General features: G+C 48.0%; 14 protein-coding genes, 2 long non-coding RNA genes and 2 pseudogenes across 26 annotated transcripts in view; 12 read left to right on the top strand and 6 right to left on the bottom strand.

The window, feature by feature from the left end:
• Positions 1–2831, bottom strand: part of LOC112876503 — a 3474-nt gene extending 643 nt beyond the window's left edge. The window contains exons 1-2 of one of the 4 annotated variants that reach the window (XM_025940626.1): positions 2468–2831; positions 1–1242 (exon numbers count right to left, since the gene is read on the bottom strand). The exon at positions 1–1242 is cut by the window's left edge and continues 643 nt beyond it. In XM_025940626.1, coding sequence (XP_025796411.1) covers positions 1–1179 — 1179 coding nt within the window. In that variant the 5' untranslated portion in view covers positions 1180–1242; positions 2468–2831. Of the gene's footprint in view, positions 1243–1297; positions 1857–2467 lie in introns of those variants that run through there. The other 3 variants (XM_025940628.1, XM_025940629.1, XM_025940630.1) reach the window with 3 other exon arrangements.
• A 1927-nt stretch (positions 2832–4758) lies between these two features.
• Positions 4759–6665, bottom strand: LOC112876895. Its single transcript, XR_003225390.1, has 2 exons — positions 6439–6665; positions 4759–5752 (listed from the first exon to the last, which is right to left on the bottom strand). It is a non-coding gene; the product is annotated as an uncharacterized LOC112876895 (long non-coding RNA).
• A 3374-nt stretch (positions 6666–10039) lies between these two features.
• On the top strand, positions 10040–13481 carry LOC112872612 (probable LL-diaminopimelate aminotransferase, chloroplastic). The gene is made up of 10 exons (XM_025935672.1): positions 10040–10227; positions 10312–10397; positions 10680–10747; positions 10838–10954; positions 11222–11284; positions 11763–11867; positions 11956–12006; positions 12178–12498; positions 12667–12873; positions 12945–13481. The coding sequence occupies exons 1-10, from the start codon at positions 10148–10150 to the stop codon at positions 13236–13238; spliced, it is 1392 nt and encodes a 463-aa protein (XP_025791457.1). The 5' UTR covers positions 10040–10147; the 3' UTR covers positions 13239–13481.
• A 1065-nt stretch (positions 13482–14546) lies between these two features.
• Positions 14547–16546, bottom strand: LOC112878122 (probable xyloglucan 6-xylosyltransferase 1). The gene has a single exon (XM_025942533.1). It carries the CDS (start codon positions 16267–16269, stop codon positions 14914–14916), a length of 1356 nt encoding a protein of 451 aa, XP_025798318.1. The 5' UTR covers positions 16270–16546; the 3' UTR covers positions 14547–14913.
• A 2725-nt stretch (positions 16547–19271) lies between these two features.
• On the bottom strand, positions 19272–23686 carry LOC112875713 (programmed cell death protein 2). Its single transcript, XM_025939658.1, has 11 exons — positions 23355–23686; positions 23180–23263; positions 22942–23075; positions 22767–22864; positions 22236–22324; positions 22053–22146; positions 21810–21967; positions 21639–21709; positions 21340–21454; positions 20921–21133; positions 19272–19672 (listed from the first exon to the last, which is right to left on the bottom strand). Exons 1-10 carry the CDS (start codon positions 23592–23594, stop codon positions 20966–20968), a joined length of 1251 nt encoding a protein of 416 aa, XP_025795443.1. The 5' UTR covers positions 23595–23686; the 3' UTR covers positions 19272–19672; positions 20921–20965.
• A 112-nt stretch (positions 23687–23798) lies between these two features.
• On the top strand, positions 23799–28009 carry LOC112878249. 2 transcript variants are annotated; one of them, XM_025942691.1, is made up of 12 exons: positions 23799–24032; positions 24125–24265; positions 24345–24460; positions 24686–24840; positions 25245–25333; positions 25435–25954; positions 26203–26370; positions 26633–26811; positions 26909–26988; positions 27085–27193; positions 27485–27559; positions 27647–28009. In XM_025942691.1, exons 1-12 carry the CDS (start codon positions 23937–23939, stop codon positions 27806–27808), a joined length of 1890 nt encoding a protein of 629 aa, XP_025798476.1. In that variant the 5' UTR covers positions 23799–23936; the 3' UTR covers positions 27809–28009. The 2 variants fall into 2 exon arrangements, with proteins under 2 accessions (XP_025798476.1, XP_025798475.1); XM_025942690.1 differs by having other exon boundaries at positions 24342–24460.
• Positions 28010–29963: 1954 nt separating this feature from the next.
• LOC112875671 lies at positions 29964–30891 on the top strand (annotated as a pseudogene).
• Positions 30892–32483: 1592 nt separating this feature from the next.
• On the top strand, positions 32484–33368 carry LOC112875672 (pathogenesis-related protein 1-like). Its single transcript, XM_025939609.1, has 2 exons — positions 32484–32762; positions 32848–33368. Exons 1-2 carry the CDS (start codon positions 32576–32578, stop codon positions 33141–33143), a joined length of 483 nt encoding a protein of 160 aa, XP_025795394.1. The 5' UTR covers positions 32484–32575; the 3' UTR covers positions 33144–33368.
• Positions 33369–34782: 1414 nt separating this feature from the next.
• Positions 34783–35770, top strand: LOC112876651 (pathogenesis-related protein 1-like). Its single transcript, XM_025940806.1, has 2 exons — positions 34783–35081; positions 35190–35770. The coding sequence occupies exons 1-2, from the start codon at positions 34895–34897 to the stop codon at positions 35483–35485; spliced, it is 483 nt and encodes a 160-aa protein (XP_025796591.1). The 5' UTR covers positions 34783–34894; the 3' UTR covers positions 35486–35770.
• A 19296-nt stretch (positions 35771–55066) lies between these two features.
• Positions 55067–55680, top strand: LOC112877590 (annotated as a pseudogene).
• A 280-nt stretch (positions 55681–55960) lies between these two features.
• On the top strand, positions 55961–56882 carry LOC112876961 (pathogenesis-related protein 1-like). 2 transcript variants are annotated; one of them, XM_025941151.1, is made up of 2 exons: positions 55961–56224; positions 56352–56882. In XM_025941151.1, the coding sequence occupies exons 1-2, from the start codon at positions 56038–56040 to the stop codon at positions 56645–56647; spliced, it is 483 nt and encodes a 160-aa protein (XP_025796936.1). In that variant the 5' UTR covers positions 55961–56037; the 3' UTR covers positions 56648–56882. The 2 variants fall into 2 exon arrangements, with proteins under 2 accessions (XP_025796936.1, XP_025796934.1); XM_025941149.1 differs by having other exon boundaries at positions 56292–56882.
• Positions 56883–71795: 14913 nt separating this feature from the next.
• LOC112877146 (calpain-type cysteine protease DEK1) lies at positions 71796–88260 on the top strand. The gene is made up of 32 exons (XM_025941355.1): positions 71796–71967; positions 73775–73948; positions 74048–74298; positions 74944–75126; positions 75227–75362; positions 75782–75912; positions 75987–76101; positions 76191–77220; positions 77303–77413; positions 77845–77903; positions 79273–79435; positions 79754–80027; positions 80130–80280; positions 80358–80469; positions 80555–80720; positions 80832–80902; positions 81014–81105; positions 81247–81409; positions 81501–81572; positions 81900–82277; positions 82367–82482; positions 82604–82901; positions 83054–83373; positions 83708–84059; positions 84170–84484; positions 84568–84672; positions 84782–84910; positions 85842–86222; positions 86320–86457; positions 86790–87026; positions 87110–87517; positions 87701–88260. The coding sequence occupies exons 2-31, from the start codon at positions 73821–73823 to the stop codon at positions 87413–87415; spliced, it is 6483 nt and encodes a 2160-aa protein (XP_025797140.1). The 5' UTR covers positions 71796–71967; positions 73775–73820; the 3' UTR covers positions 87416–87517; positions 87701–88260.
• Positions 88261–88740: 480 nt separating this feature from the next.
• On the bottom strand, positions 88741–90634 carry LOC112877299 (probable pectinesterase/pectinesterase inhibitor 21). Its single transcript, XM_025941548.1, has one exon. It carries the CDS (start codon positions 90596–90598, stop codon positions 88904–88906), a length of 1695 nt encoding a protein of 564 aa, XP_025797333.1. The 5' UTR covers positions 90599–90634; the 3' UTR covers positions 88741–88903.
• Positions 90635–91198: 564 nt separating this feature from the next.
• On the top strand, positions 91199–94215 carry LOC112877300 (cytochrome b-c1 complex subunit 9). The gene is made up of 3 exons (XM_025941549.1): positions 91199–91383; positions 91569–91616; positions 93899–94215. Exons 1-3 carry the CDS (start codon positions 91291–91293, stop codon positions 93947–93949), a joined length of 192 nt encoding a protein of 63 aa, XP_025797334.1. The 5' UTR covers positions 91199–91290; the 3' UTR covers positions 93950–94215.
• A 3075-nt stretch (positions 94216–97290) lies between these two features.
• On the top strand, positions 97291–100286 carry LOC112877498. 5 transcript variants are annotated; one of them, XR_003225497.1, is made up of 4 exons: positions 97291–98152; positions 98255–98349; positions 98487–98796; positions 99819–100286. It is a non-coding gene; the product is annotated as an uncharacterized LOC112877498 (long non-coding RNA). The 5 variants fall into 5 exon arrangements; XR_003225498.1 differs by lacking the exon at positions 99819–100286 and adding an exon at positions 99201–99550; XR_003225499.1 differs by lacking the exon at positions 99819–100286 and having other exon boundaries at positions 98490–99050.
• A 1030-nt stretch (positions 100287–101316) lies between these two features.
• LOC112877497 (chaperone protein DnaJ) lies at positions 101317–102849 on the bottom strand. The gene is made up of 5 exons (XM_025941813.1): positions 102545–102849; positions 102344–102431; positions 102192–102262; positions 101936–101992; positions 101317–101789 (listed from the first exon to the last, which is right to left on the bottom strand). Exons 1-5 carry the CDS (start codon positions 102680–102682, stop codon positions 101640–101642), a joined length of 504 nt encoding a protein of 167 aa, XP_025797598.1. The 5' UTR covers positions 102683–102849; the 3' UTR covers positions 101317–101639.
• Positions 102850–115103: 12254 nt separating this feature from the next.
• Positions 115104–117145, top strand: LOC112878013 (probable galacturonosyltransferase-like 7). Its single transcript, XM_025942398.1, has one exon. It carries the CDS (start codon positions 115704–115706, stop codon positions 116820–116822), a length of 1119 nt encoding a protein of 372 aa, XP_025798183.1. The 5' UTR covers positions 115104–115703; the 3' UTR covers positions 116823–117145.
• Positions 117146–124369: 7224 nt separating this feature from the next.
• On the top strand, positions 124370–129264 carry LOC112878036 (probable UDP-arabinose 4-epimerase 3). Of its 2 annotated transcripts, XM_025942427.1 has the most exons (11): positions 124370–124508; positions 124815–124942; positions 125657–125781; positions 126455–126568; positions 126657–126764; positions 126876–126967; positions 127390–127531; positions 127745–127845; positions 127974–128103; positions 128268–128412; positions 128727–129264. In XM_025942427.1, the coding sequence occupies exons 2-11, from the start codon at positions 124903–124905 to the stop codon at positions 128951–128953; spliced, it is 1224 nt and encodes a 407-aa protein (XP_025798212.1). In that variant the 5' UTR covers positions 124370–124508; positions 124815–124902; the 3' UTR covers positions 128954–129264. The 2 variants fall into 2 exon arrangements, with proteins under 2 accessions (XP_025798212.1, XP_025798214.1); XM_025942429.1 differs by lacking the exon at positions 124815–124942 and having other exon boundaries at positions 124410–124508.
• Positions 129265–137259: the final 7995 nt, after the last annotated feature.

Raw genomic sequence — 137259 nt, 5'->3', positions numbered from 1 at the left:
GCTGAAGATGAGGAACGGCGCGACGCAGAGCAGGATGAAGGTGAAGGCGTGCACGTACATGTTGCCGAACCCGAGGCGCTCCATGTTCCACCCGAATACGCAGAACGTGCACGTCGCCGACAGCGCGCACACCGTGCCGTCGTCGCAGCAGTCGAACAGCCCGCCGCTCCACTCCGGGCTGCTCACCACCACGCGGCGGTTGTACACCTTGATCTCCAAGTCCTGCTGGCTGTCGTTCCCGGCCCGGTCGCCCTGCTCCTGCCCCGCTTCGGCCGACGACGACGACTCCGTGTCGGCCTCGTCGGGCTGCTTCCGTCCCAGCGGGCTGTACGCCGTGTAGAGTCCGGCGATGACCGGACACCCCGTGCCGAGGCCGTAGCCGATGTTGAGCGCCCAGTCCGGGCGGTCCTTGCGCGTGTAGCTCCAGAACAGGGCGCAGCAGTAGTACTGGGCGAAGCAGGTGACGTGGAGCAAGGTCACCACGACGAGCATGTGCGCGCGGTCGCGCGGGCGCGCGGCGCCGTCCCGGCAGTACACCTTCCGGATCTCCTCGCGGTCGCCGTCGGGGCGCCACCGGAGGAGCAGCACCAGGTGGTGGAAGATCTTGGGGTGCTGGTACAGGCACATGATGGTGAAGAGCGCGTTCAGGATCTGGTTGATCACCTCCGTCCACTTCTTGCGCCGCTCGTCGTCGGGGATGGCGGCGTCGAGCATGCCGGTCATGAGCATGAACCACAGAAGCAGACCGGCGGCGACGAACGCCAGCCAGATGATCATCGCGAAGTTCTCGGGCTTCCTGCACCAGCTCGCCGCGTAGCTCCACAGCTTGCCCCACTTGATCTTCCGCACGAACGGCACGCGGAACCGCCTCCGCGGGCCGCGGCGCCCGCCGCTGTCGCTATCCTCGGCTGTTCCCCCCAGCGACGCCTGGTGGTCCCCGCGGCGGAGGCGGCCGACGAAGGTGGAGCGGAGGAACCAGTCCTTGGACGGGTGGGCGCGGAGGAAGTCCAGGAACCGCCGCCTGCGCCGGCTCTTGTTGAGCGCGCCCCGCTCCACGGATGGGATGTAGATGTCGATGGGGATGAAGTCCATCAGCCGCATTGTCCCCGACGGCTCGCCGGGCTCGCCAGCGACCTCGACGATCTCGTGCCCGTCGTCGAAGCTGCAATTCGGAGGCATCTCCGACAAACTCCCCTGCCAAACAGCACCGCGAGCCTTCAGAACATGATGTCGTATCTGCAACTGCAACAGGTCATTCAGAATACAGCAGACAACTGAGAGGAATCTGGCTAAATACCAAAATTTGTCAACCCGCAGCGGCAGAACCAAAATGACCAAGTCACTGACTTCCGCCGTCACTGACCGACCGTTTCTCTTGATTTTTTTTTCCTTGCAAAAAAAAGGAGCTCGCGAGTTTTTGACTACAGAACCGAGGTTTCAGAAGCTGGGCCACAGGGTCAAACATGGTTGGCCTACTGTTACTGTACCACTGGTCGCCGACGTGTAACAATCTTTATGGCAGCAAGGACCGTAACTAGGCACCACCGTGGCATGATCTTGGAAGGAATGTACTGCGATTTCTTTTACTTGGATGGTACAAAGCTGGATGCAGTTCGGTAAAAACAAAATTGCAATCTTCAATGCTGGATTGGACCACGGTGAACCGTGGCACACAGAACATGGTGACACCTGACAACAGCAATTGCCTGAAGCTCTGAACTCTATCCGGAGGTACGAGGGAGAACCTAGCTGATGGATCAAGAAGCATCCATGGCACTCCTATCCCTGGCCCTTCCCTACGTGCCATGGCCAAGTGGCATCACTTGCCAAAGCTACCTTTTTATTATAAAGTTTATTTCTCACACTTTTTCAGTTAAAATGTTGTAAAGCAACTTTGGTCTGCTCCAAAGAAGCCATAAAATAAGTAAGGAGTGATCAAAAGTTAAACGATTTGGTGTCATCCATGTTACGTAGCTAACGTCACCATACGCACGGATTTCTGCCGGCGCTGGGCGGCGGAATGAATCTACTGACCACTATTGCCTTCGTTTGGCAAGCAATGGGCATCGCTGTCGGTACGGTGGACTGGTGAGCTAAAAATTCCGTGGAATGCTTTTAAAAAATCGCGGGGGGAAAGGAACGTGGAAAGAAGAGGCCGGAGAAAGCTGAATCCAACCGCGAAGGCACGTCGCTCTGCCGATGGCCGAAAATCTCACGCTACTGCGGGGATCGATGGGCCCTGCGCGACTCCAAAAATGAGGAGCATGAATTTGCTCTGAATAATTGGATCGACTTGACTAGGTTAACTTGTAACTAGCTGGATTTGCTTGGTACCCAGCTCAATTGCTCAAAACATGATACAAACAAACGGTTGCAGCAAGATCAGGGGCGCTGTCAGTTCAGCCCAGCAGAGATTCAGAGATGGAACTGAGTGAAAACGAAGCGGGCAGAGGATCGGCGCACACACCTGAAGCTCAACACCTTCCTATCCCCATCGCCGTGCCCCGAAGTCGGACGCAAAATCTTTCCCTTGCACCGCAGCTCTTCTCAGCTGAATCAGAACAGAGTCCTCTTGGCTCTCGAGTCTCGGGCTCTTGGCAAAACCACCGCCGGCGCCTCTGACACCGCGGCGGGATCGGGTTCGGGACTCGGGAGCGAGATCGACGCGACCGGCGCAGCTATCAAGCTATGCCCCCGTGCCTAACGGTGTGAGCTCCGGTTCTTGGTCGAAGAGGAAGTTGGGCGTCTCTCCTCCTGTTCAGAGGGGGAGCGGTCGAGGAGAGGAAGGACCGAAGGAGAGAGCGAGCTCTGCGTGTCCGGGGGAGGGGAGTCAGCATTGGCGGGTGGGGCAGAGTGGAAAAGAAAAGGAAAACGGGGAAGGCCGCTGATTCCGTGGTTTACATGTGTAGCAAGGGGCCTCGATCTTCCCTGAATCACTGGTCCTTTGATCCTACATTCCTACAGCGCGGAGCAGCTATTGATAGGAAACGGTAGAGGAATTAGCGGTGGGAGTTGATAAAGAAAATTTACTTGAGAGCTTGTTTTTTAATCTCAATCCCTTATTTGATTTGTGCATGAAATTAAGAAGGAAGTTGGAGAGGAAATTCATATTCTCTGTTTGATTGATACGTGAGTTTTGACGGGAAATTATATTATAAGTCATGATGAACAGTTAAGATCTTTTATTTTTATCTTAAAGCAGAATTTTCTTCCAATTACCACCCCTCCCCATGGGAAGAGATCGCTGGGAATTGAGTCTCTAAACTCACTTTCTCCGTTTCGAGTGAACTCCCACTCTCATAAAACAAACAAGAGAATTTTAAACTTATATCTCGAAACTCCCATTCCCTTGCACTAATTACCCCTAGCCAAACGAGCCACCAGGTGCGGCTGGATCTGATTACGCAGAGATTGATTCTTTTAATAAATAAAGTGAATTTATTTGATGAAAAACGACTATTTGGTGATGTTTGGATCCAAGTGCTAATATCCAAAAAATACTAAAATTTAGCACTAGTCCATCCAAAGATAAGTGCTAATGGGATGAGTTAAACTTTACCAAAGATATAAGTGCTAATACATGTTAAAATTTAGTATTTAACTTTAGCGCATCCAAACATGCCATCCAAGCATGCCCTTAGGTGAATTTGCACGCGGGGAGAGAAGACGTGTGGGTGCCAGCTTAATATTGTGCGAAGAGAGTGCGGTTAATTAATATTGTGCCTGCATCCGCTTCACAAAAATATATTGTGCCTGCAAGAGACAAAAAAGACCCCATGAAAAATAAATGCTGTTTTGGTTACATGAATGCTTAAGCTTTGACTATTAATATTTTTTCAGATATTTTTAACTGAACTTTTGAAAATGTTGTCGCTAGATTTTTCATCACCACAAAATTAGTTTGAAACATCTTAGATATATTTTTCATATGGTTTATTATAATAATTGTAGCGAGAACAGTACCTAGGTGACCGTGTTGTTGTCCAAAGCAACATTCATTTGTAACTGGCTGAGAGTACATTAATGTGCATGAGAGTAAATGTGAGAAAGAAACGAAGTATGGACGCACAAAGGTACCATCATCCAATTTCCAAATGAAAATGATGATGGGAATGTTACGACTTGTCTTAATCGGAGCAAACTATCTCTGAAAAGTTTTGTGGCAAGTGCCACATTATTGCCACATAAGTATATCCTTGTCACTTGAATTGTCAACTAAGCACATGTACAAACCCGTGTGTTCTGATCAATACAATAACATAGGTGTGTTTTTACCATTGTGTGTGTGTGTTGTGGGGGGGTGGATTGCGCTTCGGGTCACGGCTCGGCTAGTGGCGAAATGGCAATGGCGGCGGTGGGCAAACAAAAAAGCGTCGGGGGCCACGCAGTGCTGCACGCTTCAGCAATTTTATATATGCGCAGCGCAATGCGGCAAAGCCGGCAATGGCTTTGCTGCAACCAGCAAGCGATAGGCAAAGGCACCGCGGCGGTGAGTGCGGACGTGGGCCGCGTCGCGGGCGAGACGCGCGCGCCTCGCTCGCTACGTTGCGATCGCGTGTCGCAATCGAGCTCGCTCGGACAGTCGGACGCCATGGCTTCTGCTCAGTCGAGTTCACACGCACTACCTTTGGCTTGTAGGTTCGCTTTTGCTTTCCTTTCCCTTTCCCTTCGTCAGTTTCATCCTTTGCAGCCCACAGGCAGCCGGATGCGCATCGCAGCGATGCCGTTCAAGAGAGCTGCCCCGTTTCCGAGGGGAGGTGCCCGAGAGTTACCATTTCATATTCCAGACTTGCAGCTCAGGAGTGGCTCAGCTTGACCAAGGGCGGCCACCACCTCCCTTCGCGGTGTGCTGCCGCACCCGCCCGTCTAGAATCCGCTGCCTTTTGTCAAAGCGTTGGACCTTCTCATCCGAAAGAGAAAAAAAAACAAGAAGAAAAAGCGATGGACCTGAATCCTGATTGGATCGGCGCGCGAATGAACCCTCCGTCGCGCTCGCCAGCTCTGAATTTCTGACGCCGCTGAATCGCTGATGCTGCTTTATATTCTGCCCACACCGATTGACCGCTTCACTGCTTCAGGCTTCAGTTGATCGACCATGCCGCTGCTGCCAGCCCAGTAATGACCCCGATGACTTTGCGGTTTCCTCCTGCCGCCTTGCTTACGTGATGGATGAATGAGACCTTGCTTCCGTCTCATCTTCCTCGCGCGACGGCTATGCCTGGCCACGTCACGACGTATGACTTGGTCGGCTGCATCACGCGTGAATGTCCTAAAATTATATTTTGAAGGCTGGCATAGGTCACCAGAGTAATCGAAAACCATAGATTCCGGTTCGTTCGAAGTTAGAACACACTGCGAGTATACTTAAATTATCTCGAAGGATCCATCACGCTCTGTTGGTTGCAATCATAGGTTACCGCAGTGAAGACAATGCTCTCTGAAACCACAGGTGAAACTGCCAGTAGATCCCTGCTCTTCTTGATTGGTAGATACTTGGGGTCAGCACTGTCAGAGGATGATGTCGTAAACCATGTATAGACAAGAATGGATGCTGCTGTAGCTTCCAGGTTCATCTCACCACAGAGCAGGCAAAGCAGAGGTGCATCTGAAAGACTGAGGCCTTCAAACAATGCTTCAGCAACGAATATCTCGGAAAAATTGATGTATGGAGACTACTGATGCTCAAAACCTCAAACAGCAAGTTCCCGAAGAAAAGGCCAACAATCCGGGCGCGAGGGTCATACAGAATTACCTTTCAAAGAAAAAAAGGGTCATACAGAGTCAAACTGTTACAAAAGCGCATAAAACTGAAAGTTAACATGATAGTATATGCACAGCTACAATTATATGAAAATCACTCGGCTCAACTAATTGAAGGCGTCATCTCAGCTCTTTCTGGATCAATAAATGATAGGGTGTCCAGTATCCTAACACCTTGAGGCTCTGCTTGCAACAAGAAGCTGATAATTAACTTGCTCTATCAACATTTGACGGCCAAACATGACCATGGGGTTGAACTGAAAAAAAGGAGAGGGAAAATGCAAATCTGCACACCCTGATTCTAAGTCTGTTGTGTTTGTACTACGAAGAGAATTGCGCATCCTTAGGACTAGCAGATACTGTATGATTTACTGAATTTATAATGGATTCCTCATCCTAAGCAAAATATATTCGTTCAGAATAACAAAAAAGGGCAGTCACCAAAGCAGTTTTGGCATTTGAAATGCAATGGGATTCTTCTCAACTACCATAATCATATGATCCATATCTCATTATCTCAAAACGCCGAAATTAGATTGGCTGAAAATAACTGAAGATGGAATGAACTCTAACAAAGCAAAGTACACGCTTCAGATTCAGACCAAGGGGCAAACCAGATGGAAGAAGATGAGAGATCATTGCGTGCATACTAGATTCGGAGTATGGATTACTGAATACCTAGAGGAGTTCTGTGCGGCTGGTTCTCGCGGGGCGACGGCGGCCGAAGCCGACGGCGAGCACTTGGCCGACCTCGTCTTCCGCTTCCTATTGGACAGCGGCATCCTATGGCGGCGATCGCTGCGCCCGCGTGGAGATAGAGGCTCAGCGGGTGAATTTGGCGGGATGCTTAGCAGCGGGGCCAGATGGGTTCGCCACCGCCGGCGCGGCCTGGAGAGATATCGCCAGTACGGAACATTTGCAAAAGACCCCCTTATTAATAATCGCGATCCGAATATTTTCATTTATCCCCCTAATTTGGATCGCGATTCATAACCGCGATCCGAATATATGCATATAGGACCCTGTTTGGATCAAAATTTTGCAAAGCCCCCTGGCTGGCTCTCGGTCTCCCTCATCGGCTCACCCTCCGGTGCTCATGCCGCCGGCCGCCGCCTTCCGTCCCCGCTGTAAGCGCTGATCCAGACCCCCCACTCCCAGCTCCAGATCTTCACTCCTCTGCGTCCCGGAGCTCTCGAATCGTTGGACTCCCAAGCTTGAGCGCCGACCAAACTGCCGGGTGGAGAGGAATTGAAGGCTTGAAGCGGCATCGCATCTGTACCTCGTCTTGACGCAGGCGATCTTAATTGGTCTTCTAGTCTCTGCGGATGCCATCACCTCATCGGTATGAGACAGAGTATTGGTCTCCAACTCCAAGAGGTGACTTCGATCATCTTCTTCCCTGCAATTGCACTGCTCAAACAAATGCAACGCCTACATTCGTCAGACCCCAGCAGAGTGAGCAAACCATGGTGCCCGTTCGTGTTAGTTGCTGATTACAAGTTCCCCGATAATTTTGCTATGACCATTCTCCTTTTCATGGTTGAATATATGTGATTCTATAAAGTTGCACATTGACCACTTGTTAATTCACAGTTGCAAGAGTAAAGCCAGCAGGTGCTGAAATGCTGAATCCTAATGCTTTCAACCAACTGCTTGAAAACAGAGCATATCATCATATTGTAAACATTCTGGACTGCAAAATGTAGTAAAGGTGACGACAAGCAATTCATTGGATCTCATGAAAATCAATGCCGCCTCAGCGGCGTGCATTATTCTGTTAATACTAAAACACCCTGTACATGACTGACTAGGTAGTACTACACAATCTACTGCTAGACTGTTCTGTTAGTGCTAATTTCGTCGTTAGTTCGCTTTCTATCACCAAGATTGTCCTCAGTCCGATCTATCTAGCTTCCACTAGATGCTACTTGCAGTTCAAAATTGTTCAGATTAAATATGGTAAACTCTGTTTTGGTAGTTTATAACTTGTGAAGGTAGCTGATACTTGACTTTTCTGTCACCTAGATTGTTTGGCACTTTGGCAGTATAAACAAAATCTGGGTGTCAATGGCTCCTCCAGGCTAGGATGTTTTCTTATATATATATCTGTTTAATTAGCAGCAACAAAAACTACTGATAGTCCTAAAACTTGATTGCATTCCCAATTTTTCTAAACTTTTTAAAAGGAGCAAGTCTGTATATTACATTTTTTCTTTTACTTAAGAGATAAATCATGGTTAACAGGTTCTCAAAGATATCCGCCTTGCTTGAAAATTCTTCCAACTGTATGTCAACCTGGCGTTAGGACATAAACATTAACAATTGGCAGGCCTGCATGGATAACATTTATAGTACTACATTTCATACAGTAAAACAGAAGTAATTTTAACACCTGTCAAAGTAGAAACTACCCAGTCTTGATACTGTATAGGAGCAGATCATATTTTTACTGAATTGACAAACTTTCGGATGAACACATATGTTCCGCGATCATCTGGAGACCGTAAGTTTTGATGTTGGTCATTCGCCCAACAGCTCTAGGCTTACATAGTGCTCATTTATTGAGTGCCCATTTTTTTGTCAATCCTAATAGTTAATCCATATCAAGCATAAACAAGTCTAAAAGCTGAAGAGGAGACCCCCCCCCCCCCCCCGCGTGCCAAAATCAAACTAATTGGATGCCGAGGATATAATAACGGCCTTACACAGAGGTATGCTACTGCATGCATCGAACTCGCATGACAGGATTGCCTAATGAAAACTGATGTATTTGAAGTGGCATTCACATGCAGGATATTCCAATGTATGAAGAGCACACCAGAGATGAAGGTAATGTTTATAAACTGTTATAGCTTATGCTGTGCTGTAGATGTTTTTGTACTTTACCAGGCTCTTATATGCACACTGCTCTTTTGGATGTTTGCTGAATTCAACTACAACTAGGTAGCTAATGATCTTGTTCTGTTGCTTATAAATTATTATTGTTTCCTTCCTACCTCTAGCCTCTTAGTCTGTTGCTTATCTAAATCTACTAATTTAGGAAAATAGCCAGTTAGTCCTGCAGCTATTCCTGGATCAGAAGAGTAAGGAGGAAAGTCTTAATCGAGTCCTTGAAGGGACAAGAGGACAATTGAGCAACTTTCTTCTATGGAACTCAGTTGTGGCTTCTGTAACTTCCTGGGCAGATGATAATCTGCGTGACTTCTTGTTTGTTTCTTCAAGGATTGATATGGTTTTGTACCGCTATTGGGAAATGGTAATTCAAGTTCCCTTCACATTTCTATCCCAATCATTAGCCATCCATTCCTTCCTTGGGACTAAATTAATGTAGTGTATTTCTTTACTACTATCTTGGGCCTATCGTTCACTGCCCATTGGAATGAGAGCCCGTATTTCAGGGCCGGACAAGGCCCAGGCGAGAAATACACCACACTAGCCACACACCACCAACCACCACCGGGAACGTAGTGGTGTGTGTGTAGCAGACCCAAGTGGCATCATCCTCCTTTGCCGGACCCGTCTTGCCGCCTGCCATCACCGGAATTTCGCCGCAATCGAGGCGGAAAACACCAGCCTTCGTCAGACACCCCACGACCTCATCCAGGTTTCCCGAGCAACACGTCCTTCGATTGCTGCTAGGCTGCTCCCCGGATCGATGAAGCTACCAGCTCCTGTTCCGCGTCCTTAGCGCCCGTTTTCTCTCCTGCTTCTGGGCGCAAAAACCATGTCCATGTCCTCCTTGGCGTCTCCTTGCGGATCGATGCTAGCGAACACTCCATGCTGCTGTAACTATATCTATATATATATATGTATACGTATATAAATGGGAGGGCAACGAATGCATCAGGCGATCAGTAGTGCGTCGAGCGTTCGGCTGCAGAGTTGCAGGCCAGGCGCGAAGACATCTCCAGCCATGTGTCGAGGCCACAGGTGTGCCCTGAGCAGGGTGGAGAAGCAGGACACGTGAGCGACCGTCCGATTTCGATCGCTGCGCAGCGACGCCTTGGCCGTGCGTTCGGCTTCGGTTGGGTGGTCCGCTCACGTGTCCGTCCTCTCCACCCAGCACCGGCGCACCGCGCATCGGACCCGTCTGTTTCTCCAGCGACGCGCTGTCTGTGAGCCCAACAAAATCGTTGCTTTCTCGGAAAAGGCCGAGCCGTATAATCCATTCTGCGACATGCAAAATTCGTCGTCGCATCCAAAACGCGCACGTGGGTCAACCACTGCAGGCAGGCCCACTGTAGCCCACGGCCCGCGTCCAAAACCCAAGCCGTTCCGTGCTCCCTCCGTCCCCACGTGATAGCGAAGCAGAGCTTTCCATCACTCGCTCATCACCCTCCTACCCATCTCTTCCTCCTCCTCCGCCGCCGCCTCTCCTGCCGCCGCCATGGCAGCAGCCCCCACCAGCGCCCCCGCCATCACCGCATCCTCCTCCTCCTTCTTCTCTCCGTCTCCGTTCTCTCTCAAGTACCGAACCCCTCCCCGTTCCCTCTAGCACGGTGCGCGTCGTTGTTTATCAGATGGACGCCTCTAACCATGACACGCTTCCAGGGCATCGAGGACCAGCCACCGTCGACCAGCCGGGAGAATGCCAGTCACTGTCCGCTGCGTCAGTAGCCCGCCGGCCGCCGATACATGTACTACCAAGCCCTGATATACTTCATCGCTAATGGTTTCCAATTTCCATCCCGCTGGCTGAAATTCACGTCTCAGTTCTAGTCTCTATTAGGTTCCGTTTGAGGCGTCCAATCGAATGCTACAGGTGCTAGTTCGGACTAGGGTATTATTCTAGTTTTCTGTTCGCTGTAGGAGCTCCTTGTTTGGCTAGTGTTGCGTTCATGTAAAGAGTTGCCTGGAGATGCTGTAGGAACAGAAATACGGATGTTGTTTCCTGATATTTTCTTCCTCCTGTCCTGAAGCTTACAAGACTAGTGTCCCGCGCAATGCGAACATGGCCAAGCTCCAAGCAGGATATTTGTTTCCTGAGGTTAAGCGTTATTCTCATCTTTTTGCTTTTTTGTTGATACTGTTCTTTGATTTGGTTTCTGATAGTCTTGATTTGTTGACTGTCAATCAGATTGCCAGGAGAAGAGCAGCTCATTTGCAGAAGTACCCTGATGCTAAGATTATAAGCCTTGGGATAGGTGACACTACTGAGCCCATTCCAGACGTCATAACGAATGCCATGGCAGAGGTGCCTTCTTGTTGTGAAAAATAACAATCTAATGGTGCTTTCAATTTTATATATTCAATTCACCTAAAAAGTTTCTCTCAAAAAAGCCAAAAATGCCAGTGTTCACCGGTGCAGTCATCTTTATGTTCTATTTATTTTGGCTCTCGTTTGGTTCCTCTTGTACATATTTGTAGGAGCAAACTAAGAAAATTCATCTACATGTTTTTTTTGCTCAATACCTCATTTGCTATTACATTATTTTATTGATTACTCTATTTGTAAAGACAGAGAGCACATGCCTTGTCAACAATTGATGGCTACAGTGGTTATGGAGCTGAGCAAGGTGAAAAGGTACTATAGACTGTTGCTTTATTAGCAACTCAGTGCATTAGTGCACTTGTGCAGATAGCTGTTCCTTTTTTCTGAGACAAATTCAGATCGCTCTTTAACAGCTATGGAATTCTACATATCTATTTTGTGGAGGGCTATGGCTGTAAGATCAATTGTCTTCTAATAATTATTTGAGGTGGATTGCTGTTCTGTTAATAAAGGATAACTATCTTTAACATGTTATGCTCTGGTTTTTAAGAGTTGCTAATTCCTAATCATTTACGCCATCTTAGTCGAGAGAACTATTCTGTGCAAAAGTGCTTGATGAGTTGGTGCTTTTCCTTCAGTATCTGTCCAAGTGCTTGCATATTTGATCTACTCTGCTTACATGAGTTAACTTCTAATTTTTCAATAAGATACATAGCTTGTTCTTTGTGCTGAACTTGTATTAGCTCCTTATCTTCAGCTTCATGAAATCTTGTGATGGTTGTCAATGCAGAAACTAAGGGCAGCAATTGCTGCAACCTACTACGCGGACCTTGGTATTGAAGATTCAGACATATTTGTCTCTGATGGTGCCAAATGTGACATTTCTCGCCTCCAGGTACCAAAAGAACTCGCCTCTTCTCTTTTAGGCTTACAGCTCGTGTTAAAAATGCTTGTTAACAAGTTTCCTGATTCAAATGTTCCAGGTCCTTTTTGGATCTAATGCGACGATTGCGGTCCAAGACCCATCATACCCTGTAAGAGAATTGTTTAATTGGCTTTAACTCTCGGTTACTTTAACCTTTCATATTCATGATTCTGAACTTTTTGTGATGATAATGGTGGAAATTATCTGTTACTTTTGGCTTAGCTATTACTACTTCAGCAAATTATCTGGTGAAATTAAAACATGGCCTTCATTTTGACAGGCATATGTTGATTCAAGTGTTATCATGGGCCAAACTGACTTATATCAGCAAGATGTTCAGAAGTATGGGAACATTGAGTACATGAGATGCAATCCCGAAAATGGATTTTTCCCTGATCTGTCAGCTGTCCAACGAACAGATATAATTTTCTTTTGTTCACCCAACAACCCTACAGGTGCTGCTGCATCTCGGGACCAACTAACAAAACTAGTCAAATTTGCTAAGGACAATGGGTCCATCATTGTCTATGATTCTGCCTATGCTATGTACATATCAGATGATAGTCCAAAGTCCATCTTTGAAATTCCTGGAGCAAGAGAGGTAGGTTCTGTGTTCTAATACTTAACTTATTTATACTGCATATTAGAAACTTTTTACCATTTAATTGCTTTTTCTCCAAAGTATTTAGTGCCATGGTTATGACAATAAACTCATTTTCTCCAAGTAAATTGAACTACACTTTTGTCATCATGGTTTGTTTATGTGCAGGTTGCCATTGAGACAGCATCATTCTCGAAATATGCTGGGTTCACTGGTGTCCGTCTAGGTTGGACTGTTGTCCCCAAGGAGCTTCTTTTCTCAGATGGACATCCAGTTGCTAAAGATTTCAACCGCATAGTCTGCACTTGCTTCAATGGCGCATCAAACATTGCTCAAGCTGGTGGCTTAGCTTGCCTCTCTCCAGAGGGTCTGAAGGTAGAATTTCAGTTTCTTGAAATCTTCAGATACCCTTAGTTTTTGCTTATACCTGTTTGTTTCCCATGCAGGCTATGCGTGATGTTGTCGGCTTCTACAAGGAGAACACTGAAATAATTGTTGACACATTTACATCGCTTGGGTTTAACGTGTATGGTGCCAAGAACGCTCCTTATGTGTGGGTGCACTTCCCTGGTCGCAATTCGTGGGATGTGTTTGCTGAGATCCTCGAGAAGGCAAACGTTGTCACTACTCCTGGCAGTGGATTTGGACCAGGTGGTGAAGGCTTTGTGAGGGTCAGTGCATTCGGCCACAGAGAGAACATCATTGAAGCTGCTAGGAGATTAAAGCAGCTGTACAAATGAGCACAGACGCAGCTTCTGTATTGTGCTGGAAGGATGGTACCAATAAGATCACAGCTGGATTTGGAATGCCAAATCCGCTCTGTGAAGCTACCAGGAGATATTAGAAGTGAAACTTGATAATTTCTTAGGCTTTTTTTTATGGTGTTACTCCATTCAAAAACATTTCAAATTTGAAATAATGCTTCTTGTATCCCTGAGACATTTAAATCACCAATGGTTATATGGCCTATGTTCTTTCCCCTACTGTTCATGCTGTTGCTGGTATACTGTTATGTGCCGTTGCTGTTTCGGAATATCTTGGTTGCTTCACATGTTACGCACGCGGACTAAACAAAATCGACTATAAAGTATCTCGACTCAAATCTTCTTTTTGGTATGTAAATAATTACTGGCAGACAGCGGTGCTACACCAGTATCTATGGAAGTTGACCGCCTAGAGAGGAGGATTCATTGGACAATGAGCCCTAATTACCTCGGCATGGAGAGAAGCGAATCGTTGACTTCGTACGATCACTTTGGTAATTTTACTGACACAGGATGCTGAAACCATGTTTTCCAGATCTATGACAGCGCTGATGTTCACACAACAGATGCCAAATTCCGTCGGGATACCACAGAACGCAACGTGCTAGGAAAACTGAATTTGCCCGACAAAGGAAAGATACCATAGACATCTATTGTTATATTTCACAGATCACATAAGCAGTGGCCGTGATTCCATCGACAGGACCAATCAAATTTGAAACCATGAAGCTGGTATAAAGTATAAACTTATTAGTATCAATAAACTTTAGGAAAAAAGGGGGTTCTGGAACCAATTGCTTCCCCAGAAGGCTACCGATATCAAGTTACTAGAACCAGTTGCATCGCACTGTAAGAAACGCTGTTAAAATGAAATCAAGACTGCAACGGGAAAAGGCAACATTACAGACGCTTCCAGGAAACATAACTTCGTCTCCTATGACAATGAAGTTCGACAATTTTGGGGTTTACATCAACAGGTCACAGCACATTTACAAAAAGAATGGCATGCAATACAAAACCTGTTGTAACACTGTAGTCAACATTTACAAGAATCCAGAACGTTTCTCATCAATGCCCTTTTTCAATGATTTAAATAGAAGATACAGATGAAGCAAGGGCAAAATAATAACAGTGTAAACTGAAAGTAACTCCTAGCAACGCATATATTGTTGAGGATTTTGAGCTCACATATATAACATAATTAGAGTTTCTTCCTACCACACCACCACTGATAGTAGGCAAACAAGAAAGCAAAATAATTGACTTAAGAGGACAACCATATCCTATCCTGCTTAAGGACCCTGATATCTCATGAATAATTGGACACCTACTGGTACACCGGAGGCAAATGGAAAATAACAACCATTCAGCCAGTAAGACAGAATACAGGAAATTCTATTGAAAGCTATCATGGCGACCAGTAACTTGAGTTCATTCATTAACTCGATTTCTAGGAGTGTAAGACATAACTTATGCCAACAAATAAACATAACATCATTCTCCTTAAACCTCACATTACAACATATCCATCCCATGATCCCAACCCAAACTCCCGCTGTAAACCGATTCTACAAAAAGAACACTTTAGATTCAGACCCAACAGGGTCTAGAACGAACAAACAAAATAACAAGTGGAATTGTACTCTAATTATCATGTGGATGTCTTCACAGCCTTGAATGCAGGGTGGAGCAACCCAAGCTCATCCTTCATCTCGAGTGGGTTACTACTCTCATTTCTGATCCTCTTCACTCTCCTGCTTGCAAGCGACTTGTGCGTGAACCCATACATCTGCAAGATCTGGTTATCCCCAAAATTGAATGCACGATCCATCTGTTTGAGACAACGCTCAACAGGGTAGTCCCCAAATTTGCCGCAAGGCTTGCAACCGACAAAGTGAGTGACGAGCGGCCACCGGTGATCCCCAAGCCCTGGCTTGTAATTCTCAAGCATCTCCTCATACCTATCAACCAAGATGCCCCAGTAGCCGTGGAGGTAGTACCCATTCTCAAGGTACACCTTGTCACCCCATTTCTCGCGCTGAGTGGCGAGAATGTACACCATGGCCGACTGATCATCAGCCTCAAATACTGGCCGATCCTTCAAGGACTTGGTCAGCACCTTGCCAGCCTCAATGCGGACAGGGCCCTTTGGCCCCATTGGCGCCCAGGTATCCAGCATATCAAGCGACCACTGGCAGTTGCGCAGCAAGAAGCTGCCAGTGTTGAGCCCAATCCAATTCTTGTCGTCGTAGACCATCTCGTCCCAGCCGTGCATGATGAGGTTGTACGGCCCGTAGCGCTCCCATGGGAGCTCGAATGCCATGTCGGTGAACATGGCGTCAGAGTCCATCCACCAGAGGAACTCGACCTCTGGGTGCGCCAGGAGCAGCGCCCGGATGAGCGGGAGCTTGGCCCAGAACCCGGCCATCTCAGCGTCGAGCAGCGCCATGTTGTAGAAGATCTCGATGCCGTGGACGCGGCAGTAGTCGATCTTGTTCTTGATGGACTTGAGGAGGTAGTGGTCACCGACGGGGTTCTCGCAGGGCTTGGGGGAGGAGCCGGTGACGAGCAGCACCCGCGGCTTGACGTCGTTGAGGAAGGGCGGCGTCTCCGGGTGGCGGCGGTGCCAGGCGGCGCGCTGCTCGTCCCAGTCGGAGATCTTGGGGCCCAGCGTGTACGGCGGGTCCCTGAGCGTCCTCGGCGGCGGGTCGGGCTCGTCGTCGCGGCGTCCGGAGGAGGAGGACGACGTGGTGGTCGTCGTCGTCGTCGTGGCGGAGCCCCTGGACCTGGCGTCGTGGTGCTCGGCGAGCGCCCGGTGCGGGTGGGAGACGAAGTGCTGGCGGAGCTCGATGAGGTCCTGCTGCGGCGTGCCGAAGCGGCCGGCGCCGACGGTGCCGCGGAGCACGACGACGGTGAGGAGGAGGCAGACGACGGTGAGCTTGGCGTTCCGCGCGAAGCGCTGGATCTGCCGCATCCGGCGCTCCCCGACCACCCGCTCCGCCCACATTTCCCCTCCTCCGATCAAACTCCCCCCGCTCCTCCCCGCCACCAAACCCAGACCAGACCACCAAATACAGAAGGGGGCGCAAGAGGAACCGAGGCGGCGGCGGCGGGCAATGCGGCGGCCGCGGGGCTGGGGAGTGGCAGAGGAGGAAGCCGAGGCGGAGGAGGAGGTTTTGAAGCGCGGAGGAGGACGGGGGAAATTAATAAGGGTGGTGGCGGTGAGTGTGCCGGCCCCGCCCGCGAGTGAGCGCGCACGTTGGGGGGGGGGGGGGGGAGGCGCCTCGGGGAGCGGATTGCGTTGGCTGTCTGGGGGAGGTGGTGTGCGATCGGTGGGGGGGGGGGAAGGGAATCGAAATCGAATGAACCCCGCCGCAGATTGGGGGAAGAAGAGGAGGAGGAAGAAGGCGAGGCTGGGCTGGGGGAGAGAGAGAGAGAGAGGGAGGAAGGGGGCCGGGGGGAATGGGGAGCAGCGCAGGACGACGCGGACACGAGATGCGATGCTTCCACACCTTTTTACCCCTGCCTCAACACGGCCGCTTAATTAAGGGATCGATCGCTGTTTACCTTCCGGTTTGGCTCGGTGCGGTGGGTCTATGGCGGGTGGGCCCGGGGAGAGCGTGTATGGACAGCGTGGGAGCTGGGAGGTGTAGAGGTTGGTTAAATTTGCCGTTGGGTTAATCGGTTGATCGGCCGTGATGACGGTGGGAGGCGTGGGGTGGAGGCCGGAGGGAAGTGACCGCGGGTCTTGGGTTTTGACTTTTCCAGCTTTTCAATCTCACTGGTTAAATATAAATTATTTGTTTTGTGAAAAAATAAATATAAATTATTTGTTCCGTAATTTTTTGAGGCATGTCAGTGTGTGACGTGTCATGACCAGGCGGGGCCATCGACCTTTTTACTCCTTTTCCGTGTGTTTTTTCACACGCAAGACATGATGAAAAGCGACTGCTGATGCAAACGTGGATGGAGATGTAGGTTTTCTTTGCAGTCAAACGGTGAAGCCCATGAATGACAAACCGACACATGGACTCGTCACGAGCGAAGCACCATTAAAAGATGCCGGTACTAGCCTTTGGGGTTTTTTGCATGGAAATGGATTTGCTGCGATGGAGACCCGCTTGGGCTAGGACCCTGCAGTCAAGACGGTGAGAGAAAGGGAGTGGCCGTCGTTGCTCATCCCATCACTCGCTACGCGGTGGTGGTGGCCAGTTGGAGCCAGGCCAGGGAGGGAGAGGCTGCAGCCGGCACATGACGCGGTGACTTTTTCCAACCTCTAAAATCTATCCGCGTCCCCATCGCGGGGCCCACCCCCTCCGTCGCCACGCTCCACCGAAGGCCTCCTCTACGTCACTCTTCACCGACGTGTGGGCCTCCGCTCCACCCTGGTCCCACGTGTCATCGTAAACTAGGGTGCCACCCCTGGGTGGAAAACGGATCTGGGCGTGTCGGTCGTGGAGCCCTCACTGTTCGTCGACGGCGACGGCGACGGCGAGCAATTAAGGGACCACCGTGATTAGTTAAACGAGCGCGTTAGGGTTCGCCTGTGTCAGCAAAATGGAGTTCCTAGAACCCCCCATGGTCCGTTTGTTTATTGGTTTTCGATTTGGGTAGGGGTGAGCGGCGAAAAATTGCATGGCCTCCCGGCACGTGACATCACCTCGGACCGACCCCCCTGATGCATTTTTCGTCTTAAGTGCAAGCACCTACGCGTCTCTACCAACGTCGTTAAGAAGCTTCCGAATTTCCGTTAGCAGAAAAGAAAATGGTTCCGGGCTCAGTAGCACGGCTCTTTTTTTTTTTTTGAAAGGTAGTAGCACGGCTCTGCTCTGGTCCCTTTTGCCGCATGGTAACTAGTAAAAGTCGAGTCCCGCCTGGAAAATGTGATCCTCGCTCGTAGCGATCTGGGTAGAAAATCCCACACCCAATTTGGGTAGAAAAAAAAATGACAGTTTTTCTTTTGTTGGTACTACAGAATACCTATAGATCTTTCTGCCGGGTCTTCTGTTGTGTCACGGTGATGCGCGGCAATGCAGATCCGATCTCTCTCTGAGCATCGCTCAGCGGCGATCTCCACGGGAACTCGGGAGAATTTGACTCCTGATTAGCCGCGATTATTATACCCAAGTGCCTTCCGGTGCCGCCGGTCGCCGTCAACACAAGGTGCCACCACCATTGCCGCCCAGAAGCTCGCACGTACCCAGGCCGATCCCCCATTTGTTTATCGCGGCTCCTTTACCCCGGCCGGCCACGTGCCGGACCAAGCCAAGGCGCCGGTACGTGGGAAGAGGCCAGCGGGACAAAAAGATAAACGGCCAGCGGATCCGAGATTTCCCAGCACCGGCAGGGGCTCCCCCAGAGAGATCTTCCCGGGTGATTGATGCCTTCCGTGCCCCGCCTGCCCGCCAGGTGTGCCGACTCGCGTGCGCCGCATCAATCGCCGCCACTCGCCGGCCGTGGAATCGGCGCGCAGGCGTGAGCACGTTGCGCTCTCTTTGCCCCTTTCTCCTGGCTTTTCTTCCGCTGCCGGCAAGAGACGACGCGGGTTCTCTTCCGGCTGCCGCGTTTTCTACCCTCAAAAGGCCCGGCACCGGGCAGGCTGTTTTGGGTTTCCGGTGCGCGAGCGAGACTCTGACCCGGCGGCCGTCCACGTCCGGCTGGGGTCGTGCGATGGACACGGGCACGGCGCCGTACCCATCAGTGCAGGACGTGCGAGCGTCTACAGAAGAGAACAACTTAACAGGTATGCTCGCAAATAGCTTTCTCAACGGACCAAGGAGCACATGGGTATTAGGCGATGAGCGCGCCACGCGCAAATATTTTTCAGCAGTGCGGCAGCGGGGTGGGAGACACCGGTGGATGATTTGACATACCATGATGTTATTACCATATAAAATAACAAAAACTAAACCATCAAAATTTTAACCTCTTCGTGGGAAAAGTGTACATGTATGCGAGGACCTTCCGAGGCAAACTAAGCAAAAGAAATTGGTCTTACCCATCTGGAGGAAAAAAAAGGGAGCATACCGAGATCTTTTTTATAGAAGGAAAACGCCCAAAAGATATTTAACAAAATGAACACCAATTACACCATTAAACCGCCCATGGTGGTGACCACAAAAATGGAAGTATGCAACTATTTGCCATCACGTCTATATGGGCCCTAGAGTACCGTATAAATGGACCAAAGCCAATGTAACGAGCACCAAGCATGGGAGTCTGGGACCATGCTCGGAAGATGCTTAAACCTGCACGACCAATTGATCTGGAAACATTTTGTGTGTGTGTGTGTGTGGTAATGACCTGCGACCATCGATGGCACTCCCCATTTTGAAATCTCCAGTACCAAAAAAAGAGTTGCTCCTAACACCAGTCTGGAGTGCATATAGCTGATCCCTGGACCTCCCTAGCTATACAACAGAACACAACGAAGTTAGTATAAAGGCTTTTTATCTTTGGTAATGCAGGTCAACATGCCCATAGTTCTGTAATGAAAGCTCTATGTTTGGTAATGCATTCTGCATGACCATATTTTTATTCGGGTAGCCTAACCAATATTTCTCCCAGTCCCAGGGACTAGGGACAACCAAACTGTCACCTAGGTATAAAAAGGGTCACACGAGTAGTTCCATGAAGGATAAAACAATGTCATGACCCAAACAAACTTAACATCAGACTATCAGAGTGGACCTCCCTGGAAAAGTACACATCAAGAGTATGCTGGGAAGTGCACAAACATTAACTGTTTGCATTGGTCAAATATCAGGTGAAAATAGACGTATATATAACAGGTGAAAAATGTTAATCTGTTGAAAATTCACATGAAAATCTAACTCAAGAGTTTTAAGAAGTTCTCAGAAGAGTAGGGGATGGAATGTTCTATGTATTCCTACGAAATCTGAAGATGAAACCTAATCACATCCAGAGATACAGAAGGAAAAAATATTTCCAATAACAGTGAAGAAATCATCCCTGGCCTTTTTGTGAGTCAAAAATGCTATTGTGTCTGATCATAAAATTTTGCTAAGATGTGCAACATCCGTTAATTAATTTTGAGAATTTTCAGAAAATTCTCAGCCACATTTCACTTTTTTTTTTACCAGACTCACACTTCCGATGGATGTGCCACCACACACTAACACCACAAAAGATAAAGCCCACCAACTCAACACTAGTTACAAGTGATCACTTTAGCAACATGTTGAATGAACAGAGAAATAATCAGGAATTTAGCTCTATCTATGAGAACTTGGTGCAAAGCTACAAGCCACTTCACATGCACAAGACTACAGGGAGGGGATTTCTAATCTGGACAAGCACATAGTCAAGCATAAGTTCCACATCTAACCAGAAATAATGAACTTATAATATCTCCAAATATTACATCAACTATAGCCTGCTGGTACCATTCCCAAGGCATAGGTACAACAGTGGGCCTCGAAAAGCTCTCAGTTCTACTGGTGGGTGTATTTACTTAAGTGTTTGTGTTTCTGCTAAATTTTTGACACCTAAAAAGCAAAGGAAAATATGTTGTTGTTTCATCCTTTTCCTTCTAGTTGACAACACATATTAAAGCCTGTATGCAGACCTGAGTACTTATAGCAACAAACTGAAACCAATAATTAGTTTGCAACAGAAAAACAGTTGAAGTTTCAAACCTGCAGCATTGGACAGCAGTTACTCTGAGGAAGTGGTAATTATTATCAATGCATCGTGGTTGTTGTAGGGTACAACTGAACCCAAGCAAATTCCTCTTTGTAGCTAACACTTTGGTCACATGACCCTTGACATGTGTAAACAGCAATTGTTGCCCAGTCAAGTGAGTCTGGTTGGTTTCCCACACCAAGATAATAAAGCAATTGCGGCATTATCTGGAAGCAGAACACATATTTGTAAGTAAATGAGAAAAATAGAACCCTTACATTTGGATCTTAACTTGTAATTTGATGGTACTGAATTAGTATATACACAAAAAAGAATTGGAACTTTGATTGTTCTAGTTGTAAGGCTATGAGATATTGGATATATTACTGTAATGAAAAATGGACTGTGGTTGTAGACTATAAATTTGACCAACCTGAAATTCATAGCATAATGGACCTTTACAGGAGCTACATGATGGGACATCAGCATTTGACGGACAACCAGAAGATAACGCCCAGAGAGGTTTAGCATTTGGTTCTCGACAATACCTGCAGAATACACGTCATGCATAATATTGGCAATGGTTTTTTTCTTGAAAATAAGTATGCAATGGAAGTAATAAATTCAGCAACAATAGTGCTATTTATCAAAACAGTAAGAGAAAATGCAGGTGAATACATGGTAAACATGGTAGGCATAGAAGAGAAATTATGCAATCAATAAAAATATCACCTCAAGACTTGGTTTGGCGCTCTTGAGACACGCTCTTGAAAAGATGCCCAGCACTTGTTGTCAGCATCAGCCTAAACAGATACAGCAGTGAATAAACAAAGTTATCAATATAAGCAGAAGTCCAACAGGGATTATTCCAAAGAAAGCAAGAGAGAAAATGGGGCTCAAAACCTCAAATTGATCCATCCATGACTGTGTCATAGCATCTGGTTTCCCATGTCTGTGCATTACCAAGGACTTCGAGTTATTTTCATCACAGCTATCAGAATCAAAGGTACCTTCAAAGTCAGTTTCTATCTCAAATTCTGGCCAGGAAGTGCTAGCAGGAACTGCAAGTAGATAAAAAATGTCAGAAAAAAATCACAATTCAAATGTTAAGAGCATAAATAGCTTTAGTAATTCACGCATAATCACCTTTTCCTATAGCCGTCAGAACAGATTTTGAAGCATCAGAAGAACTGATTAACTGGAGGCAATCATTTTTATGACCAGTGCGCCAATGCAGTGCCTGCCAAACAACAATCAAGGGCTGTTTATCCAAAATACGTGCTCATGTCAGAGATCAATCAAACAGTGTTAAAATTCGACATATCATACCTGATGTTTCTCAGAACAGTATCTTGCTTTCTTGCAGCTACTACATATTTTATCACCTTTCCAGGTACCACACCAGTGACATACAGGAGCTGGCAACACATAGTTAATCAACTGTAAGAAATCAGTAAAATCCAACTATTTGACAGCCAAAAGCAGAGCACATTTACCAAGAACTAGTAAACTGCAAGATTATAGCATATCAACAGTAAACGACACAAGCAGAAAGTTTTAAACAGCAATTGACGTACATTTATGTGTAGCTTACACGCTTTAAATAAACTTGTAAGTGCCATGGTTCACATAAAAAATTGCTTCCTAAAGAGTATTTTAGAAAGCAAGGTAGTTGACATGAAGAAAAGGCTGCACACTGGTAGAAACAAATAATTATCATAGATGGAACTTCAATAATTCAGCAATTGAAGATATGATCTGGAACTGCATTCACTACCAAACATATATTCACATGTTTGGCGTTATTACATAATGCAGGAAATATAGCATCAACTGCCATGCAGCAGCCGAGAACATTACCTCCTGGACATAGTGGCTTGTCAGATCCGTCATGCTTTGGAGGTTCAGTTGAGTAGAAGGCATTAGTCCGTGGCAACTGGCACCGGAAAACCTTGACGCTGCAACACAATCCACTTCAAGCAATCAAAATCAGAAGATCTCTGAACAAAATTATTAGTCATAGAACTTGCTGCACCTTCTACATGGATTCCCATGCTTGTGCTGCCACTGTTCATGCTGATCTCGGAGCAAGCACGCCATCCATGGGCACATGAACACGAATAGTGTTCGGTGGAACGCTGCGGCATTGTCCTCAATTGGAGCATAAATCTAAAAAAAGAAACCAATTATAATCAACATATTTGGGTTCGACATCCAAATAACAAGTATCAAGTGCCAGTGTGTCGCAACTTCACTACACACAAGGAAATCACCTGGAGGACGAACTGCAGAGGCTCGCCACAGAAACCACAGCAGCTGGATTTCCCGGAAGGCAAGTTCACGGGATCCAGCCACGCCTGAACAAACCCACACAGCCCTCGTATCAAATATCAATACACTGTACTGTACAAAAGATGGAGTTCAACACGATCGTGTTGGCGCACGAACCGGGATGCCGCCTGCCTTGCTGGGGAACAAATGGCGAAGGAGGAAGCCGGGGCGCTTCGGCTTCTTAAGGACACCAAGGGTCACTTCCGCCTCTTCCTCCTCATCCTCGTCGTCGTCCTCGTAATCCGCTGCAGCGGCGGCGGGGCCCGGAAGGGGCTGGTGCGGAACCACGGTCTCGTCATCATCCTCATCCAGGGAGGTGATGCGGAGGCCGCGAAGTTTCTCGGCGCTGGACTCCATTCTCGGCGGCGGCGAGGGGGTCGGCGGTGGAGGCGGGAGTGGTGCGGCGGCAAAATGTCTGTTGCCTTTGTTGGTTTGGGCGCAGAAAAACCCTAGCCCTTCCCGGTCCGGTTCAGCCGCGTGAAGCGAGCTACAAAACGAAACCGACCGGGTCCGACGGCCCGTGTCGAGCTACCGAACCCAAACGGGAAAAGCGGCGCGCGAGGGTGCCTCGGGCCCGGCTCCCATTTTTGCTCGAACGGGTACCCCGTTCCTCCCCAAAACCCTTCCCCCGCCGCCGCCGCCGCCTCCGGCTAAACCCTTTCTCCCGCCGCCACGAGGACCAGCCGCCGCGCGCCGGCCATGGCGCCCGTTGCGGCTCCAATCCGCGACCTCCTCACCTCCTTCAGCCCCAGCGCGGACTTCCTCGCGCTCTCCTCCGGGGACGGCCGCATCAAGGCATGGAACCTTCGGAACTTTCGGTCCTCGCGTTAGCTCTTGGCAGTAAAGCCATGGGCTAAGCTAACACGCTCGTTTTGCCGTTAGCGCAGGTATGGGACGCCGTGCGGGGCCGCCTGCAGACGGAGTTCGCCGACATCCCGGCGGTGGAGGCCGGCGCCGGCGCCGAGACAAAGCGCGGCCACCTCGCCCTCGATTACACATGCATGAAGTGGGTACAGCTCTCCGGCAAGGTGAGCGAACCCCATGTTGAGCTGTTACAGGTTGTTATGTTGGATGCAACCTTATCACCTGCTTATTTTTTCTTAGCAGAAGAAGAGGAAAGCCGGGAGCTCACTACTTGTGCTTGGAACAGGCAGTGGGGATGTACTAGCCCTCGATGTTGCTGCTGGACAGTGGAAGTGGAAGGTCAGCAATTGCCACCCAGGGTAAGTTCACTTGCTGAAACGGGCAAAGCAATAAATTGAGTACAAAATAATTTATAATCATACTAACAACAACAAAATAAAGCTAAACACATTGAGAAGCATACTCATAATCATATTGTATCTTTGGCCCTGTCACTGTTTGGAATTTTGATGGTAATGTTAATCTCTACGAGTTTGAGCTTAGACATGTTCAGTTACATTGGAATCCATGTTTGATGTGTTTAGGGGTGTGACGGCTGTAGCATACTCGAAGCATGGGCCGATTGTGTACACTGCAGGTGCTGATGGCATGGTCTGTAGGATTGACGCCTCTGATGGGTCAGTCCTGGGGAAATTCAGATCTTCCTCGAAAGCAATATCTGCATTAGCTGTGTCATCAGGTATATCAATTGTGAAATTGCTTCTTGACTTATGATTATGTTTGCTCTACTGTACCTCCTCTTATAATAAATTATGTTTATGTTGATGCAACACCACTATGAGGCCCTGTGCACCAATACTTGGTTAATTTTTGTTCCACTTGTCCATTTTAATTTGGCTACAAATGTAACAGGATTATATCTGGAGGCACATGAACTCAGTGAATAATATCTGTCTATCTGCATTGACACTTAGATGGTGTTTTTATTGGTATATGCTGCTTGCTGAAATGTGTATTTAATAATATGTGTACTTTTTGTTAAAAGTCCTTGTAGGACCCACCTTCTATATATGCACTCCATACCCAACATTTTTCCACCATCCTTCACATTAACGAATCACAGCTCGTATTTTATTACATCAGATGGAAATATTTTAGCAACAGCAGCTGGCCAGTTGAGGACCTTTGATACTTCTGACAACAAAAAGATTCAAAAATTCTCTGGGCATCCGGTGAGTATGTCTTTTCTTCTCTTACCTACTGTTATTCGTCTAGTCTTATTTGTTGTACCTAATTACCATCTTTTGCTGTTGCACCCATTAAAACTTCTTAGGTTGCTGTGAGGAGCATGGTTTTTAGCAACGATAGCCAGTATGTTCTGTCATCTGGTATTGGGGAACGGTATATTGCCATTTGGAAGTTGGGTGGTAGTAAAACTCAGAGCTCAAACTGTATATTGTCGATGGAGCACCCAGCAATATTTGTAGACTGTAAATGTTCAGACGAAGGAGAAATACATGTGCTGGCTATTTCCGAGATTGGTGTCTGCTATTTCTGGTCTGCATGTAACACTGATGACCTGCGTAATAAGAAGCCTACCAAGATCACATTGTCGGAGTCCTCTCTATCAAGGACTCAGGCATTCTCGATATTTGCTGCAAAACTTCAAGGAATGGATGGACCTAATTCTGCCCATGTCCTGCTGGCCTATGGATCTGTAGTAAAACCATCTTTTGATAAGCTTTTGCTTTGTTATGGTACGGACATTAATCTGGGCATGTCTCAAGATGGAGTTCTCTTGCCAAATACTCAAGCCACCATGGCAAAGAAAGGCCAATCTGTGAAGAAGCAAGGTATTGTGATACTGTTTGTTAGTATGGTTAAAATTTTATTTTGCTTATTTGCTTCACCTGTTTATTGGGAATTGCACAAATCAAAACAATTATAAAGGTTTTAGTAGATAAATATAGTATAGCTTGTGCCTTTGCTTGTACGATTTTCGAAAGGGTGAAGCATGGAAGCACTTTTGGACTTCTATTCAGAAGGATAACACGCTATTTGGTAGCTACTCTTGGGCTGAATCCTGATGATCTTCTTACAGAAACTGTCACTGCTCTAGACCGAGCCAATGCTGAAGATGCCATCCTTCCTCTTCCAAAGCTCCATACACAGGAAAAGAAAAGGAAACATGATGTGACAAAACCCAGTGGTGACATTGAGCCTTCTATTCATAGTGACCTCACCACAACAAGCCCTATCCAGAAAAGAGGTAAAATAATCTATAAGTAGTTTTCTCTTCTTTTTCAGTGCTGCATAAGTAATGAAACGATGCATGATGTGTAGTGTGGATATTTTGAACTTGCATAAGTAGCTGTTTTCCCATTCACAGCTACACATTGTAGATTATTATTCAGGAGCTGGTATGTAGGTTCCACTAATTTTTGCATGTGTTGTTGTTTTATGTATCTATCACCATGTTGATGTCTCAATTAAACAGTTCCATAACTACACTTGCTCTTCTACTTGTTCAGTTCTCGTGCAAAGGATTGAACGTGGCATATGCATTGAAGACATGATGAGGGAGTGTGGTGTCCTTGATAATGGAGTAGATCAGAGCACTGAGGGCCATCCTGGCATTTCAACTAATATTTTTTCTGGTTTTTTTGGTGATGGCAGCATAAAAGTCGATGCTAATTTACCCAGCAAGAAGGTTTGTTGAATTGAATTGTATTTCCATGTTCCATCATATATTTGTTTACATGTCTACTTTATATGTTCTATGTTCATGATGTTCTATTGTTCAACAGATTCGAGCGCATCTAAGATCATTGAAACCTGGAGATGCTTGCAAACTTCTTGAAAATTTAATATCTGCATGGAAAACAAGGTGCCCAAGACTCCCATGTACATATTTGTTCACCAGTGTGTTTTCATGCTGTGTATAACTGTATATTCTATCTTGTTTGTGGATTTGTCTTCCCAGATCTGGTAGCACAGAGCTTGTTTTGCGGTGGATATACTGCCTATTAGTCATTCATGGTCGTTTTATTCACTCTGAGAAATCCACAAAACTGATTAGCAACCTTGAGAAGGTATGGTTTCTGTCACCCATACTAGCTGGAACATGCTGGATATCTAATTTTCTTTCTGTAGCTTTTGAATACTTTGCACATTATTTGGAACATCTTATAGCATTGTTGTTAATCTCATGGAATCATTTCGTAATTAAGAGAGGTTTTGCTATTACTTACTGTCTTCTAGTAGAGAGAGAGAGAGAGGAAGGGGGGGGGTGTTAAACAGTGCTTGGCAGGTTGTGTTTACAAGTACAGGCTATTCCCAGTTATGTGCAGAAAGGAGTAACCAAGCCATTCCTTCATTTGCAGATGTGTGCAGAAAGATACACGGCAACTGAAGATCTACTGAAGCTTTCTGGCCGGCTTCAGCTAATAAGGGCACAGGTTTCATCTATCTTGAGCACTGAAAAATAAGTGAAATTGTAATGCTTCCGTTAATGTCTAACCAAATGCTGATTTGAACTGCATCAGGTCGACAAGGCTGCTAATAATGCATCTGAACTGCCATCAGAGGATAAGCAAGTCGCTGACGTTGCTGCTCAGTCTGATGAGGAGGAAGAGGAAGAAGTGGATGAAATGGTGTTTGGTCAAGATTCAGATTCATCGAAAAATGGCTATGATGATGCTGAGTAGACTGTCTCTGGTATTCAGCATTCCTTTGTGCGGTTATTGTAACTTTCAAGCTTGATGCCCCATAGTCAAGTTTGTAAAAGTAGGCAACACCGGAAGGTTGTGCAGAATTTTGACAAGATGAGGTTACATTTGAAAGGTACTTGACTACTTGAGTGGGTTTGTTTCCTTCGCCTTTTTACCTTTTCTGACGCTACAACACTACATGGTAGTCTGACTGGTCTAAAGTTTATGTTACCTACATATTAGTCATAACTATTATTTAAAAAAGGTAGGTCACTCCAGTTGCATTCAGCAATCTGAAGTAAACCCAGCCGACTGCTGAGATGTCTTCATTTACAAATGTTTACAGCAGGCAATATTATGGCCAAAGGTATAGACAAGCAGACAGCTGAGAAAAATTCTTGGCTTTTTTGGTGTGATGGGGAAGATATGAGTTTGTGAAACTCTATGTAACTACACCCTACGGGAGATGCCATTAGTTAAGCGCTAAGCTGTACTACAGCCACCGCTCCATCCTTCCATATACTAAGGGTGTGTTTGGTTCAGCTGTGGATTCCTGAAAATTTGATTTCTGGAATTAGCTGTGGGAAAGCTGCTGTGAGCTGACAGCTGTGAAACAACTGTCAGCTGTGGATTTCTGTAAGAAATATCTGTTATGCGCCTGGGATCCCATAAGGCTCTTATATGCTAATTAATCGCATGGATACGTAGATGACCGATTTGGAAAGAAAATATTCATATTTAATATATATAATAATTTATACAAAATATATATCCACGTTATAAAAATAATTGAATAATTTCTTTTTTTTCTTTTATTTTTTTCTCTGTATTTCTTTCCTCTTTTTTTCTTTCTATTTTTCCTTTCTTCTTTCTTTTTTTTTCCTTTTCCCTTCTCCCTTTTCCCGTTCCTTCTCTCTTTCTCCTCTGTTTTTCGGGGACAGCACAGGAGGCGGGCGGCGGGGGCGGCGGGAGGCGCGTCGGGGGCGGGCGGCGGCTGGGGGCGCGGCGGGGGGCGGCGTGGGGCGCGGCGGGGGGGGGGGGGGGGTGGGGCGGCCTGGGAGGCGGCAGGCGGCGGGGGCGCGTCGGGGCGCGGCCTGGGAGGCGGCGGGCGGTGGGGGCGCGGCAGGGAGGCGCGGCGGGGGGCAGCCCGGGGGACGGCGGGCGGCGGGGGCGCGTCGGGGGGCGGCGGGGGTGCGGCAGGGAGGCGCGGCGGGGGGCGGCCCGGGGGGCGGGAGGCGGCGAGCGGCGGCGGGGGCCGCGTCGGGGGGTGGCCCGGGGGGCGGCGGGGGCGCATCGGGGGGCAGGGGGAGAGGGCAGGGGAGGAGGCGCACGGGAGATGAATGGGAAAGGATCGCTCGGAAAGAAAAGAGTCGAACCGGTACGACTAACCAGTGGCAACGCGGGTAATTTCACTGCGGGAATTGGTAGAATCTGCCCTCCTACCCGCTGCGTCGTTACACTGCGGGAATCGGTCGATTCCAAAAAATCGCTACAGCCGTCCGAGCCCTTTGGTTGTGAAGCTGATTTTTTGGAAGCGAATCTGCTGCCGGAATCGGAACCAAACGGAGCCTAAAGTGCACCAACCTAGCTACAAAGCCTAAAACGCCTCCTTGCTTTTGATCTGGACGGCCATCATACTAATCCTTTCGAAACATTGACGAGATTGCATAACACTTTTCTTTTGTTTTCGGAAAAACAAATGGCACTTGGCACTTGGCAGCACACTTTGTGATGTGTTTTCAGGCCCGCCCACGTTAATGATCGCTCATGCTCGGCCGGCGGTGCCACCCGATGTGGAAAAAGCCGACGACCCCGTGCCACCTCTCAGGCCTCACCTCACCGGTCGCCACTCACCGGAACACCATCTGCGCGAGCCTCACCAACCCCCGCCACGCGAGACGCCTATTAAAGCCCTCGCATCGCCACCTCTCAGCCCTCGCATCGCCACCTCTCAGGCCTCACCTCACCGGTCGCCACTCACCGCACCGGAACACCATCTGCGCGAGCCTCACCAACCCCCGCCACGCGAGACGCCTATTAAAGCCCTCGCATCGCCACCTCTCAGCCCTCGCATCGCCACCTCTCAGGTCTCACCTCACCGGTCGCCACTCACCGCACCGGAACACCATCTGCGCGAGCCTCACCAACACCCGCCACGCGAGACACCTATTAAAGCCCTCGCATCGCCAGTTCGCCACTGCCCCAGCAACAACACGAGCAGCAGCTTCAAACCTGCAGCGGCACTGCCACGCTCTCACTCTGAGCTGAACAGCTGACCGTTCCTGCTCGGCCGATCGTTACTGCAACAATGGCCTCCGCCAACAGCTGGACCCTCGAGATCGCATCCCCGGTGGGCGCGCCGAGCCTGTTCCGCGCCGCGGTGATGGACTGGCACACCCTGGCGCCCAAGCTCGGCTCCCACGTCGTCGCCAGCGCCCACCCCGTTGACGGCGAGGGCGGCGTCGGCAGCGTCAGGCAGTTCAACTTCACCCCAGGTACGTTCCTGCCATCGATCATCCGAGCCGAACGTGTCGCCGCCGATCAACCAGCCGCCTCATAGCGTGTGACCATTGCTCTCGCGTGCAGCCATTTCGTTCAGCTTCATGAAGGAGAGGCACGAGTTCCTGGACGCGGACAAGTGCGAGCGCAAGTCGACGCTCGTCGAGGGCGGCGGCATCGGCGTGGCCATCGAGACCGCAGCGTCGCACATCAAGGTGGAGCCCGCGGCCGACGGTGGCAGCGTGGTGAAGGTGGACTCCACCTACAAGCTGCTGCCGGGGTGGAGGTGAAGGACGGGATCGCCAAGGCCAAGGAGTCCGTCACCGCCATCTTCAAGGCTGCCGAGGCCTTCCTCGTCGCCAACCCGGACGCCAACAACTAAAATCATGGAGTGGGATGCCATTGCCTTCCCAATACAACGCAGCTTGCGTTTTTTCTGTTCTTTTTTGTATGCAAAATAAAGCTGCTCTAAGCAGCGCGTGAGCACAGTGATGTGGAGTGTGGATTTGAGATGTTAAAAGTGGTTTGTACAAAGCTGTCGCTGTTTGATTATGTATACCCTTGTTTTCTACGGCAACTAAAAAGTTACAAACTACTCGTAGAATGCACGAGCTATTCTGGTTTGTCCTAATTAAAAATGTTTGCTCGTTTCGAACTGGTACTCGCAGGGTCGGTTGTTTGTTGATTTCTAAGACCCCGTGGTATTCATGTTAGTAAATGCATATCCACATCGGTCCAGAATATGCCATCTTAAAATGAATCTTACTATTACTTTCATATTAATCTGCATGCGGCGTGCTAGAAAAAATAGAAAAATTTCTAAAAGGATTTAAAAAAAACATATATGACCATCAATCCTGCAGACAATTGAGTCATCATTGATAACAGTAGTCATTGAATAAATACAATAATGTTTTCCAATAAAATGCTCATATCTAATGTTATGAAAATAGTCTAAACAAACAAATTACATCTATATTTAAATTACCCACCTATAAATAACCTAAAGTATTCTCTAATCTTTATATAAATTACCCACCTATATCATCATACAAAAATAATCTAATGTAACCCACAAGATCTGTGTCAGCCATCATCGAGACTAACCTAAAGTGATCCCCTAATTCCGCATCTAAATTACCTACATCTGTCGTTCTAAAATATCCAAAGTACACCAATAAGCGATTTTAAATTACCTAATTCTGCCATTACTATTTTAGAAAATATTAACTCAATGTATGCATGTATGACGTGTGTCACCATGTAGACTATGTGTAAATGTATGCGGAAATGATGAGAATATCGATTTCCATGTTAAACACATCGTTCAAACTAAAGGTTCAACAAATACATATGAAGATGCGATGCAAAGTACAAGGAAAACAACTATAGATGTGGATGAGATAGTGTATAGAGTAATTGCTAAGTAAATTATATCTTCGCCCAAAAAAATAGAGTCTATTACAATATGACAAAAATAAGTACACATATATATAGATATTGTGTTAGAATGAGCGAGACAATCAATTTTGATCCTTACTTATGGGCCCTAATTTTTGTGAATTTCTACTACCTAGACTATGTTGTCTATTAAAAGTTACTAGCCAGTGAGGAAGCACGGTTGATAAACGTACTTTATGACACATAAGAAAATGCTATTACATTAAAAGTACTACTATGTCGCTGTGATTTGTTAGTCTCTTCGTATTCTGCTCAGTTTGTGCAGCTGCACTCCGATCACTGCCCCAAGTAGGAAGGGGTAGTAGAAACCGTGGCCTGATCCAATGCAACCTCGTCGTTTTGTCTGTAATTTTGTTTCTTTGTATAATCCCACTAACGAAGTGCCAAACAATGCCCTTGCTTTCAACTAAACCTTGTAATCACACCAACCAAGTGCCAAACAATTCCGTCAACGCATCCATCGTCTTTCAACAAAACGTTGACAGGAGCGCGACCCAGCTTTCTGACGTGTGCTTCGCGACACCGGCCTTATTAAACATCGACGACAAAGCTCACCCGACCGACAGCGCCGCCCAATTTTGAAAAGCCCGACGATTCGCGCCGCAGCTTCATTCCAGGTCTCCACCGGACACCACTCGCCCAACTCCCTCCAACAAGGCAAGCCTCACCAACCGCCTTCCAAGCCTCCTATTTAAATCCCTGGCCGCCGCTCGATTCGATAACACAAGCAGCAGCAGCTCCAAGCACTTGCATCAGCTCAGCAAGCTAGCACGGCCTAAGCACCGAGCCAAGTCGACCACAGCAATGGCCTCCGCCAACAGCTGGACCCTCGAGATCGCGTCGCCGGTGGCCGCACCGCGCCTGTTCCGCGCCGCGGTGATGGACTGGCACACCCTGGCCCCCAAGCTCGTCGCCGACGTCGTCGCCAGCGCCCATCCCGTGGAGGGCGAGGGCGGCGTCGGCAGCGTCAGGCAGTTCAACTTCACCCCAGGTACGTTCCTGCCATCGATCAAGCGGTTCCTGCCATCTCTCCGATCAAGCATCTCATCATGACCTGCCACTGCTCGTGCGTGCAGCCATGCCGTTCGGCTTCATGAAGGAGAGGCTCGAGTTCCTGGACGCGGACAAGTGCGAGTGCAAGTCGACGCTCGTCGAGGGCGGCGGCATCGGCGTGGCCATCGAGACCGCCGCGTCGCACATCAAGGTGGAGCCCGCGGCCGACGGTGGCAGCGTGGTGAAGGTGGACTCCACCTACAAGCTTCTGCCGGGCGTGGAGGTGAAGGACGAGATCGCCAAGGCCAAGGAGTCGGTCACCGCCATCTTCAAGGCCGCCGAGGCATTCCTCGTCGCCAACCCGGACGCCTACAACTAAATTGAAATCAATGGAGTGGGATCAGATCTCCCTATGTATCATCTTGTGTGTCTTATACGGCTAAAATAAAACTGCTCTAAGTTGCCAGACAGAGCATGGAGCAGAGTATGGAATTGAGAAGTTTGTGTTTTTGCTACTTGCAGTGAACAAAGTGATTTGGTTTGTGTATACCTTCGAGATAAAATCTTTAATATTGGATTTTTATGGCACCCAGTGCTATGAGCACATGACTTGTGGGTTTCAGTGTTTCACCATGGCATGTGATTTGACTATGAGGTACGTAGTTGATCATGGCAATGTTACACCTTGGACTGAAAAATTAATAATATGAATCATCCCTAACATATAAGTTACTCTTTTCAAATAGAATCGAGCGTAATACCATTCTCTTAAATATGACACCCTCAATCCTCTAGGCTAACATTGTCGTCTGCCCAACACCACCATATGTGAACCAAAGTGGACCATCTGGGGTAGCAAGAGGCGGTACGATCTTATTCTAACAACAATTCAATAAAATACTCCGTTTGATCTCAAGTGTAAGTCATTTAGAACACTGATATACAGTCTCCAATGCAACACTTGCAATTTCTATAAAAGTAATATTTTAATTAGAGAAAGTTATATATTATAAAAATATTTTTATGGTGAATACAGTAACAACGGCACTATGTTGTAAATCTACGTAACTTTTCATACAGGTGGATCAAGTTAAAAAAGCTCGATCCATCCACTAGAATCCTCGGACGTTATAACTTCGCTCGCTAGTTTACATAAGAAAGAAAAAGGTAAACCAAGGGTTTGCGCTAGAGACCACTCATTTCACACCGAAGGTATAGTAGGAGCTCAATCATATGTACGAATCCTTAATGATCTCGTCACATGAAAAGATCTCTAGCCTAATGGTTAGAGCACCTGAGTACCACCCAATAGGTCTGGATTTGAATTCTCACAAGAGCGAATTTACCGGGCTAGTTTTTTAAAAAATCTCGTCACCAGGGTTCAAGGGTTTTCTAGGCTAGGAGAAGGTTGCTTCTCTTAATAAAATGTTGTGGTGTGGTTTTAAGTTTTAACCCCACGTGTCCAAGTTTTTTTTGAAAAAAAAAGTCTCTTCACTCGTGATTTTTAGCTGTAGAGTAGGAATCTATCTATACTAGCCTTTTTTTCAAGTGATGATATATTCTGTCAGTGGCCAGATCGACATAGAAAAATAAAGCATTCCCAAATAGTAGACGATATACCACAATCTGTGTGCTACTGTTACCATTCCACCCTTTCAGCCTCTAAAACACCAACCCAAGTAGGCGTGTACCCAGCAATGCCTTCGCTTTCAGTCTAGACGGGTGGCATCCCAATCCTTAGATATCATTCCCAATCAATTTGCCCACGAGGTCTTCAACAATTCGCTGGTTCGACAACAAATTCCACGCCATCAACTAAACAATGACAAAATGGCATGTATTTTCAGACCCGGCCACATCAGTTCTCACCAGACCGACAGTGCCATCCAATTCCGAGAGGCTCGACGAGTCTTGCCGGTCAGCCCTCACCCACCGCCAGCGGTCACCACTCACACCGGCCCGGACTCCTTCACCAACCCCAGCTTCACTCCGAGCAACCTATTTCAAGGTCTGGCCTCACCTCTGCCACTTCACTCCCACGGCACAGTAGAGGCATACAGCGGAGCCCAACCAGTAGCTGCGTCTACCATTTGCAAGAGCTAGCGCTGCCAAGCTAGAGTTTTCACGGCAATGGCGTCCACCAACAGCTGGACCCTAGAGATCTCGTCGCCGGTCGCCGCGCCGCGCCTGTTCCGCGCCGCCGTGATGGACTGGCACACCTTAGCCCCAAAGCTCGCCTCCCACGTTGTCGCCAGCGCCCACATCGTCCAGGGCGATGCCCACGTCGGCAGCGTCAGGCAGTTCAACTTCACCTCAGGTACCGTTCCTACCATCAAGCTCCTGCACACACTCAGGCGGTCAGGCCAACCTTTTATTAAGTTTTCTCGCCGATCAAGCAACCCGTAACGTGCCATTGCTCTTTCAGCCATGCCGTTCGGATTCATGGAGGAGAGGCTCGAGTTCCTGGACGCGGACAAGTTCGAGTGCAAGTCGACGCTCGTCGAGGGCGGCGGCATCGGCGTGGCCATCGAGACGGCGACGTCGCACATCAAGGTGGAGCCCACGGCCGACGGCGGGAGCCTGGTGAAGGTGGACTCGACCTACAAGCTGCTGCCGGGCGTGGAGGTGAAGGACGAGATCGCCAAGGCCAAGGAGTCGGTCACCGCCATCTTCAAGGCCGCCGAGGCGTACCTCGTCGCCAACCCGGACGCCTACAGCTAAACCGCTCCAATGGGATCAGATTTCTGATGTCCAAAATATGCATAAAAAATAAAAAAATACATGCGTATTTGTGTGTTTTTTATTTTTCAAATAAAAGCTGGAGCTGCTCTAAAGCCGCAGTTTATCATGCGGGGATGAGAGAGCACGGAGGACTGCGCTAGACTTGAGGGGTTGAGACTTGAGAGTGTGTTTTTGCTGTTATAGAATGATTTGGTTTAATTCTGTCCCTGTTTGATTGTGTATTACCGTACTGTCCCATAGTTTTGCATGGGGATAAAGTCATAATTTGTGAAGTAATTCGGTTTGCATGTTTGACTAAACAGTTTGTTTTCCTCTACGAAACATAGTACACGAGCAGACGGTTGTAGCCGTGTATTTGCGTGTCAGCTACTACGGGTACCCCAAGAAAATGCCTTCCCGGGCCGGGCCAGAATCCGATGACCAGAACCAGGAAACGGCCCACGGACCAGGCATCTCTGGCAGATGGGCCCCGCGCAGCATGCAGCGACCCGAGTGCCAAGGCGGGAGCGTCCCTGGGGCATATGGCGGCCCCCCGACCCGCGATGAACTGAGTGAGTTCGGGGAGCCATCGCCTCCAAACAGCCATGTCCGACCCCCAACCTCCGAAGGCGTGGCGAGGACGGGCCGCCGAGAGCATTAAATGCATCGGGCCGAGGTGACGTGCACGCGCACCCACGTACCCCGTCTGACGAATAGGGCAAGAGCGCCTCCTGCACGCGCGACCCTAGTCAGCGGGGCCATCATGACATCGCGGACCCGCGGTCACACCGTCAACACACCGTCAGCACACGCCCCGTCAGAACGACGGGATGGGTCCTAACCCCGTCACCCTCCACCGTCAGGGCTAGGGTGAAGGAGCGCGCCGGGCTAGCGAGGTCTGTTGTGCATTGCCGGGGGTGGAGAATGGAGATCCGACCTCTCGACACCTACTGAGGAACACTGACCTCGCCAACGGGACAAAGGAACCCGCCCTAAGCGACTAGGGAGGCCGTACTACAGCCAAGCCCACGCCATGTCCTGCTAAGGAGATAGCGGACACAACCGAGGCCATGCTAGGCGGTGCCGTTGACCAGCGAACAAGACTTGGCTTAGCGACGGGACGGAACACAACCAACCGGAGGCTCTAGCTTGGACACGTGTAGAGCTTCCGGCCTCCTCACCGGGATGTCAACTCGGGGCGCTAAGGTACCCCTTCTTCTCAACTGTAGCCCAACCAACGGATCAATATAAAGTGAAGCTTTGCCTTCTTTCTCTCTACCAGCCCTCGATCGTAAGAACACGAACAGACAACCTGAATGGAATGGACGTAGGGTGATTGGCCAAACCAATATAATCCCTTATTTTTGAGCGTTAGCCATCGAGTTACAGAGAAGCGCAGCACATTTTACTAGCCTACCTACGTTCTAAATTTCAATTCATTTTAATTTTTCTAGATACATATATTTTGTTGTGCACTATATCCAGATACGTAACAAAAACTATGTATTAAAAAACCAAAACTAATTATTATTTGCGATTGAGGGAGTAACATTTTGCAACAAGAAAGGTACTAAAAAAATTTGCAGGATATTCCTTGTGCAGAAAGTCTTGCATAATTTTGCATTCAGAACTTTTTAAAACTTTCATCACTAGTACATATTCAACCAGACATACGAAGAACACGACAATGTATGAAATAGATATTATTGTAGGTCATAAACTCTTATTATATTTGTCTAGCTATTTGTCCTAGCTCCTACCAGTAGAAGAAAGGGTAGGAATAGGAGTGTTCAACTTCGAAACAAAGGAGATTTTTTTTTTCGACCTGGCTAGTTAGCTACTTAGGCTGACTCCAACGGGTGGCAGCCATTTGGGCCATCCATCCCGGTGTTTGGCTGCCCCGTCAATTTTACATTGCCATCGATGGATCCGCTGTTTCCAACGGAGCAGCTAAAATAGCTGGAGACGTTGGCCCAGGCTGGTTCGCGCCACGGAAAGGAAACGGGCCGTGCTAGCAGGTGGAAGGCGGGGCGGGCGCGGCGGCGGCGGCAGGGGCGCGGGGGCGGGCGCGGCGGCGGAGGAGGAGCTCCGCCTCGGGGAGGGGACGCGGCGGAGGTGGAGGGGACGCGGCGGCGGCGGGCTTCGGGCGGGGGTGGGGGGGGCAGGGGCGCGACGTCGGGCGGGGGCGGGCGCGGCGGCGGCGGCAGGGGCGCGGGGGGCGGGCGCGGCGGCGGGCTGGCGGCGGCGGCGGAGGAGGAGCTCCACCTCGGGGAGGGGACGCGGCGGAGGTGGAGGGGACGCGGCGGCGGCGGGCTTCGGGCGGGGGTGGGGGGGCAGGGGCGCGCGGGGGCGGGCGCGGCGGCGGGCTTCGGGCGGGGGTGGGGGGGCAGGGGCGCGACGTCGGGCGGGGGCGGGCGCGGCGGCGGGCTGGCGGCGGCGGCGGAGGAGGAGCTCCGCCTCGGGGAGGGGACGCGGCGGCGGCGGGCTTCGGGCGGCGGGGGTGGGGGGGGGGGGCAGGGGCAGTGGCGCGCCGGCGGGGGCGGGGGCGGCGGGGGTGGGGGGGCGGGGGCAGTGGCGCGCCGGCGGGCGGAAGGCGGCGGGGGCCGGGGCTGTGATATCCAGGTAGTTTGACAACTAGATACTAAGTTAGGTGTATTATATGTAAGTAGGATAATGTATACAAGTTGTACAAAGCATAAGGGTATATTTGTAAATTATAAGTTTTATAAATTCTCATGAGCAAATGTGTGAAAATGTTCTTAAGTGTCAAAATTCAGATGGCTATAGCTAATAAAGGATCAAAAGTTAAATAAACACAAAAGGGAATGGACTCAATATGAAATTAAGGACCTTTATGTAATTAATACAAACATATAAGGACTTACGTGTGAAATGGTAAAAAAAAAAAAAGTAAAACTTAGTTTTACCTAAGGACTAAAGTGCAAAGAGAACTAGTCATGATTACTGCAGGGAAACTTGCAAAAGGACCCTAAGCATTAAAGCAATTGGTTTGAATTACAAGACAAAATTTATAAATTGAATGATGCCCTAAAGTTTAAAATAAAACTATATTCTTTGAGATTTTGAACTTGAACCTTAAAGCAATCTTGTAGGATTTGAAATTCTCTACAACTTTCATGTTGAACACTTTTCCATTTGACCCTTGTAGCAGTGAGAAAATTTTAGATTACAGTGGGGTCCCTGAACTCTTTGAAATTTACGAATTAGTCCTCCTGACACCCCCTGCTTCGTCTTCCTCTGGCGCGCGCCGCTTCCCTCTCTGCGCCGCTTCTGCCCCCGCCGCTCGCCGTCGATCCCGCGCCCCGAGCGCCACCTCCAGCTGCAAAACTCTTCCACGCGTCATCCCCTCCCAGTCTCGGCTTCTTTCCTCTCCCCTGGTGGCTTCTCCCACGCGCGCCACGACGTGCCCGAGCCGTTTCCGGCCGCCACCTCCTCGCCGTCGTGGACAGGCCACCCCGGTGCATTAACCCTCTCCCTTTCGCGCGCAGCAGCACCACAACAACACCCACACGCTGAGCTGCTACTTCCAGTGTCCAATTTTCCCGAAACCGAACGGCATTTCCTCGCCGTCGTCCCGTTCCTCTCCGGCCGTGCATCACCCGCCCGTGGACAGCCCACACCGGACCACCTCCGCTCCAGCCAGCACACGCACAAGCTTACCCGTAGTCCACTGGTGCTCCCCGACCACTCGTGGTTCTCCAATTTCTGTTGAAACCTCGTCGTCGACGATCGCCATCCGCCGCCGCCCTCGGCCTCACCGTGGGCAGCTCGTTGCAGGTACTCCCGAGCCACCACGTCACCCCTAACAGAACCACATCATCCCCCTGAAGCTGTCCGACCCATCCCTTGACCCTCTGGTGCACCACAGCACCTTCCCGACGCTCGCCGGCGATCTTCCTCGCCGCCGCCGCCTCGGTCTCCGTCGAACTCCCTCCATCTTGCATCAATTCATCCAATTGTTGACACGTGCACGTTCCCCATGACTCACTGGTTCTCGTGCGCAGGTTGTTTGCCGACGTTCATCGCCGGAGCACCCTCGTCGCCGTCGACCTCTCCGCCGTCATCTCGGGTTCAAGTCGAATCCTACTGTTCCGGTCAATCCCGTCCACGACACGTAGCCCAACACGACCGCAGTAAGCCCCTGACCCGATTCCTACCCTTGGACCTCGCCGCCGGCGACCACCGTCGCCGGAACACGGCCGTCACTGCTCTGCTCTGCTCGGGTTCATGCCCAGGGACCTCGGGTTAGAAGGAAAAGAAACCCAGGGGGTTTCTTGCAAAGCCCTAGACTCAATGGAATAGTAGCCAAGGACCTCCTTATGTAATTTTTGCTGTTAACTTAGAAATACCATATCTCTTTAAGGAAAAATCATAAAATGGTAAACTAAATTTTGTTGGAATCTTTAGACAAAGATCTGTAACTTTGTTTTAAGGGTCGACTTCAGTTTTTGAATGATTAATGATTTAATTTAAATGTCAAAGTTGATTGCTTGTAGGCTTAAGAATTACATAGTAATTCATAGAAAAATGATAAATTAGTAAAACCAGTGCCAATAATTTTCTTTTAACATGTAGAATTGAAGAAAAATAATTAACCTTGTACTCCAGTAATATTCTCATGTTGTATAGATTTTGTTAGAAATAAGGTGTAGTTTACATAATATAATTAATACACACACTTTCATATATTTAAAAATCATGAAAAATATATTAATGTTCTGTTTTGTATTAGTGCAACATATTATCAAATTTTCAACCATGAATTAGATGTTAATTAAATTGGATATTATATATTTGATTTTGAAGGTGATGGTAACTTAAAAATCATATCACTTGAGAGGATAATATGTAGAGCTTTTAATATAATTGTTAATGGGAACCACACCACTTGCTGCTCCATACTACTAATTGAACACTTAATCTAACTAAATTTATTGTTTAATGAATCTAAGTAAATTTATTAGTGCTCAATAAATGACTGCCCAGTACAAAGTAATTAGGAAATATATCAAAATAGAATGTTATTTATATTGGATTGCAACTTTATCGGGAAGTAAACTAAAGGTAAAGGCATTCTATAACTTGTAATTTGCATCTCATGTAGACTCGAACACTCTCGCTGACGGGGATTATCAACTGATCCCAGAACAAGAAGAAGTTGGTTTAGAAGACCCCGGGACTTTTGTTACGGATTTCTCTGAAGCCCCGAACCAAGGTTCGGAAGAAACTAGTTTGACTAACCCCAACTCTGCTAGCGAAGGCAAGCCCCGGACATAACCCCTACCTTATTACACTGCAACTTATATTACTTATATATATATCTCTTTATGCATTAGGTTCTTAGGAATTGGTTGGAAACTTAGTTGCATTATTCTAGGAACCAATGTATTGAACATTAGAACTGAGTCCGACTAGCTGCTCTGCTTATAGGACCGGTAGAAGTCGAGTGATTTCCTGTCACTCGCGCGACTTAGGAATTGTAATGATTTACATTCCGTTATCACTATAAGGATGCCGGACGGGAGTTTTATGAGGTATCATGGTTGAGATGATACCCCGTCTGAGTTGATGAATTGATAAGGTCGCAGTGTGTGGTAGCGGTGGCTAAGCGTTTGAAAGTACTAACCACATGCCGTGAAATATGGTAAGCGGTAAGCCTAGTAACCAATCGGCCCGAGGAGTGGACATACCCCCCCACCACATGTATTTGCTTCTTTTGGTTACTTTGTTCGACGTGTAGGCATATGTGTTGCTGGGCAACCAGGAGTACGGGTTTTGTAGTCGCGCTACAGACGTACGTCCTGCACTTTTGTAGTGCATATGACCTGCAGTCGCTTGTGGTGGCACTGATCCACGAGTCGGAATGAAAGGCAAACGGTTGCTTCGGAACAGCCCTGTGGTGTTCCAAGCGTGTGTGTTAGGTTTACCTTGCAAGGGTTGAATCTCGATTCAGAATCGTCCGCCTCTCACGATGTATGAGACTGCTTATCCCCTTTATCACATAGAGTAACAAGAGTAATCATGCGATTATTAAAGATGATGTTTGAATAAAGATTCTACCATGTTTGGATAGCTATAGGTGCTTACCTAGAATGGTTAATTCAACTAGAACCTGAAAGCTAAAAATTGAAAATAAGGACCTACTCTTTGTTGCTTTTCAGCTGAAAACCCTACCCAAAGCTAAAAGCCAGCATGAGTCTAGTTATGGGCTAAGATATACCCAATTTCGGGTAAGTCTTGCTGAGTATTAGTATACTCAGCCTTGCTTTCATTTATTTACTTCAGGTAATCCTTCTGAGGAGCCCGCGTTCATTACACCGTGGCCTTACCCTTTGCCTGATGGTTGGTCCGTGGAATGGGATCCGTCCCCGGCCAACACAGACCCCACCGAGTGATATTATGCCAGGGCTAGCATAATATCTGTAATGACGCCGTGTATAATAACTACGCTTTTCACATTCCGCTGCTTTAATCAGAAACTCGAACTTGTGATGTAATAAACTCTCTTCTGTATGAACAAATGTTATTTTGGGTATTTTTGTAATATAACTGCCTGTGGTGTAAACTATTTTGGGCATTGTATCTCTGGACTCACCTTCTTGTGAGGTACCTTGTTGGATCCTGCGTTCGGTGGTTCATCGGGACGTTACCCGACAGACCAATAGTTTTATACCGTTTGAAGTGCGAGGTAGCCCTCCAGTGAGGACTCGCGCACTTGAGTCGGTATAATTCAGGTTGGTTCTGCCACAGCTGGTATCAGAGCTAACAAGTGTACCCCGGAGATATAATTAGCCTTAAAAAGTAATTTTTAGTATAAAATCTCATTAATCAAGTATTTGCGAACTACGTTGGTTCGTTAAGGATTATGTATAGTACGTAAGCCCTAGGGTAGTACTATTATGGGAATTAAAGGTGGCTGTGATATGTATATATATGACTAACTTCCAGCATTACTTTTCAGTTGAAATTTAATTTTATGCACAATCCAACTTTACAATTATGTAACGACATCTTCGATCGGGAGGTAAGAAGGTAAGAATCCTCAGCCAACTGAGGGAGCTTGGCCTTCCTGTCGGTGATGCGAACCGAACGCTGTTTCTCAAGCAGTGGCCTACTTGAGATGCTGCCAATGTACCAACCTCGGTTGACTACATTGGGAGTATATGGTTCGGCGCAGGGTATGGCGATCGCTGTTCATACCCCCGCATTTTGCGGTACCCCCGTAAATACGTTATCCAATAACGTATGCTAACGTTGTCTGTACGGCGGTAATTGTACAGATGCTGCTTCTATAGTGAGCAGTAATGAATGGGGACGCTTTCATGACATGCTGGCATGAAAGGTTCATTGGATATATATGCATTGTGGTTTTATGCAGGTACACTAACCACGATTCCGAAACTAGGACGTATAGGGTTTATCGACTAGTTAGTAGGGAGAGACGTATTTATATTGTGCCACCGTAATTAACCACGTAAGACCAAGATTATTTGGCAGTTAATTTTTGGTTGTGAGATCGTTTAGTACGTGCATGCATACTCCATTAATCAACTAAATAGCATGTTTAAATCGATACTTCCTAAGGAATAGATAACATGTTGGTATTTCTTAAATTGGGTAAGAATCTTTAGTTGGGTATCTTAGGTATCTATCTGATTTCCAGCCTTTGCTGTTATCAGAATAAGCTGTCTTAATCCATTTTACCTTGTAAGCTTTCTCAACAAGGTAAAAATATCTTACCATTTGCATTGTTGTCGCAGATGGCTGCTCCTACTAGTACCTTTTGGGATCAGGAGGGGCACTTTCACACCAATGGTTTACATTGGGAAGGGTTTCCTCGTCTTTTGTGGGAATCCTTGAGTATGTTCCATTATACAGAGCCTCCTATGTATGATGGGGTAGAGTATCTTGAAGAAGGAGTTTTCCGCTGCAGGGTTAAGATGATAATTCCTCAACACCCTTTCCGCTCCTTATGGCCTCCCATAGAAGTGGAAGTGGTTGGATATCGTCTAGTGGATACTCTTGAAACTGCTGCTTTAGAAGGAATCAAACTCTTCTGCAATCAACATCCGATTGAAGTTGCTGCATACCCTATTGGGTTATTTCCTACCATAGACCCGAGTAATTCGGACTGGGATGTTCGGACCGACCATTTTGGTCATTTGTTAGGAGACGTAGCTGAAGAAACCGTCCGTATTGTTACCAGGTTTATGGATGTGCAATACCGTTACCAAAAGCTACTGCGTCATGGAGTAAATCAGATAACCAGTGTGGCTCAAGGCCACCATCGGAATGCTGATCACCGAGTGACCCAGATAGAAGAATTACAAGCTTTGGTAACCCAAAAGGATGAAATTATTGCAGCTAGAGATGAAACAATTCTTCACCGCGAAGATCAGATCATGGAGAGTGATCATCTTATCACCCAACGAGATGCTGTTATAGAATTTCTACAAGAGCATATTCATGATCTGATGCTCGAAGCGGATGATGCCCAGGCTCATATTGAAGAATTGCAGCAGCAACCCATCCTTCCTGCTATACCCCTAGTACCTGAAGAAGAAGAAGAAGATCCAGAGGAAATTGAGGGTATTTCAGAGATTGATTCTGAGCATGGGGACCCTGTTATTAGTCCCCATCACTCTCTTTCTGGCAGTCAGTCTTCTGTAGGAAATTTCGACGATTTTTAGTAAATCGTCAACTTTCGAGATGTAATCTAAGGGAATGTAATAGTTTAAGTAGCCAAACCTCGTGCCATTTGATGTAACATAGATGGCCTATGTAGTGAACTTTCGACATGCGATGTGAGAACTATCTGAGTTAACAATGTAATATAATTTCCGGTTTCATCATCTTGTTCTTTATCTTTAAATTTTGAGATGAGATGATTTGCGGAATATATGCATTGATTATGTCTTCTGAAATTGGGAGTAAGGATATATGGATAATAATGGACATCTCCTTTATTTCAGATGGTTGGAGCTACAAGAGGAACCCCGGAGGGTTTTAGGGCTGATCAAGCCAGTGGTTCTCAGCAACCACCACCACCTCCTCCCAACCTTGCCGAAGTCATGGCTCGGCAAACGGAATTACTTAATATGTTGGTTCAAGCTCAACTGAATCAACAGCAACAATTCCGAGGAGGTAGGGATGATCGTAATCCTCCTGTGGCTAGCTACCAGGATTTCCTCAGTACCCAACCGCCTTTCTTCAGTAAGGCCGAGGAACCATTGGATGCTGATGCCTGGCTCCACATTATTGAGTCGAAGTTCGCTCTCCTGACCATACCATGTGCGGATTCTAGCAAGGCTTCCTTTGCTGCTCAACAACTTCGTGGTGCTGCTAGAATCTGGTGGGACAATTTTTATGCCATGCAACCTGCAGAGCATGTCATCACATGGGATGAATTTCGGGTTGCCTTCCGAGCACATTACATACCCGCAGGATTATTGGAGCGAAAGCTTAATGAGTTCTTGGCCCTTACACAAGGTGCCAACACAGTTTTGCAATACGCACAGAATTTTAATCATCTGTGCCAGTATGCAGGGTATCATGCAGATAATGATACCAAGAAACAAGACCGTTTTCGCCGGGGCCTGAACACCAAACTCAAAGAGCGCCTGAACCTTGTGAAGGCAAATACTTTCAGTGAGTTGGTCAACATGGCCTTAACTCAGGAAGACTGCATTGTGGCGCATTATGCCGAGAAGAAGCGGAAGAACCCTGCTGGGACCTCGAGTACTCAACCACCGAGGTATCGGGTTGTTCCCAATACGCCGCCCAGAGCGCCACAACGCAATGCTCCTACGGGAAGATTGGTTTTTAGGCCGCCTCAGCAGCCAGGAAGGTTCAGTCCTCCTGTGCCACCACAGCAAGCACAACAATCTGGCCAACGGCCAAATGTTCCGCAGATGCCACAAAAGGGCAACAACTATCGCTGCTACAATTGCGGAAGTGCGGATCATCTTATCCGAGATTGTCCGCGGCCTAAGAAATCCAATCAAGGGCAGAGCTCCAACCAGGGAAACCAGAATAAGGGAAAGAAGCCAGTGATGCAAGTTCGTCAAGGACGGATTAACTTCACCACTCTGGCAGAACTTCCAGAAGGAGCTCCTGTCATGTCGGGTACATTTTCTATTTACCATAAACCAGTTGTTACTTTATTCGATTCCGGAGCAACACATAGCTTTATTAGTAACAACTGTGGAACCCGACTAGGACTTGAATCTTGTCCTATCCAGGGGTCATATATGATCACTACCTCTGGAGGAAATACTACTTCCAACAGAATAAGTAGATATGTGCCAATTCAGTTAGGTAGTATAGAAATAAAAACTCATTTGGTGTTAATAAGTTTGGAGGGTATCGATATTATACTCGGGACAGACTGGATGACTCAACATCAAGTCCGGTTAGATATCTGTTCCCGGGTGGTTGAAATCAATTCACCATACTATGGGAGTACCACTCTTTATCTGCCCCAGCCAGAGTATCTGCACCCTTGCGCATATGCTATCACAAATATCAAAGTCAAAGATATCCCTGTAGTATGTGAATACCCCGATGTCTTTCCCGACGATCTGCCTGGAATGCCACCAGATCGAGACATCGAGTTCATTATTGAACTTCAACCTGGCACAGCTCCAATTTCAAAAAGGGCGTATCGTATGCCTCCAAACGAATTGGCAGAGCTGAAAATTCAGTTGCAAGATCTTCTTGATAAAGGTTATATCCGCCCCAGCGCTTCACCTTGGGGTTGTTCTGCTCTCTTTGTCAAGAAGAAAGACGATAGTCTGAGACTATGTGTCGATTATCGTCCACTCAATGCGGTTACCATTAAGAATAAGTATCCTCTTCCCCGCATTGATATCTTATTCGATCAACTAGCTGGAGCAAAGGTCTTTTCTAAGATTGATTTACGCTCTGGTTATCATCAAATCAAGATCAGGCCTTGTGATATTCCAAAAACGGCCTTCTCAACCAGATATGGACTTTATGAATATCTGGTCATGTCTTTTGGACTTACAAATGCACCGGCATATTTCATGTATCTTATGAATTCCGTATTTATGCCGGAGCTTGATAAATTCGTCGTGGTCTTCATTGATGACATTCTGATCTACTCCAGAACCAAAGAAGACCATGCTAACCATTTACGTGTTATTCTTCAACGATTACGGGATCATCGTCTTTATGCCAAATTTTCCAAATGTGAATTCTGGCTAGATAGTGTGAAATTTTTGGGACATACTATCTCCAGTCAAGGCATATCGGTTGATCCAACCAAAGTTCAAGAAGTTATGGACTGGAATCCTCCCACCTCAGTCCATCAAATACGGAGTTTCCTTGGATTGGCAGGCTATTATCGCCGATTCATTCCAGACTTCTCCAAGATAGCTAAACCCATGACTGAGCTACTCAAGAAAGAAGTTAAATTCCATTGGAATGAGAAGTGTGAGGAAGCATTTCACACTTTAAGAAAACTTCTGACGACTGCTCCAGTGCTAGCTCAGCCAGATAGTACCCAGCCTTTTGATGTCTACTGTGACGCTTCCGGAATTGGCCTTGGTTGTGTTCTTATGCAAAACAACCGGGTTATTGCTTATGCATCCCGAGCACTCCGGACTCATGAGCAAAATTATCCAACGCATGATCTTGAATTGGCAGCAGTTATTCATGCTCTCAAGATCTGGAGACATCATCTTATGGGCGCTAAGTGTAACATTTACACTGACCATAAGAGCCTCAAATATATTTTCACTCAGGCTGATTTAAATATGAGGCAAAGGCGTTGGTTGGAGTTAATCAAGGATTATGACCTGGAGGTACATTATCATCCGGGCAAAGCTAATGTGGTTGCGGATGCACTTAGCCGCAAGTCACATTGTCATTGTTTGACCATATCCACTTTTAATGACACTCTTTGCCATCAAATGCGAAGACTCAATCTGGAGATTATCCCCCAAGGTAGTTTAAACTTGACCTCCATTGAGTCTACTTTGCGGGAAAAGATCGTCATGTCGCAGCTACATGATGAGGGTGTCAAAATTATTAAATCCAAGCTATCCCAGGGAGAAGCTAAGTATCGGTGTTTTCACACTGATCGTCAAGGAGTCCTATGGTTCAACGATCGACTTATTGTGCCCAAGGATCATCAACTTCGTAAGCAAATCCTCGACGAAGCACATTTGTCCAAATTCTCTATTCATCCTGGTAGCACCAAGATGTATCACGATCTTCGGCAACATTTTTGGTGGACCAGAATGAAGAGAGAAATTGCCAAATATGTGTCTGAGTGCGATACGTGCCAGAGAGTCAAAGCTAGTCATCTCAAGACTTCTGGTACACTTCAGCCATTACCCATTCCGTCATGGAAATGGGAAGACATCAGTATGGATTTCATTGTCGGTCTTCCCAACACATCTCAGAAACATGACTCCATATGGGTAATCATCGATAGACTCACAAAAACAGCTCATTTTCTTCCGGTACATACCACTTACTCTGCTAAGAAGTATGCCGAAGTCTATCTAGAACAAATCGTTCGATTGCATGGGGTTCCTAAAACTATCATATCTGATCGTGGGCCCCAATTTATTGCACGGTTCTGGGAGCAATTGCAATCAGCTCTAGGAACCAAATTGATTCGAAGCTCTGCATATCACCCCCAAACTGATGGGCAGACTGAGCGAGTTAACCAAATTCTTGAAGACATGCTCCGAACTTGTATTATTCATTATGGTACAAGTTGGGACAAGTGTCTTGGTTTAGCTGAATTTGCCTACAACAACAGTTACCAAGCTAGTCTTCAAATGGCTCCTTTCGAAGCGTTATACGGTCGCAGATGCCGAACTCCTTTGAGTTGGTCAGAGACCGGTGAACGCAAAGTCTTCGGACCAGACCTAGTTGTTGAAGCCGAAGATAAGGTTAAGATTATTCAATCTAATCTTAAAACCGCTCAGTCCAGACAAAAGAGTTATGCAGATAAGAGGAGGAAACCTCTGCAATTCCAGATAGGAGATTTTGTCTATCTCCGAGTATCACCTACCAAAGGCGTCCAACGCTTTGGCATAAAGGGGAAATTAGCACCTCGGTATGTCGGACCCTTTGAAATTCTTGATGATTGTGGCCCAGTAGCTTACAAACTTCATCTTCCATCTCAATGGGCAGCTATTCACGATGTCTTTCACATCTCTCAACTTAAGAAGTGTGTCAAAGTACCCACAGAAATCGTTGATACAGGTACCCTTGAGATTGAACCTGATTTGTCGTACATCGAACAACCTCTTCGAATTCTGGATACAAAGGAAAGATTCACCAGAAGAAGGGCAGTTAAGATGTACAAGATCTTGTGGGATCATCACACCGAAGAAGAAGCGACTTGGGAAACTGAGTCTTATCTTCAACGGAATTTTCCAGACTTCTTTCAAGCTAATCCCCAAATCTAATCATTCAATTCTGTTCAGCTTCGGAATCTCGGGACGAGATTCTTTTTAAGGGGGGAAGGCTGTGATATCCAGGTAGTTTGACAACTAGATACTAAGTTAGGTGTATTATATGTAAGTAGGATAATGTATACAAGTTGTACAAAGCATAAGGGTATATTTGTAAATTATAAGTTTTATAAATTCTCATGAGCAAATGTGTGAAAATGTTCTTAAGTGTCAAAATTCAGATGGCTATAGCTAATAAAGGATCAAAAGTTAAATAAACACAAAAGGGAATGGACTCAATATGAAATTAAGGACCTTTATGTAATTAATACAAACATATAAGGACTTACGTGTGAAATGGTAAAAAAAAAATAAAAGTAAAACTTAGTTTTACCTAAGGACTAAAGTGCAAAGAGAACTAGTCATGATTACTGCAGGGAAACTTGCAAAAGGACCCTAAGCATTAAAGCAATTGGTTTGAATTACAAGACAAAATTTATAAATTGAATGATGCCCTAAAGTTTAAAATAAAACTATATTCTTTGAGATTTTGAACTTGAACCTTAAAGCAATCTTGTAGGATTTGAAATTCTCTACAACTTTCATGTTGAACACTTTTCCATTTGACCCTTGTAGCAGTGAGAAAATTTTAGATTACAGTGGGGTCCCTGAACTCTTTGAAATTTACGAATTAGTCCTCCTGACACCCCCTGCTTCGTCTTCCTCTGGCGCGCGCCGCTTCCCTCTCTGCGCCGCTTCTGCCCCCGCCGCTCGCCGTCGATCCCGCGCCCCGAGCGCCACCTCCAGCTGCAAAACTCTTCCACGCGTCATCCCCTCCCAGTCTCGGCTTCTTTCCTCTCCCCTGGTGGCTTCTCCCACGCGCGCCACGACGTGCCCGAGCCGTTTCCGGCCGCCACCTCCTCGCCGTCGTGGACAGGCCACCCCGGTGCATTAACCCTCTCCCTTTCGCGCGCAGCAGCACCACAACAACACCCACACGCTGAGCTGCTACTTCCAGTGTCCAATTTTCCCGAAACCGAACGGCATTTCCTCACCGTCGTCCCGTTCCTCTCCGGCCGTGCATCACCCGCCCGTGGACAGCCCACACCGGACCACCTCCGCTCCAGCCAGCACACGCACAAGCTTACCCGTAGTCCACTGGTGCTCCCCGACCACTCGTGGTTCTCCAATTTCTGTTGAAACCTCGTCGTCGACGATCGCCATCCGCCGCCGCCCTCGGCCTCACCGTGGGCAGCTCGTTGCAGGTACTCCCGAGCCACCACGTCACCCCTAACAGAACCACATCATCCCCCTGAAGCTGTCCGACCCATCCCTTGACCCTCTGGTGCACCACAGCACCTTCCCGACGCTCGCCGGCGATCTTCCTCGCCGCCGCCGCCTCGGTCTCCGTCGAACTCCCTCCATCTTGCATCAATTCATCCAATTGTTGACACGTGCACGTTCCCCATGACTCACTGGTTCTCGTGCGCAGGTTGTTTGCCGACGTTCATCGCCGGAGCACCCTCGTCGCCGTCGACCTCTCCGCCGTCATCTCGGGTTCAAGTCGAATCCTACTGTTCCGGTCAATCCCGTCCACGACACGTAGCCCAACACGACCGCAGTAAGCCCCTGACCCGATTCCTACCCTTGGACCTCGCCGCCGGCGACCACCGTCGCCGGAACACGGCCGTCACTGCTCTGCTCTGCTCGGGTTCATGCCCAGGGACCTCGGGTTAGAAGGAAAAGAAACCCAGGGGGTTTCTTGCAAAGCCCTAGACTCAATGGAATAGTAGCCAAGGACCTCCTTATGTAATTTTTGCTGTTAACTTAGAAATACCATATCTCTTTAAGGAAAAATCATAAAATGGTAAACTAAATTTTGTTGGAATCTTTAGACAAAGATCTGTAACTTTGTTTTAAGGGTCGACTTCAGTTTTTGAATGATTAATGATTTAATTTAAATGTCAAAGTTGATTGCTTGTAGGCTTAAGAATTACATAGTAATTCATAGAAAAATGATAAATTAGTAAAACCAGTGCCAATAATTTTCTTTTAACATGTAGAATTGAAGAAAAATAATTAACCTTGTACTCCAGTAATATTCTCATGTTGTATAGATTTTGTTAGAAATAAGGTGTAGTTTACATAATATAATTAATACACACACTTTCATATATTTAAAAATCATGAAAAATATATTAATGTTCTGTTTTGTATTAGTGCAACATATTATCAAATTTTCAACCATGAATTAGATGTTAATTAAATTGGATATTATATATTTGATTTTGAAGGTGATGGTAACTTAAAAATCATATCACTTGAGAGGATAATATGTAGAGCTTTTAATATAATTGTTAATGGGAACCACACCACTTGCTGCTCCATACTACTAATTGAACACTTAATCTAACTAAATTTATTGTTTAATGAATCTAAGTAAATTTATTAGTGCTCAATAAATGACTGCCCAGTACAAAGTAATTAGGAAATATATCAAAATAGAATGTTATTTATATTGGATTGCAACTTTATCGGGAAGTAAACTAAAGGTAAAGGCATTCTATAACTTGTAATTTGCATCTCATGTAGACTCGAACACTCTCGCTGACGGGGATTATCAACTGATCCCAGAACAAGAAGAAGTTGGTTTAGAAGACCCCGGGACTTTTGTTACGGATTTCTCTGAAGCCCCGAACCAAGGTTCGGAAGAAACTAGTTTGACTAACCCCAACTCTGCTAGCGAAGGCAAGCCCCGGACATAACCCCTACCTTATTACACTGCAACTTATATTACTTATATATATATCTCTTTATGCATTAGGTTCTTAGGAATTGGTTGGAAACTTAGTTGCATTATTCTAGGAACCAATGTATTGAACATTAGAACTGAGTCCGACTAGCTGCTCTGCTTATAGGACCGGTAGAAGTCGAGTGATTTCCTGTCACTCGCGCGACTTAGGAATTGTAATGATTTACATTCCGTTATCACTATAAGGATGCCGGACGGGAGTTTTATGAGGTATCATGGTTGAGATGATACCCCGTCTGAGTTGATGAATTGATAAGGTCGCAGTGTGTGGTAGCGGTGGCTAAGCGTTTGAAAGTACTAACCACATGCCGTGAAATATGGTAAGCGGTAAGCCTAGTAACCAATCGGCCCGAGGAGTGGACATACCCCCCCACCACATGTATTTGCTTCTTTTGGTTACTTTGTTCGACGTGTAGGCATATGTGTTGCTGGGCAACCAGGAGTACGGGTTTTGTAGTCGCGCTACAGACGTACGTCCTGCACTTTTGTAGTGCATATGACCTGCAGTCGCTTGTGGTGGCACTGATCCACGAGTCGGAATGAAAGGCAAACGGTTGCTTCGGAACAGCCCTGTGGTGTTCCAAGCGTGTGTGTTAGGTTTACCTTGCAAGGGTTGAATCTCGATTCAGAATCGTCCGCCTCTCACGATGTATGAGACTGCTTATCCCCTTTATCACATAGAGTAACAAGAGTAATCATGCGATTATTAAAGATGATGTTTGAATAAAGATTCTACCATGTTTGGATAGCTATAGGTGCTTACCTAGAATGGTTAATTCAACTAGAACCTGAAAGCTAAAAATTGAAAATAAGGACCTACTCTTTGTTGCTTTTCAGCTGAAAACCCTACCCAAAGCTAAAAGCCAGCATGAGTCTAGTTATGGGCTAAGATATACCCAATTTCGGGTAAGTCTTGCTGAGTATTAGTATACTCAGCCTTGCTTTCATTTATTTACTTCAGGTAATCCTTCTGAGGAGCCCGCGTTCATTACACCGTGGCCTTACCCTTTGCCTGATGGTTGGTCCGTGGAATGGGATCCGTCCCCGGCCAACACAGACCCCACCGAGTGATATTATGCCAGGGCTAGCATAATATCTGTAATGACGCCGTGTATAATAACTACGCTTTTCACATTCCGCTGCTTTAATCAGAAACTCGAACTTGTGATGTAATAAACTCTCTTCTGTATGAACAAATGTTATTTTGGGTATTTTTGTAATATAACTGCCTGTGGTGTAAACTATTTTGGGCATTGTATCTCTGGACTCACCTTCTTGTGAGGTACCTTGTTGGATCCTGCGTTCGGTGGTTCATCGGGACGTTACCCGACAGACCAATAGTTTTATACCGTTTGAAGTGCGAGGTAGCCCTCCAGTGAGGACTCGCGCACTTGAGTCGGTATAATTCAGGTTGGTTCTGCCACAGGGGCGAGGCCGGCGGCAAGACGGGGGGCGGGCGGCGGCGACGGAGATGGAGGGGGAGCGGGACCGGGAGAAGGAAGCCACCGTGGACCCAACACCGATCGCTAGCGCTACAGTACCATCCAGTTTTGCTGTTTCTCTCTCCTGCCGCTATTTTGGCTGGCTCAAATGGCTTGCCCGTTGGAACACCCATCCAAGCGCTACAGTACCCGCGTGGGAGCCATTTTTGCTTTGGCTGGCCGGATGGCTGCTCCGTTGGAGTCAGCCTTAGCTGTCTCCTCTCAAGCAACAAAAATACCCCCTCAATATGCTTCCAGAAAACATTCAGAAACTATCAGAAGATTCGTTTCAACCTGCGTGAATGGTATTTGGCAACCAAAAATTTATAGAGCACATGTTTACGATTTTGTCATGTAACAGATGGAAAATTTACACACTTTGATGTGATTTTATGCTGCCGTTCTTATGGCTGTGCTGCAGCACCTGCAAGCGTGTTGATGCTAGTACTAGTAGATGCTGCAGCCGTAGCTACAGAGCAGCTGCATCAAGTGCTCTGCTTCTTCTAATTATAGGAGCGTACCCAGAGGATTACTCATCTCTCTTTCCCGTACTAAAAATATCATCTTTTTAAGCAATAGGAGGTGCTCCAACGTATTACCAATTTCATTGCCAATTCCAAAATATTTTTGGTGATAGCCAAAATATGCATCCCTACTGCTCAAATGTAAATGATTCCTCACTCCACCGTATTCATTGGGTAACCTGCTACAGCACTGACTATCAAAAATAAAAAAAATAGTATCGGTAATGGAGAGAGAAAATATAGAGATGATTCTCAGATCAACTACCTTCACATCACTTATCACTACCTACCTTGGGTAATACATACAGAATTGGGTTACTCTGATGCAAAATCCAAATCCCATTATACGCTAGGAACGTCGCAATGTAGAGCTGCGCGTCCATTTTAATCGAGGAATATGCAAGCTTTGCAATTCGTGTGGCTTGATGCTTTGATCTCTGTTCAAACGCATGGCAGCGCCCGGCTCAGTCTCCCTGACCAGCCTCAACTCTGAACCTAGCTGCAAAGTACTACAGCGCCGTTGCTGCAGTCGCGCGGGCTGCCCCACCGTCCACTTCGATCCTGTGTCGCGATGTTACTCGGAGAAGTAGAAAGCCCGCGGTGGCGACGACGACGAGCTACGAGCCGGCGGGCGGCGGCTCAACGGACGGTTGCCCAGACCAGAGCCCGCGAGCCGCGAGGGCTGTTCTCGATGGAAGCGGCGACGAAATTCCAGGCATCCTCGGCCAACGAGCCAATGGGCGTGCTCCAGCACGCTCTTGAGGTGCGGGTGCGGCGGACCTGGGCCTCCAGCCTCCGCCATGACGCTGGCGGCTTCGAAGTTCCAGCTCCCGGGCACACCAGCCTGACGATGACGACCGAATCCCCTGCCCGTCCTATCTGGGCTGTACGTGTGCGATCCAACGGCCAAAGATGAACCAGGGGTGGACGGTATTTCAAATACCGTCCACCCCCGGTCGGGATTTCGAGTACCGTCCGCCCCGCTGAGGCGCCGCCCCGGCTGCCATGGCTCGCCGGAGAGCCGCCGCTGGCCCGGTAGTTTATTTCCTCACTCTCTTCCCTCTTGGAAGAGGTACAGTCACCCGCTTGCACTGTACCGACCATGTCCAAGGACCACGAAAGCTGTCAGCTGAGCTCGCCTCACGCAGTGGCTCGCCGAAGCGCCGCCCCGTTCAGACCCTGCTGGGTCGCCATGAAGCGGCTAGCGCGCACGTGCCGTCGTGGCCGACATGCAGCATGGGCGCCGATGTCCTGATCGGAGTTTGGACAGCCATTGCAGGCAGGGACCTACTCGATCGTTCGTCGCGGCAATGGCATCGTCCACCGACGGCTGGACCCTCGAGATAACGTCGCCCGTTGCGGCGGCGCTCCTGTTCCGCGCACCCGTGATGGACTGGCACACCTTGGCTCCAAAGCTCGCTTCCCACGTTGGTCGCCAGCGCCCAGATCGTCCAGGGCGATGCCCGCGTCGGCAGCGTCAGGCAGTTCAACACTTCACCTCAGGTACGCTCCTGCCAATTGCCATCAAGCTCCTGCACGCTCAGGCCAACCTTGCACAACTAATTTTCTCGCCGATCAAGCAACCTGTAACGTGCCACTGCTCCTTCAGCCATGCCGTTCGGCTTCATGAAGGAGAGGCTCGAGTTCGTTCCTGGACGCGGACAACTGGACAAGTGCGAGTGCAAGTCCACCCTCGTCGAGGGCGGCGGCATCGGCGCGGCCATCGAGACAGCGACGTCGAACATCAAGGTGGAGCCCGCGGCCGACGGGGGCAGCGTGGTGAAGGTGGACTCCACCTACAAGCTGCTGCCGGGCGTGGAGGTGAAGGACGAGATCGCCAAGGCCAAGGAATCGGTCATCGCCATCTTCAAGGCCGCCGGGCGCGTACCTTCACCTCGTCGCCAATCCGGACGCCTGCAACTAAATTGCTCGAGTGGGATCAGATTTCTGATGTCCAACCATATATAAAAATTAAACAAACTTGCGTATTTGTGTGTTGTTTGTTTTCAAATATAAGCCAACCCTGCATAATTGTGGCTGAACCGACAATGCCGTCCATTTAGGATTTCAGGGAAAAGCAGGACCGCTGCCTGAACTGCCTCACAAGATGACCACCCGCCGTCCTCACCAACCCAAACTGAGAGGCTGGGAACCATCTATAAAACCCCCAGTGCTCCCGCCATGTTAGCACCCAAGCAAACAAACACGAGCAGCTAGCTGCAAGCCTGCAACAGTTCGAGCAGTAGCATTGCTTTCTCATCGCCAAGATCTCGCGGCAACCATGGCCTACACCAACAGCTGGAAACTCGAGATCGCGTCGCCGGTCGCCGCGCCACGCCTTTTCCGCCCCGCCGTGATGGACTGGCACACCCTGGCGCCCAAGCTCGCCTCCCACGTCGTCGCCAGCGCTCACCCCGTCGACGGCGATGGCAACGTCGGCAGCGTCAGGCAGTTCAGCTTCACTTCCGGTGTGCATTTTCTCATGCCATTTCAACTTGATTATTACAAAACCATCTGATGACGCTAAGATTGCAGGCTGCTCTCACAATACATCGGACGACACGGGTGTGTCATGTGTGCCGATGCTTCCTGCAGGTATGCCGTTCGGCTTCATGAAGGAGAGGCTCGAGTTCCTGGACGCGGACAAGTGCGAGTGCAAGTCCACCCTCGTCGAGGGCGGTGGCATCGGCGTGGCCATCGAGACCGCGACGTCACACATCAAGGTGGAGCCGGCGGCCGGCGGCGGCAGCGTGGTGAAGGTGGACTCCACCTACAAGCTCCTGCCCGGTGTGGACGTCAAGGACGAGATCGTCAAGGCCAAGGAGTCCGTCACTGCCATCTTCAAGGCTGCCGAGGCCTACCTCGTCGCCAACCCTGATGCCTACAACTAAGCCGTCATGTTCCTATATAAGACTGTTTGCACATTCGTGCGTACTGAGGTCAAAATAAATAAAGTTGCTCGAGATGAGCATCTGCTGGATGAGGGAGAAACCAGCACAATGTGGGCTTGCATTGAGAAGTTTAATACTAGCGTGTTTTAATTTTGATGTCGTCGAAGGGTGCTTTTGGCTGATATCTTTGCTGCTTGATCATGTATTCCTCGTTTTACACTGAAACAAAATAAAACCGATCTGAAGCAATACTCTGTTTTAGGGAAAAGGAAACTGTCGAGGAAGTATTTGTATGTTTGACTAGGGGCCTTGTCGGCGACCAAAATTTCTTCGCCACAGCCCATCTTTGACAAGGTTAACTAGTTGTTCATTGTTCTGCCTAGTGCTTACCACAGTTTAGCCATGCTATACATTTTCTCTGCTTTGGTCCTCCGCATCACCGACACACTAGGTTGTGGTCACAATTCAGGTCGTGGACTCGTGGTTATGATTTTTCTTGCTACAACTTTGACGAGTCCTGCGAGAACGTTGGGCCATTTTGGCTCTGAAACAAACATGCCCTGAACAAACATACGTTGATTTTTTTTTCAGCGTCACGTATTATTGTCATTCGGTACTGTGTACAAATTCTAGCATGTGTGCACGCACAAATTCGATAAGACCATGCGCTGTGTATACAAGTTCCTGCACGGCTTAGTTATTCTCGCTCACTACGAATTCTGGATGGAGAGATGAGCTAAGGAAAGTATTACATTTGATCCTTTTCTCGTGTGCTTCTGTTGTTTTTGGTGAGGCGAGGCACCAAAGCGGCAACGACTTGATCGTGGTGTCTCAGACAAATCCGAAGCAAATTTTACAAAATTCTCTTGAATAAATTATGTATCAAAGGTACCAAGACTGCCTAAACTTATCACGATGTTATTTCTCGAGAAGAAAATAGAATGTTTCCTCGAAAAGAAAAGAGAAGGATATATAGTGCAAATAATACTTGCAAGGACAACTGCAGTTTCTTCTGTGATTAGGGAAATAGTAAATGCTCTCTAAAGTAACCTAAGGAATTATCGAGAGGCTCATTAAACCTTTCTAATACATCTCTCACAAGAAAATATCACCATTAAAAATAATTTAAACTTATCACGTAAGTACTTTTCGAGAAAGGGTATATAGTGCAATCAATACCTGCAAATATATTGAAGGCAGAACTTAAATAGGATGACTGCAGTTTCTTTTGTGATTAGGGGCATAGTAAATATTTTCTAATACAACCTGACGAATTTTCGAGAGGTTAATTAAACCTTTCTAATACATCTCTCGTAAGAAAATAGCACAATTAGACTACTTTAACTCGGAGCATGAAATAAATTGATGCAATATATAGACATGAGACCGATGTGTACGCCGTAAAATAGAAATAGGAGTAAAATGCAAACTTTTTTTGTTCTCACCTAGATCCTTAATAAACTCTCAAAATGACATAGATCATCAAACTTATTTTTCCATGCTGTACTGACTGGTTACTTGGACAGGCAAGTGAGAACTATGAAACAACGAGATTAAAAATGGCCATCATGTCGATCTTTCTCCTTTTGTTTTCTCCTCACCAACCGTGCAACCGAGCCGAAATAATGTTCCATCGCTATCGCTCGCTATTTTCCATCATATGTCTACGGTCCACGTCCACCCCTTTTTCTCTGGCTTTCAAACATGGCAAAGGATGTTTGCGCACCAACCCTGCATAATTAACGTTGAGCTAAGCTAAGACCGCCGTTCAATCTAGAAAAACGCAGCGGGGCCTCTCATCGGAACCAGCGGTCTCCTGGCAAACAACTGCATTTGCCCACGGTGGCAGTAAGGTGACTGGGGTCCTAGTTGTTTTCTAGGACCAAAGATATTGCCGGCATGCATGAACATATAAAGAAGAAGAGGTTATTGCCGGCAAGATTACTTGTCCCGAGCCAAAAAGACCGTTCAGGCTATTTGCTTTCTCGCTTCTCTTCTGAAGAGGCTGACAGCAGCCTACTTCCTTTGTATAAGAATGTAAGGTATATTTTATCTTGTTATAATAAGTTTTTGACCAGCTATTACTCATTAAAATACAACATTTATGATATAAAATTAGTCTCGTTAGATCCATATCAAAGCACTTACCTATGATTAAAAACTTGAATAAGAAGATGACATATTAGTAGAGTAACTGTTAGCCGCTCAATCTCAAGTATCTATAATTTGTATTTGTGTTGGTATTCAACATGACCTTCTGGACTACCTGTAACTTGATACTCCTTTACTTTATAGGCAACATATCAGGTGCAAACCAGTCTGTCCGTGCAAACCAACTAACAAAAGTCGCAAAAGATTCTCGAAAAAATAATGTATATACTTCATAGCCTTCCTTACCACTGTATAAAATTTCAAGTTCAAATTCATCATATGTTAAGAAATACAAAAAAGAGAAAGTTTTAAGAGTTTTCTCTTTTATTTATCTCTCAGAATTTTCTCTTTTTAGTATCTCTTAACATATGATGAATTTGAACTTGAAATTTTATACAGTGGTAGAGTAGTCTATGAAGTATATACATAATTTTTTTGAGAATTTTTCGCGACTTTTGTTAGTTGGTTTGCATGGAGTTTGCACGGATACCCTGGTTTGCACCTAATATGTTGCCTACTTTATAACAAAGTTTATGATTGTCCATCTTCTGTAGTCGGGGTTTTCATTTTCTTTTATCCTGTATAGATGCAGGCGCTTACGTAAACATATACATACTCACTTGTAGAAGTGTGCATACACACAACCTACCTCTACGAGCATTTAAGAGATTGGACTAGCATTAACATTGTTGAAATCACCGCAATACGTTTTTATATCAATAGGTGCATCGCCTACTATTAAAAAATAGTTAGCCACAAATACGAGCTCTCGTAACCAAGAAGAGACACAAGTCAAGTGGGCATTGATGAAAATCAAATATGTTTAGGCATTGTCAAATAATTCCACTGCTAACTTAAACTGCATTATCAAATATATCTACGCAGGCTACTATTAAGAAATAATTAGCCACAAATAATTCCATAACTTACGGGTTCTTTTATCCTTGATCAATGAGGAGTATAGGATAATGCAGTTGATTATTGGTTTTAAAACTGATTAATTGACGAAGGCATTCAACTGTACGCGGAGGGTAAATATGTGAAAATCTCATTTGGTTGTATGTGCTAGGGTCCTTACAAGCACACAACTTAAACATAATGTTCATGCACTGTCGGTACATACGGACAGGGGTACCTCCTGCTAGGATGTCCAAACCCTTAGCGTCTCGCTGTCGCTTCCATGAATCGGGACCTTAGAGATCCATGCATCGGGACCTTCCTGAGAAACTGGGTGCGGATCCCTGAGGTCTTCGGGACCCTCGAGGGAGCACACAACCCTTAGCGGGCACCACGGATGGAGCGCCGCCGGGACCGCTAGCATCGTGGTGCTAGTCCGACCCCCTTCGCCCAGGTCGGCAGGCTGGGCGGAAGGCTTCAGTAGACGCCTTTGGAAGACGCCCACTGGCACGGATGCCTGAGTCGATGCCCTCGCGGAGAGTGCATCAGCCGCTGAGTTGCCCTCCGCGTGGAACATGTTGCAGTTCCAGCACATCGAAGTTCTTCTCCAGCTTCCTCACACGGATGAGGTAGGCTGCGAGCTGGGGATTATTGCAGCAGCACTCCCTCCGGACCTGCCTGATAACGAGCTGAGAGTCTCCTTTGACCAGGAGCTCCCGGACCCCAGGCACAGAGCTGCCGTGAGTCCAAAGATTAAGGCCTCATACTCCACCATGTTGTTGGTGGCCTCAAAGTCGAGGTGAACCATGTACTTCATTTGCTCACCATGTGGGTTGATGAGGACCACGCCTGCCCCTGCCTTCTTGTTGCGTGCGGACCCATCAAAGAATAGCGTCCAGTGGGGTCCGGTGAACACCGGAGCCCTGACTTTTGGACGTGGGGGTCCGACCCATGGTCCGGACCCCCTGGGACGCTTGGTGCTGGTGTCCATTCCGCGACGAAGTCAGCAAGGACCTGGCTCTTGATGGCATGGCGTGGCTGGAAGTCGAGTTGAAATCCAGCAAACTCAGCTGCCCACTTGGCCATATTGCCTGTGGCGTTGGAATTGTGGAGGATGGCCCTCAAAGGGTAGAAGGTCACCACCACAATCTTATGGGCCTGGAAATAGTGACGGAGTTTTCTGGACGCAACGAGTATGGCATAAAGGAGCTTATGCGTCTCAGGATACCTGGCCTTTGCCTCATGAAGGACCTCGCTGACGTAGTAGACCGGCTTCTGAACGGTCCTGACTCTGCCAGCCAGACTGGATTCTTCTCCTTAAGCTGGGGACTCGCCGGACCCCAGGTCGCTAGGCGTTTCCCTGGGTCGGGACCAGGCCGGACCCTCCGAAGCAGGGCCGGCTGTTAGACTGGCGGAGGCTGGACCTCCTTCTCCTATAGAGGGATCCACAGGGGCCCCTGCGGGAGATGCTCGGACCTCTCTGTGACCAGCACTATGTTGATCACTTCGGCCGTTGCTGCAAGGTAAAGAAATAGTGTCTCACCTGGGTCTGGTGCGACCAGGACCGGCAAGGAGGTGAGGTACTGCTTTTATCTCCTGGAAGGCTCGTTCTGCCTCTTCAGTCCATGTGAATGGACCGGACCCTCTCATCAGCTTGAAGAAGGGAAGTGCCCTCTCCGCCAGCCTCGAAATGAAGCGGCTGAGGGCTGCAAAGCACCCCGTCAACCTCTGCACATCCTTCAGGCGCGCAGGGGGTCTCATTGCCTCGATCGGCCCGGTGGGAGACCAGGAAACCAAGGAGTTTTCCCGACGACACGACAAAGACGCATTTCTCGGGGTTGGCCTCGATCCCCCGGTGGGAGACCAGGAAACCAAGGAGCTTTCCCGACGACACGACAAAGACGCATTTCTCGGGGTTAAGCTTGGTGGAGGTCGCACGTAGCTTGTCAAAGACTTGAGCTAAATTTTCTAGGAGGGAATTTGATTCTCTAGTCTTGATAACGATATCATCAACATACACCTCAACTATATCTCTAACCAAATCACCTAAAGTTATGTTCATTGCACGAGCAAAGGTGGGTAGAGCATTAAGCAATCTGTCGGAGGAATTCTCCAGCCGGGTGGCGGAAAGCACCCGCCTAATCCTAGTCAAGGATGGGTTTGGAGGAAATTTAGGAGCGCTCGATCGGTGGACAGATGAACGCAGGAAGGACACGAAGATTTAGAGTGGTTCGGGCCGCCGGAGCGTAATACCCTACGTCCACTTTGGTGTTGTATTGGCTGCGTGAGCCTGAATGGAAAGCAGCATAAGCTCGTGTGTTTCTGATTGCTGAGCCCCCCCTCTTTTCCTCCCCTTTTCTAACGAGTGCACTCTCCCTTTTATAGTTCAAGGGGAGTGCTTACACTGTGCGGGACCCCCACAGGTGGGCCCGGCCAACAGGAGCCGTTCTACGAGAGATAAGGAGGTCTTCTCCTCGAGCTCCTCTCGATCGAGAAGTTGATGTGCGTATCCACAGCCAGGATATGGCCGTGTACAGCCTTGTCTTGTACAGTGTCCGGCGTCAGCGTTACCCAACAGTGAAGCCGTGTTGTCACTGTTGGGATGGGACCTTCGGTCAGAGGGCGAGACGGGGCTGTCCTGTGGCGCGCGCACTGTTACAGCGCACGCCTTGGCTCGCCTATTAGAGGCCATCATCACCCGCGCAGCGCCGTGACGGGACTGCACATAGTCCGCCCACTGTGCGCGGTGATACGACGCGCCGCCTTCAGATCAGACAGGCTTACCGTGGTGTCAGCCTACCTGCCCCGCGTGTCAGTGGCAGGCCACACCTTTTGACTCTGGCGCGCCCGACCCAGCTACCGCATTAAATGCTGGTAGGTGGAGAGGCGACCCGCAAGGGGCCTCCGGCCGTAGGCACGCGGCGGGGCCAGCCTCGCTCCTCCCGCTGGGCTGCACATGGCGGCACCGGACCCCTTCACGGGGGAAGGGGGCTCCGGGCCCCCGAGACCGGTCGGAGCGGGCTGGCCTGTGATGGCCTGGCCATCACACGTGGCGGCCCCGGACCTCCCAGGGGAGACCGGGTCCGCGGGGCTACTCGAGAGCTCTCCCGCCCACCTGGGTGTGCAGAGGCCTCGGACCTCATGGAGCTCGGGGAGGGTCCGGAGACCGTGGTCCCAGCTGTCAGGCCCGGAGGCCGTGCGCCACATGGCCCAGAGCCAAGGGGGAGCATGGATTATGAGAAGCCAATGGCCTGGACACCCTATCAGGAGGTACCCCTATCCGTATGTACCGACACAATCCATAAGGCATCACTATATAATAATAAAGACCATCCACTGTTACAAAAGCAGTATGCTTCCTATCATCCCTAGTCATTTTGATTTGATGAAAACCAGAATAGGCATCTATGAATGATAGCAAATCACACCCGGAGGTGGAGTCTACAATCTGATTTATTCGCGGAAGTGGATAGGGGTTTTTGGACATGCCTTATTGAGATTGGTGTAGTCGATGCACATCCGAAGCTTCCCGTTTGCCTTCGGGACCATGACTGGATTGCCCAACCACATTGGGTGGTAGACCTCCTCGATGAAGTCAGCCTGCAGCAACTTGCGGACCTCTTCACGGATGAAGTTTTGCCGCTCAATGGACTGCTTGCGCGGCTTTTGTCGGACCGGTCTGGCATCGGGCCAGATCTTCAGATGGTGCTCAATCACCTCCCTAGGGATCCCGGGCATCTGTGACGGTTCTCAGACGAACACGTCGACATTTGCCCGAAAGAAGGCGATGAGCGCGCTTTCCTATTTCTCTCCCAGATTCCCACCGATGCGGGTGGTCTGGGAGGCCTCCGCTTCGACCTGGATGGTCTTCATGGGTACATCGTCCGTATCAGACGGACGGACCTTGGGTGCCTTGGCCAGAGCCTTGGCACGCGAGGTTGATGGGTTGGACCCCTGGGCGCCAGCTGCGGGGCAAGTCCTGTTGCCAGCGCGTGGAGTTTTTCAACCGCCACGACGGCAGCTGCCCGGTCGCTCTGGACGGTGAGGACGCCTGCCGGAGAAAGCATCTTCAGGACCAGGTAGCCGTAATGGGCAACGGCCATGAACCGATACAGGACCGGTCTGCTGATGATGGCGTTGAAGGGGAGGTTAACTTCCGCCATTTCGAACTGCACGTTCTCAGTGCGGAAGTTGTCCTCCGTCCCGAAGGTGATAGACAGGGAGATGGTCCGTACAGGGTAAACGGGATTCGGGCCCACTCCGGGAATGGGCGTGACGGAGCCAGCTTGGACTCCAGGATCTGCAGGTGTTTAAACGCTGCATAGCTGATGACGCTGAGGCCTGCGCCTCCGTCAATCAACACATGGTGGAGACGGACATTGGCGATGGTGGGTGCCGTGACGAGCGGCAGTACTCCAGCACCCGCCATGTTCTCCGGGCAGTCAGATGGCCCAAAGGAGATGGTGGTGTTCTTCCACCGCTGGTGGGGCGCCGCCTTCAGCATCTCCGGCTTCACCGAGAGGACCTCTCGGCGAAGTGTCTTGACGTCCCGCCGGGAGACGAGCTCCGAACTGCCGCCGTACATGACGTACAGCTTCTTGCGGCGCTCGTCACCACTGGACTCGGAGTCGGACTGGTGGAAGAGACCCTTGAGGTCTTTATTGGGGGTTTGATACCCCAACTCCCTCTCCGTCGCGGCTGCATCGGCATCGGAGGCTTTCTCCTTGCCGGACCTTCGCGGAGGGGAAGAGCCTTCCCTAGAGGCTTGTGGCGCCTCTTGCTAAGGCGCTCCGCGAGATTCTGGATCTCACGGCACTCGGTGGCGCTGTGGCGAGCCCCAGGATGAACAGGGCACGATCCGGGGTCGGTGCGCTGTTGTCGTGGGCTCTTTCCTCGGGAGTTCTGACCCCCGGTCGTCGCAGCAGCAACGGTCGGGCCCCCTATCCGTGACTTGTCAAAGCCACAGTTCTTCCTGTTCTTTTTCTTGCCGCTGCCAGGGGCAGGGACACTGGGCCCGCTCGTCTGAGCGGGTCCTGCCTAGGTTGCAGAGTGCCACGCACGGCCTTCTGCAGCCCTGGCACATTTGTCCCGGATCTGCTCAGCGCATAGTCTGGATGGCTAAGCGGTACACGATGGTAGAAGGGGATCTCTACCACCGTGGAGCCAACAGCATCCTCATGCGGTGCATCACCCAGAAAGAGAGCCGCGACTTGCTCGCGGAGGTCCATGGAGGCGAGTGCGGAAGTCATTCTTCATCCCGTACGCTGGTCGGTAAGGCCTTCCGGCATGTCTTTTACTGGCCGACAGCGCTCCAGGATGCAGCTGAGTTGGTAAGATCCTGCAAGGCATGCCAGTTTCATGCAAAACAGATACACACTCCAGCTCAGGCACTGCAGATGATTTCTCCCTCTTGGGCCTTTGCTGTATGGGGGTTGGATATCTTGGGACCTTTCTCTAGGGCCGTCGGCGGGTACCGGTACCTCTACGTCGCCATTGACAAATCACCAAGTGGCCGGAGGCAACCCCAGTTGTCAACATCACCAAGGCATCAGCAACTGCCTTCCTCAAGTCAATTGTGTGCCAGTTCGGGGTCCCGAACCGGTTCATCACCGACAATGGGACTCAGTTCACGAGCCAATACTTCCAAGAGTACTACGAGGACATCAGCATCCAGCTTTGTTTCGCCTCAGTGGCGCATCCCAGGAGCAATGGCCAAGTCGAGCGGGCTAATGCTGAGATCCTTAGAGGGCTTAAGATCCGGACCTACTGCGATCTTAAAAAATATGGCGCAAAATGGGTTGATCAGCTTTCGAGCGTGCTATGGGGAACCGGACCACACCCAGCCGGGCGACTGGGGAAATCTCTTTCTTCTTGGTCTACGGGGCTGAAGCGTGCCTTCCCCCGGAGATCACCATGAGCTCTCTACGAGTCCAAGCTTTTAATGAGGACTTGTAGGAACAGCAGCATCGCCAAGACGTGGATCTCGTCGACGAGCGAAGATGGCGAGCAGCAGTCCGAAATGCACGGTACAACCAAGCACTCCGGCGCTATCATCAACGGTTCGTGCATAGTAGGGAGCTCTGGGTCGGGGACTTGGTTCTAAGGCAAATCCTGAACCGTGAGGGGCTGCACAAACTCTCCCCCAGCTGGGAAGGGCCCTTCAAGGCGACAAAGGTGTGCCGACCCGGATCTGTTCGTTTGGCTACGGAGGAAGGCATGCAACTACCCAATCTGTGGAACATTGAGCACCTCCGTAAGTTCTATCCTTAGGGGCCTAGTTGAGAGGAAATTTCTCCTTTATAATTGGTGGCATCACTGTGCGGACCAGGACGGTGGAGGTCCGCCCTCGTAGGCCCGGCCCTGGCGTACGTCGCACAATTCTTCTGTACCAATTCATTAAGGAAAGATTTGTTCTCAGTGTGTCCTTGAGGTTTATGCGATTCTATTTTTTCTTTGCTTCTCACTACACTAACCCCCCACGTGGTCTTTCACGTCTGTGACGTGCCCGAGGCCTTTCTTGAGTTGCTACGCTGCGTCTCTGCCCTAGGACCTCTGTTTCGCAGGAGAAAAGGAACCGGACATCTGGGAACTGGCTTCAGGGAGACGTGCTCGTTCTTTGCTGGCGTCTAGGGTTGTGTAGCCGCTTAGTCTGGTTCCGTACCCTAAGCCTACGCGCTCTACCCCCCTAGGGCGAGTACTGTTGTACCTCGAACCATGGACCCGGGGGTCGGGACCCCTTTAATCCCCGAACCTAGGCCCTGGTGCTCTGACTCGCTACGCAACTCAGAAGGTCCTCGCTGGTAAGTCCGGGACCTCGTGGGGACGTCTGCTAAGCGTCAATCCTAAGTCGTATGCAGGACCTCGGTTCTATGGCAGCTAGCCCCGACCCATCGCGACTACCTCCCAGGGGGCCAAGGGACCTCCATATGCTCGAAAACACAGGATCGACAATCAGAGAAACAACTAAGTTTTTTCGCAATAAGTAGACGCATGAAACATTCAAATACATTACTGATAATGTACGCAATATACATTATACCACAAAGTTATATTACAAAAAATAGCAGAAAATATGCTAGTTCTATTGAGCTAGTGGTCCGGAGGAGCTTTCTCCCTTTGTAGGTCCGGGACGGCGCCGAACACGGGTCGCCACCATGTCCGTTGCTTCCTGCACGCTCTCCTGTGCAGCGGCCGCCGTCGCCCAGACCGGATCAACCAAAATTGGAGTCAGCGGGCAGGAGAGGTCGTGGCTCCGAAAGCAGGTAAGGATGTACTCCGCCATCCCTCGGGCGATCGCCCGTCCCTCTGTCTCCAGGAGGTCGAGGATGGCGGCCTCCGTGTGTCGAAGGCGCTCGGTGGTGGAGTCCAGCAACGGGAGAGGGGGATCTCCGCTGGGCTCTTGAGAAGGCGCCTCCCCAGCACCACCTCCGGCTCCTCCTCCTGCGCGGGTGGAGTGGTGGTGCTGGCGACCTCTGCGACCTCCGGTGCCGCCGCCTCCGGCACCTCCGCAGCCTCCGGCGCTGCTGCCTCTGCCGCCGCCGCTGGCTCAGCTGGAGGGGGCTCCGCCATGGCGTCCAGCGCTGCTGCTGCTGCAGGCGCCTCGATCATCGCAGCAGGTCCGGCGGTCTCCTCCTGGGGGACGGCTTCGGGCCTTGGGGGTGTGGCGGCATCCGGCTCCGGACCTCTGGGTCTGGCAGCTACAGGTGCTGGCGCGGGCGGAGCCCCTGCTGGAGTTGTCGCCGACCTCCCAGCAGGGGAAGATGAAGGTACTGGCTGGGGGCCGGACCCCCCAGCTGGAGCGATGCCGGCGGTTGTGCTCGATGCGTCCGAAGAATGGGCCTGTCATATCACCAACATGGTTAGGGCCCCAGAAGACAAATGGAGAAATGAAAAATTCCAAAGAGATCACTTACACGAAACTGTACCACTCCCAACCACCCTAGGTGATTGGCGGGACCTTTTTTCCCGCCGAGGACCCTCCGGACCTTTGGTGGAGGTCCCCGGCTGTTGGCGACGGGGGTGGGGTTTGCGGCCTCGGCTCCGGCGGAGGTGGTGGTGTCGCTGGGCGCTGCGACGTCGGTGGCGGTGGAGGTATCTGCTGCTCCGGAGAAGGCCGCCGCGCCTCCTCCGGTCTCCTCTCTGGCTGCTGGTGCTGCGGCGGAGGTGGTGGAGCTCTGCTCGGCCCCTCCGCCTCCGCCGTCTTCTGGCGTTTGGGGGCCGGCTCCCCGACAAAGGAGCCGTCGCTGCGCTGGAGCCTCCGGGACCTGGACCCCTCCGTTTGGCTGCTCCGCGCGGGTGCCGCCCTCTGCGTCTCGTCGTCCCTCCGGGACTTGGCCCCCCGGGACCTTGGCTGGCGCGCTGCTGGCGGTCGGGAGAGGCGCCGGGGATGTGGATCCCACGATTGGGGTCGCCTCCCAGCTGCCGGACCGCCAGGCCACCCTCGTCGAGGGTCGGCATTGACGCCAGGACCGTCGATCACAGCGCCTGGTCCTCGCACAGGGCTTTGATCCTGCTCGGGAGGACCAGGGATTCCAGGCTGAACGCCTCGCCAGTCATCGCCCAGAGTGACGCCTCCAGCTCTGCCCTGGAGAAATCAGTGCCGGGCCCCGTGCGATCCTGCAGCAGTCATTAGGCCCTGTGTACATACAGGCCATTCTGGTCCGTTGCTGCAGGGGGGCGATGCGATGCCTCAAGAAATCGCCCAACACCATCATCGACGTCACGCTGCCCCTAGCCAGCTCGTTGATCCGGTTCAGCACTGGGGCCAGTTCCGCCGGCAGCGATGGCCTGGCCTTCCAGGTGCTCCGGTCGCTGAGGGGCCTCTCCGTCGGCATCTCCAGACGGTCGTTGGCGTCGGCCTTGGCGATGACCCAGCCGTCGTGCCAGTCCTCCCGCTTGGCGCTGGAGAAGGCGCTGATGTAGGAGCTGGCCGTCGCTTGCCGGAGCTGGAAGTAGTAGGCGCCGACCTCGCGCCTACTCCTTCCCGACCCGACCAGGGCATAGAAATGCCTGAAGATGGCGGTGCAGGGTCGGACCACCAACATCTGCATGAAGTGGGCGAAGACGGCCACGAGGAGGACGGAGTGGGGGTGAGGTGTTGAAGCTGGAGGCCGAACTCCTCCAGGAGCAGGAGGAAGAAGGAGGAGATCGGCGGCACCACCCCGCACATGGCGTAGGAGTTGAAGAGGACGAACTCCCCCGCGTCCAGGTCGTTGAGCGGAATCGAGCCTGCCCGGATCCTTCCGACGAGCTCCGGCGTGGTCCACCCCAAAAGGCGGCGCACCGAGTCCAAATGATTCTCATGCTGGAAGCGGCGGGGAAGGCGTAGAGAAGACATGGTGATGGATGCTGCGATTGCAGGACATGGATTGCAAGGGAACATGAAAGAGAGGAAATGCCGAGCGCAAGAAAGCCGATCGCTAAGGGGGAGCAGAGATGAAGGGGCGCTGCGGCGTCTGCTGAAGGCAAGAGGAAAAAGGTAGCCGGTCTCTCCGGAGCCTACCTTTTATCTAAAAGTTGTTCGCCCTCTCGAGCTCTACGGCGACCGAGGAGAAGCCGAACGGCTGCCTGCACCAGGCCCCCTCCTCTCACACCCAATGGCTGGAGGGCCCGGGCCCGCCAGTCAAAGAAGTGGCCGCTGGAGGCAGGGGGAAAGGCGTAATCCGAACCGCCCGAACCGCGGGCCGGGCTCGAATAAGACAAGAATCTGAACCGCCTGACGCACACGGCGCGGGCGGAGGACGGGCCCCTCGGGGATCCCGCTAAGGGGGAAAAGACGTCTATGCCCTTTCCCGGCGGGAACAAGCTGTCCACCCGGCGCAACGCTGGGATATGGCCCCACCTGCGGGTTCGTTCCTCACCTGAGGTGGGCCCGGGGGCCTCTGTCAGTGCATACGGACAGGGATATCTCCTGCTAGGGTGTCCAAACCCTTAGCGTCTCGCTGTCGCCTCAGAGGAGAGTGCGATAACCTGTCAGTGAGTCTTCTGACAGGGTGGCCATCAGGACGGGTGATAGGTTATCCGTAACCTCCTACTCGCCCTCTGGGTGATGTGGCATACGGCCCGAGCCTGACAGCCGGGATCATGGTCTCCGGACCTCCCCCGTGCTCTTATAGGTCCGGGGCTTCCACGTGCCCATGAGGGCAGGGGTGCTCTCGGGTGGCCCCCACGGACCCGGACTCCCCAGGGAGGTCCGGAGCCGCCACGTGCGGGGGCCCAGACCTCCACGGGCCTGACCGCTCCGACCGGCCTCGGGGGTCCGGACCCCCCTCCCCCCCGGGAAGGGGTCCGGTGCCGCCACGTGCCGCCTTCGCGGCAGGAGCGGGGCTGGCCCTGCCACGTGCCCGTGGCAGAAGGCCCTTCACGGGACTCCAGCCCAACTACCGCATTAAATGTGGGTAGGTGGGCTGGGCGCGTCCAAGTCAAAAGTATGGCCTGCCACTGACACACGGGGCAGGTAGGCTGACACCATGGTAAGCCCGCCTGATCTGAAGGCGGCGCGTCACTGTGCTCCGCGCACAGGCAGACGGCGTGTAGTCCCATCACGGCACCACGCGCGTGGGGATGATGGTCTGCAACAGGTGTGCCGAGGCGTGCACTGCAACAGTGCGTACGGAGGCAACAGCGCGGCGGGTCAGCGCTGCTCCTTCGCCTGACAGAAGGTTCTGACCTAACAGTGGCAGCACGGCTACACTGTTGGGTAACACTGATAGCAGTCACTATGCAGACAAGGCTGCACACGGCCATATCCTGGCTGTAGATACGCACATCAACTTCTCGATCGAGAGGACTACAGTGAGGAGCTGGAGATGAAGATCTCCATATCTCTCATAGAACAGGCTCCTGTTGGCCGGGCCCACCTGGCGGGGCCCCGCTCAGTGTAAGCACCTCCCTAGGACTATAAAAGGGAGCGTGCACCCGTTAGAACACAAGGTCCAAACACACATCCCAAGCTTAGGCTCAATCCAGACTTCCACAATCAATACAACACCCAAGTGGACGTAGGGTATTACGCTCCGGCGGTCCGAACCACTCTAAAATCCTTGTGTCCTTCCTGCGTTCATCCGCTCACCGATCAGGCACTTCTAGGTCTCCCCCAAACGCTTCCTTAACTAGGATTAGGCGGGTGCATTCCGCCACCCGGCTGGAGATTTCCTCCGACATGCATCTTGTTGCCCTTTTTTTTGCTAAGTTTCGCTACTGAGACGCGTGCTTCACGTTTGTGGGCCACATCCATAAGTATTAACGCTCCACGTCCTCCAATTCCTTTATCTAGCTGTCTATTTTCATTTTTCTTCACTCACTCTATAAAATCCAGCTTCCCCTTCCCCTACCATTATCTCTAGTCGAAGATGTGGCGGTCCGGCATGGACGACAAGGCGGATTGCGCAGGAGCTTTTGTGGATGCGGGGCAGCCCCTGCTTTTACAGAGCTCGGCGAGACGATGCACATGGCGATGGCAAAGTTTCGACGCACAGCAACAGATCTGTGCGTGCATAAGTAGGGACAAGCTACGGAGCTATGCATTCTCCTGCATGTTGATGGATTCCTGCACCTCCGTGGTAGTTTATGATGAGTAAGCCTTGTGTCAACTACGCTCCTTACCTCTTTATTGTAACAAAAATATTAATTTTATTTTAAAGAGTTTTGAAATACTATTTGTGGATTTTTCAAAAAAAATCTCTGGAAATGGTTCTTCAAAAAGCTCTTGTAAAAATGTGTTTCCTATAATTTCTTGGAATACTATTTTATTTGAAAAAATTATGAAAACTAAACGTTTGCCCTATTCTTTTCGAACATGGCTGTGAAATTCTTCCTCTGATTTTGAAAAGGGGGATACAAGTTATAGCGGGAGCAACGCTCCACGAAAGAGAAAAAAAGGAGAGAAAAAAAGGGCGAGAGCAGTTACCCTGAAATCATGCGCGCTGGAGCCCAAATAGCGTGAATGCGCCAAATTTTGCCTCCGAGTCACGCGTGACGGAACGCTGGCCGCGTCCGTTTCATACCGTTTTCCACAACACTCCCCCCAGTCCAGTCTCCAGCGCGTCGCCGCGACACTGCCTGTTGACTGCTGTGCTGCGTTCACCTCCCCACCCCAGCAGCACTCGTCTTCTTTTCCTCTCTCCCTTTCACCTCCCGTGCTCTCTCTGCCCCCCTCACTCGTCTCCCCTTACTCGTGGCTTTTGGTTCCTGGCGGCGACGACTGGGCGAGCGGCGCCGCCCCTTCGCCGGGTCTTCGTCGGGCCCTTTCGCCGGCGACGAGCACCCACCAGGTACGCCCGCCCATTCGCTTCGCTTCGCTTCCCTTCCTGCTCTGCGAGGCCGAGCGCCCCAAACCCTAAGTAAGCTATTTCTATTCGGATCTGACCCAATTGCAAGTATATGCGTGTCCTATACTGGCTCCGCCCATGGCGTGGAACCGAAATCCCACTCTAGCAGTCGAATGGTGTGGTATCGAGCTGGTTGATGTTTCCTCTTGGTAGAGCTGGCAGTTATATGTCTTGATTTGATGAAAATTTTGGGAAATCCTGTCGCGCCCCCATAGTTTCTATATGGACATGACTTCGGGGTCTCACTACCAGACAAAACAATATAGAATTGAAAAGGAATGCACTGAATATTTTAAGGAAGTCCAACATAACCCCCCAAAAAACAGTGTTCATATCCAAAGGAAGTATTGAACCGAAGTTAGCTCCATCTACAGATCCCTTGTAAGTCGACTAGTTTGGAAAGCTTGAACTGGGGCCTCCAATTTGGTAAAGATTAAGCTGGAACCATGGAAATAAATTCAGGAATTTCGAGCTAAATATAGTAGGATTGGTGCAATTAACAGCAAATTCAATTGAAAGGAAGCTATTTATGACTTCTCCCTGCACAAGCAACCAAATCCATTTGACTTCTTGACTAATTTCTAATTTGCATCAAACATTCAATCTATCCCTATTCTGCAGGTCCCTTTTTCTTGTGTCTGGAACCAGATTTGAACTGGTGCGGACACGGACCTTTGAAGGTGGTACCAAGCAAAACAATCTCGTTAGAAAATAGTTTTTGTGTCCATAAACTTACAGATTCATTCTTACTGGAAATGAGTCATCAAATTATCTCCAGTGCAACTAAATGCAAAATAATTGAAGGTCATGTAGACAACTTTTGATAAGCAAGCACCAAATCATGTAGGTGGACTTAAACTGTTAACATGGAGTACTTTTAATCTCTATACCATGCGAACGTAATACCATGAGAGGTGTTTGATGAATGCGATCTGATAGGTTGTTAGATTTATTTCTCCTGTGGAGAAATACCTGGGTGCGTACGAATGTGCATGTAGATATCCCTGGTGTACGTTTACCAGCCAAGATCCCTCGCTACTGTAAAGTTATTGTAGCACCTGCTCAGTTGTTGTATAAAAGCAGTTATATGATTACGGAAAAACTACCAGAACTCAATGTAGCATAAATCGTGGAAGATTAACCAAGAAAGAAAATTAAGGTCACTCACCACAGTTATTTTTCAACAGTCATGGAGCGCTGGCACAGCAGCCCAGCAAACAAAAGCTTACAAAATAGTTAGACATTTGTTTCGAAGTTCTAGGAGAGCATATTAACATGCAAAAAACATAGGAATTTATTAACTAGCTTCATGTTGAAGCTTTGAAGATCCATAAGTGCATTAACATAAGAAACATACCAAATACAGTCATTGCCTCAATAGCGCTGAAGCTTAATTCAATAGACCACCTTATCCACAAACATATATGGAACAGAAGGATTTGTAGCTTGAGAGATCAACCCCTCCATACTCAAGAGAAATGCAATCCCTCAGCAAATTCCCATATTGTTATTTTGGGCCTTCGGGGGTCTGATGACTGATGGCCTGCTTGGTACATGCACAGCTGTCAATGCTCTGTATATGGTAATATGTTAGCATTTGCTACTATTGATTAGCCAAAAGCATTACCATATAGCTTGGGATTGTGGAGTCTGGAGTGATTAGTTAACATTGAACTGCATGCTCGAGTGCCATTTAGTTATCTTTGGTCATGTAATTATTAGACTTCTTATGTTGTACCTTCCCGAGCAGGTCATCCATGATTTCAGCCTACAAAAGGTGATTTCAAAAGGGGAGGATGGGAGAGGAGGGACACCACGGAGTTGTTTTGGCATGCAGCATCTGTGGGTTCCTCTTTGCTGTCCTTAGCCCTCTCAGCTTTTGGGTCCTATGGGCTGTGAATTGGAGGCCATGGAGGTTATACAGGTATGCTGCAGAGTATTTGTATTTTCTCAATTGGGCTTAATCAATATCCTGCTATTTTTATTGCTCGTTAACATTTCCCCCTTCTCATTTGTTACTCAGTTGGATATATGCAAGGAAATGGCCAGCATATGTGCAAGGACCTCAACTAAGCACGCTCTGCAGCTTTTTGACTCTTGTTGCATGGCTTGTTGTCATTTCCCCTATAGCAGTTCTGCTCGTGTGGGGGAGCATCCTTATCGCTCTTCTGGAAAGGAACATAATTGGTTTAGCTGTTACAATGGCGGGTGTTGCTTTTCTTTTATCATTCTACTCTATAATGCTCTGGTGGAGAACACAGTGGCAAAGCTCAAGTATGTTATCTGTTCTTTGTCTTGATTATTTAGCATTTATTTCTCTAGAGGACTAGAAATAGAATCCATGCAATAATGTTTTATATGTCCACACTTGCTGGTCATGGGTTCATGGATTAAAAAACCGAGGATGAACTAGGTGGCATTGTAAATTAAAAACAAATAGGCACCCAGATTTGAATGGAAGAAGGCTCGAACCTGGGTGGTTGGGGTGCACACCCAGATCTCCAACTGATCTAGGGTCAATCCCTATGGGGTTCATGGATTCACTAATATTATATTTTGATAATTGTAGTTCACCTATAATTTTTTTACCAAGAATTTTGTTACCTCAGAAATTTGGATTACAAAGAAAACTGATGAAAACATGTTCAGTGCCATCAGAGATTGCTCTGTAAAATTTTGCAACCAAAGTAATGAATTACACACTAAGCTATGCATAAAGACCAAGACTTCTAAGTTCTTGGGTGTTTCCTGTTTAATTACCAGCACATTGTTCAAATGTTTCTAAAATGCAGTTCTGTAGGGTTTTCATTAGTTGTTCCAGGCATCAAGCTGTTTCTTCACTTCGTGTTTTGGGCCACTCTGTTATCGCCTTCTTCATTATTGATTTGGTTGTATTAACTAATGACATGTTTGTTGCAGAGGCTGTTGCTTACCTTCTCCTCCTGGCAGTCGGCCTACTTTGTGCCTACGAATTTTGTGCTGTTTATGTTACAGCTGGTGCTAGTGCTTCCGAGCTTAATTCTCCATCAGGGTTCTTCTTTGGGGTGTCTGCAATATCATTGGCCATCAATATGCTCTTTATATGTAAAATACTGTTTAATGGTAAAGCTTCTAATTTTCTGTTATCACTTGTTGTGAGTATCTGTCACTCATTAATAGGAACCTGGTTAACCTCATCTTTTTTTGCACGCTTTATGCACAGTAAGTGGATTTGATGTTGATGAATATGTGCGGAGGTCGTACAAATTTGCCTATTCTGACTGTGTTGAAGTGGCTCCTGTTTCATGCTCTCCTGATCCACCAGATCCTAATGAGTTATACATGACAAAATCCAGCAGGTAATTCCACTTTTTTTTCTTTTATATATTTTCTACACATATTAACACTGTTATACGAATTAGTTCATTGCTGGGGTAATAGTTTTCCACTATGCATGTCCACTGTCCAAAACAAGAGTGTATCTTTTACAAAGTTTCCACCTAATCTCATTAAAGTACATGATGGTTTAGTAATGGAACCGTTCACCATTTAAGATTAATAGAGAAGGTCCAAAACTTGTTACCGTTTCACTGTTGTGTTTTTTGGTCTGTGTGCATGATGTGCTGGGACTTATATAGTTATATTGTAAAATGGTGCGAATCCTAAATTTCTATCTGTACTGTGCTTCCAACTCAACCAAGTCATGTATTTCTTTGTATTATCTATCTCTTCTTATCATTTTGATAAAATGTTCACATCTTGTAACCTGGAAATGCAGGGTCTTGCATTTAGGGCTTCTCTATGTCTGCTCACTGCTTGTGCTTGTTGTCTATTCTATCTTGTACGGTCTTACCTCCAAAGAAGCTCGTTGGCTGGGTGCTTTAACTTCAGTTGCAGTGGTGATTCTTGGTAATGTTCTTTCCTAGCTTCATTGATTGTATGCTCCATTTCCGTTTCTTGACTTCTTATTTTCTTTTCTGCAGACTGGAATCTTGGCTTGTGTTCATTTAAGTTTGAGCTTCTGAAAAGTCGGGTGATAGTGTTATTTGTGGCTGGAACATCAAGGGCTTTTCTTATATGCTTTGGAGTGCATTACTGGTTTGTAACTATCTTTGTGCTTTTGTATTGGAACACATTTGAGACCTAGCATTCTTCTACCTATTTGCTAACTAAAGGTGTTACATTAGGTACCTTGGCCATTGCATCAGTTATGCTTTTGTAGCATCTGTGCTTTTATCTGCTGCTGTCTCTTGCTGGCTTTCTATTTCGAACCCCTCAGTAGCAAGGATAGACGCTCTAAGAAGTACAGTTATAAAGCTGCGAGAGGGATTTCGAAGAAAAGGACAAAATAGCTCTTCAAATTCATCAGAAGGTTGCGGCTCCAGTGTGAAGCGTAGTAGTGGTAGTGTTGAAGCTGGTCAAAATGGTAATGCGACTGATTCTATGTACAGAAGCAATTCACAAAGCGATGGTGTCAATTGGAACAGTATTCCTTTTGATCGATCCAATAGTTGTCAAGAAGGCCAGAGCTCTGACAAGAACATAGATAGTGGACGTGCAAGTTTAGCTCATCGGAGTAATTCATGCCTCTCTGCTGTCCACTCTGAAACTGCCGTAATTACAGCAGATAGGCATGGAGAACCAACTGCTTCACTTGTTGTTTGTTCTAGCAGTGGTTTGGAAAGTCATGGTTGTGAGTCTAGTGGATCAGCTACCGCCTCAGGTAATCAACAGTTATTGGATTTGAACCTGGCAGCAATATTTCAGGACAGATTAAATGACCCAAGGATTTCATCTATGCTAAAAAAGAATGGTGGACTTGGAGATGTAGAACTAGCTAATCTTCTTCAGGATAAAGGTCTGGATCCAAATTTTTCCTACATGCTGAAAGACAAAGTTATGGATCCACGGATATTAGCTTTGCTACAGAGGAGCAGCTTGGATGCAGATAGAGAGCATCAAGATGATGTAGATGTCACAGCTACTGATTCAGACAGATTGGATACCACTATTGCAAATCAGATTTCTCTGTCCGAAGAACTTAGGAGAAGTGGTCTAGAAAAATGGTTGAACATTTCAAGGCTAATATTCCATCAATTAGCTGGCTCTCCAATCCGTGCTTTCATTGTTTTCACTATATTGTTCATCATAGAGACTGCAACTGTGGCTATCCATCGACCAGAGACCATCAAGGTGATAAATGCAACACATGAACAGGTAATTTTGTTGCAGCACACTGTAATTGCTTTGAAAGATTCACTATTAATTTGACCAATAGAGATTTATCTTAATTTGGCAGTTTGAATTTGGTTTCTCGATACTGCTCCTGTCACCAGTTGTTTGCTCCATCATGGCATTCATTTGGTCTCTGCGTGCTGAAGAAATGATGATGACATCCAAACCCCGGAAGGTGATAAGCACTAAAATAAAAAAAAAGTTTACAATTTGGCACACTAGGATATGTTTTTCTTATTAATGTAATGTCAAAATTTACTGTATCAGAACAAGTGCTTTATACTATTTATGTTTGAATATTTACTATGAGTTAGCTTCTATGTAATGGAACATGAATATGTATTAACGAGAAAAGGAAAATTCCTGTATGGGATGTAGTAATACCTTTACCTGTGTGGGCGTACAATTTTATGCAATGGAAGAGCGATTACCTTTACCTGGGAGCTAGATGTGGTGAAACATCTAATTCCATCTGTAAAATCTTTCCCAGATGCAAAATCTATTTATGATCTGTGCTTCATTTTCCTTCAACTACAATGTTGTATTAGTTGTTACTATTTTAAATATTACTGATCTCAACAATAACAACCTGCCTTTCTTTCTCAGTATGGTTTCATTGCGTGGCTGCTGAGTACATGTGTTGGTTTGTTTCTCTCTTTCTTAAGGTACGCATACTTTCTCATATCTGATACAACGTTTACTATTAGGGTTCTAGTTAATAATTAGCCTTTTGTGCTTTACTTAGTTGATTATATATTACACAAGGACATCAAGTTTATATGCGTAACAATATATTGTTTCACAATGATTTGATTTTGTCTTTTATGTTATAATACATCATCATGTTAGTATTGCATGGTCTAGCTCGTTATGCAATGCTGCGACTTAGTTTCTGAACAGCGGAGACATATGACTTATTATGTCTGTACAATAGACTGGTGTGGTTATCAGTGAAAATGCGTTTTTTAGAGCATAAAGGTGAGGTATCTTAGAAATAAACATCAGAAGTGCCATTAAGGCAAGCAAACAGAAGGGATTTACCTATTTATATTTTTAGCGCATAAAAATAAGCTATCCTCTAAACTCAGCATCAGAAGTAGAAAAATGTGAAAATATGCCATTCTTAGTTGGCAACAGAAGGAACCTATATGTTTAGATTCTTAAAGTTACCTCTGGTCGCGGGTCGTAGTGTAGCCTTGTGCATAACCCATCTGTAAGCTGCACTGTCTCACCAAATTTTTTCATATCTTATCCGAGTAGCCTACAAAATGTGCTGGGGTTCTAATAGAGTATTAAAAAAACTCTAATTCGTTAATAAATATTTCATGCAATTGTCATGGTATGCATCTTTTAAAAGTCTGATTTTTTTTTCTCAGATACTGCATTAACTGAATTGGAGAATGAAATTCCCCTCCTCCCAATTAGCCATAAAAGTTATTCCCTTCATCTTTTATAAAGCATGTTTCATTTCGTTAGGATAAAACTATGACCAACAATTAGTCAATTAATACAACAATTATGTGATACAATAGTATAATCATAAGAAATTATTTTTGAATACGAATATAATGACTTCAACTTTGTGTCACATAATTTATTTATTAACAGAGTAATTGTTGGTCAAAGGTTTGTCCTAACGAAACGAAATCAGCCGTATAATTCAAATGGATGGAGTACCACACAAGCTAATTTTTGAAATTCTTGTTGAATGGCCCACATTAAATTTAGGAGAAACAATCACGAATTATCATATTTATAGGACGAGAAAAATGGAATGACATGTAGTATGCAAATAAATTATCTCAATAACAACTAAAATGTCGTCACTGATCAAATGTTATCATCATCTAAGTTTTTAAGCGTCTTTCAGCTTATATTATTTTGATACATATCATCAGTAATGTAGTTTTTAAGCTGGTGTCTATTTGTTTAACATAAAGGATCAGTTTTATTGTTCTTTTGTTGAAAAATTGATGCTGGCTAACATAAATGTATCTGTATTTTGGTCTGAATATCATCCTTTTTACTCTGCAGCAAGTCATCAGTTATATTGGGCTTGTCTCTCACATTACCGCTTATGGTGGCTTGTCTCTCATTTGCTATTCCCATATGGATGCGCAATGGTTACCGTTTCTGGATTCCTGGAAGGGAGTTTGATAATCGTGAAAATGTTAGTCAAGCTCCAGGAACGAAAGAGGTTTGTTGTTCACTTCCTTATGAATTTTGCGGCTTGGCATTTTCTTTTCATTTGGATAAGTGTGACATTAATCTATTTAATCTCTTTGTTTGGTCAGAATGGTAAGCTGATTCGTGACCCAATCTCATGTTGCAAGCTGGATAATATGTCTATTTTAAGTCAATCTTTCCCATATGTTCTTGTCATATCGGCATGCTTCATCATGTTTGTAGCACATCAAATTGTTATTGATAACCTAAAATGTATTCCAACCATCCAATAACGGCAATTAAGAAAAAAACATTATTGTTGCTTATCCTCTTATTTTTCTGGTTTCAGCGGGCTCTCTTTGCTATCAGCTTAGCTGTTTTCACTGCATCAGTTATTGGCCTTGGCGCCATAGTATCAGCGAAGCCATTAGATGCTTTAGGCTACAAAGGCTGGGATGCTGATAAGAACAGCTTCTATTCTCCCTATGCAACATCAATGTATCTTGGATGGGCATTATCTTCAACAATTGCTGTGCTTACCACGGGGTTGATACCTATTGTTGCTTGGTTTGCCACATACCGGTTTTCACCTTCATCAGCTATATGTGTTGGCCTCTTTGCTAGTACGTTCTGTTCGATCTTGTTAAATTTACTTTGAATATTGGATGGAACATATTGCAGCCAACATCTTCAGATAACTGATTCTAAGTCACGCTTTTCTGCAGCTGTTCTTGTATCCTTCTGTGGTGCATCTTACTGGGGAGTAGTAAATTCACGAGAGGATGGTGTTCCTCTGAAGGCTGATTTCCTGGCAGCATTACTTCCCTTGTTATGCATTCCTGCATTTTTCTCACTGTTCACCGGGCTATACAAATGGTACAAAAAGGATTTTTAGCATTTTATTCCACTCCATATTTTCTGATCCACTCAGATCAAATTGCAAATAATTTCAGGAAGGATGATGATTGGAAGATTTCTCGTGGCGTTTACCTTTTTGTTGGCATGGGAATGTTGCTGTTATTTGGTGCAGTTGCGGCTGTTATTGTCACAATCAGGCCCTGGACTGTAAGTAAATTTTGTGTGACCGGGGATATTAGCAATTTAGCATTCCTTTACAATAGGCTATAATTCATGTGTCATCTTTATACAGGTTGGAGTTGCTTGCCTCCTTGCCATTCTATTCCTCGTATTTGTTATTGGGGTCATCCACTACTGGACATCTAACAACTTCTATCTAACAAGGACTCAGATGCTGCTTGTTTGTTCCATTGCTTTTCTCCTAGCATTGGCTGCCTTCCTGATGGGTTTATTTCATGGTGACTGATGTTCTTCCTTAAGTGTCATCCATCCTTTTTAAAATTTTGTTTATTGGTTTGAGTTACTGCTATCATTTAGTTTTGTATTTATTTAGCTTATGAACTTTGCAGGAAAACCATTTGTTGGAGCATCTATAGGTTACTTCTCATTTATATTTCTTCTGACAGGAAGGGCTTTGACTGTAAGTTTTGGCACATGCTAAGACAATTTTGGCTATCGCTTGCTAGTTCTGATATGTGCTCATTATAATGTAGCATTTTCTTCTAATTCTGAATGGGTGTGCCCTTCTCAGGTCCTTCTATCACCACCAATTGTAGTGTATTCGCCAAGAGTGTTGCCTGTATATGTTTATGATGCTCATGCAGACTCTGCTAAGAATGTTAGGTACAGATACATGCTTTCTTATTCTACCTATTTGTCTTTCTTGAGTTCAGGATTGGTCATATGTATATTTCTCTCTGTTCTGTCCCATCCTAAAGTTCTATTGTCGGTTGAGAACGTGCTCTAACATCAATCTTTTTACAGCTACGCCTTCCTTATTCTGTACGGGATTGCACTGGCAACTGAAGTTTGGGGTGTTATTGCTAGTATAATAATGAATCCACCATTTGTTGGGGCTGGCATTTCTGCCACTACTCTTGTAATTGCCTTTGGTTTTGCTGTTTCTCGACCATGCCTGACTCTTAAGGTTCGTACTTTTCTTCAGCTAAAACTAGTAGGATTTCATGTTCCTTTTTGATATATGTCTTCATTAATAATTTTTGAAAAAAATCAATCAGATGATGGAGGATGCTGTTCATTTTCTCAGCAAGGATACAGTTGTGCAGGCAATGTCACGGTCTGCTAATAAAGTATGTTTATTTATTGTTTAACATAACTTATTTGTGTGCATGCTTTATACATTTCTCCATTTTAGTTAGAAAACAGTTTCATCAGTCTCTCGTTTGATTGCTTATTGGCATCTGATGCTGAGGAGATCTATCAGCATTTTTCATGTTAGTCTAACGCATCCAAGTTCTATCATTTTGTACCTTATAAATCTATCCCGAAAACCCGTCACTTGTAGGCAGAATTATCTATTGCGATCAGATCTTTTTAAATGCATGTACAGGGTCTGTACATAATAATAGCATGGTCTTTATCATTTTCTGTAATGTTAACAGTATGTTTGTTTCCAGACTAGGAATGCTATATCTGGGACTTACTCAGCGCCACAGAGGTCTGCAAGCTCTGCTGCTCTTTTAGTTGGAGATCCTGCTCTTACATTGGACAGGGCTGGGAACTTTGTGCTTCCTAGGGCTGATGTTATGAAGCTGAGAGACCGTTTGAGAAACGAGGAGATTGCTGCAGGATCTTTCTTCTGTGGAGTAAAAGATTGTTTAATGACTTGTCCTCATTCCCTGGCAAATGTAGATTATCGAAGGAATATGTGTGCCCATGCACGTATTTTAGCTTTAGAAGAAGCAATCGATACTGAATGGGTGTATATGTGGGACAAATTTGGCGGTTATTTGCTTCTGTTGCTTGGACTGACTGCCAAAGCTGAACAAATACAGGTATAAACTCGGTATCTTCTATCATTCTTTTCAACCCCCTGACTTGTTAGCAATTGATAATGGTATGAAGAATTTCTTTATTGTTTCAGGATGAAGTTCGTCTAAGACTCTTCTTGGATAGCATAGGTCTTTCTGACCTGAGTGCCAAAGAAATTAAGAAATGGATGCCTGAAGATCGGAGGCAATTCGAGCTCATTCAAGAAAGGTAATTTTTTCTGTTTTTTATGATTCTACCATGATTCTGTGTAGGATGTATATCACAAAAATCGTCATGGGGTCATTATTATAATTTTCCATTATTGTATTTGTCTTATTGGTGTCTACAGCTACATAAGGGAAAAAGAAATGGAAGAGGAGGCATTGATGCAAAGGCGAGAGGAAGAAGGGAAGGGAAGAGAAAGGAGGAGGGCATTGCTGGAGAGAGAGGAACGGAAATGGAAGGAACTTGAAATATCATTGCTTTCTTCTATTCCTAATACTGGAAGCAGAGATGCTGCAGCTATGGCAGCAGCTGTCAGAGCTGTTGGAGGTGATTCTGCTCTGGAAGATTCTTTTGCAAGAGATAGGGTCTCTTCAATAGCCAATCACATACGAAAGGCACAATTGGCTCGGCGAGCAGAACAGGTTCTCTCCGGATTACCCTATTTTTCGTCAAGTTATAAAACACACCTTCCATCATTTTAGAGCTATAGAAGTGTATTTTTCTTTTAGTGCATGTTGGGCATAAATATCCTTGGGTATCTTTATTGCTCTAACTTGTTATGAATGTTGAACAGACTGGCATTCCAGGCACTGTATGCATACTTGATGACGAACCGAGGAGTACTGGTCGTCATTGTGGAGAACTTGAGTCATGCCTCTGTCTAAGTCAACAAGTTACTTTGTCCATTGCTGTAATGGTTCAACCGGTATCTGGTCCTGTGTGTCTTTTTGGAAGTGAATTCCAAAAGAAGGTTTGCTGGGAAATCTTAGTGGCAGGATCGGAACAGGGAATGGAAGCTGGGCAAGTTGGTCTTCGATTAGTGACTAAGGGTGAAAGGATAACCACTGTTACTAAAGAATGGAATATTGGTGCATCAAGCATCGCAGATGGCAGGTACCACCTATTCACAATTATTGTGTTATGTATAGAAAATGAAATCAAAAGCAGCGCCAACCTATTGTCTTTTACTTGCCATGGCAGTACCTAATGCAAGTTTGCTGTCTCATCTGTTGTGTGTTTACTTGTAGGTTATATGAGAATTTTTTTTTGATGAATATCTTTCAATACTGGTGTTTTAAATTTCTTGTTGGGTTCATACCTGCTCTCTTCTGCATCATGCACCATGATATTACTTTAGTTACACTCTGATGCAAAACATTTTTTGAAGCGATGAACCACCTTTGTTATTTTACTAGTACGATCTTATAGCTACTGTGTGTATTTGCAGGTGGCATCTTGTCACTGTAACTATAGATTCCGACCTAGGTGAAGCAACTTCTTTCATTGATGGAAATTATGATGGATATCAGAATGGGTTGCCGTTGCCAACAATTAACGGTATCTGGGAACCTGGGACTGATATTTGGGTTGGTGCTCGACCACCCATAGACTTGGATGCCTTTGGTAGGTCAGATAGTGAAGGTTCAGATTCAAAGATGCAGATCATGGATGCTTTTCTATGGGGAAGATGCCTCAGTGAAGATGAGGTTGCTGCATTACATACAGCCATGTCACCTGCTGAGCATGGCTTTTTTGACCTTGCACCTGGTGATGCTTGGCATGGAAGTTATTCTGCAAGGGTATTGATTTTACCTAGAAAAAATTCTGTACTTTCAGTGTTTTGTGATGTCCTCAATTGGGTGGGAATACTAAACTAAATGTGATTTCCTTAATTTAATGTTCCATTTAGGTGGATGACTGGGAAAGTGAAGAAGCTTATGAGCTATATGATCAAGGGGATGTTGAATGGGATGGACAGTACTCAAGCGGTAGGAAACGGCCAGTACATGATGCTGTAGCTATTGACATTGACTCCTTTGCTAGGAGACCAAGAAAACCAAGGTTTGAGACACGGGATGAAGTCAACCAGCGTATGCTCTCTGTTGAAAGGGCTGTCAGGGATGCTCTTATCGCGAAAGGAGAGAGAAACTTTACTGATCAAGAGTTCCCTCCAGATGATCGTTCTTTATTTGTAGATCCAACGGATCCCCCTCTGAAATTGCAGGTATTCTTCTTGCACATCTCTCGCGCTTGTGCAAAAAAAATATTGGTTAAAGTTTCTAAAATGTGTTTGATTTATGAGTTCAGGTTGTTTCTGAGTGGATGAGACCTTCTGAAATAGCAAAGGAGATATCTATCAGTTCTCAGCCTTGCTTGTTTTCTGGTTCTGTGAATTCCTCAGATGTGTGTCAGGTATAAAGTTTTGTTTTCTGCTTCTGTGCACCCAGAGTTGTGGTCAAGGAAGTTAAGGCACGACCATTTATTAGCTGAGTTGATATCAATTCGAATTGTTCCTTTTCAGGGTCGGTTGGGGGACTGTTGGTTCTTAAGTGCAGTTGCAGTTTTAACTGAGATGTCCCGTATATCAGAAGTTATAATCACTCCTGAATACAATGAAGAAGGGATTTACACTGTCAGATTCTGTATTCAGGTATCTAATGATTTAGACCATTTGATTTATCTGCTTACTTGGGCTGTTCATATTAGTCATGCATCATTTGATTGATATAATATCTAGGAAGGTTCAGTTGATTCATTCTGCAAAGTTTATAATATAGTTATCGCAAAATGTTAGACTACAGTCATGATAAAGTTTAACATTTGACTATCTTATGCCCAGTTTAACATCAAAATTCAATTGTTGAAGCAAACAATCAAATTCCTTTGTGTAGAGCATGCAACATGCACTTGTAACACATACTTTACTATAGTGGGAAAAATAAATTATTTTATCAGAAGTAGTTCATCAGTCTGCAGTGTTTACTGAAAGTCTGGAACTATGCTGGGCCCTCTCGGATGTGCGCTGCTTTATGGAGATAAAATAGTAGTTTAGTTAACTTGACTCCTCCAGTGCAAGTATGTTACTGATTGCCTCCTTCCTTATACATTGATGGCCCTTCCCTGGCTTCCTAATAGTGCAGTCAGCCTCGGTGACACCTACTTATAAACCTGTGGAAAATTCAGCTCTTTCGATAGCATTAATTTGAGGTAGTTGCTAAGAAAAAACGTAGACCTTATATTATTGATCCCATGCAGTTTGGACATATCATTGATATGTATTTCTACTTTTCTAGATTGATATCCTTCTATCACAATTGGGCAGCTTGAGGGGGTTCATTAGGCTATAGCGCAAACCTACCAATTTGACAATAAACTTGACTGTAGTTGGTATGACTTTTTTAAAGGGAAAATAGTGCACATGAAGAGCACTTAGATGTTTTTATTAGGGTGTATCCTAATCATTGTTTTCCCCTGTTACTCAATATTTATGTTACATTAATTTGAATTTTTTTCTGAGTTTGAAAAAACTCGACCAAGACTTTTTCTGAGTTTATAGTTTTTATGTTCTATATTTTTTCTAGGGTGAGTGGGTAGCCGTGGTTGTTGATGATTGGATCCCCTGTGAGTCTCCGGGAAAACCAGCATTTGCTACTAGTAAAAAGCAAAATGAGCTATGGGTATCCATTCTTGAGAAAGCTTATGCGAAACTTCATGGCTCTTATGAGGCATTAGAAGGTGGGCTTGTTCAAGATGCTCTTGTGGATCTCACAGGAGGGGCTGGTGAGGAGATTGATATGCGAAGTCCCCAAGCGCAGATTGATCTTGCTAGTGGAAGATTGTGGTCACAGTTGCTGTATTTCAAACAAGAAGGTTTTCTTCTTGGTGCTGGAAGTCCTTCTGGGTCTGATGTTCACATCTCATCAAGTGGCATTGTTCAGGGACATGCGTACTCAATTTTACAGGTTTGCTCTCATTTGTATCTGACCTTCCGGCTAATTGTCAGCTCTTCACTATTCTTCTCCTGTATAGTTTATGGCCACATGCGTACTATATTTTCAGGTAAGAGAAGTTGATGGCCACAAACTCATCCAAATTAGAAATCCATGGGCAAATGAAGTTGAATGGAATGGACCGTGGTCAGACTCTTCACCAGAGTGGACTGAACGAATGAAGCATAAGCTTATGCATGTTCCACAGGTACTTATCTCTTGATGTCAATTTACTTGCATATCATATTGCACCAGCTGAGGTCAGAAAGAAACATAATTGTGTTAAACAGATTAGAGCCATCCACATGCAGTTTTATCACTTGAAGTCTTCTTATCCCTTGCTTTAAATGCAAATAAGGTTTTCTAGGATGTCTTTTGAAGTGGCAAAGCTGCAGCTTATTCATAATTGAAAACAAATTAGTGCCCTTGCAAGGTTACAAACTAACACATTGCACCAGTAGTAAACAAAATGTAGATCGTAAGCCTGACTTCATATACAGATCTGACCCCATCCACTTATCTCTCCCACCTTTGTTGCAGTCGAAGAATGGGGTATTCTGGATGTCTTGGCAAGATTTTCAAATTCACTTTCGGTCAATATATGTCTGTCGTGTTTATCCACCTGAGATGCGTTACTCTGTCCATGGGCAATGGCGTGGCTATAGTGCAGGTGGTTGCCAAGATTTTGATTCATGGCATCAAAATCCTCAGTATCGACTTAGAGTAACAGGACGTGACGCACTATACCCTGTTCATGTTTTTATTACCCTTACTCAGGTATGTCCCAATCTGCATATCACTGTAAGACTAGAAGAACCACAATGATATATATTTATCTGCATAAGTTTCATGCTTTTCAGGGTGTTGGTTTCTCTAGAAAGACGAACGGTTTCCGAAACTACCAATCGAGTCATGATTCTTCAATGTTCTACATTGGACTGAGGATACTCAAGACACAGGGCTGTCGGGCTGCTTACAATATCTACATGCATGAATCTGCGGGTGGATCAGATTACGTTAACTCAAGAGAGATATCATGTGAACTGGTCTTGGATCCTTATCCTAAAGGATACACGATTGTGCCAAGTACCATCCATCCTGGGGAGGAAGCACCTTTTGTTCTGTCAGTTTTCTCAAAAGCACCAATCAAGCTAGAGGCTATTTAATTTAAGATTGATATCCCATGTGTCCAGTGACAGCTGCGTCTGCTGGGCAGGGCTTCTTGTCCGTGTAATGTCCAGCTGTGGGTTCTCGAGGGCTTGAAAATGGTAACTATCTGATTCACATCCATTGTGTTTGAGTTCCCTAATCTGTAGTTAGCCTGGTATGGTAGGGTCTAGTGCCACTGTGCTCCAAACTACAACCATCCTGTGTCATGTGTATATATTCTCATGCATTCATTTAGATACAAAATGAAGGAATTGGACTAACTGGCCTTATAACTGTTTCAGGGTATAGGAATTGCCTCTAGACGGAAGTTACGATTCTGCAGCTCTGCTCTTGGACCTGAAGTCAGCTTCATCAGATCTTGCTACATGCAAGTACATAAGTTCGATTGCTTGCTGCAGAACTTATAGTAAAGGCAATGCTTATGGTGCTAAAGGGAAGAAGAGAAGGATATCTCATGTTGCATTATCTTATGGTGTCGATGTGTCAGATTCATGGTTCTTTGACCGCTGCGCAAAGTGCAGGGTGAGAATATTGACCGGTTGTGTTCTATGCTTGTAGATAGCGGTGGCAACTAACATTTAGACCTGGTAGCCCCATCCTGTGTACATGTGTCCCGTTCACCCTGTAAATGCTATAGACTTAGGTTAGGTAGCCTGCCGTTCCTGTTAACGCATAGGGCTCTCTTGCAGCTGGGAAATGTCTTGTTAGCAAGCTGCAGTTTTGCTGATCCGAGCGTGGAGTAGTCGGCCATAGTTTGTTTCTATTGGTTGCCCTGTATGTAATCGGAATCTGATCTCATTCAATGAAGCTATTTTTTGGGTGCCTTGCGAAGCTGCCTTTGCATCGAGTCTTGTTACATCACGTTGTGCTTCTGCTGAGAAAGCTGCGCAAGACTCCCGTTTTGGGTTTGTGACCTAATTTGGGACAATGCCTCGGTGCAGAAATAGACAATCACCAAGTCTCTTTGCATCTCTTTCAATACTTACCTTTTGTGATGATTCTACTAGCTTTGAAGCAAATCTCTTAGGAACGGAAAAAAGAAAAAACTAATTTGACAATCACCAAATTGACTCTGTTCTGCCCAAAAGAAAAAAGAATCACTTTGTCCATAAACTAATTTGATGTTGCAGACATTGATGCTTTTGACTTAAATTTGATCAAAGTTAGATAAGTTTTGATTTAGGATAAAGGTAAAGTGAACTATTATTTGGAATGGATTTGGGACGGAGCGAGTGTTTTAAAAAGGATTTTCTTTTTGTTATCGATATTTAGTACGGGTAATCCAAGTAGTGCGCACACATTAGTAAATTCTGTACGGCATTTTCCTCCCCACATAAATAGTAGTCACAATATCAACAAGAATTGCCGCCAACAAACTTGAACCATGGTAAATGTTGGTGCCACATCGACCACGCAGACCGTCCATCACAACCCAATGCATATATACATCTTCCACGCGCATGGCCATGGCTCATTGGCTCTCATCAGTGTATCCTGCCGGTTTGGTTCTGCGGCAGCAGCCCCGGGATGAAGGGCACGCCGAGCTTGGGGAGCCACTGCTGGCCCTGGATGAACCTCTCGACGGTGTACTTCTGCTGCGCCTGCTGGTAGGTGACGTTCCTGACGCCCCTCCACCTGGCGCGCCTGCTCATGTCGGCGCCGGGCCCGCGGTTCTCCACCTCGGCGTAGTAGCAGGTGTTGAGGCCGAAGTCGCCGAGCCACGGCAGCCACCCCTGCGGGTCGACGAAGCCGCCGATCTCCGACTGGATGTAGAGCGTGCGCGAGTGCTCCTTCCACGGCCGCCCCAGGAAAGTCCTGAGCCGGCCGGCGCTGGACTCGAACTCCGGGTGCGGCTCGACGGTGCAGTTGTGAATGACCGTGCCGCCGGCCGACCGCCTCTCCTTGCGGCCCTGCGCAGTCACGATGTTCTGCTGGTTGTCCATGCACCGGCGCACCTGGATGCGGCAGTTCTGGAGCACCACCTGCGCGTTGCCGAAGATGAAGTCGATGGTGCCCGTGACGACGCAGTCGCGGTAGTACTGCCGCGACGTGTGCGTGTACAGCGTGTCCTGGTACCCGTCGAAGCGGCACTCGTAGAACGCCGACAGGTCGCTCTGCACCCGCAGCGCCACGGCCTGGTGGTTCCGGGCGCCCGCCGTGTTCTCCACGCCCACGCCGCGCATCAGGAACCCGTTCCCGATCACCTCCATCGTCGCCGTGTCCTTGGTCGTGATGTTCATAGTGAAGCTCTTGCTTCCCGTCACCACCGTCCGGGTGGCGCCGTCGCCGATCACCACCAGGTTCGTCACGTTCCGGGGCACGGACACGTACTCCCGGTACGTGCCGGCCTTCACGTACATCACGTACGCGGCGGCGCTCTTGCGCGGCACCCTGGCCAGCGCCTCGTTGATAGTCCTGAAGTCGCCGCTGCCGTCCGCCGCCACCGTCACGTCCGGCTTGAAGTCCGGCGCGCCGGGGGAGGTCTGCAGCAGCCGACGCTTGGCGCCGGACATCCACGAGGGCGCGACGACGCCCTTGTCCGCGAGCAGCCGGCGGTGGAAGCCCGGCAGGTCTAGGCTGGCGAGCGTCTCGGAGAACTCGTCCACGATGGCCAGGATGTTCTCCGTCAGCTCCTGCGAGCTGTTGAGCGCCTTGCGCATCTTGTCCGCTGCGTCCGTGGTGGTGTTCTCGAAGCCGTCGAGGCACGTCTCCTGGTACGTCAGCGCGGAGCTCAGCCACGTCCGGAGGTCGTCCACGGCGGCCTTGAAGTTGGTCATCTCGAACCCGCCGAGCCGGTCGAAGGTGGTCTTGAGGTCGTCGATGGCGTAGTCCAGCAGCTCCTTGCAGTTGCTGAGCGCGGCCGACGTGCGCGGGTCGTTCTTGAGGGCGTTGAGCACGGCGGACTCGCGCACGGCCTGCTCGATCCGGTCGGACGTCACCTTGAAGATGGCCTTGGTCAGGTCCGTGGTGCTGGTGGCGTTGCCGGCCGTCGCCTCCAGCGCGCTCTCGCAGGTTTCCTTGAAGTCCAGGGGCTGGCAGAAGGACTTGATCGACCTCACCGAGGTGGACATCTCGCCCTCAGCCCTGCCGCCATGGCCCTTGAAGGACACGAAGCAGACGGCGGCGATGACCGCCACGACCAGGACGGTCGACGCGCCAATGACGGCGCCTTTCATCATGGTTGGTTCTTCAGCAACACCTTACGATCTATATAGTCCTATATATCTGCGAACACGGACACACACTGGAACACACACGCACACAAGATACAAAAATGCTTAGGTATTTAGGTGCCCCCAACCACACCAATGGAAAGGTAGATGCTCTTTATTTTGGTGTGAATTGGAGTACCTTGAAAGATGGGGGGAGATGAGTTCTTATACTGAAGGAAGCGTCAACTTCGGGACAGGGAGCGAGGAGGGTGGTTGTGCGTTGGCGTTGGAGCTGGGAAGGAGCTGCCGAGGTGAAGGGACAGCCACACGACGAGGACGGACGGTGGTTTGTTTGCCTTCACTTTGTTCACTTAGTTTTTCTGTTCTTTTTTTTTGTTTAGAGGGATTTTTTTTTTTGGCGAGATTGGTTTCACTTTGCTTGTGACCTGTTCTGTACGTTGCGACTTGTTTTGGGCTTTTGGAAGGATCTGAAAAGGCCTCGCCTAGACTGGCCCAGGCAAGCAAACGGCCTGTTGGGAAGGGTGAGGCCCAATCAGCAAGCGCCACGCATTCGCTCGGCCTGCTACGCACCGGGGCAAGCCACGCGTTACTGACGTCAAGCGCCGCCCCCTCCCATAGTCCCATTCCTCTGCCTATCGCTCGGATCCACCTCCACCTCTCTCCAGCAACCTCTCCCTCTCGCGCACGCCGCCGCCGCGATGGGCCTCTTGGACGCGCTCTACCGCGTGGTGATGCGCCGCAACGCCGTCTACGTCACCTTCGTCGTCGCCGGCGCCTTCGCGGGCGAGAGGGTACGCCCTCCCCCACCCTCCCCGATCCACGCCTCGCAGATCGGCCCTCCCGCTGAATCCCTGATACCCTCCCCGATCCACATCTCCCAGATCGGCCCTTCCCTCCCCTCAAACCTCGTGTTTCTTCTTCGATTCTCTCTCGACGTCTCTAGACTGTTCATTTGACTTGTCTGGTTTGGTTGCAGGCGGTGGATTACGGAGTCCACAAGCTCTGGGAGATGAACAACGTCGGGGTAAGTTTTTCCTTCCCTCTCCGCCGCCCTCCCCTTCCGTGTTGTTGAGCCTCTCTTGATTCGTGGGGATACTGGATCTTGTGTTTGCGATCCAACAAGTAGAGAAGGAAATCCACTCTCTGTTGATCAGAACCTTTGTGCTTGTTGCGGTTGTCGTCCCTATCAAGATTGGACATGTGAATACGTGAAGTGATTCTCGTTGTTTGTGCAAAATAGGTCATGTTAGGGTTGCTTGATATCATTGCTTTGTGATGATTGTCTTCTTGTTGTTCCTGGAGTGGTCCGTCCCATTATGTATGAGCTGCCTGAGTCACCACCCTGAAAGAATCCATGTGGTTGTTGTCTGATATGAAGAAATCCTTGCGCGGCATTGCTTGCATGCATGTCTCAATATATGGGACTAGCACAGTAGCACCTCTAATGGCTGCTATTTTGTTTAGTAGGTAGCACAATTATGACGGCCTCGTGCTTGTAATCAGTGATATTTTGCTGATTTTCCTTCTCCACATTTTACCTTCACAAGCTCAGATTCATAACTGTACTCATTTGTTTATCAACAGTTGTGTGCTATGTGCTATGTGCTATGTTGATAAGTTCCTTAGTTAAGTTCAGCAAAACAGTGTCGAGACAAGATTAAACACCACAGGAACCTTCCTTTTTTCAAATAATTGGGTCCAAGACAACCATAGGAAATTAGCACCGTTAATCGTTTACATAAGGCTAGCATTTAGAGTGCAAAAGGAATCAAACATCACTTGGATTAGTTCGTTATTTTCTGAATTGTGTTTTCATTGTGCCTAATTTCACATTTCTGTGGAGACTTAATTCTATAGCTATTTGCGTGATGTATGATGTAATGTTCTGCTAAGATAACTGGAATTATTGCTTTACATTGTTAGTGAAAAATACCAAATATGCTATAATTGTAGTTTTTACTCTGAACATACATTTTAGATCATGCTAATTGCCAAGCCAAACTGTTCGCATGATTCACAATCATGGATGCATTATGTTGATGCAAGAGTTGAATTGTTACTTGTACAATACACTATGCAGTGCAAAGATTGTTACCAGGTTGCCAACTCATGAATGTGCAGTGATGTGGCTTGATTAAAATGCTTTCTTTACTCGATATTATAGGAATTAAGTTCATGGTAGTGTTTTCTGTTGTTTGCACTTAGAGCATTTAGAGAGCAGATGGGGGAAAAACATCTCTAATATTAGTTGGGCGTGTAGAGAATTTTGTTGTAATTGTGCTTGATCCTTTGTGTGTAGAACCTTTCAGTACATAATTACCCTGCATCCCCATGGATCAGGAGGGAAGGGACCCCCTTCTATCCAAAAGGATTGTTTACTGGAGGGAAAATCGAGAGGAACAGACCACTGCATTACAATTCGGACTTATTATGAATATACACTTCATGTTATGCTGAACAAAACTGCATCTCCACATCACATAACGCGGGCATAGATTATGAATGATGGACTTTGATGAGGTCATGAGGAAGAAGGTTGTTGAATTGTTACTTGCTCAATGTAGTGTGCAGTGCTAAAATTGTTACCAAACATGGATAAATATTGACGTGCAACTCAACCTATAGCTTTTGTTTGCTTAAGTGAACTTATATTATACCACATTTTTAAAGATAAACTCAGTCTAAATGGCACTTCTGGATAATTCGTTTGGAGTTTATTTGGAGATGGTATATGGTGGGCATTCTGGATCTGTTACATTTTAGCATTGCATCTCACCCAGCATTACAATCATATCAGGAGAATAATGCTTCTAATTAAGTTAAATGAACAGTTAACCTCAAAATGGAGCAAACCAGGATTCCTGTCATTTTTGGAGTCTTGATTGAATAGAATTGGACACGAGTTGCATCAATTCCAGTCTTCTTGGATGTAGTTTTATATGTGTTGGCATAACACGCGATCGAAAAATTCTTTGTTGGGTTTCTGCATTATCTATTTCGTGCAACTAATAACATGTTATTACAGCCTATTACTATTGACGAACTTTCAGGAGTCATTTTGTTCATAATTTGCAACCTCGCTGACAGGTTGCCTTGCTTCTGTTCTTATGTGCGGTGCATAATGGTAGTGCATGCGATTTTTCTTCTGTTTCAAAACCAAGCTTTGCACCAGAAGCTGGCTTTATTTTATTGCAGCTGCATGTATGGAATGATCCTTTGATGCACTTTTTTATGTTGTTCGTACTCTGTTTTGCCCAAAATGCTTCAGATGCTCAGCTAACGATTTTTTTTGTAATAAACCTGCAGAAAAGGTATGAAGATATACCAGTTCTGGGGCAAAGGCCAGCCGAAGAATGAGAGCATTGGAGCTCAGACCACCCAGGATGCTGCTTTCCATGAAATTAGATTCCATTTAAGCAACGATTTTATCATTCCTTTTTGACATAATAACAACCAATGTAAAATCCAAACTCGTTCTGGGAGTTGCCACCCGTTCAGTTACTCAGCATGCTGTGGGAGTTTCCTTATGCATGGTTAGAACCTGTTATCTAGCCAGGGATCGGCATGTTTGGTCGAAAACTTAAATGCCATGAATGAGAAATGTTTTGTTGGCAACTGTGATATAGAGATTCATCATGCATTCATGCATCAATCTGGTAGCTAGAGCGTGTAGATGAGTTCTTACACAAAAGGATGGTTGTGCATCGGCGTTGCAGCTGGTAAGAAGGCGAGGTGAAGGGAGGGGGTTTGTTCGTTCTGGACGATGCGACTTCGATTTCATGGGCCTTCAGCGGATCTAAGAAGGCCTCGCTCGGAATTTTTTTAAAAAAAAGGGTTTAAAAAATTAAATTCGAAAAGGGGTGCTGTTTTGGAAATTTTCGAAAAATAGGTGCTTTCCGTCCGATCAACGGGCGGGAGGCGTGGCGGGAGGTCCCAAAATTTTTCTCAAACTCCTCTCAAGAGCCTCTTCACGAATAAAAAAATATTTTTTATTTGCGAAGAGGCCTTTGACGCGGCCGCGGCGGTATCCCACCCGTCCAACGGGCGGGAGGTCCCCCGAGGGGCATTCCGCCCGCCCAACGGTCGGGATGTTCCACCAACACTATATAAGCACCCACCTATCCCCAAATTTCCATATTATTCAGCAAAAATCAGGAAAAACAGAAAGGGAGGAGAGGAAGAGAGAAGAGGAAGCGGCGATGCCACACGTCGGTTTGGAGTTATATTCTCGTTCTAGTCGTATAATTACTTGAAAATAACTATAATCTAGGAAATATTTCTTAGGATAGTTATATTTTGATTAGTTTTTAGTATTTTCAATAGTTTTTAGGAATATTTCTTAGGGTAGTTATATTTTGAATAGTTTTTAGTATTTTCAATAGTTTTTAGGAATATTTCTTAGGGTAGTTATATTTTGAATAGTTTTTAGTATTTTCAATAGTTTTTAGAAATATTTCTTAGGGTAGTTATATTTTGAATAGATTTTAGTATTTTGAATATTTTTTAGGAATATTTCTTAGGGTAGTTATATTTTGAATAGTTTTTAGTAATTTCAATAGTTTTAGAAATATTTCTTATGATAGTTATATTTTGAATAGTTTTTAGTATTTTCAATAGTTTTTAGAAATATTTCTTAGGGTAGTTATATTTTAAATAGTTTTTAGTATTTTCAATTGTTTTTAGGTATATTTTTTAGAGTAGTTATATTTTGAATAGTTTTTAGTATTTTTAATTATTTTTAGAAATATGTCTATGGGGAGGACCAAGAGAGCGCGAGGACCGGAATAGACGGAGTAAATACTCCTGATTCGGTGGACTCTATATATTTAACCTGTTTTTTGTATGATACTATTTTATTTTAGTAGGTTGATGTACTGTACTATCGTAATATTTGGATTCTACGTTGCAAAACGTTATCATTTAACCATCTTCATACGAGTTTTAGATAGAGTAATCTTCTTCGTAAAATTGAATTAAAATTTTATATATATACAAAAGAGTATGGCGAATAAATCTCGTATTTGAAAAAAGTATGAATTTTAAATAGTTTGTAAAATATAAATTCGAACAAAAAAAAGAAAGAATGGGAACCTCCCGCCCGTTGGGCGGGCGGGATGCCTCAGGGGCCTCTTCGTGAATAAGAAACTTAGGGGTCTGGGAAAAATTTTGGGACCTCCCGCCCGTTGGGTGGGTGGGAGGTCTCCGGCCCCACGCCTCCCGCGCGAGCGGGAGGCGCCTATTTTTCGAAAATATCCAAAACGACACTTTTTTTCAAATTTAATTTTTTAACTCTTTTTAAAAAAATACTCGCCTCGCTCGCGTATCCTGGCCCAGCCATCAGCAAACGGCCTCACTGGCCTCGGGAGATTGGGAAGGGTGAGCGGTGAGCCCCGTAAATAGGAAAATCATTATTCAGTATCAGCAACCACTAATTCGATATTTGGTTTTCTTAATCAGCAATCCCAGCCCACATGGCCACATTGTTACCAAGCGAGTTTATCTCCTGAGCCACTGTGCTACCATTTTGATAATAAAAACTTAATCTGAAAAAGCATATGTTTGATAGGAGATGTACTCAAGCTATATATATCATGCAAAAATTCAATTTGATGTAAAATGTGATGTGTAACGAGACAAAAAAAGGGGGGGGTATATTTTGATGAACGGAGTAGGAGTACACTAATATTTATCCCTTTCCAAATATTATTTTCTTGTTTCTCCGTGTACATTGAGCTTAGGATTATTGAGTAGCGGTGTTATTTTACTTTATCTCTTTTTATGAAATTGTTTTCACGATCATTCTTCGCTTCTCTCGAAGAATGACAGGCACCACAGAATATGATGTTGCGACAGAGACAGGACGAGGAACATAGAGGAGCTACTCACGTAGCATCGCTTTTATTTGTGTTGTTAGATCTGTCGGAAGAAGGATGGATCACCTGCAGTTGCTGCATCCTCAGGCACACATTATTTCCGCTTCCGGAACTTCCTCGTCCAAGCTGTACCTATACTTTCCTCTCCCAATTGAGCTCGCCATTGGACGGAGCAATGGGAAATGGTTCGTACTCGATCTTATTAACGTATGGGTTCGACAGGAGTCTAGGATCTACACGTCAGAGAGATGAATCCCCTTGCGGTACTGAAGAAGCCCATCCTCTGAACCGAAGAGAAATTGCCGGCAATCCGTGTGGCGATGGCAGAATCAAGAGGCGCGCACCACAAAACCGAGCAGTAAATAAAAAGTAAGCGCGCGAGGTGGTGGCGCCCTCGTGCAAAGCTGGTCTGGACAGAAGGGCCCTCGCATGGATTGCAGAAATGCCAAAGCTCGCATCAGGTTGATTAAAACCTACTCCGTTTTGCTGCTTCCTCAGCGCTCCACGCGAAAGAATTGACGCGTGTCGATCAGCGCCAGCGCCAATGCACGCTCTCCTCTCCGACTAGGGGCACCAATGCACGCCGATGCACACTCTCCTCTCTACCTAGAGGCGCGCCGAGGAAGAAACACGTGGAACCCCGCGCTGGTATTTATGGCAATGGCTCGTACCTTTTCCTTTCCTTCACCGTAGCTCTCTCTCGCTCGAAGCAAGAAAGGTGGGCCAAGTAAATTATAGCCCCACACGCTAGCGAAAAGTAGCAGAAGAATTGTGGCGGGTGGACAGAGATGCTGGGCACCAGAGCCTCATCTCGCACGCTCACTCCCTGACTAACAGGCCACTCCTCTGCTGCGTTAGCAATTATGATGGTAGCCCGCACTCATACTCCCTCTCAGCGCACCTCCGTCGATGAGTGTGGTCCAAGTCTACTGTGACCCCGCGCGTACCTGGCGAACCAAAGGTCCGAAGGGGTGCGGACCAACCAAGTGTCGTACGCCGTGCGCTTTGTCTTGCGAGCCATGGATGCTGCCGCTAGGAGCGAGAAGCTATCCCGGCGTTGTCGTCCTCACCGCGCTCGGCAGCCACGCCCTCCGTCGAAGCTTCGTCCTGCTGCTCCGGCGCAGAGCCCTCTTTGAGCTCGGCCTCAGCCTCTTCACCCCCCCTCCCCCCCCCCCCCCCCCGCGTCGCGCTGGCCACGCCGAGCCGCTAGGGCCCCGCTAGCTGCCATCCGCCTGCCCGCCGAGCCTTGCCTGCCCCGCTTCCGCTCCTCTGGGCTGCAACCCGCGCGGGCCATGCCGCCGGCTGCAGTTTCGTCTAGCCGTCGAGCCACGGTGACCATGCCGCCACTACCCCGCCCGGCCACGAGGAGCGAGGACAGCTAGGCCGGTACGCTCTCGGTCCCCGCGCTGAGCCGAGTGCTGCCGTCGGGTCAGGCGGAGCGTACTTGGGTTCCGCAATGGCAACGTCGGCGCTGTCGATGGGCGCGGCAACCGTGGCCACGGCATCCAGTATCACGGAGCGGTGCCCCTCGGCTGCCACCTGTGCCTCGTGTCCTTATCTATCTACTCAGTTCGGTTCAGAGACTCCTCGCTCCCTCTCCCAGTCCCAATCCCTAGCCAGATCTGAGGTGTCCTCTCTTTTAACACTTGAGCTGTTCCCTGTTCGAAACCTACTCCCCGTATCGGTGGTGAGCTTCTTGCCATGGCGTCTATTGTTTTTCTTTTTCTGTACTTAAAGCTCTCGGATTGTTTTACCTTGGCCTGACACAGAGCTGTTTGTACTATTTTAGGCGTGCTGCCGGTCATAATGGTGTTAGCGATCTCATACCACGAAATACCACGAAAGGGGCTCTATACGTGCTTCCTTGCATCTAACGTCCGAAACGTACATATTCTCATGTTTCCTGCTTCCTTCGGCTATGCTTTGTGTGCCAATAAAAGTCATTCTTTTGTGAGTAGAGCCACTCTTGCCTCAGTCTTGGAAATGTATTTGTTGATTTAGACTTGTTTTTCTTGTGCCAGCAGAGAGGATCGTGAACAGGAGCAGCAGGATTTAAACCTTTTCAGAAACTCTGAATGTTTTTGAACAGCTGGTTACACAAGGGTGGTAGAGGTACTGCTGTGGATAAAGTACCGTCTTTCTTGCAATATATGTGCTCATTAAGAGCTACCCTAGATTTTGCTGCTATGTGACCCAAGGTTTTGCTGCTGTGCGAGCAAACAAGCGGAAGCAATCGAGAGAAGAAGATAACGGTGTAGATTTTGCTGCTGTGTGACCCTCCGCCTCTCCCCTGACGCCATCGTGCTGTCCCTTCCTACAGCAGCCGTGAAAGTAAGAAATTGCTTACACGACCATGCATCTCCAGCCTCCTTTTTTTTCTTCTTTTATGTTTCACTTGGTAATTTGTTCCATGTGGCCATATGAACAATCTACGTAGAAAGATGATTGCTATATACAAAATGTCAAGTACTGTTACTTCCTTTTGTTCAAGAATGCAAAACAAGCATGATTTACACAATACACGATTATATTTCATTTTATATTATAAAACAAAGAGAGAACTACAAGGATACACTTTTGTTTTTCTATTTATTCTTCTCAACGTGTTTTTATTAGTATTAAGCAGTGATCGAAGCCATAAAAAATATATCCTTTATTTCCTCTGAATTAGAATGTGAATTATGGACTTACGATGCTTAGGTTTGGTGTTACAAATCAGTTTTTTTTTATTCCAGGGCTTCATAAAATTAGCCCGGCCTCTACTTTTCTTGCCCAAAGAGGTTATGGTAGAATTGGATTATGTACAGTTCTACATCCAGGTAGAATGTGTGATCATCCATAATGCTTAATGCTTTGACTGAATTTTAAGTGCAGGCAAATTCAGTCATAGAAATATATCCAAATTTAGTGGAGCTTAAATCATAAACATTGGATATAAGCACATCTATAATATTATAATATCTAGCAATGGAGTCCGCAAGTGCAATTCTTATCATTTATTTTTTTTTCCTTTCTCAAAGCCACATGTTGTAAGCAAGATAAAGCAGAAGGGTCTTTAGCAATCAAATACTTAGCCTTTGTTGATCTTTTAGGCCGGTAATAGCAGTTCTGTTTCTTTTTCATTCTAATTTATTTTCAGAAAAAACAATTTATAATGTTATATTTTTCATACAAGTGCACTTCAATACCATTTGTGGTGGAACAACGAGGTTTAGTATATTATATTTGGTGATTATGATTCTATTCAATATAAAAAATGATTTTTTAAAAAAATTGTATTATTTGTATTTATTCAAAAATATGATACAACGCACGTCGCGCGCCGAATATTCTAACTTCACATTAATGGTCAGCAACGGCTGGCGTCCTCGGCTTGCAATTTCGGACGCGTCGACTTCCCCCAAAAAGTCGAGATGGCTGCTTGTCAAATCCAAATCGCAGTAGAAACCAAGGGCGATGTCTATACCGTGCCGCATCACGTCAGCGGATTCGAGAGGCAGCGGACGGCGGCGCCGGCGGCTCCGGTGGCGTCAGCATCCCGGAGACAGCGCAACTTGCCGGAGGCGGACGAAAGGACGGGACCGGCCCGAATTTACCAAATCGGGCTGTGACGCCAAGAACAGAGAGGATGGATCGAGTTCTCCAGACCAGACCCCCTGTTGGCTGCTGCTACTTGCTATGCCCTTTCTTTCTTCCCCTTTGGGAAGACGCTTCGGTCTGTTAGCGTGAGGTCACTGCCTGCCGGATTGTTCCAGCTATCCGAGCAGATATTTCTCTCTAATTACGTACACGGATACTTCAGGAAGGCACCTCTCGATCAATAAACAAAGCCTCAGATCGTGTCCTCGTCTTCTCGACGTCCGTTACCATGTCGTGAGGTTAGCGGGTCAAGCAATGAGCTAGTAGGCAGCCGAGCTGTCGGGGGAAGAAAGAAAGAAATAAGGAACAGGCGAACAGCCGTGCGCCGGAACTATCTCGAGCCGAGTCAGGTGGCCGGCCCGTAACCCTCTGCCGGTTCCTTCACTTTCGGAGTCGAGCAGGGACCAAGCGCTCGTTCCTCCTCCAGCCGTGAGACTTTCCTCTGGACCACCGCCGCCGCGTCCGTCCCCTCCTCTTCTCAGCTCCATGGCCGCCGACGCCGCCACAACCAGCGCCGCTCGATCGGCGACGCCGGAATGCTCCGTCCGGGCTGTGGACCTGATTGATGTCGCACCGAACACTCCGGATCCGAGCCCTCCACGCCACGGAGAAAAATCCTCTGGTCCAGCGACGATCTGGCCCGGCCTCGGCAACTTGGAGAGGAAAATCCGGAAAGGGCAGTGCGCAAGTGGCCCTGATGGAGTGACGACGATGGAATGGATGGTGCAGCGCGACCAGGCGATTTTTCTCAGCACCAAACCCCGCCGGAACCCATGGCCACCGGCGCTCGCTCACCGCAGCGCCGTTTCGCTTTCGTTCGTACGCGATGCGGATCCAGGAGAGCTCCAGAACGCCGGGCGTATCCATCGCCGCTGATCTTGACGCCGATGCGCCCGAACAAGCAGAGCGAATCCCAGCGTTATTATGGCAAGGGTGCAAGCGGGCGCTCCTACCTCGACGTCGCGGTCGCAGCTAGAAGCATCACCCATCGCCATGCCTGCACCAGCGAGCCATGACACACGGGCACAGCTGGAGCCACGCCAGGGACAAGAACGTCGGGCACGAGGGCTCCTTTCTGGTTACCGGAAGACGCCAACGCTGCCACCGCCGGCCGGTCGGCGCCGGTAGGCCATCAACGGATTTGAGAATTCGCGAGACGGCAGCACACGACACGTAACGGGGGTGGCAGCGCTAGTGGGATGCCATGCAAACAGCAGCAAAAAGAGTTCAAGAATTCCGGTGACAATTGGGGCACGAAATGTCGACGGGGTAATAACAAATCAGAGTCCCAGGCCACGCGTCCGCCGGTTTCTTGCGGCGGCGCGGCCGGAACCGAGCGGCGCCCGGCTACTACGGTCAAATTATCAAATGGCAATCACCACCGACTTGGCAATTTCGTTTTTATTTTTCCCTTCCAGAGCCTCCCGTTGGCTTTGCTGGCTGATCTTCTCCCCCTGGTCTCCTCTCGCCGCGAAAGCGCAGGCCCGAACGCGGCGGCGCGGCTCGCGTGTACATCTCGTACACCGGCGCGCCGGTCACCTGCGCCCCTGCTGCTGCGGGTACGGCGCGACGCGCGCCCGCCGGGCACCGTCCGGCGGCACGCGCCCGCCCACGCCGCGGCTCCCATCGTCGCCGTTGACGATGTCCTCCAGCATCTTCTGCAGGTCCTCCAGCGTGTCCGGCTTCTGCACGGAGCCGGCGATGGCGGCGGGAGGGGGAGAGCATCATCGGTGAGAAAGCGCGTTCTTGTTACGGTAACAGAGCACAATTGCGATCGGGATTATGATATGATGATGATTAATTAATCCGAGCGGTTGGTGGTTGCGCCTACCTCGTTTTTCACGTTATCCATCATCACCATCATCTCCTGCATGAAGTCGGAGAAATCCTGGCCGTCCGAAAACAGAGCACACAATTTACACAATATTTTTTCGAATTCATATATGATAATAATAATCAACTTTGTACTATAATATTCGCACACAAAAAGGGGAAAAGAATTCGATTGATTTCGGCGAGACAATAAGCGAGCAGCAGGCAGGAAGGGAGGGGAGAAAAAAGGGGAGACCGAGGCTGTGGTTCTTCACCTGGTTGTCGTCGTCCAGGGGATCGAAGAGCCCGGCGTCGTACATGGCCTTCTTCCCCTTGTCCGACAAGACTGCGCCAAACGAACAATCCGATCAAATCCCGTGCAGCCGAGCCGCGGCGGGCGAAGCAAATGGAAACGGGTGCGCCTTACCGGAATAGGCCTCCTGGATCCGCTGGAACCGCCGCTTGGCCTCGCCGGCGGCGCCTGGGTTGCTCGCCCACCGGTCCGGGTGCCACTTCTGCGCGCCCACGGCAAGAGATCGGAACGGGTCAGCAGGTCTGCTCGGGGATCAAAAAACAGAGCGCGCCCAACCAAAAACCGGCGCCCGCATGCACGGGGAGGGGAACTCACCATCGCGAGCCTCCGGTAGGCGGTGCGGATGTCGGTGGCGGAGGCGTTCTTGCGGATGCCGAGCAGCGCGTAGTAGCAGCACGCGGACGCGCCGCCGCCGGAGGCATTGCCGGATCCGGCCCCCGCCCCGGCGTCCATGGGAAGCGCTGCAGCAAGCGCACGGCGCGACGCGACGCAGGGGCGGAGCGGCAGCGCTACAAAGGCATCGAATTTGGGAGGGAGACGAGCAATGGATGGGTGGATGGATGGATGAATGGATTCAAAGGGACGCTAGAAAAGTTTTTATTCGCGGGGAGGGCGTGAGAAAAATATCTCTCTCTAAATAGAGGGAGAGCGTGTGTTTTGGTCGTCGGGGGTTGGGGCCAGTGAAGGTTCCAGAGCTCGTGCCGAGGCGAGATATTTTCGAGCGCCCGCTCCGGGCTTCGCCACCGGGGTTCCCGCGTATTTACGGGATTGGGATCCCTTCCGGATGTGGGATATCTTTGCCTTCTAGAGGGCGTTGCGTGGGCCTGCATGGATGACCACCGGGGGTTCGTGACATTAAAGCTGGGCCGGAGAAGAATATGGGCCAGATGTTTCCCTCAAAAAAGGGCAGCATGCAGTACTCGATTTTTTTTTTGAATCAGTGCGTGACGGGGGTCAGCAAGAGCGTGCCGCGTGGCAGTTGTTCCTGGCTTCCTGCCTGCTACAACACTGCGTTGCTGGTCAGGTAACAACACTGGAGGGCCGAACCGTGAGGGCGTGAGGCGTGAGCATCATAAGATACGACCGGAGCACCGCATCCTCAGAGCATTCCAGATCTTGGCGCCTCAAGTGGCCATTGGATCAATCAGACCTCTTCCTGTGTCTGATGACCTTCTATCCTACGCACTGCTCGATACTGACGGAAATAGGACCCGTAGACGTGCGCAAAGCCGTCATGTTTATGGCCTTTGACCAACCATGCAACTTCTGAATGGTCATGGTCTAAGAACCATATGCTTAATGCTTCCAATTACACTGCAAATTTTCGGTCCACGAGATCACCAGCGGGACCTTTCAGCATCACACCAGGCACCGCCAGTTTCGTTCGCGTGTTGTTCAGTAAAATGCATGTACAAAGAGTTAAATGGATGGTAAGAGCTGCATCCCTTCTCGAGCAAACAGGTTACTGAAAAATGATAGCTCCATTGAGAAAGGGGCCTACAATTGTTCTGGGCATTCCATTCAGTATTCAGGGAAGCGAGGAACAGAGTAAGAACACTAGTATCTTTTGGGAGTGACATCAAACTAATGAACAAGCCACAAAATCGTACAATCATTCAGGATTCTCAACCTTTCATTCAGTGAACGGAAATAAGAATGTTAGTTCACATTATATCGCTTTAGACTCTGCAGGTCCTCTAGTGTCAGGTAGCAAGCAGCACTGCATTGTGAACTCCAGCCATAGTTCTCAACAGCTTTGCCAAAAACGGCACATCAAATTATTCAGATATAGGAGCGAAATAGGGCATAAATTCAGACTGTCAAGTTTCTTGATGCAATAGCCATGTTCAGATAATGGTATAGCTACCATCATACATGGTATCTGCGGTTGGCTCAAATTAATTGGTTGATCAAACTCCAAAGAGCAAAACATTGATCAGATCGGCCAGTGGTTAATCGAGGCAGCATGCTTAAACTTGTGTTAACTCAATGAGGTGTACAAAACAAATGAACAAACACAAACACTGTCTATATCAATGTAACAGTAATGGTAGCAGCCAGAGCTTCAGCGAATCAGCTTGAACACCATAAAACCCACAGAAAATGCTAAAAAATAGGTGCTAGTATGTCAAATTACAACAGTTAACGTAAACACCGTCTGCATCATTTTGATATTGGCAGACCCAAGAGTTTCAGTTTCCTCCATGACAAGCCCACAACTATAAGCAGAGTTTTCAATCGGTATACTGAAGTAACTGAAGTCTAGAGGTATCTTGCCAATTCAGGGCAAGGTGTCAAAATTTCTAGGAACCAAAGAGAAATGTATAAAGCACCAACAACTCGTAGGCTCTCCCAAGTTAAGGATTTAGCATAAGTTCCACTGATCCTACCCTGATATGAAAAACATAAACTAGCTCTTTTACTGCATCATATATGTTAAAAATGTTGTAGATATGAAATAGAATTAATGCAGCAAGTATACAGAACTTGTTCGTTATGTTAACAGAAGTTTCGCGTTTGACAGATAATGTGAAATAAAATTAACAGATTCAGAACCTCATAGTATGAAACAGAATTAGTGCAGTAAGCTTCAGGGTGATTTTTCACTTAAATTTGGTCAAAATGAGATACAAACATGAATATCGATAAAGACAATAGAACCCGTTTGACAGATAATATGCATGGGAATACGTAGAAGCTTGTACATAATATGAAAAATGGGAGTTAAGAAAACTAGTAACACTGAATTAATCACACAGGGTGGATCAACAGCAGAATCAATTCCATAACTCCAGAGCTCAAAACACACACACACAATCCCAGTGTGAAAGTGCTTCACTGGCATCATAACTTCTTAACATGTAACACAGATATTGCAAATGACCTAATATCTCCATGACCATGTTCCAAAGAAACAATGAAATTTCTACCATCGCAACATATTCAAACATTGAACAGAATTGAGGAGTGGGAACATCTGATTAACGCTTTCCATTGTAGTGGTGAGGCAAAATGCTCAGAAATGTAGGAACTAGGAAATGAATCACAAAAACAACAAATGGTGACTAGATCATTTTTCATCTACAGAAACAAGACATCTAAAGCATGAATGGGACCTGACGATCCAACAACACTGGAAGAACTGTACTTGCCATCCTCATTAATGCTAGTACTTTCATCTTCTTCGGGAGATTCAGAACCAATGAGGTAGATCCATGTTCCAAGCAATGTAATATGGAACGAGGCTTTCCTTGAGAAGGTGGGTGGTGACATAGTGCGGGAACCCCTTAGAAACGAAATCCTTCACCCGCCTTCCATTTCTGTTATAGTGCAGGACGCTCTGAGGCGTCGAGACCAGCACGTCGCCATCCTCGGACCCGATGAACGCGAGTCCCTCCTCCTGGTAATCGAAATCCCTGGTCAGTTCGACGGGCAGCTGAATCCGGTGCGCACGGACCCAAATCTCATCGTGGTAGTCCTCAAGGATGAAGAGCTCGACCACAAGCGCGCCCCTCCGGCAGGTGGACATGGCTAGCTTGCCTTGCATCTCAAGCAGCACCACGGTGTCCTCCTCCTGCATCACCATGGGAGTGCTCATCCATGAGAAAACTTCGGTCACCGTGTCGAACACCAGGATGCGATGCTCCTGGCTCTCCTGCGGCGGCCAGTGCAGGCTGTCCTTGAGCTGGAGAGGCGGTCTTGCCCAGGCGGGCGACGGCCCTTTCACGAGCGCCGCGTCCAGCGACGCCGAGGTCGAAAAGCTGGGACGCCCGATGGCCCTGATCTTCTCCCGCCGATCAAGGTTGCGTAGCGAGATGATGTAGTAGCACTTGTCGGGACCCTGGCCTCGGTGGTACATCACCCGGTACTCTTCAAGCGGGGCACCATTGTCGTAGCAGTAGAGCGCGGCGACCTCGTCGGGATTGAAGGGGCGGGAGGCGAGCCCTCTGTCCCGTGGCGGGATTGCAAACTTTGAGCATAATAATTTTTTTAGCGACGGTGCCTAAGCACATTTTTCATTAAGAGGGGGAGCTCTGAGCACAATAATTTGTCAATTTACTTAATAAGGATTGAATCTTTAATGTCAATAGAGATAAAAATATGTCAGTGATAGACTTTTCAAAAACCATCATGATTAGTTTGATAGCTGTAGCTGTTAGATTGATCTCCCGGAGACCATCGGATCCCAACGGGTCCGATGGGCCTCCTCGCACCCGCGCCCTGATCGGGGGCGCCCCAGCTTGTTCTTAGCTGGTGGGCCCCCGTCGCGCTGCGCTATAAAAGGAGGTGGGGGCCAGCGGCACACGATACGAGGATCGCCGCCGCCGCCACCCCACCGACACCGTGAACCCTAGCCGATCAAGGAAGCGCAGCAGCGGCGGGAAGTTCCACCTGCGGCCGCCGTCAACACCACGACCTCATCCCCGTGCCCTCGGTCGCGACCCCAGGCTCGGCTTCCGCAAGCGTCAGCATCACCCCGACCATGACGGGCCCCTCTGCAATACCTGCGATGCAGGGCCACGAAGGTATACCCCGTGCCCTTTCTCCTCTCCATCTCTCACGCACTCGACTTGTTTTAGATCCACTCGAGTCCTTCCGATCTATTTCACGTGGTAGTCGATCCCGAAGCTAACAGTAGCATCTTGGTACTGAACTTCTCAATTTCAATGCAGGAATAAGATTCTTGTATTACTGAATTTTTTGGATTCAGCACAAGAATGTGACACCAAGCTCCAGTGCATAGTAAGGAGCTCGGCGAGATGTTGGTGGAAAAGGAAGAACTTTGATGTTTTCTTCCCTTAATCTATCCATCACCGTGGTTCTAGATAAAAGTTGCTACTACTTCAGTTCCCTAAAAAAGCTATTAGCAGCTGTATCATTAAAAAGTGAGGTTTATGACACAATATTAGCTTGTCAACGATTATGCCAACCAAATTAATAGCAAAGAGTAGTGTCGGTTTGGACAGCATAACATGATACACTAGATTGCTACCTTTACATTGCCTAGTAGGATAAAACTTTGTGCAGGTTACACGCAAAATAACCAACAAGGCAGCAATGAGGGAGATGAGAAAAATTGACCCACCAAGGACGGGGCATTGACTCATATATGGCCGATTTTAGTAGTATATTTAAAAAGCATATCTTTGCACATGGACAATTCTATGTTGCAGTATCATGTGTAACAAGCAAAAAGTTCCAAAATATTGCTGGAAAACGGAGACGAGAGCGAAACCACGAAATTTACTCTATGGAGATATACTTCAATCAATTTAACTTCAAGAAATGGTTACTAATTAACTTCTATATTAATTATTGGGTCCATATCTGTATAAGTTTACTCTCCCAGGTTCAGCTAAGAAAAATTGTAAATGATATGAAGTTTTAGGTGATCTATAATCGTGATTGTTGTGCAAGACATACTTCAATACGTTGTGTCTAATTTGATGCATTATTACAAGTTGTACTAGAAAGGAACCTATGGTTCAAGATAGCTTTTGAATTTGATGGAGAAAATCAGTATTTTCATCATACAAAGAATATATACATGCATTGCCAAGTTCTCCACTGGGCAGCCCAACCTGGCGCGGCAACGCCGCGCCCCAAGTTTTCTAGTGTACGTTGACTTACGGCTCAGGCTCAAGATTGTCGGGGGGAAACGGTGAAGGTTTTAAAGTGGCCCGGCTTCTGTTAACAGGATCAGGCCAAAACACACAGAAATTAACAAAAAGTATGAGCAACTTACTCCCCATCGTTCCTCCAAAAATTGTAAGATTTGGATAACCATGTCTAATTTTTTGCATACCTTGTAAAACATTTGAAATTAGTATGTAAAACAAAATGAAAGGAAAGACTAAAAATGCGAAGAACAGATCGATAAATACCTTCGTTTCAAAGGATTTTGATGATATACAAATCTCGTCAATTGCTTGAACTAAAGAGCTTTTTTGAGGGTCTTGAACTAAATATGTGAAGAGATGCCCAACACGGAAACCATGAAATTTTTCATGGGCTCCAGTCAAAAACGGAGAGCACGTGTGTGGTGTGGTCACCTGTGGTGCGCGCGGTTCGGGCCGAGTTATCGTCCAGGCCCAGGCTCAGGCCCACCGTGCCATCCACGCCGGCGACAGCTGTCAACCGCAAGCTGTATATAACTAACCACCTGCATCACCAGCCATGAGCCATCTCGTCTTGTGGGTTTTGGCGCAGCGGCCAGGGGGTGGAAACCGAAACGGTGGGAGGCAGAAGCAAGCGCGGAGCAACGAGAGGAGGTGAGCTCTCGAATCATCCACCCATCGTGTTCGTCCTTCCTCTACGTGCTTTGCCGATCGGGATCCCGATTCCATCCCCCATTTCCTCGCGTCTTCGTTCGAATCACGCAGCGCAGCGCTGCCGGCCGCCAAACTGACGGTTACCCCTCCGCCGCGTTTGCGTTTCGCAGGAAGCTGGTGTCGGTGGAGCAGTTGCGACCCTACCAACCCGCCGCGCGGAGAAGGCCCCGAGGATGGCGGAGCCGGCGCCGGGACCGGAGCCGAGGCAGGCCGATGCCGCCGCCTTCTTCCGCGACGCTCCCCCGCGCGTCGTCATTGAGATCACCCGCCGCCTGCCTGCGAGGTCGGTCTTGCGCCTCCGCTCGGTCTGCAAGGTCCTGCGCGACGTCACGTCCTACCGGCCCCTCCTCGCAGCCGTCCACCTCCTCCACCCGCCGCAGCCGCTCATCTGCTTCGGCCTCAACGCCTGCCCCGACCGCTACATCCGGCTCAGAGACTACTGCGTCGAGGCCCTCGACCTCCGCTCCGACATGCTACGCCCCATCCTTCGGTTCACCGACAACGAGTACTACGATTTCATCGAGAACATCGTCGGTGCCGACGCTCCCCCCATCCACGCCTTCAGCAAGGACCATATCAACTACGGCGAGGAGGTGGGGGACGGCGAACACTATCCCCGGATCACGGTCCACGCCTCCATCGACGGCCTCCTCCTGGTCTCCTTCATCAACATCTGGTATATCTGCAACCCCGCGACGCGCCAGTGGGTTGCCCTCCCGGACCTCAGCAGCTGCACCGTGATTGGGCTCTACGCACACATCTCTTCCGGCGAGTACCGTGTGCTGGTCTACACAGACAAAGATGATGGGGCGACCTGGACTCGCTACTACGTTCTCAGGGTGGGCGCTGAGCAGGCCAGGGGAATCGAGCGCCCCATCCCGCCGCCGGCAACCACGGGCGTGGGGTTGTTGAACATCGGACTGGGGTTGTTGAACATCGGGCTGGATTCTGTCTCGCTCTCGCCGCCCGTTCAGCTCCGCTGCAACTTGCACTGGCCGCCGCAGGAGCGCCAAGGATACCGCATGCTGGTGTTCGACACAGAGGCCGAGGTGTTCAGCTGGATGAGCTCTCCCAATCCCATAAGAGAAGGAAGCACGCAACTGCTTGAAATGGATCGCAAGCTCGCCATGTCCGTCTCCAAGAACGGCAGGCCAACGCTAGAGCTCTGGCGTCTAGAGGATTACCGCAACGAGATTTGGGTCAAGATATACCAGATTAGAATCCCAGTAATGGAGATACCTGATTTGCATTGTATAGACTGGTTTCCACATGTAGTCTCACCAGAAGGGGATGTGCTGATCGAGTGCTCAAACAAGCTGTTATTGCACTGTGACCGGAATGGGAATTTGCTTCGGAAGTTTCAGTTTCGTGAGGAGGCACCGTTGGTTAGGCATACCCTGAAGGAGACCCTTCTTCCTCATGCTATCTTTGTGGCGCCGAAGATAACAGATGGTGATGTTGCACCGCCTTTCTTCGAGGGGCTCTAGTCCGTGCCGGTGGTTGCATTTTTCAGCATCTGTGATATGCATAACACCGCAGTCTCTGTAGATGAAGCTAGAATCAACTAGCTTTCCTTTTCCCACTCTCTGAAGGTAGGGATAATCATGATCAGATGTTCACATTTCTCTTTTCTCTTATACTCTGTATGCTGGATGTTTGCTTGGACATGAATTGAAAGACTGAGGTGCTGCAGTTGAGTAGGCTAGCTGTAATGCATGCTTGTTGTTTCCCATTGACCTTGATTGAATTTTCTAAGAGAAGCATCTATATGTTGTTCTGATGCATTTCCTACATGCGTGTTTTCTGAAATTTGCGTGGGGGAAAGGCTGGTGATGGTAGCTGTTCTACCATTCTGTTTCTCCTCTCCAGAATTCAGGCAATTAATTCAATAATGCATATTAAGATCTTCAATGATTTGGGAAATGCTTCTCACTTGGTAGAACTATGGAACTGAAAGTTTGATCCTGAATTTGATGCGGCTGTTTTGGCTCACAACTGTATTTTGTTCCAATTTTCGATATGATCATTGACTTGATGCAAAATGCAATTGACTGTGATAAGATCCTACAATGTGCTTGTCAAGTGATAAATTCCTGAATGGAACAATGCAGATCCACTTGTGAATTGGGGGATCCACCAAAATTCCACAGGTGCAAACATTGGGAGTGAACCTTGTGGCAGCTATCAACATGAATATTAGCCAACCCATTCCAGACCAGTTGTTAGTTGAGTAATGCCATGCCAGACCAGGTTCGGCACCTGAACCTTCTCACCGTCGAAGCCATGTAACAGAGTATTTGATATTGAGTTGCATGATACATAACTGATGGAAATGCTCCAACTAAAACGCCGTTTTTTTCGTATTTAAATTTTAAATGCAATGTGTCTCATCACAAAAATCTGCTGCCAAGGCAAGCCTCTGCAGCATAAGCAACAGAAAGTCAGCAGCAATAGCAAGGGCTTGATATGGAACACGAATATACAATTCCATGGCTTGTTTGTAATAATTGCAGTACAGAAACGTATAAAAGGATTTAACATAGAAATTACCCACAGCACGCAGTTTAGCAAAAGGCAGCACTGTTCATCAACTCTAGACCTAATGAGACTCTGCAAGAGACGCAAGTTTTGACTCACCGCGGTATTCAGAAGCAATGCGAAATTCAGCTCCAAAGGACTCTGCCTCTCTTAAACAGACTGTCCAACAATTTCCGGAGGCAGTTTGTACTGTTGATCATAGTCGAACTTATCCAGCGCAGTGAAAACACGGCTGCACGTAGGAGTAAATAAAAAAAAAAACATAAAGCGGGTGCTCCTTCCAAAGTAAACAAAATGCATAAATGTATTGATCAGTGACATCTAAGATTTAGTTTTCTATCACATGAGGCAATAGTTTTCTATCACGTGAGGCAATTCCATCTATGATGATGTTCAGTTCTGACAAAATGTCTAATTCACAAATCAACTTCCGGGAACAAAGATACCATTAAATCAGCATGGAAATAAATATCAAGCACTACAACTAGAAATGCCTGACACTTGCCCATACAAGCAGAACCGAACAGAAGTAGACATCGATTCTGCGAAAAACTCAGCAGGGAGGCTAGACGATGGCCCGTGGCCCATAGAGCTAACTGGACCAGGCCCATCGTACGTAAGTCCATTTTGTGCCGGGCCTTCGTCATCACCATAAGCATTTTTCTTGCCAACGTGCGTAGTAGGATAAAGCAAGATGCTCATGAATTTCGTGTCACCAATTCTAGCGGACTGCCCGGCTAAATCTCAGGGACAGAATGATGCTATCTTCAGCATACGCCTTGCTCGTGCAAACAAAATGTTGCTTCGGCCCAGCAGCCTACGGATAAAAGCCTCCCTTCCCTTCACTCCCACGGAAATCGCTGGACAGGCGTAGCATTCACCGCACACTTGATCGGGATTCTGCGTCTTTGCCTCCGCGAAGCTAAGTCCCCACATGATCCTATTGCATAGGAGTACAGATCTGGCAGCAGAATGCCATCGCAAAATTGTCAGTCAGTCCCTGATTAGCTGTTGCTAGTAGGCAGCATCAGGTGATTCAGAAAACTCATTGGAAGACGTTCTGGCAGCTCGGCGAGTTGGGCTTCTGCCGATCTAGATGACCGGAGCGGCCTCGGCTAAAGGATAATACCTGCCTTTGCCTCCACGAACTCGCCATGTGCGCCCACCGGTTGCTTTATCCCTGGACATTCCGAGCGGAACGCAACCTGCATTTCCAGCCCACCCAATCATCAGCAGGTGGACCAGCATGATTATATTCAGGCTTGCAATTGGCCATGTTCTAACTAAGAAAAAAAAAAGTCAAGCGCTTTTGTTCAGAGCCCAACAGCTCAATCATCGTCAGCAGGCAGACGGAGTAAACGCGGCGGCCGCGAGGCATCACATGGAGGAGCTCCGTACTCGCCGTTGCCCAGTTGGCGACGAGGAACTGAATTTCTTCTCTTCCTGACGCGAAGGAACCGAAACTGCGTACGAAGCCAGCAAGTCAAGTCACGGCCGATTAGTTGTAGACAGGCTCGCTCATCAGCCACCAAGTTGGATAAGGCTGTTTTGTTCTCTGGAACTGATACCCGTATGGCCATCATGCATGGGTCTACCAAAGTCCAAAACCCGTATTTTTTTGATCGGGCAGGCACTGAAAAACTAGCTCCTCAATCTCAACCCGTGTGTCGTCTTCCATTTGCAGAAGGCAAGGCTCTTTCAACACAGGACACGCCGTGTACGTGTCACGATTGCAACTCCGGGGCGACAGGTATGCCGCTGTCGAGGCCAGCTGTTGTGCATCGGCGGCGCCAGGGCTTCGCTGCCCCTTTCAGTATTCTCGGGGTGGAGAGAGGAAAGAACATGCAAGAATCGCGGCGGCGCACGCATCAGGCCGCTGGGCGCAGACAATTCAGCGCGTCGCGGCGAGGAGGAGGAGGGCGCGGCGCGGCGCAGCGCGGGGCACGCGCCGCGACGACGACGGACAGGGACACGAGGCCCCGCGCCGCGCCGCGGGCTCGCCAGGACGTGTCAGCGCGCCACGGCCCGGAGTCGCTCGCCTCGGCGTGCTGGGGCGGGCCGGGCAGTGGGCGCCGCGCGTGGGCCCTACCGCCCGTGTTCACAGCCTGGCGCTGCCCGCCGGCGGCAGCGAGGTGTCAGGAGCGGTGGGGCTCCTCTGGCAGCGGCACGGGTGCGCGCCCGCCCGCCAACGGCTAAAACGTGGAGACCGAGGCAACGTGGACCGACGCCACCGACGAACTCGCTGCCTCGTGCCCCCATTGGCCCGGCCGCCGTCTTTCGGTTGCGGTGCTCTGGTCGCTCGCAGCAAGCACGCACGCACGCACGCACGGCACGACGCGGGGCAAACCCGACGTGAGGACGGACAAATCTCAGGCTGGCTGTCAGCTGGTTCAGTTCGCCGCAGGCGGCCGGATGCCTTCAGAAAATTTGAAACGGCAACGTTATCCCGACGTGAGCGTCCCAACGGCCGAAGTCAACGGTCCACGGGGAGACAGCTGGGCTATCGTTTTCTGGGGTAAGGCCAGATGGTTAGCAAGAGAAATGATTTATGATTGCAACGCTGTTGATATTTTTAAGTTTTTTTTGTCAGAAATGGTTGCGGCGATCATCGTTGCTTCATCGCTATAATAAGCACTTTGTTTTCCCACGGCTTACTCCTACTATTGGCGAATCGAGATCGGCATGTGCGGCTGTGCCCACCTTGAACATTCGATAGTGGTAGCTCTTATTTGTACGCCCTCACGAGTTCCATTTCTCCCCTTTTATTTCCAAATATTCGTCTAAATGCTCCCTGACCAAGTTAGCGTACTCACCAGGGTTGAGTTGAGGGGGCAGCCCGTGCGCTAATTGGGCTTTGCCATTTTGTTATTAAATGTGTGCATACTAAGGTGTACCATTTTGTAAAACAGAGCTGAAATTATTTAAATACCTTGGAAACATTTCTTTGTGAAATTCGCAAAAAAAAAGACATTTCTCTATGGAGGAAATACAAAATTTACAGGGATAAAAATAGAAAAATGAATTTTATCAAATTCAAAGTCCTAAATATTTAGCAACAAATGAAGTATCGAGGTACGCAGGTGTTTGGAAAACAGCGTTTGTGTCCCTAGATTTTATACTATTTCGAGAGTCGTCGATTTCACATTGGCAGTAGTAGTACTAGACAAATATAGCCTTATTATTTGTTATTATTAGTTGATCTTTTAGCTCTCTTTTTGTTTAATGGTCTTTTGAACATCATTTCGAGTGCCAAACATTGTTCATTTTGTTTCGAATTGTGACCATGATCATGTCGTGTTCTACCACTCTACATTGGAACAGAAGTTGGAATCAGATTCTTTTTGCACCTAAATCGAAAACATGTAGTCTCAAATTCTTTCTTATTGGTATAATTCTCGCAATGATTTAAAGTATGCTGAATAAAAAGATGCAAAACTCATTTAAAAGGAAACGCATAGAAATAACATGCAAAATCAAATTTTGGTTCCCCCAAAGGCACAAAACAACAAAGGAAAACATACTACTTTCCTCCCGCAAGTCGTCTTGCTTCTTGCATGTGGTTATTTACTATTGTCGAATTGAGATTGTCATGTGGCAAGTTTGAACCTCCCTTAGTATTACTATTTTTAAATGAATCCTCTCATCTACCTGCGCTGTAAAACTATTCTGTGATTATTTTCAGTACTAAATAGACAAACTTCAGCAGTATTTAATCCCCATATCAAGTAAATTTCGTTTCTCTCTTCAATTACAGTTCGTTCAGTTTTCTCCTCAACTATGCTTTGAATTCTGATGAAACAACATATGATGTGATATACCATACTTCCTTAATTGCCTCGCTATGAATTAAAACTATATAAATCGAAAACGAATATTGAGTGGAGGGAACAGCATTTTGAACCCCCTACAGAAATATCATGCGAATTCGAAATTTCGTTACCGATCGGCACGAAACAATAAACAACCGCGGAAGTCGGAAGGAGAGGCAAGAAGCGCCGGTAAAGTTGGGTTCGCCGTCCTCTTCCGCTGCCGCCCAGCCGAGCTCCAAGCCCTCCCCCCACTCCCCTCCCTTCTCCAAGACGAGTCTAGAGAAAAAAGAGGGCAACCGCAAATCCCCGAAATCGCAGCGCGAAATTAAACAAAACCGGAGCGGCGGATACAATAAGCAGCTGCTGCGGCCGGCAGCAGCACACCACCGCAAGCAGCCGCCACCGTCACGCCACCGCGCCGAGAGGGAAAAGCCGAGCGGTGGCAGGCGAGGGGACGGACGAAAGGGGGAAATCGCCTGCCTGCCTGCCGCGGTGGGTTGGTGGCTGCCGCCTCCGCATCCTCTGCTCAGTTCCCCAGCCCACCCCCATTCACCTCGCCTGACCTCGCATGGATTCCCGCTCGCTTCCCCTCCACTCCACGCGCCGATCCGCCGCCACCTGCCAGGAGAGCGCGACGCGATCCAATTGAGGTGCAGGAGGCGGGGGTGCCCTGCCTGCTGCCTGCGTGCTCCCCTTCAGTCTCCGTCCGGCCTGGCCGCGCTGCCGCTGGACGCCATCGCGCGCCTGCACGGCGTCTTGGGGCGGTCGAAGCGGTGGCCGAGCCGGGGGAGCGCGATGCTGTGGGTGACGCGCCTGTCCGGCTTCTTCTCCGCCGCCATGGTGATGGTGGTGCTGTCTCCGTCGCTCCAGTCCTTCCCGCCCGCCGAGGCCATCCGGTCCTCGCAGTTCGACGGCAGCGTCCGCTTCCCGGGCCAGATCGCTGGGGGCGCCAGGGGGATCGCCTTCCGCCGCGCCCCGTCGTTCCGCAATGCCGCCGATTGCGGCGGCGGCGGCGCGGGCAACGGCACCGCGGCCAATGTCTGCGACCCCTCGCTCGTCCACATCGCGATTACGCTCGATGAGGAGTACCTCAGGGGATCCGTCGCGGCGGTCCACTCGGTGGTTCAGCACGCCAGGTGCCCTGAGAGCGTCTTCTTCCACTTCCTCGTCTCCGACCCGGGCCTCGGGGACCTCGTCCGCGCCGTGTTCCCGCAGCTCCGCTTCAAGGTCTACTACTTCGACCCGGACCGCGTCCGGGGGCTCATCTCCACGTCGGTGCGGCAGGCGCTGGAGCAGCCGCTAAACTATGCGCGCAACTACCTCGCTGACCTCCTCGAGCCCTGCGTGCGCCGCGTCATCTACCTCGACTCCGACCTCGTCCTCGTCGACGACGTCGCCAAGCTCTGGCGTACCGACCTCGGCGGCCGCACCGTCGGCGCGCCCGAGTACTGCCACGCCAACTTTACCAAGTACTTCACAGGCCGGTTCTGGTCGGACCAGCGGTTCGCGGGGACGTTCGCGGGGCGGCGGCCGTGCTACTTCAACACGGGGGTCATGGTGCTCGACCTCGAGCGGTGGCGGCAAGCGGGCTACACGCAGCGCATCGAGCGGTGGATGGAGATACAGAAGTCGCCGCCGGGGCGCATCTACGAGCTGGGGTCGCTGCCGCCCTTCCTGCTGGTGTTCGCGGGGCACGTGGCGCCGATCGAACACCGGTGGAACCAGCACGGCCTCGGCGGCGACAATGTCCAGGGCAGCTGCCGCGACCTCCACCCGGGCCCGGTGAGCCTGCTGCATTGGTCCGGGTCCGGCAAGCCGTGGGCGCGCCTCGGCGCCGGGCGGCCGTGCCCGCTCGACGCGCTCTGGGCGCCCTTCGACCTGTACGGCCCCGCCGGCGCCGAGGAGTCCCGGTAACCGCTACACTCGAAAAAAAAGAAGATTCTTTTTCTTTGGCCGACCCCGTACAAATTCTGAGCTTCTAATTCTTGGTCTCCATTACCTGTTCAAACCTATATGTTTTTTCATCCCTTTTTTCTTCTTCTTTTTCCCAGTTCAGTTCGATTAAATGTTTGTTGCTAGATTGTTCATGTTTGTTCTTAGTGATCTCTTCTCCCACTTTTTGATCATTTTGTTACTAAAAACAGAGGTCATTTGTATCCTACTCTACAGGGCTGCAGTCTTGCAGCCTCAGCATCACCATAAATAAAAGCACAGAGAAATAGACTTTGCACTTTGCAGCAAGCATTTGTTCTTCCATCTCTCATCCATCCACCCCCCTCGCCCTCTGCTGTTCGGTCGGTGTCTTGCAATCAGTCCAATTCACCCATCCGTCTCAGTGAAGAGTCAGTCAGTCCAATGCAGCACCTGCACAACCCTTAATGCCTGCCGCTGGACTCGAAGGATACCACTTACCACCAACACTCCACCATGGACCGGTTCCTTTGGACCATCAATGGCCGAGTCACCGTCACTCGCTCACAAACATGAGTAACTTGGAATCCTCATCTTTGTGGCCGTGCACGAACTGACTGACACTAACAACCATTTCGCTCGCGCTTAAGCACTCGCCGCGGATAAGCCGAGGGGTTGCTGTTAACTAAGCTCGCTGGGATTAAAGGCAGGCGGAAATGGCCGGTGTGGGGGCGAGGACTCGGTGGCTGCAAGCAACACGGGACTTGTGAGCTACCGCCCAAGACCGCCTCTCTTTTCGGGGGTCCTCACCCTTTCCTCCGGTGGGGCCTCTCGCCACTCCCGCTCGCATCCTCGCCGCTTTATTCTTTAGCAAAATCATTATTGTTCTGCTGCTGCTGCTGCTCTTCTCCTCTCCAGACCTCTCATCGCCAAATAACTCCATCAGGGATTTTTCTTTTCCTTTTCTTTTAGTCTCCTCTTTTCTTTCCTCCAAGCCCAGCACCTCACCTTCCCTTGCAAGAACCTTTTGTTTTTCTGATCACCTCACTTTCCTTGCCAGCTCCCACTTAGCATCTACTTGTCGCCCTCCGCTCCGTGCGGCCACCCAATATTTTGTGAACAATGTGGGTGGAAAAAGAAACACTTCGTGTCACCAGGCGCATGGTATCGTTCGCGCGGCACGCTCGCTGGCGACGGGGCCCCGCCGGCGGTGAGGTGGTGAAGGGCCGCCGGCCCCGCTCGGTGCTCGCCACACGCGTCGGTTTCTGCCCCCTCCAGGGCGCCAGGCACACAGTTCAGCTTCAGGCATGCTCGGTCGATTTTGATTTCGCTGACGGCGACTGCCTAACCGACAGAGGGCTTTCTAACCTTTAGCCATTAGCCCCAGCTAATCAGCTGCTTACATGTGAGATTCGTGTCGTGTGAGAGCTCGGAACTCTGCTCCGCACGCCGTGCGATCGGATTACTTTATTTCGAGGTTCCATTCAGGAGAGATACATGGCTGATTTCACTCGTAACGCTAAAGCCTTTCTGATGATCTGATTGCCTTTCTGTACCTCCGAATTCCGGTGAACCTAATGTAATGTCCTTATCAGTTATCATCGATCTTTTTTTATCACGTACGCGTTGATTATCTGAAGTTCCTATTGAACTGTCCACAGTTTCGAACGCTTGCGATGGTAGAAAGAAAGGCAATCTTTATTCCTCCCCTCTTCTAGAGAACTGCTACCTTTCACTAGCTACTCATGCCAGTTTTCTTTAACTGGGTGGCTGCTGATGTGAGTATTTGGGTATCATTCCTGGTCCTTGTCCCATCTGGAAACCAGGGTAGCAATGCCAAACCGTGTATTTTATCGCGAGAAGCTTTACCCTTTTTTTTGCTCAAAATGAATGCTCGTTTCTCCTCCCGGCGTGGTAGAAAGGCGGGACGCTAGGGCCTTTCTGGAACACCCCTATCGTAGCATACCCTGCTGGCCTGCTGTCGCGCTGCTGCATGTGGGAGTGGTGCCGTATCGCAATGCTCTATTAGGCGTCGCATGAGAGACAGAGAGAGAGCGACGCCGAGGAAGGGCGACCGCGCCGGGGGGTGGTCCTCGGCGTGCGACGGCATCTCATGAGTCGCGCGGGGTTCTGGTGGGGGGATCACGCGCGCTCCTGGCGTCGGTTAGCATGTCAGCGTCGCCGAGCCCGGCACGGCCTCCGCCGCGAGAGAAAAGCTGCGACCGGCGAGGCGGGCGAGCCCCGTGCCCGTGCGCGCGCCTGCCTCGTTTTTCTTTTCTTTCGCCTGCTGCTCCTACCGGCTCTCCCGTTACACGTCAAGCCGTCGAGGAGGTGATCGGCGGCGCGCGTGGGGCTTTAAAGCACGGCGTTTTCTGGATGGCCGGTGACGCCCGGTACACGCGCGCGCACCGGTGGTAGGTGGAGACGAGAGACATATGGGTGTCGATGCGAGGCTGCAACGGCAACGAAAGACGAGGCGGAAATGGCATGGACGGAAGGCTCGCGGCCGCAAGGAAAAATTCTTCGTCCCGGGCTCTCGGTGGCGCCGCAGCGTCCTCGGGCAACTGGGCGTGACGTGACGCGGCGGCGTACGACGGGGGGCGGCCTGAACAGTGACGTACGGTGGGGCTGCCCTGCTAATATGCCTGAGAAAGACGGCGTATGGACCCCCGAAAAGTATGGTCCTTGGATTGTTGACCTTATATGCCATCATATCGTGCGCGTTGTGTTGTGCCCCAAGCAGGAGGGATTCCTAGCTAGGGTGGGGATAAGATTGCAGTACCGTTGCCTTGTGCTCTATGGTCTGAGTTGAGTTGAGTTCAGTTTCCTTTTGTTTTGTTTGCTAACGAAGACTAATAATTCTGCTTAGGGACCTTACCTACTTCCATAAGCTAGCTTTATCTCAGACGGTGTCACGCTGATGGGAGCTTCTCGCTGGGCACAAGCGTGTCTCTGGCTCCCCCGGTGGACGGCACGTGTGCCTATCTCGGATGACCCATCTGCCTTGTTGGTCGCTGCACGGTCGTTGTTCAGGCACTATTCCGGCTCTGCTCTGCATCATATGTTGCACCGTTAAGGAATTGTAGCATCAGTTACGCGCTGCGGCGTGTCTGTAAAAGGTACGGTGCTGAAGCAACCTGAACTGTGGTAACAGCGAGGTCGTGCGCAGCATAGGTGGACGTCTGGACGACGTGGAAGCAGCATATGTTCGGGCAATCAGTAGGGGTTTGAATGGAATCAAGGAACATTCGAACAGCTAGCCCCCAGTATCCCATGTGATGGGCGAGCTCTATTATAAGATCTTGATGAGTGGTGACGTGCTGTGCGCAGGCCATTTCTCCTCTGTACTTCTGACCAACCCCTTGCCGTCGCCTACAACTATGTTCTTTTTTTGGCTATAGTAAGCAGCTATTTTCCAGTGAATGTAACGGTGCAGTTGGGCAGTCCTATATTTGTTCTTGGTACTTGGTAGTCGTCAAATGCAGTAACAACGCTGCGCACTCCTTTGGCTTTGTCCTCGGGCCCCAAATGTGTGATCCACGTGTGCCGGTGCGCGAGCTTTATTTGCTGTCCCTGGCGCCCACCAGCCATCCATTCTCTGCCCAAAAGATCGAACCCATCGACAGACATCAGCCTCGCCAACAAGCCTTCCGTGCTCCAATGATTCCAGCCAGCCGCAAGGTCTGCCATGAGAATCTACTAGTATAGATCGTATCGCATCTCTCTCTCTCTCTCTCTCTCTCTCTCTCTCGGTTTAGTACCCGGCCCTTGCCATTCTCAGGTCACCCCGAACCCTGACCGGAACTCGATCGGACGGGAACATCTTCCTGCTCGGACAGGCGTGGATACGTGATGACGACGATATCTAGTAGTAGCTCTGTGTCCCCCACACGGCCACATGCGAGTGCAGCTCATGCCCTAATAATGGCATGAGCCGCTGCTAGATCGCAGTTCGCAGACACGTGCATGGCATTGGCAAAGCTAGGCCATTGCTGACTTGCTGTTACCTGTTACTACTAAACACTACATGCATGATCTGACCTGCTGGCACTTGCCGTTGCAGAATGCAGGATAACATTGAGTATTTGGCTCTGGACTTCGAGGTACAGTCTCTCTAGTCTCTACCGCTGAGACTGAGGAGGAGATGTCCCGTGTCCTGTCGAACTGTCTCCGCTAGTGACGAACGGGAAGCTCCGAGCTCTCTCCCTACTAGTCCCCTCCTTGCCTCGCCACAGCCCGCAGCGCGCCATGATGTGGCCACCAACCGTCAGGGCAGTTCCGCGTTCTGCCCGCGGATAGGAGGCCGCGAGGACCAAATAAGGAGCGCCAAAGACAGCGTGGCGTCCTCCCAGTGCCTCGGAAAAGCGGGGCTCGAAGTCGAATCGCTTGCGGCGGCAGGGAGTACAGGGCGGACCAGGCTGTTGTGAACAGCGAGCGAGGCCAGCTTATCCGAGGCTGGCTGGCTGGCGATGTCCGCGTCCTCTCCTCGATCTCACCTGTACTGCACATGCGCGGCCTCGGTGCAGGGATCTTGACGGCAGCGATGTACTTGTAGCAATGACCAAACAGTCCCATTGAGCTAGCTCACTGTCATCCTAGATCCTGGTCCCTGGAGGATTTCCCGTGCCATAACATTTCGGGGTTTTGGCCGATGCAGCTAGCGTTGCGTCGAGCTCGTCGGGCCCTCTGCTCTTTGTATCTGTACAGCAGGGTCGGCATCGTAGGGGGACGGGGACCATGTGTACGTATACGGCCTCTGCCTTATTAGTTGGCGTCTCTCCGGCTACACGGTTCACGGAAGAAGATGAGATCCCATGCGATGCGTGCTAGATATTTCTTCGTCGCGGCGAGTAGATCAGGGCCGGTAGTACGTACCTCCTGGGAAGGAAACCATTAAGACGAGGAGCTGGAATTCGGTATGCGTGTCAACTCCAGCACGGGGGGCCGTTGCTAGGGCTGCATCCGTTGTGTCTCTGATCTACTTTGGTGTTGCGATCAGGACAGGAGGCCAAGTGATCGATCTAGAGGGAGGGGTGGCCTTGTTGGGGTCCCATTAGGCAGTCTCCCGAGAGTACCCATTTCGTACGGGTACGGCCTTTCGGCCCTTCATTCCTGATTCTCTTTCAGCCGTCCATGTGACGATCAACGGCTTGGCGTTGATCGTCACATCTTGAAGCTGCAGGGTCCGCCAAATCGAGGTGTAAACACGCGAGACCCCACTGGATTCTTGCGATATATGGCTATCAGTTTGTCATTTCGCAATTAAACGGAGCTGCGCAATGAGGTTTACGAACCATCCTATTTGGGTGCTCGGTACCGTTCTTGAAAGCAGGTACACGACGCCCCGTGATGGCCCATTCACGCACCGCACGTTTCACATCTTTGCAACTGCAGACGAATCGCCGTCGTCCGAGGTGGACGCCGCCGACGGCTAGCGATCGGGCCACCTGCAGCCTACTCCACGTCCCTATTAGCCGCGGCTAACTAATAAGGTCCTCGTCGTCAGCATGTCACGGCACGTACTGACAGCCACGGGGTCACCAACCAGTTTCGAAACAGCTGCGACGTTCACGTCACCGATCGACCGACCCAAATATTCGGCCGGCTTGGTTCGTCCCTGTACCCTGTGTCGTCACACGATGGCATGATGCCGCCGGCCGGCCACACGCGAGGACACGGACGCTGCTCGCGCAGGCGGGCAGGACTCAGGACGGAGTAAGCGTGCGCCAACGACTTCTTGCGGAAAAGCTACCGGTACCATATAGTATGGCTCGCAAACAGAGCTCGGAGCCCAAGCCGTTGCGTGGAAGTGGGACTGCTCCGCAGCGACGGATCAACAACGCACACGGCTGCCTGACTGATGACAGCGCCGTATGATCGGCTGCTAAGTAGAGCCGCCGGCACAGCCCTGAAGCTAGCGATTGTTTACGGGTCTCGCAACAGCAACAGGGCAATTGACACGGCCCCCGTCCGGCGACTCGGTCGAGGACCGGAGGAGGAGGAGGAGGGCGTGATGGAGAACGAGCACGGGGCACAGAGAACACGTACGCGCGACCGGCGTCGTGGCGACAGGTCGTGGACCTTGCGCCCGCGCATGGGCATGGGCATGGCCCCCGGACCCGGGGCCCTCCCGATTCTCGTGGTCTATTCTGAACAGCCGAGCCGGCACTCTGTCGGCGCGGCGCACCGACGCACGGACGGACGGGGCGCGCGTGGCGGATCCAAGGAGGCGGGACAAAAGGTGCAGGACGGCTGTGCCCGCGATCGGCCTGCGTCGCGGACTTGGGTTTTAGTCTTTTAGAAGACGAGCATTTTGATTGCCCATTTTGTGTGGTGGTTTTAGCCGAGATGAAGGAAGGAAAGCGTGGAGATTCCGCCCAACCTGCTAGCCATTCTCGACATGGGGCCGAGCTGCTGAGCTGGCTGGATCTGAGTGAGGTCGACTGGTCAAATGCTCCAGTTGAAGAAGGCTTGAAGTAGACACGTCAGCACGTGTGCGTCGGAGTCGGAGCCTCCTGCTGGCCTTGTCTGGTCGGCTTTGTTGGGTTAATTTGCTCCTTTATCGTTCCGAACGGCCCTGCACAGCCCACAAAGGCGACGGCGACTAGAGAGGCATCTCGGTCAGCACATGTCGCGGCCCACTAAACGCTTCCCAACGGCCCAACCCTGCGCCTGCACCGTACGCGCCGCCGCCTCGATCGCCACGTCCGACTCCGGCGAGCACGCAGAGTGCCCGTGGCGGCGTGGAGGAGAGGAAACGGCAACGGGAGGTCCTGCAGGACAAAATAAGAAGTTGCCGGTCATTTTAGGTGAATTACCAATGGCACAGATTAAAGAACTTTAGGGAGAAAAACAAGAAGCTGGAAGAACATGAAACGCCTTGGTAGGAGAGGCGGTGTCTTGTACTTTCAGTATTCCTGAGACGGTGTCTTGTAAATCCCTACTTGCCCTGAGCTCCAGGGATGCAGCAGCAGTATCATGGCCCTCGCATGAGGCTTCCACTTCCAGGCCTGCAACTTCAGCGAGTGCAGCACAGCAGCAGCGGTAGGAGCTCCAGACCCGAAAGCCGTGTCGCTAGCACATCTCGCATGCATGGGCATATTGTTGCCAAAATCGAATCGTGTGAGGAATCATCAGATTGATCAGGTGAAACAAACAGCATCCTCGGCCAAAATGTAAGTGAATAGGAGTAGCTCGGATTGTTCCAGGGCAGTGCGCTGTGCGCAGCACGGTGCCTACGCCAGTCGCTGTTTTTACTCGTCGTTGGAGAGGAGATCAAGCATCTGGAATGGAATTAAAAAAAAAGGAGCTGGAATGGGGAAGGATCTATAATGGGAATGGAAACAAATATAAGGGTGTGGATATGAATGTACCATTGTCCTAGTCCAGGACGCACTTGAGAACTGACCACTTCTTCTAGGGGGTTCTCTAAAAAGTCGCAAGTGGGCATGCTTCCGCACTGATTCTAGCCGTTGAAATATCGATCTGACGGCTGTCGTTGCTTGGTAACAACCGAAGCCCACTGAGAACCCGTTAACACCAGAGATGCTGGATGTTCTCCCTCTCCCCTCGCTTTTTCTTTCTTCCGTTCACCTCTATCTCTCTCTCTCGCCTTTCTTTCCTTGCGGCGACGACTGGGCGAGCGCCGCCGCCCTTCACCAGGTCTTCGCCGGCGGCGAGCACCACCAGGTACGCCCGCCCTCCCCTGTTCCCTTCCTTCCGTCGAAACCGAGCACCCCAAACCCTAATGCAAGCCATTTGTAATCGATTCGGATCTGACCCAATTACGAATATAGGCATGACACCTACTAACTTCGAGTTTTTGCAAAAATTGAGACAGCTCCGGCTTTGCTGATGATGGTTTGAATTGTAATCTTGTTTGTGACCCGTATGAGTTGCCTGTCCTGTTGCTGTTTCTCATCGTATTTCCTGGAAATGGAACGATTCTGTTTCTGTACCATTATCATTGATGCATGCCATGTGATGGTTCTGCAGTTGATCCTCTGGCTGGAAGATCGCGTTGACGGTGGCGGAGTAGGGGTTCTACCATCGGCAGCTTCATCTCAAGGAGCAGAATTCTTACATGATCCCTTTAAACCGGAGGGCAAGCCTGCCTAGGGCTGGTAGATCCCAATGCCCCTTGTCTCGGTTACTACTGTTGCTTTAGATGTATCTAATGATATGTCCTCTTAACCCCACGGTCCCTTAAAGCATGTGTGCCCACCACCTCTGGCCTTTGTTTATGTTTTGGTCGACCATCCAATGCGTGTCCCATGAAGGAAACTGATTTTTTTTAGTGCTCCACTCGAAAAGCTGTCCTTTTTTGCCTTACAATGGGATTCACTTGGTGTGCAAGCACATGCTAGCTTTTGAAGGTGCTATTTACGCGTACGGATGAGTGGAACTGTGGTTTTGTATGGCAAGTAGTATCTTTTCTGACAGTATTTTTGTTCATGGAGTGCTCCTGTGCAAAAGTTCCTTTCTGTGATTCAAAACGATGTATTTCTTCTGCCGGAAGTAATGCTTGTTATGTGCACATTAAGATTTCAGTTGCTAGAAAGGCAGGCAAGTTGACTAAAGCTATTAGGTGCAATATTTCAACCGAAGTCAGTAGGATGTGTATAAAACCTTTAGTTTGGATTTGGTCGACACATCTTTAAGCAAATCACAGCCACTTTGCTAAGATCACATTCCAAGTCACATGCAGAGTATGCTTACTGCATGTTCTGAATAACAGGCGGATTTATTTGTGCATCTATCTATCTGATCTTTAGTGTGCTTCATTTCTAATGATTAAATGTATGACTGGTCCCTTTATATGTTTCTCTTGTTGACAGGGATGGAGTACTTTGATGCAAGGCGGAAGCCTCATAATGTCGGGAAAATCATTGCAGCCCTGGTCCTCACAACACTCTGTATATTTGTTCTGAAGCAATCTCCTGGTTTTGGTGGCAATAATGTGGTAAGATGTCCATGGCTCCATGTTTCTCTTTACCTTTTCCCTCCTATCATATTCCTTTTGATAAACTTTTCCAAGTGACCTTCTACTCATGTTTCATATCATAAATTAAAAATCAATTAATCTTCATGTAGTTAGTAACGTTGTAACCTCTTCTGAGACTCTCCATCCTTTTGTTTTCTTGTAATGCACTTCATCGACTAAGATATTTTAGTTTGGAGAACTTGTAGAAGATGCAGCAAAGCGTAGCCCTTTATCTGTGTCGTCAATATACTTTTGGGTAATAATGAGAACAGAAAGTGAGAGTACTATCCTACCTGTTTCCCCCTCGTATCTTTGTACCTTCTTGTGGTAGTGCAAAGAAGCAGATGATGAAAATGACATCCCTCCAGCCGATAGTCTTTGTTATTGCAGTGTCTTTTACATTAGGCCATGTTCCAACTTGATCTGTCATACATACATGTCTTTTTTGCCACTGCTTTGTCTGGCAGCTGAGGCCTGAGTGACATCATGACAATTGCAGTTTTCAGCCATGAGATGGCACTTTTGTTTTGTGATACCCAAGCAATCTGGACAGATAATGCTGATTTGTACTTTTGTATACAAAACTTGGATGAATCTGAAAAAACTTCAGTTCACAACTGTAAAGCTGACTGTGGTGTGTATATTCCTGCAGTTTTCTCGCCACCAACCTGGTGTTACCCACGTCTTAGTAACAGGAGGAGCAGGTTATATTGGATCACATGCCTCTTTAAGGCTCTTAAAGGATAACTATCGAGTTACCATTGTGGTAATCAAGTCTTTCTTTGTACTGAGTGTGTGAATTAGTTTGTTCTTTTAATCTTTTCTGCTGATGCACACTTTGGTTCATCTTGTAGGATAATCTCTCTAGAGGAAACATGGGAGCAGTAAAGGTTCTGCAGGAGTTATTTCCGCAGCCTGGGAGGCTACAATTCATCTTTGCTGATCTGGGGGACCAGAAATCTGTATCCTCATTTATGTTTATGCTTCTTCTGCTTATGGAGTTACATCCAAAGTCTTGTTTTGTTTTTTTTTTGCGAGGAAAGTCTTGTTTTTTTCACTTAACTTGCTCCCAGATCAACAAGATATTTGCTGAAAATGCATTTGATGCTGTGATGCACTTTGCAGCTGTTGCTTATGTGGGTGAGAGCACACTGGAACCCCTTAGGTAAGTCTGTAGTCGTTACCTTGGTGACAGTTTGACACTTATGTTGGGATTGAAGATCATCTTGTTTTATTCCACATAAAATGTAGAGAGCATCCAGTCTTTTACTCCTTTAAGCATTCTAGTGTAGAATCGCCTGAAACATGCATTCCCAGGGAAAATGGTATTAATGTTACCTTGTGCTGGCCATCGTGGTGATTTGTTTCCTTAGATCTCATGACCTCTCTCTTAAACTGCCTTTAGTGGACTAGATAATGTAAGGTTTTAAACAATTTATTTTGCATCCATTGATGGCACTGTAATATTATTGGCATGGTCATCCGCCTACTATCATGTATCTTTAGGTAGTTTTTACGAATGTAATGATCAATTTTTAAATATCTTTAACTTCTCTAATGTTTCTAACAGCCTCAACAACTTAACAGGTACTATCACAATATTACATCAAACACCTTACTGATTTTGGAGGCTATGGCATCTCATGGAGTCAAGACCCTTATCTACTCCAGTACATGTGCTACCTACGGAGAACCAGAGAAGATGCCTATTACAGAAGCCACGCCTCAGGTAGTTATGTTGACAACTTGAGATGGCTTTTAATAATACCATGTTTTGTGTCGCGGTGTCATTTAGTCAGCTTATTACTGAAACAAACAAATTTAGGCTGCTATGTAAATGTTGCATTCTTTTCTTCTTTTTTCGATGATTTTAGGTATTTAACTTTGCAAACAGACATGATGTTGTGATAGTACTGATTGATTTATCCTTACCTTGGCCTAGTTCCCTATCAATCCATATGGAAAAGCTAAGAAAATGGCAGAGGACATCATATTAGATTTCTCGAAGTCGAAGGGAGCCGATATGGCTGTCATGATTTTAAGGTAATTTTTTTTTGCTCCAGCTGCATAGCTTAGGGCCTTGAATTTCTGAACACTTCTGCTCAGAAATTGTTTCTTTTTTATGAACGTTCATAAATTGGTCTGAATCGACATTTCGGCTTCTGCACCAGATATTTCAATGTTATTGGATCTGACCCTGAGGGAAGATTAGGTGAAGCTCCCAGGCCAGAACTACGAGAGCATGGTCGGATATCTGGGGCATGCTTTGATGCAGCATTAGGAGTCATTCCAGGATTAAAGGTATCTTTTTCTTGTACTATGTCTGTAGCAATATCTGTGAAACAAACCATAATTCAGTCTACTACTGCACGCCAAGCTGTGCATGCTTTGCCAAATATATTAGCACTTCATTGCGGAAGCGTACTGTAAGATGGAACTGAGAGATATGCATGATCTTTCTGTAGGTTAAAGGAACAGATTATCCTACAGCTGATGGAACCTGCATAAGAGACTACATTGATGTCACAGATCTAGTTGACGCTCATGTGAAAGCACTCAACAAGGCAGAACCTAGAAAAGTTGGCATTTATAATGTTGGAACCGGAAGAGGTTTGACAAGACAAGATTTCTTTATTTATTTGAATGTTATCAGTATTTGCTCATATGGAGAGTTGCACCCAGCACAGATTTTAATAAATATGTTGCTTAATTACATGGTAACATGACATAGTTGGACCTACAAACAGTTAATCTGGGACAATATTTCTTTGTAGAATGTACACAAAAATTCTCATAAAATATCAATTGTAATTTGTTCAACAAACTGGATGAGTGAATGAAGTAAATCATTCCTGAAGACACTTGATGTGTTTCATGTGCCGTCAGCACCACTTTGCTCTGATGATTGTATGTCTTCTTTTCAGGCCGCTCGGTTAATGAGTTTGTGGATGCCTGCAAGAAGGCAACTGGGGTTGACATCAAAGTTGAGTACCTCAACAGAAGGCCAGGAGACTATGCAGAAGTATACAGCGACCCGACAAAGATCAACAAGGAGCTCAACTGGACAGCTCAATACACGGACCTCAAGGAGAGCCTGTCAGTCGCATGGAGGTGGCAAAAGTCGCATCCACACGGCTATGGGACAAACTAAATATAGCCTGCTGATCAATAATTTCACTGAATCGTCGATACATATTGATTCTTTAGTTAGTAGTATACTGGTATAAGATCTTGCTGCAATACTCCTCTCAAAATCACTCGTATTCTTCTCACCCTCTTTCTTTCCTTTTTATTTTTCAAAGGTTGGTTTTTTGGCTAGCAAAGACAAACAATGATTTGGGTATGCTGGAAATCCTGGAAGCATTCCTGTAAGAGCAAACTACATTGTTTCTGACACGAAGTGTTGATTAAAAAAATGTACATTTCTTCAGCCTGTCCAAGCTGCACGGCTATTTGACTGAATTGAGTTACGAAAAACCTGAGGTGTTGTGATTGCTAGAAATGTGCTCTGAGGTTTTTGTGCTGTGCTTTCATGAAAAATGGAATTTAGAGACGTACAGGGGAAGATGGATGTGCAACAAATTTTCCCATGGTGCAGCTTCTTCTGCTATGGATTTTGTATATCTTGTGATGCAGCTTTATGTGCTACGCATGGCTGAGGACCTGAGGTAGGCATGAGGTTGCTAACAAGGTCAATTACTCGAGCACTTTTCCAGCTGAACTGCCATGGATGAGGTTGGAAGCTGGTATGAGGTTTGTGTGGTGTACATTTATGTCATGTTGGAAGGTATCCTAGCAAGCAATTTGTTTGTATCCTGGCATGTAAAAAAGAGGCATAAATCTTTCATGCGACTCTTGCTTGGTAGTACCTCTGGCCTTTCTCAATTTGCTTCGGACTAAACTGCTGAAACATGCGCTATTGGCGGTGGTCGTGGTTGATATTTCCTTCATGCAAAAAAGCATAATGTTTGTGGTGCAGCATGAATTGCATTGGTAACCAAATTAATGGTCCAAATTTTTTCCCCCAAAGATGGAAAATGGTGTCACACAAAACAACATTTAAATCCGTGCAGAACTGCACCAGAATTATGTACAAGCTGCCTGATCCCTGTTTAGTTTGTTTGCCTTTAACTAAAATGGATGCTGTCATTTCACAAACGTTAATAAAAAAATATACCTGTCTGAGTGGGCCCAATCCCAACCAGGTCCCACCTCTGGTCTTGGTCACTTCCCTCCAACCAAGCTGGGGACTCCATGACCGGGACCTGACCTCCGACAATGAAATCCTGCCGGTTGGTTTGGTGAGCAGTGGCTTTAGTCTCCATTCTTTGCCTTTTTGGTAGGAGTTAATACAAGATGTTGGATTACGTCTTTTTCGTGATTGGTCGTGTAGGAATTCAACAGGAACCGGGCACCAAACCAGACACATGCATGCAATGGGATGGAAGCAACTGGCATCATATTGATAGGATCATCGGATCAATGGGTGCGCACACCCACCACCTCTTTCCCCCCCCCCCCTTTGAAACTACCTGCTTTTTAGTTGTCGAGTCTTCCCATTGGTTATTGGGTACCACGTCATACAGCTACAGTGCTGGTACAAAAATGACAGAAGATAAGTATGACAGAAGAGCAACTTTTGGTGTAGGATAAACATGAAGCAAAAGAGACTTTCTTCGTCTTTTCTAGTTGGCAGGTGACAACTTTTATATTCCGGTTCGGTAATATGGAAATGGGGATAAACTTGTATGTTCAGTATGAAGTGCATGTGCTAAAAAAATGCACGGTTGTACTTCTAAAAAAATGCACGGTTGTACTTCTAAAACAACGGCGTCTCGGCGCTTCGCGAAGACGAAAGAGGCGAGGACCGAGGACGAGACGAAACGCTTGCGCTCAGTGGCGGAGGACGGATAAAAATTAAGGTATGCCGGAGTCAATCAATCTTCAAAAGCAAACAAAACTTACTATTTATCACGCGGATGTATGACTAACAAACCACTTGCCCACTTCTACAACCGCTGAGGAGGGCTATTTTTCTTTCTACTTTTCTCTATTGTCAAATGCTCATCACTTAATTGATCGAAACTAAAATTAAGAGAAATATACTATCATAGAAAAAATAAGATATGGCAGTGGCCATACCTTGCTTCCATGGTCCTCCGCCACTGCTTGCGCTGTGCAGTGCTGTGAGGTTGTCGTCGCCTGTCGGACTGGGCCGCCCGTCGCCGCGCGCCCTCCGGCCGGCCCCAACCGTCGTCCCAGCCCTTTCCTCCACGCGCCCGCCGGCCCTAGAGCCGTTCCGGCCCGCGCGCGCGACGCCTGCCGCCGGCAGCGCGTCTCCCCCGCTGACGTAAGCCCACCACAACTGACGTCAGCATGACCCCGTGCTGACATCAGCAATTGGAAATTAGGAAAAAAGATTATAAGGGCCTGTTTGGTTTGCACATGTTTTGCTTATGTTCAGGGACTTAAGTTTTGCTTATGTTTAGAGATTTAAGTTTAGTTCCAATAAATTCTTAAAATGCTAAATATGGTGATTTATTAGGACTAAAGGTCCATAAGTTCCAAAGTTGTAGGGTGCTTTTGATAGGGGTATTCTTCCCTCCCGCACCCACATTAAATAATTAGGGATATAAGGGTTTTTGCACAACCACGTTAAATAACTTTAGTCCCTGCAACCAAACAGGATGGGAGTTACGTTTAGTCCTAGACTAAACTTAAGTTTAGGCCATGTTTGGTTCTATAGAGACAAAAATAAGTTCCAACCTATGGATTAAAAATAAGTTCCACCCTATTTGGTTCCAGGGACTTAAGTCATTAAATATGATGGTGCAAAGTCAGTTTTACCTCTAGTTCCCTGCCACTGCCCATTAAATACAGGGACTTGGACCTTATAAATGAGAGGTACCATATGGTAAAAGCTCCTATAAGCAATATTTTTATGACTTATAGATTTATGGACCATAAGTCCCAACAAATCACCATGTTCGGCATTTTAGGGACTTAGGGATTTAATTTAAATCCCTAACCATAAAAGTCACATCAAATCAAACAGGACCTTAGCCCCTGGAGGAACCAAACAAGGTCTAAAATATGTATGTTGGGGATATTAGCCCCCGGTATTATCAAGACGGGCCAAGCCGCCCACCAAAAGGGGTTGCTCGGCCCACCCGGATGAGGCCTGGTGACGTGCGGGACAAGTCGCTTTGCGGCGCAAGGTTTGCAGGGATAAAGATACATATGATTTGTATGTATAAAAAGAGGTAACTTGTACTCAGATACGATTGATTTGTAACTGACTAGGGTTAGGATCCCGGAAAACCCTACCCCCGACTATAACAAGACGAGCTTCATCCTATGAAGCATGAACATAGCACTGTGGCAACTACAACCATAAATCTCTGTTTGTTCGCAGCACCAAAAGTGGCCTCCTTCATCATGGTGTAAATTTCATTTCTTGGCTCCTACCTGGGAGAGGACGCAGATTCAGTACCTTACCTCCTTGCATCCATCGTCCAAACATCATCCAAGAGCTCTCATCGTTTCAGCCCAGCATTTCAGCTAGAGAAAGCATCCGAATATCAGCAAAAGTGCAATAAAAAGTATGAACCAAAGTGTCACAAAAAGCACTACTACGCTGCTCGAGTTCAATTAATCGTTAAACACACATATACATACTAGATCGACAAGACAGTCACGTGTATGGAAGGTAGTCGTGAGTGAGACAAATTTCAATCTAAACTTGCGGATATCATCGTCGCTATCGCACGCCGACTTCCCACGGTTCCTGCCACATAACATAGCGACACTGCCTTCTTGGGACGCACATTATCAAACCTTGTGTCGTTCCAAGTGGTTGCGTCATAGATATGAAACGCAGTTAGCACAACCACAAGGCCGTACGAAGCTCTTGCCACAACTTCGGCTTCTGGTGAATGTAGCGAGAAGGAATCAGTCAAAAACTGCAGGCATATATATCTTATTAGTTATAGGACCAAACGCAAGAAACAATTCCTGATTAGTTAGCTACAGTTGTACCGAGATAGGAGTGAACAAAAAAAAGGCTTAGCTAGGATTCTTCGTACTATATACCTTATCCGCACGATTGATGACCCCAAGGGCACTGCTTGCTGTCACCACCCATTTCTCCCAGCTAATCGTAATTCAATTTCCCAGCTAACCAGCTGAATGATGATAGCGTTCCAACCATAAGTGGCATGATCAAGGAACCTCGTAGGCTCACAAAGCCTGCAGAAAAAGACAGGTTTAGTTCTCGACACTTACAACGATAAAAGCTGAAAATCCTTATGGTGTTTTCTACCAAGCACCCTTGATGAGAAAGCGATGGCATTGATGCTGTTGGGTGACGAAACAGACATAGGGCATAGATCTCTTGACGCAGCTCCGACGGCGGAAACAAACAAGCACAGTTGTCACTGCATATACATGGATAAATATAATTGAAATAACACTTGCTAACATATCAGTCCACTTACAACCAAGGGCGGATCTAGCGTGGGGCCAGGGGGCTCAGGCCCCTCAATACCCCACTCCCCAGCCTCGTAACATTTTTCAGCCATGGATAAAGAAGAGGAAGAAGAAAAAATAGAAGAGGGAGGAAGAAAAGGAAAAATAAATCCCTCCAAATTAAACTCTTGGATTCGCCACTGTTACCAACTGCGCTATATGCATGACATTGCATTGGCATATACACATACACACAAACACACTTGATGTTTAAGTGTACGTGTACTTATGGATGGGAAGACTGATCCGGCACCATAGAAGTGATGTTGTACGGTTCAGTGATGAGGGACGCCGATAACAGAGGGAGAATGGCAATCACAACGTACAGTGTAGCCAGCATGGCAAGGGATTTGGACAAGAAGTGGCGGTGCTTTCAGTTATTATTATCCTGTAGAAGCTCAAGATGAGAAAAGTTACAATGGTGACTCACCCTCACAAACCCTAACTAATATACGTATGGACTTCATGTGAATTTCGAGCCTAATATGCGCATGCGTGGTCAGTGGGATTCGAACTCACGACCTCAAGCGTCGTGCGAACTTTCCTTACCATCCCACCTATGCATCACATGTAACTAGATGGGAGATGCTTTTCTTTTAAAATAACCCGTGAACGATCATTAAGTACCGGTCCAAAACACCGGCGGGTCCCCTTCCGATCGGCGGAGAGATCTTGTCTTGGAAGAAGAAATCATATGGTAGCAGTAATGGGGTGACTAATTAACTCTTAGGTGTATGGCTTTATAGGTGCGGTGATGAAAGACAGAGAGACATCATGCTTTTAGAAAGACTTCCTGCGGCAATCAGAGCACCTACAATTAACCCCTTAATTGATTGATAGAGATATCTTGATTTAGTATGGAAATAATTTATACTGTTTAATTTATGCTCCTCCATTTATACTACTATATTTTCTATTTGTCCGTATGAGTGATTCATAAGTAAGGAAAGAAATATTTATAAGTCAAGTTTTTTTGCAAAGGAAGAAATATGCGGGATCAATTTTCTCCCTTAATTGTGCGCGTTTTGACGTTGCAATTAGGTTCTTAATTGATTGATAGAGATATCTTGATTTATTTAGTATGGAAAGAATTTATACTACTTAATTTATGCTACTCCACGTATGCTACTCCATTTATACTACTCTATTTTCTATTTATGAATAAGGGAAAAAATATGTGGATCTATTTTCTCCTTTAATTATATGCGTGAGGATGCTCCATACGGTGGGTGCATCGGATGAAGGTTTTGGTGTAAAAGGTATTAGGATTTTGGTGGAAATATTTTTTCTATCAATTTCGTCGGTCTCTGCTCCCCTACTCCGTTTCGTCAAAACTTTTTTTGGGCTGGGCTGGCAAGTAGGACTTCCATGAAAGTACGGTGGGCTTTAATCTTAACGAGAAAAGGTTTCAATTATTTTAACTTTTTAACTTTTATAAGTATAGATTGATATAAGAAGTATAGTGCTTCCGACCCAAATACAAGAGAACCCTTGAGATAAACATAAAATACAAATGAGCTCTTGATTGGTTCTCCTGCTGAGCTTCATCGCTTTCGGTTGGAGCCGCCGTTCGCCATCCCTCCACACCAACAAGATAACAAGAACAACGAACTTGAAGCTTAAAACTGAATCCCAGCTTGACGAAGCACGATCATAGTTTTGAAATGGCTCCACGAGTAGCACATCGAACAAAGCGATGTGTTGTAAAATCGCTGAACAACCAGGCCTTGCATCGTCATGAATTGCAGGATCTGACGCCTCGAACTTCAGTGGCAGATCCAACACCACGGATGACGATGAACCCATAAAGGGAAAATAGAAATCACACCCCAAAAAGGCGCGGTACATAAGCAACCTCCAACCCGATTGCATCAAGCTGAGGTAAACATACCTCCCTAATAGATCGTCGGAGCCCGCACCACAACGCCGAAGACCCTCAAGAGGGAGCAAAAAAACCCGCTCAACACCGACAAAGAGGGTAAACCTAACCCTAACCTATCTAAACTTATACTAGAAGGAGGGGATATATACATCGGTCGCCGATCTAGCCGTCCCCATCCCCTCCGAAGCCAAAAGCAGCGTCGGAGACGAAGGGAAGACGGCGAGGGCGCCGCCGGCCGATGGGAGAGGCTGGCGGGGGGCTGCGGCGCAGCGGGCGGCGCCGTCGGCCGGCGGGGAGGTGGGCCGTCGGGCGGGGGCGGAGGTGGTAGCTGTGGCGCTCGGAAGGAAGAAGATTGACAGATGGAGAAGAAGGAAATCGATAAGGAAGAAGGTGGAGGAAGGTGGGACCACCGTTCGCTGCCAGCGAACGCGCGTCCGCTAGCGTCCCCCGCCTGCCCCGCGCGCCGGACGGCCTGGGCGGTGCCGGTGAGCGAACCTCCAAGCTAGCGCGCGCGCGCTCTCTCTCTGTTCGCCAAAAGGCCAAGCAAAGGCCTTTCCAGATCTCTAATTTTCAAAAAAACAAAAGTACGGCCCATCTCAGGCACTAAGGCTAGCTCGGGCTTCTGGACCCTCTCCCATTAATTTTCATTCTGTACCGGCCCGCCCAAACGCATAAAATCCCGGCCTGGAGAAGGTTGGAGGAAAATTGGTTCCAATTGGTAGAATTAAGTTCCAATTGGTATCTTTATACAAAGATACCTATTAGTAGACATCTGTTGATCTGCTGATAGATAGACAGTTTTCACGTATGAGTATGAACCTTTGGTGAAGAGGAACCCCAAAGGGATATATATCCTTGAGACACACCTTTTTATCGTAAATAAATATGTAATCATACTGTTCATTCAATTAATTAATAAATTATTTGTCCATTCTATTCTACCCTTTACTTTCTACTTTAAACACCTTATCAGCGCTTTTGCTCACCGCTGTGTTCTTGCGTCGGAAGAAGCGTAGAGAAGAAGCAGACGAGGACCCATGCTCCGCCACCGGAGATCAGGAAAATGGATTGCCGATTTGATCCTCGACGGTTCCAGACGATGCAAGGAAGAATGGCCTCACCGCTGCATCACGTCTTCTTCCACCACGTCGTTCACGCCGGGCACGACGATCAAGGAAGAAGACCGGATGAACGACGGCTGCTCACCGGCGATACGCTCGGCCAGAAAGAAGACTGAAGATCGGCTACTTGCCTGTAGCAACAACCAAGAGAACAAAAGAAGAATAGAAAATTACAACTGCCGGCCGGCCTCAATTTGTCTCCACATTTCCCTCTCTTGCTCAAAGCATCGCTAATCGAGTACTACACGCAGGAACTAAGAATTGAATTGGCCACAAAAGAAGAATGGATGCCTATTTTATTTAGCCCTTATTCGGAAGAATTTTGAAGATAAAGACAAAGAACAGGACTTGTAGGTTTCATCGTTTCAACATGAAACGAAAGAACTGCATGCAACCACGTTTTGCTCTGCACAAACAAGCCATCCATGATCTTAATGGAAACGGAGAGTGCATCTTTCATCTTCTGGCTTCACTAACAACGTTTCTGCATCGACATTCTATTTTACTCACACTGAGTTCGTGCAACAAGAAAAAAAAAAGGGCCATTCTGCCTACAGGAACATGAATCTCATCTCGAGTTCTATCTATTTCTTTATATTTCTGGTCACGCTTGCTCTGGCATCACTAATCAACAACATATAATATATAGTAACATTTTGATGCTCAGGCTATAAACAAGTAGAACTAGAAAGATGGGAGTCACCACATGATGTCCACGGCATGCAGGAATACTGTGGCAGAACCAACCTGAATTATACCGGCTCAAGTACGTGAGTCCATTCCTGAGGGCTCCAACGTGCTTCAAACGGTATAATCCCTTGGCCTGTCGGGTAACGTCCCGATAAACCACCGATACACAGGATCAAATAAGGTTACCTCACTCGAAGGTGAGTCCAGAGATACAATTACCATCACATTTTTACATCA

This window comes from Panicum hallii, chromosome 9, assembly GCF_002211085.1.
Source record: "Panicum hallii strain FIL2 chromosome 9, PHallii_v3.1, whole genome shotgun sequence".
Classification (NCBI taxonomy): Eukaryota; Viridiplantae; Streptophyta; class Magnoliopsida; order Poales; family Poaceae; genus Panicum; species Panicum hallii.
This window is presented reverse-complemented; position numbering and strand designations above follow the sequence as displayed.

Coding starts and splice junctions, on each gene's coding strand:
- LOC112877299 (XM_025941548.1), bottom strand. CDS start 90,598: ATGATGAAAGGCGCCGTCATTGGCGCGTCGACCGTCCTGGTCGTGGCG.
- LOC112878249 (XM_025942690.1), top strand. CDS start 23,937: ATGGCGCCCGTTGCGGCTCCAATCCGCGACCTCCTCACCTCCTTCAGC. Junction 26,812..26,908: donor CTAATTTACCCAGCAAGAAG/GTTTGTTGAATT, acceptor ATTGTTCAACAG/ATTCGAGCGCATCTAAGATC. Junction 26,989..27,084: donor ATATCTGCATGGAAAACAAG/GTGCCCAAGACT, acceptor TTGTCTTCCCAG/ATCTGGTAGCACAGAGCTTG.
- LOC112878122 (XM_025942533.1), bottom strand. CDS start 16,269: ATGTGGGCGGAGCGGGTGGTCGGGGAGCGCCGGATGCGGCAGATCCAG.
- LOC112878036 (XM_025942427.1), top strand. CDS start 124,903: ATGATCCCTTTAAACCGGAGGGCAAGCCTGCCTAGGGCTG. Junction 126,968..127,389: donor AGCACACTGGAACCCCTTAG/GTAAGTCTGTAG, acceptor ACAACTTAACAG/GTACTATCACAATATTACAT. Junction 128,413..128,726: donor TAATGTTGGAACCGGAAGAG/GTTTGACAAGAC, acceptor TCTTCTTTTCAG/GCCGCTCGGTTAATGAGTTT.
- LOC112875672 (XM_025939609.1), top strand. CDS start 32,576: ATGGCCTCCGCCAACAGCTGGACCCTCGAGATCGCGTCGCCGGTGGCC. Junction 32,763..32,847: donor GCAGTTCAACTTCACCCCAG/GTACGTTCCTGC, acceptor TCGTGCGTGCAG/CCATGCCGTTCGGCTTCATG.
- LOC112872612 (XM_025935672.1), top strand. CDS start 10,148: ATGGCAGCAGCCCCCACCAGCGCCCCCGCCATCACCGCATCCTCCTCC. Junction 10,228..10,311: donor CCGTCTCCGTTCTCTCTCAA/GTACCGAACCCC, acceptor ACACGCTTCCAG/GGCATCGAGGACCAGCCACC. Junction 10,955..11,221: donor TAACGAATGCCATGGCAGAG/GTGCCTTCTTGT, acceptor TTGTAAAGACAG/AGAGCACATGCCTTGTCAAC.
- LOC112877497 (XM_025941813.1), bottom strand. CDS start 102,682: ATGGACGCCGGGGCGGGGGCCGGATCCGGCAATGCCTCCGGCGGCGGC. Junction 102,263..102,343: donor GATCCAGGAGGCCTATTCCG/GTAAGGCGCACC, acceptor CGTTTGGCGCAG/TCTTGTCGGACAAGGGGAAG. Junction 101,790..101,935: donor TGGATAACGTGAAAAACGAG/GTAGGCGCAACC, acceptor GGCTCCGTGCAG/AAGCCGGACACGCTGGAGGA.
- LOC112876651 (XM_025940806.1), top strand. CDS start 34,895: ATGGCGTCCACCAACAGCTGGACCCTAGAGATCTCGTCGCCGGTCGCC. Junction 35,082..35,189: donor GCAGTTCAACTTCACCTCAG/GTACCGTTCCTA, acceptor TTGCTCTTTCAG/CCATGCCGTTCGGATTCATG.
- LOC112876961 (XM_025941149.1), top strand. CDS start 56,038: ATGGCCTACACCAACAGCTGGAAACTCGAGATCGCGTCGCCGGTCGCC. Junction 56,225..56,291: donor GCAGTTCAGCTTCACTTCCG/GTGTGCATTTTC, acceptor CTAAGATTGCAG/GCTGCTCTCACAATACATCG.
- LOC112878013 (XM_025942398.1), top strand. CDS start 115,704: ATGCTGTGGGTGACGCGCCTGTCCGGCTTCTTCTCCGCCGCCATGGTG.
- LOC112877146 (XM_025941355.1), top strand. CDS start 73,821: ATGGGAGAGGAGGGACACCACGGAGTTGTTTTGGCATGCAGCATCTGT. Junction 73,949..74,047: donor AGGCCATGGAGGTTATACAG/GTATGCTGCAGA, acceptor TTTGTTACTCAG/TTGGATATATGCAAGGAAAT. Junction 84,911..85,841: donor CTGTCAGATTCTGTATTCAG/GTATCTAATGAT, acceptor TATTTTTTCTAG/GGTGAGTGGGTAGCCGTGGT.
- LOC112875713 (XM_025939658.1), bottom strand. CDS start 23,594: ATGGAGTCCAGCGCCGAGAAACTTCGCGGCCTCCGCATCACCTCCCTG. Junction 22,865..22,941: donor CATGGGAATCCATGTAGAAG/GTGCAGCAAGTT, acceptor ATTGTGTTGCAG/CGTCAAGGTTTTCCGGTGCC. Junction 21,455..21,638: donor GCGCCAAACCAAGTCTTGAG/GTGATATTTTTA, acceptor TGTATTCTGCAG/GTATTGTCGAGAACCAAATG.
- LOC112877300 (XM_025941549.1), top strand. CDS start 91,291: ATGGGCCTCTTGGACGCGCTCTACCGCGTGGTGATGCGCCGCAACGCC. Junction 91,384..91,568: donor GCGCCTTCGCGGGCGAGAGG/GTACGCCCTCCC, acceptor GTTTGGTTGCAG/GCGGTGGATTACGGAGTCCA. Junction 91,617..93,898: donor GGGAGATGAACAACGTCGGG/GTAAGTTTTTCC, acceptor ATAAACCTGCAG/AAAAGGTATGAAGATATACC.